Source organism: Notolepis coatsorum (genome assembly GCF_963971535.1).
Source record: "Notolepis coatsorum genome assembly, chromosome: 17".
Lineage (NCBI taxonomy): Eukaryota > Metazoa > Chordata > Actinopteri > Aulopiformes > Paralepididae > Notolepis > Notolepis coatsorum.
In genome coordinates this window covers 88,955,416-89,099,594 of record NC_140181.1, presented here as the reverse complement: position 1 = coordinate 89,099,594, position 144,179 = coordinate 88,955,416, and the positions used below count along the sequence as shown (strand labels likewise).

The 144,179-nt window shown below is 45.3% G+C and overlaps 3 protein-coding genes across 3 annotated transcripts in view; 2 read left to right on the top strand and 1 right to left on the bottom strand.

Annotated features, from left to right (window-relative positions):
- Positions 1-15,975, bottom strand: part of LOC311244131 (solute carrier family 26 member 6-like) — a gene marked incomplete at both ends in the record, with an annotated part of 64,649 nt that extends 48,674 nt beyond the window's left edge. Inside the window, one exon of the mRNA XM_084333541.1 lies at positions 15,836-15,975. Coding sequence (XP_084189667.1) covers positions 15,836-15,975 — 140 coding nt within the window. The remainder of the gene's footprint in view (positions 1-15,835) is intronic.
- A 16,615-nt stretch (positions 15,976-32,590) lies between these two features.
- Positions 32,591-53,343, top strand: LOC311243679 (kelch repeat and BTB domain-containing protein 12-like; the record flags this gene model as incomplete). The annotated part of the gene is made up of 9 exons (XM_084333000.1): positions 32,591-32,758; positions 34,292-34,473; positions 34,930-35,062; positions 36,587-36,820; positions 42,258-42,628; positions 43,435-43,699; positions 46,274-46,421; positions 47,959-48,156; positions 53,195-53,343. 9 exons carry the CDS (start codon positions 32,591-32,593, stop codon positions 53,341-53,343), a joined length of 1,848 nt encoding a protein of 615 aa, XP_084189126.1.
- A 1,158-nt stretch (positions 53,344-54,501) lies between these two features.
- On the top strand, positions 54,502-98,234 carry LOC311243873 (NUAK family SNF1-like kinase 1). Its single transcript, XM_084333246.1, has 7 exons — positions 54,502-55,056; positions 62,121-62,241; positions 63,932-64,083; positions 90,627-90,692; positions 93,546-93,665; positions 95,719-95,851; positions 96,007-98,234. The coding sequence occupies exons 1-7, from the start codon at positions 54,700-54,702 to the stop codon at positions 97,296-97,298; spliced, it is 2,241 nt and encodes a 746-aa protein (XP_084189372.1). The 5' UTR covers positions 54,502-54,699; the 3' UTR covers positions 97,299-98,234.
- Positions 98,235-144,179: the final 45,945 nt, after the last annotated feature.

Here is a 144,179-nt window from a genome sequence, read left to right as displayed (position 1 = left end):
GACCAAACTGGCTTCATAAGAGGCCGCCTGATCACTGATAACATAAGACGAATACTGCACGTACTAGATGCCGACAAGGACGACACCATACCTAAGGCGATGCTGTCCCTGGATGCAATGAAAGCTTTTGACAGGCTGGAATGGTCGTATCTATGGGCAGTATTAGAGAAGATCTTTTTGTGAGACTAAACTATCCGCTCTTGGTGGTAAATTGTGTTGCTGTTGGTTTTGTTTCATCAACAAATGAGAGGCAGAACACACAGTGAATGTATCCGTTTGTTTATTGCACTTTTATTGTACTTTTTTTCTTTGCTGGAAAATATATGCTCCGTTGGCTAAATGGCTAACGCAAGGTATTTAAAGATGGCGGCTTTGTTTTGTTTTTAAGCAGGAAGTGTAGTGAGCGTTCAACCTTTTCTGATTGGTTGAAATGGCCTTCATGTCTGAACAACATCGCCGCCTACTGCTTTGGCATTGTACTACATGTATCGGTTGCTGGTTTTCCAGCCGCCGTGAGTATGCGGTTATACGCGGTTATTCACCTGTGTGGACAGAGGTTTCTTTTTTTCAAAACTTCTGTGTCATTAATACCCGTGATCGTGTGGACATAGCCATAGTAGCAGGGGAAGAACACAGAGAGACATGGAAACAATAATCAAGGATAGGTGCACAAGGAAGACAAGGGGTAGAGGCGGTAAATGTCCAGCAGGGGGAGGTAGCAGTCTGCGAAAAGGAGGGGGCTGTTCATGAGTCCTTGGATGGACAGGAGGGGAGGGAGGAGTAGGAGGGCTAGTCTGGCCAGGGAACGGTGAACCGTTACAGGTCTCTTTTGAAAGATAACATTCTGAAGTTTCTGATACAATAAAGAAAGATCATAAATAAATCACTTTTAGTGCCAATGAAATAGAGTAACATAGGTCTGAACTTGAGTTGTAGAACAACTTGTTACTCACGTTTTCTGTAATAGTTGCAATATCCAAAAATAGTATATCCAAAAGAGATTGTTATAAGCTGGAAAACACTATGTGTCCATAGCCTGAAGTCTTATGTAGTACATGTCCAAGTTTCATAAATATCCGTTCAGAAATGAGTTATTAGGAGCGACTTTGGTAAACTATGTAAAAGGGAAAAAAAGAAAAAAAAAGCTCTCCAGGATTGCATTTCCTCATTGACTTCAATTCATTCTGCGTTTTTTTCTCTTCCGGTTATCGCTCTTGACTTTTCACCTAGATCCCTGATTCGCACATCCCCACATGGGATATAATTGGAAAGCCACACTCATTTGGCTACAAGCCTGGGAGTCGGGGGTGGTAATCTGACTCTGCCGTGTACAATGGCGCACGCCTCGCATATCGGTAGGTAACTCAAGAACCGCTGAACGGATTCCGTCGCCTGAGGTGGCAATCAACAGGCAACAAATAGGGCTTTAATTTTATATATATATATATATTGTAAAATAATGCAGACTTAAAGGTGAAGTGAGTGTGTGCATGTGGATGTTGTGTGCAATGAATGTAGAATGGATGAATTATGTTACATTGAGTCCACATTGAGCAGCCTGATGGCCTGGGGACAGGGGTGCAGTGGTAATATCAGAAGTGGTGGGATGGTGGGGATGACGCCACCACTTCTGGATACGTGCGCGCATGCGCATAAATGTTCTCTTGTGTGCGCACAGAACAGCTCCGACCAGCATTATGATTAGAATGAGTATTATGCATAAATAGTAGGAAAGATGTTTGTATAGGAAATTACTAGTTTTAGTTTAGTTTTTGTAAATATTGCCTTGAAATAGAGAAGCGCGAGTGGAGCACATTTTTGTGTGTGCGCGCGTGCACATCCGTGCGCGACTGCGCGTAGTTCTGCTCAGAAAAGTGGTGGGATGGCGCATGGGACCACCACTGCACCACTGCCTGGGGATAGAAGCTCCTTTTGAGTATCTCTGTGCTGGCCATGAGACTCCAGTAGCGCTTGCCTGACCGCATGAGTTGACATAAATAAAGTAATGACAGTACATTATGGTACTATTCACTTGATATGACAGATATAAAGTTTTTTTTTACACATTGAAACAGTGGGGCCAGGTACAAAGAGGGCGTTAGTTTGAACAGTTTCAACTGTTTTGCCAATTCCCATCCAAATTAATAAGAGCATGGAGAACCAATCAACCAATATATCACTGCTCAAAAACGTATCAAGCTCATTGTACCACTTAATGTTATGTAATTATTTCCGAATATGGTAATATTGACTCTTTATCCATAGCACATCTCCTCTTCTAGAGATTAGAGATTATAGTCAATGTATTGCCACTGGGGGGGGGGGTTGTCACCGCAATATACAGTTCAGTAACCTGACAGCCGAGGCCAAGCGGCTATTCCTGAGCCTGCTGGTCCTGGATCTGAGATTCCTGCAGCGCTTTCCAACGGGGAGGAGGGTGAACAGTCTGGGGTTGAGACGGTGAGAGGTGTCTTCGACGACGACACAATGCCTCCCACAGACACTGCTTAGTCCCAGGGAGCGGTGTACCGGTGATGCGCTGAGACAGAGAGACTCAGACTCAGCTTCTTCCCCCAGGCCACTGAACACTGATCTCTCCACACACAAGCACACATGAACACACACACACACACACACACACACACACACACACACACACACACACACACACACACACACACACACACACACACACACACACACACACACACACACACACACACACACACACACACACACACACACACACACACACACACACACACACACACACACACACACACACACACACACACACACACACACACTAGTATAGTTAGTATAGTATAGTTATATAGTATAACTGTATATTGTATAATATATTATATAGTAGTGTATATAGGACTCATTACCTTTCATTTGTAAGCTTAGCATTGTATTGTATTTGTATTGTATAGTACTTTTTATCATGTCTATTTGATTATCTGTTCTATTTTATTCTATTATTATTTGTATTTTTTACACAATCCATGCGGCCAACTTCATTTCACTGCATGTCTTGTGTATGTATGTGACGAATACATCTCTTGAATCTTGAGTTCAGCAACCCTCTCCTGTGCTTTCCGATTCTTATAGAGTAAGCGTGTTGAAGTCAGAGGTTCTAGGTAGGATTGTTAGTAACTGTCTATAACTGCATATATAACTGTTTCCACTAGAGGGCGCTCTAGGCGGGGCCACTCATGGACACCACCAGGTGGCGAGTATAAATAGAGATGTCTCCTCCCATTCTTTCTCTTTCCCCCAGTCTCTCAGTGAGAGAAGACCTGTAGTGTTACTGCTCTGCCATGTGAATAATAAACCACGCCAGTTAAGGCTCAAGATAGAAACCATGCCTCTTGACCACATTATTGTCGCCCTATAGCCGAATTCTGTTAACAGGTTATGGGCCCAGTCTACGCCGGGGGCGAAATAATAAAGGTAGCAAGTTTAGCTAAAGTATAGGCTAGGGTAGCACCGGGAGTAACGCATGGCTAGACGCTAGGCCAACAGGAGCTAAAACTACGCCCACCATCAAGGAGCAACATGAAAGCCAAGAAGCCTCACAGGAGAGTCAAGAAGGTAGCAGCCGGGAGTCACTGGAAGGTAGCAGCCAAGAGCCCAGAGGAGGCTGCACCGGGGGAGACGGAGCATGCTGAGCACAACGGAGGCGAGGGGGAGAACCCCGCCTTAGAAAGCGTGACGCCTGCTGAACACAACAGAGGCGAGGGGAAGAACCCCATCTTAGAACGCGTGGCGACCAGAGGGAGGAACAAATGGCCCTCATTCAATGGAAAAGCAGAGAACTACGAGCTCTGGGAAGAGCGCATGCTATGCTGCATGCACGGTGCAGGACTGAAGGAGACGATCCTGGCAGCCCCCACGGGAGAACTGACGGCGGAAGAGCAAGCCCTGGACGACCAGCGTAACGCAGACGCACACTGTGAGTTAGCGCCGCTGCTCGACGACGAGAGCATTACATCGGGCGAGGAAGACCCAGAGTCATGGCCCTCTACACAGCACTGACGACCCTGAGGAAGGGGCAAACCGAGACTGTGACCGAATACGTCAACAGAGCGGAGCAGATCACAACGCCATAGAGGAGTGCCGGAGAAGCACCAAGCGATGGGCTAATGATGGCGATGATGATGAGAGGACTACCGGAGCTGTACAAACCGTTCACACTCCTGGTAACACACGGTTCAACGGACATGACGCTGGGACAGTTCAAGGCTAGGTTAAGGAAGTTCGAGGACTCAGAAGATACCCAACCAGCCGCCGCGGAGGCGGGAGAGAGGGCGATGCCAAGGGAGAGGACCAGGACCACGACGGAGCAGGCATGTTGGCGATGCAGAGAGAAAGGCCATCGGAGAAGTAACTGCACGAGGACGGTCTGGTGCGGCCCCTGCAGATCCACGCGTCACGCAGGCAGAGCGGGCATGAAGAAACACGACCAGGGCGTGCGACACACACATGGACAAGATGGCGGCGATGGTTGGCGTGAGATGGATCGAGGCGACGACTGGAGAGTAGCGGAACGAGAGGGCTTCATCCCCAGGGCGCAGACGGCGTACGTCACCAGGCCAACGCAGCTGCAACAGGCCCAAAGGAAGGGACTGATCGTGGACACAGGTGCGTCGTCCCACGTCATTGATTGATTGATTGATTGATTGATTGATTGAAAACTGTATTAACAGATTGCAGAATGGGTACAGTACAGTACAGCTCAATACATACAATTGTTAAGGGGATGCAGACCAGAGAAAGACTTTCATCTTGTTTACATCAGGGTCCCCCATTTTCAATTCATCGTAACATATATGACATACATGACATACAGATAGACAGTACTGCTACATCTATACATTTATGACATACCAGATTTGCAATTACAGTACTGTTTGTGATACAAAAAGAGTCCAGAAAAAAAACGACAGGAGTCAGTTCAAGAACTTTGACAGAACTTTCCGCCCGGAGAGACACAGCATGGAGCTGGCAGACGGAAAGCGCACCTACGGGTTGGTGAAAGAGAGAGGAGACGCACAGGTATGCCTCACGGACAGCGGGGGGCGCCGGCGTACAGTGACGTTAAAGAACGCTCTCTATGTACCATCGTTCCCACAAGGACTATTCTCTGTAATAGCTGCTACTGCGAACGGTGCCAGAGTGTTCTTCATTGAAGGTAAACATTTTCTTGTAGAGCCCAACGGTACGCGATTTGACATAGAGGTGTATCAAAGAATGTATTACCTGAAAACAGAGTGTAATGACAATGATGTGTGTAAAGTAACCGTCAGCCACGCTATTCAGACATGGCATGAGATTATGGGTCATTGTAATTACGAGGATTTACTGAAACTGCAAGCAGTGACAGAGGGCATGCACATTGAAGGCGAAAAGCGTAGACCTGATAAAGAATGTGTCGTGTGCATAAAGGGGAAGTTTGCTCAATCGAGAAACAGAAATCCCACAGAAAAAGTAAAAGTACCACTTGCGTTGGTTAACACAGATCTTGCCGGTCCAGTAAGGAACGAGTCCATAGGAGGCTTTAGATATGTACAGTCTTTTACAGACATGTGCACAGGGGCAGTGTTTGTTTACTTTCTTAAAGTAAATAGAGATGTCTCCTCCCATTCTTTCTCTTTCCCCCAGTCTCTCAGTGAGAGAAGACCTGTAGTGTTACTGCTCTGCCATGTGAATAATAAACCACGCCAGTTAAGGCTCAAGATAGAAACCATGGCTCTTGACCACATTATTGTCGCCCTATAGCCGAATTCTGTTAACAAAGCGAGTTCCAGCAAGGACATGATGACGTGACATGTCGTGTCCTTAACTTTCCATGAATCCGTCACAAATCCACTTTGTGACATTCTGCACGTTAATAATCTATGATCCGTTTTGGCGCGTCGTGTCCCGTTTCATTGTGATTGGTTAATATTTGACTGGGTGGTGTGAGGGGTGGTCCAGGTGAATCTGTGAACTTTGATCATTCACTCCGACCAAGATGAGACGGTAGCACTTTATAATAACACCCTGTTATAATACATTTATAAGGTATTTGTAGATAATGAACTAATCATGAACAAACCATTTATATACATTCATAAATGATTATTAAAGCATTTATAACAATATTTGTATAACATTTACAGATTAGTTCTACAATACTGTATCTCCATTTATTTTTCATGTTCAACAAATGATTTGTTAAGACATTCATAAAACATCTATAAATCATTTGCAGATGCTATTGTGTGCCCTAATCTGAAGTGAAGCCTATTCATCATTAACAAATGTCTAATACAGTTAATTATTTGTGGATTATATTGTATTATATATGTAATTGTTTTTATATGTGTAAATAAACAAACAAACAAACAAACATGTTACAAATGTTGTAGACAGCTTTCGGATACACCCTTCTTTGTGACATCAAACAGTGACAGAATTAGGACTAAAGATAAATGCAATTTTATTAACATAAAATACATGTGCATGACATATAGTGTAACATGGGGGGGCACTAGGACCCAGGAGTACCCTGGCCAGGTAGAGTATCTAGAGAGGAAGTCTCACGCGAGTGAGACTTGACGTCACGTGTGTTGCCATCTGTTTGAATGGAAGCACGATACATGCAGAACCAAGTTATATTAATCGTACTGGCTAATCGCGTCCTGCTCTTCGCCATCGAGATATACCTCATCTCCAGTACCTAGTGTACTCCATCAACGAATAAAAAACAATACACCCAGCACCTGCCAGGCCCCGCCCTAGTGCTACGTACTATATAGCACTAGGCGTGGTCACCACTCGCTCTTCCTCTATTTTCGTTTCCATCATAGCGGATGCGTGCACCCTATGCAACTAGTTGTCATGAAAAGTTTAGAGAAATTGCGTAATATTGAGTGCTTACCGGAGATTTGCTTACCCCTGGAATCCAACGACACGTCGGGTCTATCCTGATGTTTCCTCGTCTTGTGGCAGCAGATCGAGGGACAGCGTGCAAGGTTTGGCTATCGAGTTGGCTCGTACACAGGTAGGCCCTGTGTCATCAGGCATTAATGCTAGTGTTAGTAATGCTGGTTGTTTTGTTACACAACCGAGTTGTGTGTCGGCGCCAGGGGCGGGATGTTTTGGTGAACGTTCCCCTGAAGTGGACGTTTTCCAGGCGATCCTGGAGCGCGCTGCTAACACTAATGCTATAATGCTGGGTCACTGTTCTAATGTTCCCCGCCGTGGGATGTTTCCGCTTTTCCCTCCTCTTAACCGGTTCATTGATGAAGGTCAGTCGGTAGCTAATGTGGGGGGTTTTGCTGAGTCCTATTTACCCTTTTTACGGGTGAATGGGTTGACAACAGGGTGCAGGGCGGGTGTGCCGTGGCTAGGTAGCCAGGTAGCATCGATCCTGTGCCCCGGCGGGGTTGAACGGTGTTCCACCCGGAAGCCGACGCTTGAGAGCGAGTCGGCCCGGCGGGTGGCAGTATGGACTGATGAGAGTTATACTGCTACAGGATGGAATTTAGCGGCGGCCAGTGTTGTGGCTCAGCTGACTGTTTTTCTGTCCACATTAGCGTCGGGTAGTGGGGCTACAGGACCAGCCGACGCTGAAAACATTTTGCATGTTTTTGGTGTTAAAGAGATCTTGAATCAAGTTCAAGTTCAAGTTCTTTAATAGTTGTCATACAGAAGTACAGAATACTTTCATACAAAATGCTTCTTATCAGTCGCAAGCTATAACTGCGGGGAGGATTAGGATGCTATCAACGCTTGTTAATAGGCATTTCTGGTTGGAGCAATCTCCTCTTGGGGAAGAAGAAAGGTTTTCTCTCCTCACGGCTCCTTTTTCCACAGAGGGACTCTTTGGTCGTTCTGCGGAGATGCAGGCGGTTGTTGATCTAGGTCCCACACCGCCTCACGCTATGCAGCCAGAGGTTGGAGCATGGCCTCGTCAGCGACTGTGGCGAGGCCCTCGACAGGCGGCCATGTTTCCCCCGCCAGTGGTACCCTGGGCGGAGAGTCAACAGGGGTCCACAAGGCCGACAGCCTTGGCGGCCGAGGGATCGGCCATGTTGGATGTACTCGGCTTGGAATATACAGGCGTCGCCATTCTGCCGCGAACAGCCCACTCCCCGATCACTCTTTTCCCCGTCACCAGCGGAAGAGGGGCTCTGATCGTTTTCCTTTGGCTGCGGGCCGCGAACCTTCTTTTAAGCGCATGCGGCCCCACGTTTTGCTTTTCATGGGGACAGGGGCTGACACCCAGTTGATGGCTGAGCCTGGGTCTGTCTGTGAGAATGTTGTGCTGTCACGTGGCTCCCGCGCCACACGTTGTGTGATTGGTGAGCCTAGTGTTACGGCTGCCACTATTTACAGTGGTCAGCAGGGGGACTCGAGGCCTCTTCGTATGAATGCTCAGCACGGGTTACCCCGACCTCGCCTTCGCCAGGCGGGGTATCACGTTGATGCCTCCCACTCCCGCGAGATCGGCAGTGGTCTGCAAAGAAGAGGCGCGCGTGATTTGGGTGGTAGCAATATCACTGCAGGGCTACGGTGTGTAGGACGCACAGCGGGAGGTACCGGGCCACCTATCTGCTGTTCCTTGCGGCCCAGTGTCAGTTGACGGCGGGTGCGCTCTGGGATTATTATCACATATGGCGACAAGAATGCCGTTTGGTGGGATGGATGGAGAGAATGTTGAGGCTGGGGCTTGTTTTGCAGTTCGCACAACCCCACCCTCTGTTCTCAGGTTTGGTGCAGACCCTATTGTCAGGGTCAGCAGCAGTGACAGCTCTGGCCGACGAGATCCAATCTCTGTTGGCGAAGCAGGCCGTAGTCGTGGTCCCGACAGAGGACGCGATGTCAGGCATCTACTCCCGTTATTTTCTGGTGCCCAAAAAAACGGGAGGGGTCAGACCTATACTGGATCTGTCCGCGTTCAATCGTCTGATTGTGGCGAGACCATTCAGAATGTTGACCGTCAAACACCTGCTACTTGCTGTCAGAGTGGGAGACTGGTTCACCTCCATAGACCTGAAGGATGCGTATTTTCACATCCCGATTTTCCCTCTTCACAGGAAATACCTACGGTTCCTGTTTCAGGGCGTAGCGTACGAACACCAGAGGTTGCCGTTTGGCTATTCTCTGGCTCCCCGCACATTCACCAAGTGCATAGAGACTGCGCTGGAGCCTCTACGTCGTCAGGGGATACGAATTCTATTCTATCTCGACGACATTCTGCTCCTCAGCCGGTCGGAGGAGGTCGCCAGGTCTCATACCTGGCTGGTGGTGGAATTCCTCACCAAGCTGGGTTTTGCTGTGAACTGGAAGAAGAGTACGCCTCTTCCCAGTCAACAGGTGGAGTACTTGGGCTTGACACTGAGGTCAAGATCCATGATTGTAACCCTCTCGGAGCAACGGAGGGTGTCTATCCTCCATGCGCTCGGGGGTTTCCGTCCTGGAAAGACGGTCACGGCGCTGCAAGTGATGCGCCTGCTCGGTATGATGGCATCTGCTCACGCGGTGGTCTTCATGAGGAGGATACAGAGGTGGTTCTCCAGTATGAGAATAGACTCGGTGAGGGACAAATGGAAACGGTTGACGGTTCCTTTGTCAATATGGGGGGATCTCGCCCATTGGAGGAGGCCTGGTATCCTCACCAATGGGGTCCCCATGGGCAGCAGGTGTTCACACGTCACGGTCTTCACCGACGCTTCCCTCACGAGTTGGGGAGGGACGTGTCGGAACAACGCAGTGGGGGGCAGCTGGACGATCCATGCTGCCCGGTCTACCCTGCACATCAATGTGTTGGAATTGAGGGCGGTCCTCCTGGTCCTCAGACGTCTCACCCACCTGGTGGTAGGCGAGCATGTTCTGGTCAGAACGGACAGTATGACGGCAGCGGTGTATATCAACAGGCAGGGTGGAACACGCTCCACCCGTCTGCACCGGGCGGCGGTCGAACTCTGCGCAGTCTGACGGCGCTCCACATCCCTGGCAAGGAGAATGTGGGCGCGGATATGATGTCTCGCGGCGGTCCTCGTCCTGGCGAGTGGGAACTGCGCCAAGACATAGTCAGGCAGATCTGGGATCGCTTCGGGGAAGCTTCAGTGGATCTGTTTGCGAGCAGACAATCTCACAAGTGCCCCTTGTGGTTCTCGGTCAGTCGGGAAGACAATCCTCCCTTGGGGGTGGATGCCTTCTCGATGTATCCATGGCCGCCCGGGCTTCTGTACGCCTTTCACCCCATACATCTGTTGAGTCAGTTGTTGGAGCGGATACGGAGGGAGCGCAGGACCGTGATCCTGGTTGCGCCGGACCGGGGCACAGCTGTGTGGTTCCCGGTCCTGATCCAGCTAGTGGTAGCCCCGCCGTGGCCTGTTCCTTGGTCGGCGAGGGCCCTCTCTCAAGCGTACGGGTCGCTGTTTCAGCCCCCGGTGATATGCCAACCTCTGATGGTTTGGCTGGTGAGAGGGTAAGTCTGGAGAGGATGGACCCTTCTGTGGTTGACATCATCTGGAATGCGCGTGCTCCCTCCACTATCGCGCTTTACGCGGGTAGGTGGCGTATGTTCCAAGAGTGGTGTAAGGTGGGGGCAGGGACCCGGTGTCCTGCCCCCTGGATGTTGTCCTTATTTTCCTTCAGTCTCTCCTTGATAGACTGTCGGCTTCGACGGTGAGGGTATATGCGGCGGCTATATCCTCTTATCATGAGGGGTTTGAGGGTGTTGTATTGTTCAGCCACCCTCTTGTGAAGCATTTCCTGCTTGGCGTTCGACGCCTTAAGCCGGTGAAACGCTCTTTGGCTCCGAGCTGGGATCTTCAATTGGTCCTCGGTCGGTTGTCCTTGGCCCCGTTTGAGCCTCTTGAGCAAGCGCAGTTGGAACAGCTGTCGTTCAAGACTGCGTTCTTGCTGGCCATCACCTCCGCTAAACGCGTGGGTGAGCTTTGTGCTCTCTCGGTACGGCCCGAGTGTCTGTCTATTCGTTCCGATAGCGGTGCCACTCTGCAGCCTAATCCAGCCTTTGTGCCAAAAAATATCCGGAGTTCTTTCCGCTCCAGGGATATTATGGTTCAGGCGTTTCATCCGCCTCCTCACGCTAGTGAGTTGGAGGCGGGCCTTCACCTGTCATGTCCGGTCCGGGCTTTGGGGATTTACCTCAGCCGTACTCAGGGCCTCAGGGCTACGATCAGCTTTTTGTCTGTTATGGTAGCTCTCGTGCTGGTAAGGCACTGTCGAAACACGTTGGCCGGGCTGGCTCCCCCTGGGGGCGTCAGGGCGCACTCCACTCGTATATACATAACCTATCGTTATCTGTGCTGCTCCTGCCCCACGCTTTTAATAAGGTATGAGCAGGTTAAACACCTTTTTTGTTGGTGAATCTATTCCATCATTTCCGACCTACAAACAACTCTTATATGTTGTGTAGACGTACTTGATGAGGTGGGCGCTAACGTTACATTTTTGTTCCTAATGTGTGCTCAGTGCTCAGTATATTGCGGACAACAGTCATAAATATTTTATCTAACTTCAGCCCTGATCATAACCATTTTTATTTTTGGATTTTTTGTAATGTCAGATAAAAAATGAAATACTCCCACTTTTCTGAAAAGAGTTGTTGTTAAATCTGACATTACAAAAAATCCATCAAAATCTGTGTTGTTGTTAATCATTGACACATGCCTAGCCTGTAATAATCCCCCCCAGAAAAATTTACTTTGTATTTGATATATTGAAAATATTTGACTTTTTGTGTGTTTTTTTAACAATAATTTGTGATGCCATCACACAAACTGGCATTTAACACTTTGAATGCCACTCACGGCTTTTCTCTGGTTTACCATCACGAGAATATTCGTTTTATTCGTTATTTCTTTTTATTAGCGATCTGAAATCATATTGCATCAACCGAGTCTACCGTTGGGAAACCAGCCCCACCAGGAGCTCAGATGTGAAAAAGCGCCCCCTATCGTCTCCCAGATGGTAATGCACCCTTTTGGAATGGACTCAATGAAAACTCCGGAATCCACATTTTACTTCTCACGCATGTAACCGGAGATGATCCCAGTCATTGTGGAGCCTCAGGAATGCATGGAATATGTGTTTACAGTACGTTGCATTGGATCAATAAAAGGATCGATTTTTGGAATGGCGATCAGGAATTGGAATAATCTTTTTGGATACCATCTGATCTCAGGTAAGGAATCTAGTTTGCCAGTCTTAGGATAATCAGACCTGTTTTCACGGAGATATAAGCTTTTCCCCTATGTGTGATATTGCTGTTTGGCTGTGCGAGCGATCAGGAACTAAGAGAACCGATTTTCAGCTTGCGGCACCAGCGTGCATACGTACACATATACTATCGATAATCTAGCATTTATTTGAAAACTATTCATAAATAGGCCGAAAAATTACAACGTTCTAGAATATTCCAGTACAGGGCGTTTATCACGGAATCAATTTTTTCCCTTGAAAACAAGGGCTTTTCAAAATGCTATAAAATGGAAATGAACCGATAAAAAAACAATCCGCTTCGACAATGTTGACTGGAAAATGAGTCATTGATAAGCAACGGGCAGATTAGACATAGCCATAATTTAAAACATAGATTAGGCGATATTAACGCTAACATTGAAGTGGATGGTGGGCATTCAAGCACTAAATGAGCGCCCCCTGCTGGGCACTGAAAGTGTTAAAGGGGACATGTCTTGCTATTCCTTTCACTATTTGGGCAAGTCCTGTGAGTCTATGGAACACATCTGTAAAGTTTTTTTCAAAAAAAATCCTTGTTTTGTATTTCTAATCAAGTACTCTAAAGCAGCATTTTTCCACTTCAAGATTTCAAGCTGTTTTGGGCTGGGCTCCGCCCATAAGCGCTTTGAGTGACAGTCACCCACAGTCTGCACTGGCAGACAGATAGAGAGATTGAGGGGGATACTAATCAATTTCGCCGCGGGGGGGGCGAATAATCCTATGGGACAATGCATTGGTAACTTGTTTCAAATAACAATATATACCCCTGTGAATATTATTGCACAGATCGGAATACGGGCGCACGTACTCCCGACTGCGGGGGAGAAGCTCCTTCCCCGCGCGCGTGTGAGTGTGTGTAAATGCTCTGTCCCTCTCTCTCTCTCCCTCTCTATCTCTCTCTCCCTCTCTCTCTATCTCGCTCTCTCTCTCCCTCTCTATCTCTCTCTATCCCTCTCTCTCGCTCGCTCGTTCTCTGCTGTCTCAGTCGGCACCCGCGCACGTCAGCAAGGTAATTGTTGATTGTGGGCGGTGACTACAACCAGTGCCTTACTCACGTCAGCAAAACAGTCAAATCAGAATGGCTTAGTTGAGTGAGGGAGGATCTCGTGAACTCGAGACTAGACTGATGAGCCAAAATGAGAATTAGAGACACAGACCCCATTGATACAAACCCCCATTGCTAGAAAACAATGATAAACACTGGAAAAGGCAATTTATAAGACAGGGGACCTTTAACACATTGTTTGCCAAAAACGTAGATCTACGGTTCTGTCGCCCGATCGTTGAGTGCCGGAAACGTAGATCTACGTTTCTGTCACGGTATTTCTATTATTAGCTATTGCCATTCATAATTCAGTGGGGCACCTTGTGCATACTGTTCTGAGTGTGTCTGAGCTGGCAGACGGTCTTATACCGCCCTCTAACGCCTTCCGGCATTATTGCACGGGTTCGTTTATTTTCCTTACCGAGCTGCGGCGTGGGGTCGGGTCCTAAACACTCCGGCAAAACACACGCTTGTAGGGATGGTTTGGACTACTGACCCCGCCCGCCCGTTGAAGTGCAATGCCCAACAACGTCGGAGATAGGTTCGCTGTGGATAACTGGAATGGCGATGAGATTATTGGATACTTTTTCTGCATTACTTCAGAGACAAGGACACCATATATGAAAGCTTGTGTTGATCTGATATTTATTTCTACAGCTATTGAAGCTATCTGTGTTTTATGTGTATGGCTGTTTGCAGTTGGGTTGCAGGAGGGGGGGGGGGGGGGCGCCGGTCTAAATCACATTGCATGCGTGCACAACGAAGGATAATAATGATGATCTATCGTTGATTTCAGGAAGATCCGATAATCAGGCGGAAAAAAAATTACGTGTTTATTGAATTACACAAAAACGCTGTTTCGTGTATTTTCCCTGGAATTGCTCAGAAGCGGCCGGACTATGTTCATATTCAAAACGGTATAAAACGGAAATGTACGGATGAAAAAAGAATCCGTTTTTTGCACGTTGACCAGAAGCAGCTCACTGAGACTCGAGGGCGTTATTATACCCATAGCTATACTATAAAATATACATTTACAAACTACAACTACGTTGACATGGGTTTAATGGGCAGCATGGAAGGGGTCACTTCCCAGGAAGGGGTGTGGCACTCAATGTGTTAAGAGGTTAACTAAATTAAAATTACAATTTGGCTTTTAACCCTCTAAAGCCGGGCACAACACTAGACATGTTTTGCAAAACCTTAAATATATTTGGATCCGTTTGTGATAAAGACTCGCTTAGATTGTCATCTCAAGAATAGTTTATTTTGATCCATTTTCTGCCTCTGTCTTAGTTATAAGGTGGTCTGTCACAGAGTTAAAACATTTTCACTATACATTTATTAAATTAGCCATTGTTTTTGGTTCTGGCCCGCCATATAATGGCTTGGGAAAAAATGGGTCCAGAGGCCAAACTTAATTGCAGACCCCTGACCGAGACCAATAAAAGTAGTAGTCTGTATACTGAGTTCACTGAGACCTTGGATAAGTTTATAAAGCAAACGGTTGATCAGATATGAAAGTAGAAGGTGGCGCTTATTTCAATGGACAATAATGGAAAAGAATATAAATGTTTTTAATGCATAGGTATATCAACAACAATAGGTTCTCTATGGCATTTCCATGTTGTAAACAGGGGCCAGAGAGCTGAGAAGTCTGAGCAGTGAACCTGTGTTGTATCGCCCTCTTGTGTTCAAAAGGTGTAACTTTATACTGAATATCTATCTGATGGAAATTTATTAAAATAAAATACTTCTGCTGTCAGCCTATGTGCTAAGCGTCATCCACCACAGCCTTGTAGTTGGTGAGATTAGCTCTGGATAGAAACGCAGACAGACAGAACACATAATCCCCCCCAGGCTTTTATTTTTTCCCCATGGAATTAACTATTACAACTACAATTATGGCTGGGGGCTTCTAGAAAAGAAAGGAATTTTTTTTCTACCACTGCCACCTCCTCTTTTGAGTGAAAACCTTTTGACCAACCCCACCCCTCCTCCTGTCATACAGTATGTTCTGCTCTGATGAGATCATTGTGATGGTCATGTCTAAAAGACTGGTCTAAAAGCGTGACAGTTAGAGATTTAGAACACATTTACACAAATTAACATCTGCACAAAAATCCAGTTTTACAAAATTCTAGTAAAGAAATCAGATAATAATGATTTCATCTTGGTTCACGTCTGACTGTCAGACAGCTATTAAAGTGAGGACTAGTTTTAACTTTCGATTGAGTGGTATCTTTTGCAATCCTGTCATTTAATTTTGTGTTATGACATTTTTTCTAAAGTAGTTTTTCCAAGTAAGTACAGTTAGCCAAACTATATTTCTTTTGACGGTAGCTTTGCGGTAGTTCAACTTGCTCTGAAAGTAGCTTCCCAAACACAGCATACAACCTTATTCTGAAATAGCTTTTTGTCAGTGGCCATTACCCATCATCATAACCAACGTCCTGGAGTATAACGGTCCCTCCTCCCTGTCCCAGCTTCCAGTCCCTCCTCCCTCCCACAGTCCTCTCCCCTTACCTTAGGGAATCTTTCAGCTGTTCCCCTAGCGACGGTTGGGTGGAGTGTGTCCGTTTTTTAGCCACCTCATCCAGGCATGGCTCATCCAAAACCCCCCTCCTCACATAGAAGTGCCCAGTTCTACGCTCATTCACCTCCATGGCTGGTTGTCTGTCTTCCGTGAACTTTGTCGAAAGATCTTTTTTTCTTTTTTAGCTCCTTATCTGCTGAAGTGTCTCATAGTATGGAAAACCCACTTGTAGACGTCCACAAAGACAATCAGTCGCCAAAGAGAACAAGCTGTCACACCTGCTCTACCGAAAGCCACGAACCCCAGAAGCGGTGAAAGCTGCTCCCTGTCCTCCACCAGAGTGTCCTCCACCAGAGTCCACTCCTTTATGGGGCCGTCTTTGCTGGATTGTGGGAGTGACTGTCCCTCTCCTGTCCTGTCTTCAGGGAAGACCTCCCACACTGGCCTGTCTTCACCTCTCCAGTCACACACCTGGTGGAAGGGTGTGTGTGTGTGTGTGTGTGTGTGTGTGTGTGTGTGTGTGTGTGTGTGTGTGTGTGTGTGTGTGTGTGTGTGTGTGTGTGTGTGTGTGTGTGTGTGTGTGTGTGTGTGTGTGTGTGTGTGTGTGTGTGTGTGTGTGTGTGTGTGTGTGTGTGTGTGTGTGTGTGTGTGTGTGTGTGTGTGTGTGTGTGTGTGTGTGTGTGTGTGTGTTACAACTCGCATGTGTTTATGGAACAAAGCACATGCACACATATGTGGCTCAACCATGCTGCTTTACAGCAGGTACACTTTGAAACCGTGTATTCCTGTTTCACTACTAGTGCGTTACAACTTACAACTGTTTGGTTCAATTATATCTGGCTCATAAAAATTGCTCATCTTTCTGGCTGACATTCCCCTGGCGCGGCTCACGTTGACGCCTGTCTGCTCCCGGCTGCCCTTGGGGGGGAAGGACGACGGGATGGGTTAATCGCAGATACGAATTGCATGCATGCATGGCATGTGTGCCAATTGATGACCTCGGAGCAGGTCCTAAATTATTATTATTATTATTTATTCGTTGTTAAGCAGATAAGAGTTAACATTTTCAATAATAATAACATTTAAATATCGCCTACTGATGGTGTTGTGCAATATGATTTATGGCATGGGATTGAGTTTGACTAATTGTTCTAGCTTTTTTATCAGTTCCAAGTAAGTTCTGACTTGAATAACTTAACCCAAGCGATCCAAAGTTCAGAATGTAACGCTGTGTGCTACCTCAACCGTGGGAGACTGTGTTCATCCTTTACAGCACGCCAACATTACGGGAAATGCACATAGCTTTCTCCAGAGTCAGACGAGAAGATAGATGCAATCTGTTTTCAGTAGAAACATAGTCGAATTTGCTTTATTGTATCATGTTTGAATGACGCACACTGCAAGAAGAGGAGGATTAAGGTTTTTTTTTTTTTTTGAAATTGTACATTTAGTCATTTACAGTAGCTGACGCTTTTATCCAAAGCAACTTACAAATTGTGAACAAGAAGTCACCAGGAGGGGTACATCTCTGGCAGCTAAGGGTCAGTGGCATTGATCAGTCAAACAGTGTCGAACTTGAGTGTTACACTCTGAGTGCATAGTAGTATAAAATGGCGCATTTTTTATCCAAAGCGCTTTCCAATTTTTTGTTCCTCACATTCACCCATTCACACACACCGACGGCGGAGACAACCATGCAAGGTGCCAACCTGCTCATCGGAAGCAGTTAGGGGTTAAGTGTCTTGCTCAAGGACACTCCGACGCACTGCCTGGGAGGAGCAGGAATCGAACGTGGAACCTTCCAATTACCAAACGACCACTCTACCTCCTGAGCCACTGTCACCCCACTGGATTGGATAGTGGATAGAAATGTCTGAAATGTCAATGACAGACCATTGCAACAAGATGGATGGACTTTAAACTTGTAATTTGATACCATGTCTAGTTTTAAATCAAAATTAAACAGTATTATTGGGACAGTGATGTCAAATGTGTTGTTTTTCCTTTGAACTGAGCAATTTTCTTTTGCAATAAAATTCATCACTTTGAGTTCAAAAGTTCAAAACGTGTGTTCAAAACATACTGTATAAGAGCACATTGACTCTCTAATGCCTCTCTTCACCTCTGGTGAACTCACTACCCGTCCCATAATGCACCACTACATGGCCTAGTATCACTGTGTTGTTTGCATTTGGGTTACTCTTTAATAATGGAGCGACTCTCACGTTTGGAAACTCCCAAGGGGCCAGGGGGCCACTTGAAGTAAATGTTTGTTTTGTTTCAAACCTTTGACCTTGGCAGGCGTGATCACTGTCTGATCACTAAGTGTGTCCGACTCTTACCACCTAAACTGCACCGACTACAACATATAACGTATGACGTATATCATGCCAGTTAGTTTACCTTATGTATACTGCACCTGTGTATACTGTATATACTTTACTTACTCATAATATATTTAGATTCTAAGTGTTATTGACCATATTCATTGTAATGTATAATACTGATAGGGCATCATCTGCATCTTATATAATTATATTGTTTACACGGATTATTTTGATCTTTACTCTAATTTATGGCCTATATTTATGTCTCCTACTATTACCCTGCCCATATCTGTACCTTCCCTCCCCCCTCCCCCATGGTGCTATGACGCATGATGATTGCATACCCAAAGTAATTTGCAATTGATTATACTTTATACAACAATACTTTATACACAATCATCAAATTTGCTGACGACACAGTAGTGGTGGGCCTGATCTCTGCAAACGACGAGAGGGCCTACCTGGAAGAGGTCAAGGTCCTGGCGAGATGGTGCCAGGAGAACAGCCTCTCCCTGAACGTCAGCAAACAAAGGAGATGATTGTGGACTTTAGGAGGTCGGGGTCAAGGACTACAGCCCCCTCAGCATCGACGGGGCACCGGTTGAGAGAGTGAACAGTTTTAAGAGAATCATCAAGGACTCCAGCCACCCGAACAACTGCCTCTTTGAACTGCTGCGGTCAGGCAAGCGATACCGGAGTCTCAAGGCGAGCACAGAGAGACTCAGAAGAAGCTTCTATCCCCAGGCCATCAGGCTGCTCAACGAACAATAAACACTATGCAACAACCATCAAATGCACACAGCACACACATCCACACGCACACACTCACTTTAAACAAACAACACACTGCAGCACCCACTCTCCACACTTTAGAACACCTAAACACACTTTATATTTATTGGTAAAGGATTTGCACTACAACTCGTACACCTTACTGTAAATTGTACCTAAATTGTACCTCATCCCATTTCTGCTTTGCACTATATAGTATTGTATATTAGTACATTGCATAGTATATTGTATATTGTATGGTAACTCAGTTACGTCTATTCTGCATCGAACATTGTACATATGTCTATACTGAACACTGTGATCTCTATTTTTACTTCTATTTTACATGCTATACTATTTTATTTCATACTTATCTTGTCTAGCACAGTCTCTGGAGCGTAACAGTAAGAAGCATTTTGTATAAAAGTATTCTGTACTTCTGTATGACAACTATTAAAGAAACTTGAACTTATAGCACATGCACGAGTCTGGTCTCTTTTGACCGTATGAGGGCCGTCGAACCCGTGCAGTCCGCCGGTGGACCGCAAATGACATCACGTCATAAATCAATCTCTCTAGACTGTATGACATTGGATGTATCTAAGAGTAAACATCCTAACCATGTGACAACAGCAGTCATAGTGGGTCCTACTAATCACCCCAAAGTACCAGAAAATACCCTAAAGTACCCCAAAATACCCCAAAGTACCCCACAATACCCCAAAATACCCCAAAGTATACCCCAAAATACCCCAAAGTACCCTAAAGTACCCCAAAGTACCCCAAAATACCCCAAAACGCCCCAAAGTATACCCCAAAATACCCCAGAAATACCCCGAAATACCCCCAAAGTACCCCAAAGTATACCCCAAAATACCCCAAAATACCCCAAAGTACCCTAAAATACCCAAAAGTACCCCAAAGTATACCCCAAAATACCCAAAAGTACCAGAAAATACCCCACAGTACCCCAAAATACCCTAAAATACCCCAAAGTACCCCAAAATATCCCCAAAGTATACCCCAAAATACCCCCAAATACCAGAAAATACCCCAAAGTACCCCAAAATACCCCAATGTATACCCCAACGTACCAGAAAATACCCCAAAGGACCCCAAAATACCCCCGAAGTACCCCAAAATACCCCAAAGTACCAGAAAATACCCCAAAGTTCCCCAAAATACCCCAAAGTATACCAGAAAATAGCCCAAAGTACCCCAAAATACCCCAAAGTATCCCAAAGTATACCCCAAAATACTCCCAAAATACCCCCAAAATACCCCAAAGTACCCCAAAGTACCCTAAAATACCCACCACAAAATACCCCAAAGTATACCCCAAAATACCCCAATACCCCAGTGGTTTTTAATGCACCATAAATATTCAACATTCTCTTTTGAGACTCCGCCTCAGACTCTTATCATTTGGCACTAAAAGCTAAACATTGTCACCGGTATGGCTGTCCGCAACATGTCATTAATTGTGTGCAAGAGGTCGATCAGTTAGCCACATTAGCGTGAGCTAGGTTAGCCACTAGTTAACGTGAGCTAGATAGAAATACAAACAATGTAACATTACTGGTGAAAAAGTGATTTACCAACCTTGGAATACTCCTTTGCCAACTTGCTGTACTTTGCTTGCAGGTCTGCAGCTGGATTATGAATAGTCCCAATTTTAGCCAAGGTAACGTTAAGCTAAAACTAGCTTTTCAAATAGCTCTTCAGCTAATGCTAATAACAGAGCTCCCCGTCACACTGCTCCGTCGGGACGATGGCATTAAGAAAAGTTATAATTATTTTGTCTCGTCTTGTTTTAGTCAACAATATCAACATACATGAAGAGAAACTTTGTCCTGGTTTTTGTAAATTACATTTTTGTGTCCTCAGTTGTGGTCAACGATATTTAATAAACTATTTAGTCTTGTTAGCATCACATGGTCTTCAATAACGTCATGAAAAAAAAATTCGTTGACGAACATCTTTCATCATCATTTTAGTTGACAAAATTAATAGTCATAGTATATATTTTCAGCACCAATAGGTTAAAGTGTTATTATATATATATATAGATTTTAGTTTTTGAAATGTGTTAATATTTTCGCAGAAATACACAATTTTTTATTAGCGGCCGTCGCCGAATGATGATGATTTGTAGTCATATGAGCACAGGGCATCCAGAGCTCTCAATGAGTGTTTTTTTTTATTATTATTTTTTTTTTATTATTATCTTTTTCCCCCTCCTTCTTTTTCCGATTTTTCTCCCATCCCACTGTTAGTCGTTATGCCAATTCCCAACCCCCTTCCTGGTTGTTGCGCACTTTCCCCTACTGTTGGTCCGAGAGGCCGGAGACTGTCACATGCTTTCCTCCGACGCATGTGCAGCCAGCCGGCAGCCAGCCTGGCCGCGCAGATTCTCACTGGGAGAGTGTAACGTGTGGGAGGCCGCACTACCTCTCACCAGATCCTACCTTCGCTGAGCAGGCGCCCCGACCAAACTGTAGGGGTTGCTGTCCACAACGCCCAGGACCCACCCACGGCTCCCCTCCCCCTAACTCAGCCAAACGAGTTAGTATAGCGATCAGCCCGACTGAGCCAAGGCAATGCTGACTCTCCGGGAGTCGAGACCGCAGCCTCTTGCATTGGTGACGAGCACAATCTCCGCTACGCCACCTGACCGCCCTCTCAATGAGTGTTGAAATTTCGAAAAACTACAGGACCCAGCGAATTCTAGCTTCCTGCAAGAACATTTCTTGTGTATGATTATAATTAATTTTTTTTATTTCTCTGGATTCTATACCACAAAACTATATCCATTCTAAGAATCTAACTGTACATACAGTAGATTTCATTCTTCATTCTCGGTGCACGCCTGGTGATACTAAATCCAAATTGACCTCTCTGCCATTTGAAAGAGGAGATTTGGCCCGATCCATAGATGTGCGAGTTGGCTATAATAAGGTCACTTATAGGCCTCATATTCTATATTATTCTATAATAATATTTAAAATTGCATGTATCCGGATGGCAGAATTCAGTATTGTATATACAAAACCTTCTGTTTTTTTTTTTTTTTTTTATATCTTTTTCCCCCTTCTTTTTCCTCCGATTTTCTCCCATCCCAATGTTAGTCGTTATGCCAATTCCCAATCCCCTTCCTGGTCGCTGCGCACTTACCCCCCACAGTCGGTCTGGGAGAGTGGAGGCTATCACGTGCTTCCTCCGACACACGTTTAGCCAATCAACCGCTTTTTTTCACCTGGCAGCGCGGACTCTCACTGAGAGGGTGTAACGTGTGGAAGGATCACACTACCCCCCTTAGATCCTATCCGCGCTGAGCAGGCGCCCCGACCGAACTGTAGGAGTCGCTGTTTACAACGACCCGGACCCACCCCGCCAGCTTTCCCACCCTCTAATACTGCCAATTGTATTAGTGTGAACGGCCAGCCAAGCTGGTGACAACGCCGGAGCTGTGAGCTGGATTCGAACAGGCGAATCCAGTGTCTCCGGCGTTTGGTGACGAACGCAATCTCCGCTACGCCACCTGACCGCCCACAAAACCTTCTGTTTAATCATCTTCCCTTTATTAATTTCCTTAGATCTTTTGTACATGTGATCTCAAGAAGGTGCTGAACGAGCTCAGTTGCAGTTCTTCATGTCTGGTCATTTTTAGCATGGTGTTATTCCCTGTCAAAGATGCAAAGAAAAATCATAATTTATATTCTCCTTTGTTTCATCACAATGTACTCAAGCCTAGTAACAGATACAATATTTCTGACACTGGGAATACATTCCTTGAGGTCCATAGATGTCCCAAGAACATGCAAATGGACCTTGTAGAAGTGGAGCAATCTTCCATTTACTTAGGTATGTATTTTAGGCGGATTTTCAGAAAATAGGGCTTAACAGGTTAAGAGGTTAAATCATGTCGGCTCGTTTTTTTATTACAAAGATATTTGTATATATTTTTCTTTTCTTTCATATTTTATATTTTATATTTTATATTTTATAAAACAGCATGACTTAGTCATCCTTGTAAAGCAGTATAGTCACAGGAACATGATGCTTTCAAATCACTGACTTAATAAAAAGAAAAGTGGACCAAGAATTCCTTCCATGAGGGACTCCACAGTCCATGGGTTTGGGGTTTTGGTTTTGGTGGTGCTGTTCATCTATATCTACCATCTTTATCCAACCTCTGAGCTCATCCTGTCACACCCTATTCCTGCCTGTCTATTCCTGTCTACACCCTATTCCTTCCTCTCTCTCTCTCTCTCTCTTTCTGATTACAGGTGTGTGAGAGTCCAGGGAGCAGCTGATTGACATCTGTGTGCTGATTGCTTCACCTACATAGACCTGGCTCAGATGTCATCATGCTGCCAGATCGTAGCTCAGTATTCTCCAGTCAATCATAGTCCATTGGGATTTACAGTCATTTAGTATTCCGTACCCGTGTCTCGTGTCTATCTTATTTCCTTTTTTTTAAGAGACTCTAGTTAATTTTTTTTCACTGGAGAACCATTCAACACATTCAACAGAAATGTTTTGGCCACTGCACACAGCCTATCAGGAGTGAAGAAAGTGGCCCCTGGGCCAGATTTTGGGTATGACTCATAGCACTCTGAAAACTGCTGTGTCACTGTCTAGACTCAAGAAATTAGACATTAGAGACAATTTATAGTCATTGCACACGTACAGAGTTGGCATCTAACCAGAATGCAAAGGAGCAGTAAAGTGCATTGTAGTATACAATATAATATGTGTATACCGTATATGAGTATATATGAGAAAGCTAGGGTATAGGTTAAATATGCTAAATATCAATGTTTTTCCTCTCCTTCTGTTAATTAATGAATTTATTTAAACAGATGAATAAAAATACACACAGGATTTAAAACCCAATTGGGCCACAACCATCACATGCATTGCATTGTTTGAGGAATTATCACACAATAAAGTCAGAGACTTATTTTCATTGTGGTCTTCATCTGTCACAGCAATAGTCGGCACAGGTAGGTCTCAGCAAGGTGCAGAAAACACACATTAAAACAAAATGTCATTCCAATAAAGCTAATAAATACATAAAACTCTTACACTACAATATAAAACAACACATATACAAAATAAACTGCTTCAGTTTAAAATTGTCAGGCGGCTATAGGCAACCATCCCTTCACTGCTCTTTTAAAATGCCTAATCGTGACCATTTATTTGATCTGAGATGGTATAGCTGGTTCCATTGTATAGCTGCTGAATACTGAAAGGTATTTTCCCCAGCCTCACTCTTAATCCTACAGGGGACAATATCCGTTCCACTTGCTCTGGTGGCATATAGCCATGAGTCTCCCTGACGAGTTTAAAATAATCTTTTAAATACTTTAGAACGGAACTGTTCATTATTTTATGGGTAATACTCAGCTTCAAATGATTAATTCTGTCTTCAACTGACAACCAATTTAGTTCTGTGAACTGGGAGCGGCCCACATGGGTACGGGAAGATAAATTCAAAACAGTCCTAATCAATTTATTCTGGGATGTCTGTAGTTTTATTTTGATGTACTTAGGGGTACTGGTGTACCACGCTGTACTTGCATAGTCATAGTGTGGTTGAATTAGTGCCATAGCCAGCAATTTCAAGGTTTTAGGGATGCTAAGAAGTCATATTTCAGTGAGCAAATTGCAGAGAATAAGAACAACCCCAGTCAACTTTAGCGAATGCTAAGGAAATTAGGTTACAGTAGTAGGACTAAAACACAATCTAAGAATATCAGCTTGAACATAAATGGAGAAATTATTACAATTGGCGCACGTTGCTTCCAGTCTACTATAAAAGTATCTTTGGTCTGGAGGTCTATAGCAAGCGCACTCCAGAATTGGCTTACATTTAGGCAGCAAAATGTTCATCCACACAGCTTCATTAATATCATCGTCAAGATCCTCCCTCCTACTGTGTCCAATATCAGTGGCTAAAATGACTAACAGCAATAGATCACCGCATAACAGGAAGTGTGAACTCTCTTACTCCTGGCACACATTAACTCCTGTTTCTCTTGTCACACACTTGGGAATGTGGGTAAACACTTGTAGGCCTCCACAGGTCAGAGGTCAGACAGAAGATAACAGTAGCATCGGCGTACGGATTGGATGTGTTTGTTTGTTTGTTTTAAGAGCATAATCAGTTCTACGTGCTCATCAAGTCCTGAGGAATAAGGTCAAGTAGTAGTCTGACCAGTTTGTTTTGTGATGTTTGTAATCTTGTTTTTAGCGCCTTTGAGGTGCTTTGGTACCATGAGGTGCAAGCATAGTCGTAGTATCCTTGAATGAGTGCTCCTGCCAGAGTCTTCAGGGTATTCTTGTTTACCAGAGAGGAGAGAGACATCGACTTCTCTATTAAATATACCCATATTGCGTTTCACCAGTTCTGTCTCTGTCTGCATCTTTGGTTCAGTACTGTGAAAAATATACTAAAATTGTTTACCTTTAGATTATGTTCAAGAATATATCTGTTTGTATATAATGAGATGAATAAGACCTTTTGAAGTGTTGTTCATAAGCACAAAGGCTATAATATTGAGCTGCTGTTCAAGGTTTTGTTCCCAATTAACTTAGGAAATAACTCATCTCAGCCCTGCTTATCTGCCACGTGGCAGGTAGCCCTTCTCACAACCAGCTGAAGAGATAATGTTGGCTGAGATGCCTCTGCAGAGGCTTAATCAGCGCGGAGCCGCCTGTGTGATAGTCGGCTGAGCGTGCACAAGATGAGCATATATGGCTAGTATAATGCGACCCCTTCCTTTGAGACTGTCTATTTGTGATTGACTATTTTATGTTTTTAATTTTATTATTATTTATATTATTATTATTATTATTATTATTATTGTAATTTTATTTATCAATAGTTAGCCTTTCAGCTATTTGTTTTTTTCTTCTTTTTTCTTTTTTCTCAGTTCTCACGGCTCTCATTGGCCAGTGGCCATTGTGAAAAATCACTGGAAGAGGTTCTGGTCAGATCTTACTAAAACAATAAAACAATAAAACAATAAAACAATATAAATTGGTTTATAGCACTACATAGCAATCATTTGGCTGAGTAGAGGAAATATGAATGAACACAATGTCCTTTGTCATGTGAATTCAAAACACTGGACTGAAACACGTTGACATACTGTCAAGAACAGATAAAGATAAGATAGGAAGACTCATATATGTTGAGTCATGTTTTTTTTTTACTTCTCCAGTGCTTTTGATACCATACGGCTTGGGCCGCTGGGTGAGAAGTTGGAGGCAATGCAGGTAGAGGCCCCCCTGGTGTCCTGGGTTGTTAACTATCTGACGGGCAGACCACAGTATGTGCGCCTACAGAGCTGTGTGTCAGACAGACTGGTCAGCAACACCGGGGCCCTGCAGGGGACAGTCCTCTCCCTTCCTCTTCGCCATCTACACCAACGACTTCCACTATCGGTCCTGCCACCTTTAGAAGCTTTCTGATGACTCTGCGATAGTGTGATGTATTAAGAACGGTGAGAAGGAATACCGGGCACTGGTGGTGGACTTTGTGACCCCCGTTTCCATCAGGGGAGTCGATGTGGACACGGTTGAGGATTACAAATACCTCTGTGTACACATCGACAATAAACTGGACGGGTCAAAACATGCAGAGGCACTCTACAAGAAGGGCCAGAGCCGACTCTACTTCCTCAGAAGGCTGAGACCCTTCAACGTCTGTACAAGGATGTTGAGGATGTTCTACGAGTCGGTGGTGCCGGGCGCCTTCTTGTACGCTGTGACCTGCTGGGGCAACAGACTGAGAGACGGGGACGCAAACAGGCTGGATAAGCTGGTCAGGAAGGCCAGTAGCGTGGTAGGGGTGGAGCTGGACTCTCGGAGAGGAGGAGCCTTGCTAAGCTCTATGTCTATGCCATCGGGACAACCCCTCCCAGCCACCACTATACACACAGACTTGGCTGACAGAAGGAGCACGTTCAGTGCTAGACTAAGACTCCCAAAATGTAGCACTGAACAGCACAGGAAGTCCTTCATTCCGACAGCCATCAGACTTTATAATGCATCACTGTGCCTCACTGCATCACCGAGCACGGGTGACAGTATCTTCCTGGACTTTTACTTTACTTTTAAACCGACATAGTACAAATTTACACTTACTGTATATTTCTGTATATTTTACTGTATATTTTATATTAGAATGTAACATAGGAAATGTATATCCCGGACCGTATTTTATTCTTAGGCTTTTGTTATTCTTATTTGTGACTTTTGTTTTGTCTACCTAAATGTTTACTGTTTACTGTGAGCGATTTGTAGTGCCAAATTTCCCTTGGGATAAATAAAGTATTTCTATTTTATTCTATTCTATAAGTTATTCTGTAAATCAGTCAGCTTATAAATCACAGTAGATGTTGTGCCCACCATTATGACACTCAAATAAATGATATGCAGGTTTTATGATTGCAGTACAGGATGCTGGTTGGAGAATAATTATACACACCTACACAGAGCTGCCTCTACGCCTGTATGTCACAGCCTACAGAAGAAAAAAAGTTTGACAGTGGAACATGGTCCAACTTTCTGCGTAGGATTGTGGAATACAGCTTACAGCTTGTTGGGTGGGGCTTGAGGGGCCTACAGCTTGTTGGGCTGGGCTTGAGGGACACACAGCTTACCAAGCACTAGTGCACATGCGGATGGACCCAATTTGGGTTGCCAGAACTTAAGCAGACACTTGTATGAGAGAGTCTTTCTATCTCTGGTTTATATAACATTACTTGAAGCATTCATTTGGTTGAAGAAGAACCAAATGTGGCTTTCAGTGAAAACCGCTTCGCTATTTTGGACATAGGGCCTATTTTCGGTCTGTCATTTGCTTTAGTGTTGAGATAACGTTAGCTAGCTTGTTAGCATACTGCATGTTAGCTAGGTTAATATTCCCTGTAGACACCCAACCCACCCAACTATGTGAATGTGAAGTTGCCATAATTGTGGCCATCAAGTTTTGAGGAAGACTACTTATTAATGTTGAACTAATGTTAAACACGGAACATTTTCACAAGGTGTTCAACTTCACATTCTCTATTAATTAATGTCCACTGCAATACACATTGTCAACGTCGTTGTAAAAAACACATCGGAATTTGTTGCTTATTCAATCATCAAAGCCACCTTGAAAATATGTGTAATGCTAAAACGAATCCCGGTGCAGTGCACACAACTGCGTTTTATAAGCTTGAGCAACATTCCTCTATTTTAGTCCAAAATGAGAAACATGACTTGATGCTCATAGCATAGTGAAAACAGATTTTGTGGGGTCTTGTTCGTTGGTTGACTTTTGTAGGTGTAATTTGTTATCAGCGAGCCAGGTGCAGATTCAGGAGCAGGTTGCAAAGATGGAGCAGATACCGCACAGTTAAGGGTGCTATTAGCGCAGCGCAATCCATTATTTGTGAATTCGCCCCTTTTCAATGACTAGTAACCATTTGTTGGACAGACAGAGTTGACGTTATGTTCTAATTTAAAAATAAACCAATGGACAGTAAAACCTTCCGTCAATTTCCTATCTGATGGATCAATGTAGCTGTTATAGTTTCAAGTTTCAAGTTTCTTTACTTGAAACTTGAAACTATATATATAGTTATATAGTTATATAGTTATATGGCGCATCGCTCAAACATAATTTTGCTGGTCTAGACTGATCCTCTAAGCTGCTCTCCAGTCAAGCTTTCACTGTTGCAGGGTTTAAATCCAAAAGATTGCCAAATAAATCCTTGTCGCCTCTAGACTCTTCTTTCTCTCCTTCGAGTGAAGTAAAATCTACTAGAAGTTAAAGTGAAATGTAAACTGCTCTGTACTGCGAAGTCTGCATACACTTTGCGTTTATAATGTTGTCTGACTAAGTATTGTGGCAGATATCATCCTGCCACAATACTGGATGGGAGATACTACTGCCACAGGAGGAGGAGAATCAATTAGGCAGCTGATTAGGACTGATAGAACACACCTGTGCACCATGAGATCACCCACACCCCCCCCCCCCACACACACACACACACACCAGACACACATAACATAAAACACTATGACAGATAGAGTATTGTTGAGTGGAGGTGAGGTATAAGTGAGTACAGAGAGAGAGAGATTGAGATATGGAGTTTTGCGAGGTGAGAGGTTGTTGAGAGGAGAGGTGAAGGCGAGAAGGTGTTCCTTGTGTACTGGAGGGGGCAGCTCTAGTGTATGTGCATGCATGTTTCGTGTGTGTGTGTGTGTGTGTGTGTGTGTGTGTGTGTGTGTGTGTGTGTGTGTGTGTGTGTGTGTGTGTGTGTGTGTGTGTGTGTGTGTGTGTGTGTGTGTGTGTGTGTGTGTGTGTGTGTGTGTGTGTGTGTGTGTGTGTGTGTGTGTGTGTGTGTGTGTGTGTGTGTGTGTGTGTGTGTGTGTGTGTGTGTGTGTGTGTGTGTGTGTGTGTGTGTGTGTTTTCTTATTTTTTGGATCTCCATTAGTTTCCATGGCAATGGTTGCTAATTGTCCTGGGGTTTAGTCTACACAGAAACAGACAAAAGACAAAGATTGCAGACAACATCAGCAACGCTATAACATGATTAACAAGGACTGACACCATGGCATAAGGGGCCCATAACATAATAAAATGAAATGTTTGCTTTATTGAAAAAACTGGGCTTATTGTTTGATTGCTGATTTGCTGATGAACAAATGTTTCATTATATTCATTACATTTTACCTAGAAAGCACAATTGCCTAACGATCAAATCTAGGCTACTGTGAAATGCCTCGTGAAGTTATAGAAAAGTGGTTAAAGTTCCATTCAAGAGGTTGTCAGAGGACGTTTGTTGATAATATCGTTGGGTATTTTAGTTCCTACAAGAATTGTATAGCCTACTACAGTAAGGTTTTTGTTATTAAGCAAATTTCAGAAAATATTAAATACAATTTACATGAAACACAATTTGAAAAACTGAAGATATAGGCTAACTTCTATTTTTGTGAAAAAAAAGAGGGATCTTGTGCACAGGCTCCTCTACAAACCTGTAGACCGGAAGTGCACGAGTGACTCTTGTTGGTCTATTTTAAAACCTACACACGCACACACACACACACACACACACACACACACACACACACACACACACACACACACACACTGACAGACAACTAAGAGCATGGGCCGCAAGAAGACAGACATGACTGCAGTCAAAATCACAAGTGTGTGCGGTGTAGTGTGACCTGGCCTGTACCTACCAGAGAGAGCTGTTAATGCCACCGTGAAGCCGAAGCCTTGGAGAGATTCTGGAGTCTGGTACAGTACTGTAGCTCTGCTGTGAGTTAACCTAGCTAACGCCTTGCTAACATGCTACCACACACACACACACACACACACACACACACACACACACACAGACGCGCACGCACGCACACACACACACACACACACACACACACACACACACACAGACACACAGACACACAGACACACACAGACACACACAGACACACACACAGACGCGCACACACACACACACACACAGACACACACAGACACACACACACACGCATGCACGCACACACACACACACACACACACAGACACACACACACAGACACACACACAGACGCGCACACACACACACACACAGACACACACACAGACGCGCACACACACACACACACATATACATATACACACACACACACACACACGCACGCGCACACACACACACACACACACACACACACACACACACACACACACACACACACACACACACACACACATACATTCAAAGGTGACACAGCATATATGTGTCAGGGGCATGGCCGCCTGGTGTAAGGTTACCTGCATTATGTTTAGCACACTGACGCCTCACTACATTCTCCAAGCTGTGGCTTGGTGGGCCAGCCTGTCAGGACCAGAACCAGCCTGTAAGAGTTGTCTCTATAGCTGGACTTTACAATCAGTGGGTTCACTCTATATATACACACACTACAAGGGTGACCTGGAAGGTCAAGAATGTCAGCCGGGAATCCTTCCCAACCAGCAGCCTGCTCTCTGAACTCTAAAGTTTAAACCCTAACACCAGTCCCGGCGCGATGGGCGGGCATTAGGGGGCCGGGCCCGCCCACTGAGTCAGCTGTGCCCACCCTGGTAAAAAAATAAATAAGAAAATGTGTCAATCAAAGTCAACTATCCAAATCCTTAGTCGGGGACAGCCCTAGTGGGCACTGGGCACTGATGTCAACAACAACACTACTGAAGCTAGCACGGCACTCTGTGAGAATTCGTTTTCTACCCTCAAGAACGTCTTTACAGAACATCGCCTTAGTATGCTTCATCGACGCAACTAAGGCCAATTTAATTCAGTTGGCATTTGAGAAGGACTTAACAAAAAAGTTCAGGAATGAGTGGAGGGGCAGTGTTTTAAGAAGATTTCACTCTGTCCCAAAACGCCGCTTGCCGCTCTACTTATGATGGTGAGTAAGTAGCCTGTGGAGGAATTTTGTTTGCTTTTTTATGCACCTTATTTTTGTCAGTTCAGTTCAGTTTGTCAGTGAATTCAGAAGTGTTGAATAAATGGAGACTTTTCAAAGATATAGAATAGAATAGAATAAAAATGTATTATCCTGAGGGAAATTTGACACTGCAAATCACTCAACATTAAACATTTAGACAGAACAAGTCACAAATAAGAATAACAAAACAAATGGCCTAAGAATAGAATAAAATGAAATAGAATAAAAATAGAATAAAATATACAGTAAATAAATACAGTAAAAATATACTGAAGTCTACAGTAGGTGTAATAATGCACAGTGCTGTTTAAAAAGTAAGAGTCCAGGAAGATGGTAATTGTCACTCTGTGCTCAGTGATGCAGTGAGGCACAGTGATGCATTGTATAGTCTGATGGCTGTCGGAATGAAGGACTTCCTGTACCGTTCAGTGCTGCATTTAGGTAGTGTGAGCCTATAACATGCTCCTCCTGTCAGCCAAGTCTGTGTGTAGTGGGTGGGAGGGGTTTTCCCTGATGGCCTGGAGCTTAGCAAGGTTCCTCCTCTCCGCCACCCTCGCTAGAGTCCAGCTCCACCCCAACCACGCTACTGGCCTTCCTGACCATCTTATCCAGCCTGTTTGTGTCCCCTGCTCTCAGTCCGCTGCCCCAGCAGGTCTGTTATATATATCCGTTCAGTCTGTTTTTGTATAAGTGAAAGTTCTTAAGATAGAGAGAAATTAGATTTTTCAATTGCCTCTCTGCTGTTTAGTTCAGCACCGTGGGCAGCGCCAAGCAAGCCACAGCGCCGCTGTCCCAGCTGAAACGTATAAAAGGGAACCTGTGTTGAAAAACCATTGTGCCCCCCCGAGAACATTTTATGCCCCCCCACTAATTTGTTTCTGCAGCCTGGTCTGCCTAACACACTATTTAAGAATACAATTTTTTTTTCCTGTTCTTGGAGGCCCGTTAATGGTATGGATGTTTACATGTTGTGATGCCCTATCTATAATATGAGTTTTGCACTGAGGGGGGAAAAACTCTTGTATTGTTATAATACATCTTTCATTTGAATCACATTCACATTCACACTCATTCACATGCACATCCATCCAGAAGGACCATCCAGAAGGACCATCCATGGACGCTCCAACGCCGTCCGCTCAGGCAGCGCATGGCGTAACTCTGCTGGGGCACCTGGAGAGGATGAGGAAGACTGAGGAGCTCACCGATGTGGTGCTGCTGGCCGAGGGCATTTCCTTTCCCTGCCACAGGGTGGTGCTGTCTGCATGCAGCCCCTATTTTGAGGTAACTGTTGCTATTGTAGAAGACGTCCTAGTACAACTGCTTCCTTCTTGGTGTGCTGTTCCTGCATAGATGCAACCATAGATATATATAGAACTAGGGATGTCCGATATTATCGGCCGACCAATATTATCGGCCGATATCGGCAGTAAAATGTGATATCGGAAAATATCGGTATCGGTTTAAAAAAAGAAAAAAACAATAACAATATTTGTTATATATATCCAGTGAAATTATTAGTTACCTGAAATTATTCAGTTTTTTGGGGGGGGAAACCCTGCATATATCGGTATCGGTTGATATCGGTTGATATCGGTATCGGAAATTAAGAGTTGGACAATATCGGAATATCGGTATCGGTAAAAAAGCCAATATCGAGCATCCCTATATAGAACACTAGATAGCTTAAGGCGGAGTCACCAGCGTCGCTGAACTGCCGCCATCTTGCCCCAGTCAGCCTTGAGTGAGGGTGAGTGATCTGCACAGACAAAAATACTCATAACTCGCTGAAATATTGACGGATTTACAAACGGTTTGGTTTATTACAAGCATTATTATTAACGTGGCTATGATTCAAGCGGTTTGTAAAAAAAACATCTTTAAATATTTTTTTTGTATATAAGTATGCAGTATCATAACTACATCTTTGATGTTTATAGCAAACCAACCCGTTTGTAAATCGGTAAAGAATTGAGTAATCTATGGTTATTTAAATAGTACATGCACCATAGACATTAATTTATCAGTAGCTGAGCTGCCTGGGGCAAGATGGCCGCCCTACGATGACGTTGCTCTCCATTGGCCGGCCGGCGTCGCGGGTAAGCTATCTAGTGTTCTATATATATCTATGGATGCAACTCTCACTTCCCTGATGAATTGAAAATGGGGGACCCTGATGTAAACAAGACGAAAGTCTTTCTCTGGTCTGCATCCCCTTAACAATTGTGTGTATTGAGCTGTACTGTATCAAGTCAAGTCAAGTCAAGTCAAGAGTTTTATTTGTCACGGCATACAAGTATACAATGAAATGCGGGTGGTCTTGCCCGCAACGATGTGCAATGCAGTGGTACAACATATAATAGAATCCAATAAAAACAACATTGTGCAATAACAGGTAACAGGTAACATGGTGTGACATCTCGGTATCTGTACATAGTTTATTTACAGAGCATATAGGACATGCTAGGTAGCTTTGGTAGTGCATACACTGTTACTGTTGCTATACTAATTTAAAGTGGCCTTTCCTTTTGGCAATAAGTGTGGGTGAGTGCGGCATGAGTGTGTGCCCGCTCATGTTAAAGTGGCTGCTAGTGCACAGCGTACTGTATTGTACCCATTCTGCAATCTGTTAATAAAGTTTTCAATCAATCAAAAACGAGGAATTGTTTGGAAAATCACACAGAACTAAATGTGCATTTAATGCAAGGCTACCAATGTAAACGCATTATAGGCATGTCAACACAATCAAGAAAAGCTATTCTGATGCTGCCACCAATTGCTGTATGGTTCTACATTGTGGCTAATTGTGCCCACCAGGCCATGTTTACATGTGGTCTGAGGGAGACCCGGGCAGGGCAGGTGCCACTCAGAGACACTCCTGCCCAAAGCCTGGAGTTGCTTCTGGACTACATGTACCGCGCCGAGCTGCCCCTCTCCCACGACAACATCCAGGGGGTGGCCGCAGCTGCCTTCCTGCTCCATGTGGATGGAGCCTTCAGGTGGGTGAAGAGGGTGGGAGAGAGGGTGGTGGTCTTTAGTCTAGTCAGTGTTGGTACATATGGAGGATTTGTACTTTGTATTTGTAGGCAGCTAGATGGGTTTATGTATGTTGTTGTATGTAGAAAGGAAGAAGTAAGTAAAGTCTGCACACTGTAGCTCCCTTTTACTCACTTTAGGTGCTACAGACAACATTCAGCCACTAGATGTCGCACTAGAGAACCAGAAGGTCATGTCATTTTATCCAATCAGATGCATTGTAAAGCACTTTGGATAAAAGCGCTATATAAATGCACCATTTACCATTTATAAATAATTACTCTACATACAAATGTTATCTCATACACCTTTAATTAACCATCCCAAAAATAAATTGTGAGTAAAAGAGAGCAGACTTTTCAAAGTATGCAGTGAAGCTCTATCAAATGTTTCCATTTCCATCACCCTCACTGTCCCAGATTGTGTCAGAGTCACATGGAGGCCAGTATGGATCCTTCTAACTGTGTGGGACTCTACCACTGGGCCCGAGACCTGGGAGCCACCAGCCTGGCTGACTGCTCCCTGAAATACCTCTGCCAACACTTTTCTCAGGTGGGACATTCAATATGTGCATGTCTAGATTAGATTAGATTAGATTAGATTAGATTAGATTAGATTAGATTAGATTAGATTAGATTAGATTAGATTAGATTAGATTAGATTAGATTCTATTAGATTTGATTAGTTTTGATTTTATTTGATTCGATTAAAAAAAGGTCATTATACAGGCACAATGAAGTTTGGCATCCAACCAGAGTGCAAATGTATAGCAGTAAAGTGCAACAGACATATACAAAGTGATTAAACTAGGTAAATATAGAAACGGGACACGAGTACTACTGAGTGTAGTGCTGATCATGTATGTACAAAGTTGTAGTATAAAGTTGTAATCTAATATCTCAATCTAAACTTGTTCAAGTGTTTTTCAAATAAATGAATTTTCATAACTTATTTGATCAACTAAATATTCTCAGATTGTTTGTTTATTATGTATTACTATTGACTCTCTCTCTTGTCCCTAACCCTTCCCCTGATAGCATACTATTCAACTGGCATTCACATATGCATTCAAGATTTATTATTGTATCCATGATCATATTTTCTTACTCAACATATTTTATTTTAAAAAGAGCAAACTCTTTTTTATTTTAAATTATTATTAATATTTTTTTCAATTAATCAAGTCATTATACTAATATGACACAATGCCATAAACGCAGCTCATTGGCCACAGTTTGATTGATTGACCTGTTATTTGATGACAAACACCTGTTTGCCTACCAAGATGTCTGTGGTGATGATGTGGAATACTATGAACGTCTCCCATCCCTGGCTTTTGTCTTTCACCTTTCATCCAGTAGATGGTAGTAAACATCCAACATTATACACAATCAGACTCAGTGAGATTTACTTACTTACTTACTTACTTACTTACTTACTTACTTACTTACTTACTTACTTACTTACTTACTTACTTACTTACTTACTTACTTACTTACTTACTTACTTACTTACTTACTTACTTACTTACTTACTTACTTACTTACTTACTTACTTACATTTAGAATGTCCAGCTGCAATAACTATTTACTGTTTTTATTCCACCAGTTATGTGCTTTGATAAAAAAATACCTGACCGTACTTTAGCTCTACCTGTTTTATAAACATGCATTAATAAAGAAAAAAGATTTCAGTGAATCTCTTAATTACATCAATACTGTGCTGTCAGAACGATATTGTGTTTGTAGGAGAAGTACAGTATTTACCTACCTTGTTTAACAACCAGGAAATGCCAAAGAGAAAGTTGCATGTATTGTAGTTGAAATCTTAAATAAATAAAAAATATAATTTCTTTCAGCGAATCTCTTAGTTACAACAAGATCGTGCCCGGTTTACGTTTATACATAATGAAGCTTTAGTTTTGGGGGAATTTTGTTTTTTGCTGCCCTCTTAGTGGTCAGAAAACAGTTTTTGCAGCTTTAAGACAATTTTTCCTTGCTTTTCTTTTTAATGCCCTATCCCGTCTCATTTTACCATACTTTCAATGTCCTCCTTCCCGTCTCCCTCCATCCCTAGGTTTGTGAAGAAGAGGAGGTGCTGGAGCTGGATGCCCAGAGCCTGGGGTCTCTGCTGGGCTCCGATGACCTCAACGTCTCACAGGAGGAGAGCGTTCTGGAGCTGGTGCTGCGCTGGGTGGAGAGGCGCAGGGGGGACTCCCAAAGCGAGGCCCAGGCCGCGGAGCTCCTCGGGCGGGTACGGCTGGAGCTGGTGGACCCTGGCTTCCTGCGCAAAGCAAGGAGGAGAAATCCGGTGAGGAAGATAAGATAAGATATTCATTTATTGATCCCCTTGGGGAAATTCAGGCTTCATAGCAGCATGGGGGAGGGGGGAGGGGGGGGGGGGCTACAGTTATATGGGCATAGTAATAATAAAACCCCATACCTGTAAAAATAATAAAAGAAGATTAGATTAGATTAGATTCAAATGTACAGCACAAGTACAGTAGTCTACAACGAAAAGAAGTTTGGCATCCAACCAAATGTGTGCAAATGTAGCAGTAAAGTGCAACAACAGCAATATACAATGTACAGGTGATTAAACTGGGTACAACAGTGGAGGTTTCTCTATGACAACACGTGAAACACAAATTCACTCATAATTCATTAGAAATGTTTTCCTCTGTAAAAAAAATTCCAGTGAATTTTTTTCTTCAAAAATGGCCAAAATGTACAGCTCTGAGCAGGCCTGCACTGCAGTAATGACTGCAGTATATTCGTGCAGATAGCTGCACAGGTTGACCCAGGATTAAATAAATAATAAATAATAGCCAATCAAAATAGGCTATTAACATCATCTAAGCACGGTCTGTGCAGTTAAACTCTTGCCATTGAATGGGGGATTGAATGATTGACAGCCCTTGACATCCAATACACGGAGGTTGAATATGATTGGCAGCCTTGAAAATCCAATCAGAGGTTGCTGCATTGCACAGTCAAAACGGGTCCAGCTGCAGGTCCATAGGTTAGGTTTAGCTGGGGCCAATCTCAAGTTTCTCAAGTTTCTTTATTAGTTGTCATACAGAAGTACAGAATACTTTTATACAAAATGTAACAGAAAGAAGCATTTTGTATAAAAGTATTCTGTACTTCTGTATGACAACTAATAAAGAAACTTGAGAAACTTGAGATTGGCCCGAGCTAAACCTAACCTACGGACCTGCAGCTGGACTGGTTTCACTGTGTGAAAGAGATCGCTAGTAGTTTAGTAAGCTGTACAGCTGTAACAACACAGTAGGGCAGGCTAAATTAAACTTCGCGCCAACATTAGGACCGAAGTATAAACCAGCAACTGAGCAACATGAAGAAGTGGACTTATGCATCTGGATCAGAAAAAAAGTTGTGGATGAAAAAGTAAGTAGGCTACAGTGTTTGTAAAAGCTTGTATGCTAACAGTAGCTAGCCAGCTTAGCCTACATCACAATGATGATCACCAAGCTAACTTTCTGTACACACTGTAGGGCTGGGCAATTAATCGAAACAGAATCGCGATATCAATTCATAGACCTATGCAATCTCATTTCTAAGTTATGACGATTTTTCTTTTTATTAAAAAAAAAGTTTTTTTTCTTTTTCTTTACTTATTAATTTTTTTTATCTGGGTTGAACATGATTTGTGGAACTCCCTCTGGTGTTGTGGTCATGGTATTCACTGACCTTTGGGAAGTATTTTGACATGCACATGGGTATCTTAGTGGTGTAGTGTATCTTGTAGATCAGGCCCATTGCAAGTTGCTGTACTCTGTCGTCTACTCTAAGCCATCCTAGGTTGTCAAAGTGGGCAGGGGTGAGGTGGGTTTTAGGAGTAAGGTCAAGCAGTAGTCTGACCAGTTTGTTTTGTGATGTTTGTAATCTTGTTTTTAGTGCCTTTGAGGTGCTTTGGTACCATGAGGTGCAAGCATAGTCGTAGTACCCTTGAATGAGTGCTCCTGTTAGAGTCTTCAAGGTATTCTTGTTTACCAGAGAGGAGATCCGGTACAGGAATCTAGTTCGTTGGCTGACTTAGTTGTATTACATTGGATCCCATTTTGTCACAGGAAAGATTTGCCTCTATAGGATGGAACCCAGGTAGGTAATTTCATCTTTCCTTTTAAGATAAGATATTCCTTTATTGATCCCCTTGGGGAAATTCAGGCATCATAGCAGCATGGGGGAAGGGGGGCGGTACAGGTAGTGAAAACAACACAAGCAGTGTAAACAAATAGGTTAATTTAATTTACTATCTAACTAACTGAAATATATTTTCACAGTGTCACATAAGGTGCAGTATGCATAAGGTAGTGTTATAATTTACTATCTAACTAACTGAAATATACATTATTCATTATTCACAGTATCACAGTATCCACATAAGGTGCAGTATGCATAAGGTAGTGTTATTGTCCTACTTGGGTTCCTATTAGTCCTAGGTCGATGTCTGGCAGCAGTCCCTGCCCACTGTTGTGGAGCCTGATGGCCACTGGTATGAAGGACTGTCCGAGGCGGTTAGTTGAGTGTCGGGGGGGTATGAGTCTGTGGCTTCCTTGTCACCTTCACCTAATATGTTTTGATCTGGTCAGGTGTGCTGTCACCTAATATGTTTTGATCTGATCAGGTGCGCTGTCACCTAATATGTTTTGATCTGGTCAGGTGCGCTGTCACCTAATATGATTTCATCTGGTCAGGTGCGCTGTCACCTAATATGATTTCATCTGGTCAGGTGCGCTGTCACCGAATATGTTTTCATCTGGTCAGGTCCGCTGTCACCTAATGTTAATATGTTTTAATCTGTGTCCACTGACCACTGACACACAGTGGGGGATGTTTTAAAAATATAATTTAATATATAATATAATATAATAATTTGTGCTTCACCTAAAAATTTGGTCAGCAGCCTCTACTGGGGTACAAGATATACAAATTAGTACTACTGAGTGTAGTGCTAATCTGATGTATGTACAGAGTTGTAGTATAATAAATAAAGATATTATGACTACTACTGGCCAGCAGCGTAACTAATAAGAGTAGGATATGTACCGATAAAGATATAGTAAAAGACTATGTGCAGGTAAGTACAGACATATGAGGTATATTTTACGGTGAGAATAAATATATATATATGGTATATAAAGCATTATTGTACATGCTAGCATACAGAGCTATGGGTGTACAGGTGTACAAGTGTAACGGATGGTATCGTGAAGCGCAGTCAAGAAGGGCTGGGGTGAGTAGTGGTGCTATGGGTTAAACTCACTCTCACATCCTCAAAAGACGCATAGACACGGTACAAAGAAGTGAATTCACCTCTTGGTATAGCGGTCTGTGTTGTTGCCTGCGGCGTGGGAGACCGGGGTTCGAATCTCCCTCGGGGCATCGAAGTTTGAGGTGACGTTGTCACAACCGCTACACAAGCAAGTATATAGAGGGGTTATATGCAGGTATATTCAAACAAATAGATTGTGTACGTGTGCGAGAGCTTCAGGAAGACAAACCGCTCGCTTTGCTGAAATGTTGCAGTGAATGTTGACTTTGAGGGGTCAGGAACACCCACACACCGTTTCCACTCACTCAATTGAGTTCTATTATTAAATGCAGCGTTTCGGTCTGGGACCATCTTCAGGCATAATGCTAACAAATAGAATAGACATCACTATATACAAAAGTCAGGGCCAAGAGTGACCAATATCTGTCAAATGAATCACATGATATTTGTTCAATATCATTCAGCGCCATTTGGAACCAGGCTAGGAGAGGAACTTTTACAAGAAATTGTTCTGTAATCATGACGTAAAAAAGAAAACATCTAACAAAAGGATTTGTCATGCAAACGTGATGTACAAATTGATCTAGAAGATGTAGAAAAAAATCGTATTGGAGACTGGAACATGGATATGCAACGTAAAGAAGCACAGTAGGTTCAGTAGGTTTTGTGATCTGCACAGTGTCAGCCAGCTAATCACCCAACCCACAAGAGTGTGTGATTCAACACAAACTACCATTGATCTCATTCTGTACATTGAGGGAGATGATAACTGGACATGTAAACAGCGTGTTATTGCCAAGGTTGTTATGATAACCAAGGCATTGGGTTCACGATGTGCCTTGCCTACTCTTCTGATCAGTAAGCTATATATAATATTAGGGAAACTATGAAGTTACAAATCGTCTGTGACTTTGTAAACAACGATGGCAAATGACCAATTCACGGCAAGAAAGTAGACGCTGGATACAGGTTGAAATTCAATGGTTTTCAGATTTCTCCAGTTGATTTATTCAGCATAGCAGTCGCGGTAGAATCGGTTCACAGGATACAAAGAATCTCTCAGTGACACAGACAGCTTAGTTCTGTAGTGTGTGTTCTAATGTCGAGACAGTTTGGTATAATATTTTGTATGTATATTATATGCTTTTTCTCGACCCCCGTACCTAGGACTGGAGTCGACTGGTCCAAATAGCATAATTACAATACATTTCTTTGATAACAAAGGCTGACTTTCGTCCTACACATTTACATGGTAATTCACTCATTCTGGCTCCGGGTGGAGGGTGGTTTTCTGATGTGCGTGTGTGTGTGTGTGTGTGTGTGTGTGTGTGTGTGTGTGTGTGTGTGTGTGTGTGTGTGTGTGTGTGTGTGTGTGTGTGTGTGTGTGTGTGTGTGTGTGTGTGATTAAGTCAGTTTGGTTTCGTGGGTGTGTGTGTCCTGTGTTGCTTCAGACAGACAGCTGTATTTGCTTAACTTAGTATCAAATCAATTGGCCATATGAATTCAATGTTACTTCAACTACTACACATTAATCCACTTAATAGCAATCAAAGTCAGTCAATAATATCGTATCGTATGCCTCCTCCATCCTGCTTTTAGACAGCCTGCCATCAGACTCTTGATGTCAAAACAAAAGCCTGTGAGTGTGAGACTAACGTTAAGATAAGATAAGATATTCCATCATTGATCCCCTTGGAGAAATGCAGGCATCATAGCAGCATGGGGGGTGGGGTACACTACAGGTATGGTCATGGTAAGAGTAAAAGACTTAACTATAGGCAATAAAACTATAGTACAGATAGAAATACGCAGTGTAAACAATATAATTAACTCTGAATTTAGTAAGCATATGAGCAAGTATTTGTTTATTTGTTTGTTTATTGTTATTTGCACTTACAAACATACATTCTGGAATAAAATAAGTAAAAGAAGAACAGTTACTTTATGCACAAACACACATGCGCATATCCCTCTCTCATACACACAGATACATACAATACAGCATTATACACAAATACACATGGATACTATAGATTACAGGATCTGTAGTTCTTTTTTAAGCTTACTTTTAAATATATTTAAAGTGGAACATGTTTCTATTAGATTTTGTATATCATTCCACATCACTGCACCTTGATAAACAAATGAGAATTTGGCAACAGTATTTTACAAGTAGGCAGTGTAATCACAGGTGCAGATGAGGGTCTCTGTATGCCAGTTCAGTTCTAATCAGTTCTATTATACGTTACAATAAATATGGTCAATAAACATTTAGAATCTGAATATATACTATGAGTAAATAAAGTATACAGTATACACAGGTGTAGTATATATAAGGTACCATAACTGGCATGATATGCATCATATGTTATCTAATCTAATCTTAGTGTCTAAATAAAAGGTCAGAGAGACCAACAGAGATGATCCTACCTGTATATTCGTCTCCCAGGTCTTGCTGCGGGACGCAGAGTGTTTCGGTATGATCGACGCCGTCCTCCACACCGCCTGTCTCCCCGAGAAGTCCGCTCCCCCCCGGCCCGCTCTCCGCTACGGCATGGAGACCACCGACCTGCTGCTCTGCCTGGGCGGGGTGGACGACACCGGGGTTCCCGCCCGCCGCGGGGGGCGGGCTGACCTCAGTTTCTGCTTCGCCCCCCAGGGCGGGAAGACGTACTTCATCCCCTCCCCGGTGAAGGGCTGCGGGGGCAGGGGGCAGGTCACTGCAGGGGCTGTGACCAGGGACAATGGCATCGTGGTCGCCATAGAGATGGAGGACCAACACAGGACAAAGACGGTAGAGATGTACAAGTATGTACACATGTGTGTGTGTTTTTCTTCTTTTGATTGAGGGCCTTGTGACAGATTCTTCCATTTTTCAGCATTTATTGGACAATTTCATTGCTGTAAAAGTGACAACTTTTCATAGTGTACATTTGCATGTGGAGGCGTTTGCATCCATACTCCCTATATCATCCATAATCCCTATATCATCCATACTCCCTATATCTATCCATAATCCCTATATCATCCATACTCCCTATATCATCCATAATCACTATATCATCCATACTCCCTATATCATCCATAATCACTATATCATCCATACTCCCTATATCATCCATAATCACTATATCATCCATACTCCCTATATCATCCATAATCACTATATCATCCATACTCCCTATTTCATCCATAATCACTATATCATCCATACTCCCTATATCTATCCATAATCACTATATCATCCATACTCCCTATATCATCCATAATCACTATATCATGCATAATCCCTATATCTATCCATAATCCCTATATCATCCATAATCCCTATATCATCCATAATCCCGATATCATCCATAATCTATATATCTATCCATGATTTCTATATCATACATAACCCCTATACATAATCCCTATATCATCCATAATCTATATATCTATTCATAATTCCTATATCATCCATAAACCCTATATCATCCATAATCTATATATATATATCCATAATCCCTATATCATCCATAATCCCTATATCATCCATAATCCCTATATCAGGGCATTTCAGATTCAGATTCAGATTCTTTATAATTTCTGCCCCAAACCCTCATATTTCTCTGTCTGCGCTGCAGGTACGAGGAGGGCAGCTGGGTGGCGCTGTGCTCAGCACCGTACAGGGACATGTACGCTTTGGGGTTGCTAGGCGACGGCCTCTACATAATAGGGGGACAGATGAAGGTGGAGAACCACTACGTCATCACAGGCAGCGTGGCAAGGTGGTCCCTGAAGAGAGGAGGCAGCTGGCTCGGCTTCGCCCCACTGCCCCTCCCCCTGGCCTGCCACTGTACCGTCAGTCTGGGAGACCACCTCTACGTCCTGGGAGGCTGGACGCCACAGGTACACAGGCCTGTCAATCAATAGTGTTGTGCGGTCAGTGAGTCCACATATGGTAAATGTTAAATGGACTGCATTTTTTATAGTGCTTTTATCCAAAGCGCTTTACAATTTGTCCCTCACATTTGACCCATTCACTCACACATTTAAACACCGACGGAGGAGGCGACCATGCAAGGTGCCAACCTGCTCATCGGGAGCAATTAGGGGTTAGGTGTCTTGCTCAAGGACTGCCTGGGAGGAGCGGGAATCCTCTGGATTACCAGATGACTGATCTACCTCCAGAGCCACTGTCACCCCCATGTAATTTAAACACTGCAAAGAAAGTTTGCATTTGAGTCTAAAAAACAAAAAAAAATTCTTGAAACAAAGGGAAAATATCGTAATAATAATTTCACTTCTGAACCGGTTTCAAGTAAAGTCTAAAAACTAATTGACAACATCTTGAGGCAGATTGATTGATTGAAACCTTTATTTATTCTCGAAATAAGGCAGATCAATCCACCTGTTTCGAGATAGCATCCTCCTCTTAACTGGATGAAATGTATTGATGCAAATTAAATGATCAAACCCAACTGACCTATCTCCAACCCCCGCTCTCTATTCTCGATCCTCCAATTACAACTGTTGCTTTCCTCCGACAAAGCAACAGTTGTGATTGGAGGATCAAGAAAAAAGGGCGGAGTTTGAGATAGTTGGCCGTTTATTTTCACAAAAAAAAAAAAAATGTGTAAGACTGAATACAAGATGATATAACTTGTTAGATAGTGGTTTGTGTTCCACCCCCTATCTATCTTCATGACACTGCTAGCCCACACATGGCTGGGGAGATGGCATTGTGGTGGTCTGCTAAGGGTGTTAAATTTACTTTCCATTTTATTTGTTTTACCATCTGGAAATTACGCTACTAAAATGGAGAGTAACACTTATATTATATATTATTATTACGGTATGTATATATAAAAATATCTTTGTTTTATCTTTGTTTTATTTTAATTTTACTTCATTTTTCTTTTGCGTAGCTTTGTCTGCCACATCTGTACTTTTGTTTAATTATTTAAATGTCTATTTTCTATTTTTATTTTATCTCTTTTTTTCTTTTTCTTTTTCTTTTTCTTTTTTCTTTTCATGTATGTTTGTCGTCGCCCTCACTGGGTGGGATGGGTGGGATTAGGGGATAGGAATGGGGAAGGAAATGGAAGTTGTATAATTTTTATAAATGAAATGTATAAATATGTACTAATTCTTCCAATAAAAAAAGATAAATCTAAAAGATAGTGGTTTGTGTGAAGCACTAGGTACTGCACTGAAATGCCCCACCCCACCCCCCAGACATTCATCAATTAAAAAAAGAACAAAAAGAAAAAAAAACGATTTCTCATATTCTCATCCTATCACCTCTCATCTCCTCTTCTTTCCCTCCATCTCCCTCTCCTCTCCTCTCCTCCCTCTCCTCCTTTCCTCTCCTCTCCTCCCTCTCCTCCTTTCCGCTCCTCCCTCTCCTCTCCTCCCTCTCCTCCTTTCCTCTCCTCTCCTCTCCTCTCTCTCCTCTCCTCTCCTCTCCTCTCCTCTCCTCTCCTCTCCTCTCTCTTCCCTCTCCTCCTTTCCTCTCCTCCCTCTCCTCTCCTCTCCTCTCCTCTCCTCTCCTCTCCCCTCTCCTCTCCTCTCCTCTCCTCTCCTCTCCTCTCCTCTCCTCTCCTCTCCTCTCCTCTCCTCTCCTCTCTCCTCCTTTCCTCTCCTCCCTCTCCTCTCCTCCCTCTCCTCTCCTCTCCTCTCCTCTCCTCTCCTCTCCTCTCCTCTCCTCTCCTCTCCTCCCTCTCCTCTCCTCTCCTCTCCTCTCCTCTCCTCTCCTCTCCTCTCCTCTCCTCCCTCTCCTCTCCTCTCCTCTCCTCTCCTCTCCTCTCCTCTCTCCTCCCTCTCTCTCCGCCCCACCCCACCCCCCAGACATTCATCAATTAAAAAAAGAACAAAAAGAAAAAAAAAACGATTTCTCATATTCTCATCCTATCACCTCTCATCTCCTCTTCTTTCCCTCCATCTCCCTCTCCTCTCCTCTCCTCTCCTCCCTCTCCTCCTTTCCTCTTCTCCCTCTCCTCCTTTCCGCTCCTCCCTCTCCTCTCCTCCCTCTCCTCCTTTCCTCTCCTCTCCTCTCCTCTCTCTCCTCTCCTCTCCTCTCCTCTCCTCTCCTCTCCTCTCCTCTCCTCTCCTCTCCTCTCCTCTCTCCTCCCTCTCCTCCTTTCCTCTCCTCCCTCTCCTCTCCTCTCCTCTCCTCTCCTCTCCTCTCCTCTCCTCTCCTCTCCTCTCCTCTCCTCTCCTCTCTCCTCCTTTCCTCTCCTCCCTCTCCTCTCCTCCCTCTCCTCTCCTCTCCTCTCCTCTCCTCTCCTCTCCTCTCCTCCCTCTCCTCTCCTCTCCTCTCCTCTCCTCTCCTCTCCTCTCCTCTCCTCTCCTCTCCTCCCTCTCCTCTCCTCTCCTCTCCTCTCCTCTCCTCTCCTCTCCTCTCCTCTCCTCTCCTCTCCTCTCCTCTCCTCTCCTCTCCTCTCCTCTCCTCTCCTCTCCTCTCTTCTCCTCCTGCCTCAGAACCAACCAGACGACGAGCCAGAGACGCTGAGTAACCGGCTGTTCCAGTTCGACCCGGGCCGGGACAAGTGGACTGAGCGGTCCAGGATGAAGTACTCCAGGTACCGATGTGGCTCGGCTGTCCTCAATGGAGAGATCTACGTGCTAGGTCAGAGAGTACTGAGATCCGACTTGTGTTTGTTCTGTGTGCCAATGAATAGAGCTAGATGGCACGTTGTGTGTGTGTGTGTGTGTGTGTGTGTGTGTGTGTGTGTGTGTGTGTGTGTGTGTGTGTGTGTGTGTGTGTGTGTGTGTGTGTGTGTGTGTGTGTGTGTGTGTGTGTGTGTGTGTGTGTGTGTGTGTGTGTGTGTGTGTGTGTGTGTGTGTGTGTGTGTGTGTGTGTGTGTGTGTGTGTGTGTGTGTGTGTGTGTGTGCGTGCGTGCGTGCGTGCGTGCGCATATAGCTATGTATTAGGGCTGACCCCTATTAGTCGATTAGTCGACTAATCGGTCGAAAGGAGCCGTAGTCGACTGGCCAACCTCTTAGTCAAAAAAAAAAAAATATATATATATATATATATATATATATATATATATATTTATACATATATTTTTTTTATCATTCTTTCCAAAAAAAAGAGCCCTAGAAGCGTGGCTAACGCTAATGGCACACATACCAGAGGCTAACTGCCTACGAAAACAGGCAAAGATGATTTCACCCATCTAATGAACACACTAGACTAGACAAATATCAAGATGTATCCATCAGTGGACCAATTGCATGCTTTTGCAGAGGACAAGAAGCCTTCAGTCGACTCCCTCAGACATTAAGCACCCCCCACAGCCCAAATGGAATGATAAAAAATAAAATAAAATAAAAATATTAAAAATATTATACTTTTTTTTTTTTGTCGACTAACGGCACATTTTGGCCAATCATAGTCAACCATCCAAATCCTTAGTCGGGGACAGCCCTACTATGTATGTGTGTGTGTGTGTTTGTGTTGGGGGATGCTTGTCTGTATATGTTGATGTGTGTGCCTGCCTGTCTGTCTATCTGTCTATCTGTGCAAATATTTTTATCCTTTAATGTTTTTAAAAACATGTTGAATGTCTGGAAGGAATCATATGTACAGTACAGTATATAGTTGTTGTTGTTGTTGTTGTTGTTGTTGTTAAGCCCCCTCTCCTAGAACTATGTGTACTGTTGCTGTCCTGGGATCTGTTCCCAGAACCAATTCTCTGCTATGCATCCTCCCCCCTCCTCCAGCCTTTCTATTGTTTCAGTCAAAAGGAAGACAAATACTGAAGGGGCGTGGCCTCCCATTCTCATAGAAAAATGTGTTTGCGTCGTTTTTCAAGTTTCAAGTTCAAGTTAGTTTATTAATTGTCACAATAAAATACACATACTTTACGGTGAAATGCTTGGTTCTGTATGAGCCCCTGAGAGTGTGCTTCATACAGTAAGTAAGAAAGTAAGTAAAGAGGAATATACAATATACATAATACAGTACAATATACAACCTAGGTACAATCTAAGTACAGTGAGTAAAATGAGTAAACAGTATGTACTGTGTATGTATGTATGTATGTATGTATGTATGTATGTATGTATGTATGTATGTATGTATGTATGTATGTATGTATGTATGTATGTATGTATGTATGTATGTATGTATGTATGTATGTATGTATGTGTGTCTCCAGGTGGTATAGGGTGTGATGGGGAGGACCGTGGTCAGTCTCGTCTGTGCCTGAGCACCGTGGAGATCTACAATCCAGAGACGGACACCTGGAGGCCGGGGCCCATCCTGCCGACGGCGCTCCACGCACTCCGAACCAACGCCTCCAACGTAGGGGTGGTGGACGGCAAGATCTACCTCTGTGGTCACTATAAAGTCGCAGGTCAGCGTGCACCCCCCCCCCCGTCTGTGACTTGTCAGTGGCTTGGGGGCGACAGTGGCTCAGGAGGTAGAGCAGTCATCTGGCAATCCGGAGGTTCCCGGTTCGTTTCCCGCTCCTCCCAGGCAGCGTGTCGATGTGTCCTTGAGCAAGACACTTAACCCTCGTTGACAATGGCCGCAGGCAGCCCCTTTCCTGACTGTGATGCAAGCCTTGCTTCACAGTCATGAAAGGGGCTAGGCCGCGGGAGATTTACCACAGCAGGTAATAGACCTGTTTTTTAAAGATAACACAAATATTTCATCTAGAAGCAGACAGAGGGTTACAATATGCAGTGGAAAAGTACGTTCATGAAATACACATTTACCTTAGACCTCCATGGTGATGCAAGCATTAGCTATAGATAACGTCTCAAGCATACTTACAGTTGACTTGATTGAAGATTACAAGAACTTTGACGATAATCCATGATTACTACTATTGCTGATACATTTAGTTTAGTGGTCCAACGCAGTATACGAGCTCGACCCGACAGTTGTGTCACTAGTCACTAGAATGAGGAAAAAAGTGAGAGCTGTCACTTGCCAACAATCCTCCTCCATAAAGGGGTGAGACGTCAGAGAATGGTATGCTGCACATTCTAGTGTACATCAGGTCAAATGATTGATTACACTAACTATAAATGTATAGTGATAGAGACCAAAGTAAAAATACCTAATAATAAAATAGACCTAATAGGGGGCGACAGTGGCTTGGGAGTAGAGCAGTCGTCTGGTAATCCGGAGGTTCCCGGTTTGATTCTCACTCCTCCCGGGCAGCGTGTCGAAGTGTCCTTGAGCAAGACACTGATGAGCAGGTTGGAACCTTGCATGGTTGCCTCCACCGTCGGTGTGTGAATGTGTGAGTGAATGGGTAAGATGTGAGAAACAATTTGTAAAGCGCATTGGATAAAAGCGCTATATAAATACAGCCATTTACCATTTACCAAAATACCTGTAAATCACAGTATATGGGTACAGGACATAGCTTTTCTTATAACACTAAGTATAAGTTATATTTAATATAAATATAAATAAATGCATATACAACACATTCTCAAGATAGATCACTCTGATTAGAAAAGAAAACCCACAACTAAAGTGTACATAAATAGCCACTATTTTTAATATATACAATAAATATACATGGATTTACAGTTACACAAATGGATGTACGATATAAACTGGAATAGCGAACAATATCATGTGTTGTTGTGATACATCTATGGTAATTTAACATTATATTCTTGTAGCCAAATGAATGCTGTGACGAGGCTTAAAATTGATTTTGTCCCAACCCCAGACCCATAGTTCACAAATCGAATTAAAATGTTATCGCTGGATGCACATTGTCAATCTCCTGACCTGTTAGTCATAGTCACAACATTTGCTGTGATTATTGATGACGCTTGGAAGGAGAAACATGTTGATTTTGTAACCTTTCTTCTAGTACCTCCATTATGGATTAATAGCCTGGTCTGTTAACATTTGCAATATCAGCAACTGTTGATGAAGATTAAGTACTTTAACATTTTAAACCAGCAATCTGAGGGACACAGAGCAGCATAACTGGACCACTTTAACAACCTTCAGGTCAATATATCGAGGGTTGAATGCACTGAAATACAAGAACACCCTATAGAATATGTACTGTACTTTTACTTTTGAAACTTAATACAGTACTGTAGTGATTGTAATGGTACATAATTCACCCATGGACCTATTGTTAGGAACGTTCTAGAAAATTAGTGCCGGCCGAACATTCTGGAACGTGTGTGATGATGTCATGGCAGTACATTCTAGAACCTTAGTTCTGCCCGATCATTCTGGAACGTTGGTGTTGATGTCATAGTAGTCCTTCTAGAACCTCTAACATTCGTATTTAAACATTCTGTTTAGCTTTCTAGTAATGTCCACCTTCCATTGGGGGAGCTTGCTCCACACGCCGGCACTCCTCATCTGGAGTAAGAGGGGAGGAGAGAGGGGTGATGGATAAGGAGAGAGGGGTGATGGATAAGGAGAGAGGGGTGATGGATAAGGGGAGAGGGATGAGGGGGAGAGGTGAATGAGGAGAGGAATGAGGGGGAGAGGTGAATGAGGAGAGAGGGATATTATTCAGTTCATATATTCAGTTCATCAATTGACATGATTGTAAAGCTGCACACATTCCATGATGCTCACTTTAGTTCAAAAACATAAATCAGACCTCTTTCATTGTCACTCATGTCCTGTCTTGGGTTGACCTGTGTCGTCTCTGTGAGGGCAGTAACATCTCCAGCACACCTCATTCTGTGAAAAAAACACAAAAAGCTGAGTATTAGCTAAGCATAGACAGATAATAATAATAGTTCATTTATGGAGCATCTTTAATACATAAAATGCAGCTCAAAGTGGATTTTATTGACAACAAACATAACAACTTTGACAGATCAACATTTGTATTTGCCTTGTCAGGGATAAAACGAAAAGTCCAGGACTTATTTACATCGTTGTCCCTGTTGTTACTGGTTTCAAGTGGCACTATGGCATCTGAAGTGCATCGAGCATTCTTAGTGCATGTAGTAGTATTCATGTTATTAGTATTCTGTTGTCTGTTAGCCAGTTCTTTATACTATCAATGGTGGTCACTACATTACATCTATAACTATAACTGTCCTTGTTGGTCATCATTTCCACTGTTATGCACCTGGCTTGCGGTAACGTTGCTGATGAGATGAGGAACTAGCTGGCTCTACTAGTACTAGCCCTGCTATCAATCCAGTCCAGAGTATAAGCTAACGTTATGATACAGAAAGCTAACGTTATGATGCAGAAAGCTAACGTTATGATGCAGAAAGCTAACGTTATGATGCAGAAAGCTTATGTTATGATACATAAGGTTAACGTTATCATGCAGTTTAATAGTTTGGTCTACGTTTCTAATACATGCCGTCAAATATTATGTCTTTATGAATTGACCTTACCTTTGAGCAAACATAAGTGTCCTTGGTAATGGTCTTCACATTCAGTTGTGTATGTGGTCGACGACACAACAGAATCCATCGCTTGTATTTCTCTAGTTTTCGTTTGGGCTTCGGAAAAGGTATGAAATATACTCCTCCATCCAGTCTTTCAGGGTACCTGGTGTCCGAATTACAGGTACCCCACGCACAGCGTTTCACCATCGGATATTAGGTAGATAATAACATATAAACTGAACTCTTCACAGTGGTTTCGATCACAGCCGTCTGGTTTGATGCAGCCCACAAATGGGTTTTCTCTTGTTGTCCGACTATTCTCCAAGCTAGGATTTTTGCTGTGATATGATTGGACAAATTCTATTTGGGGCGTGGTTTAGCGACAGGTCTATTGCTCCCGATGAGCAGGTTGGCACCTTCATGGTTGCCTCCGCCGTCGGTGTGTGAATGTGTGAGTTAATGTGTGAATGAATGGGTAAAATGTGAGTAACAAATTGTAAAGCGCTTTGGATAAAAGCGCTATATAAAAAAGCAGCCATTTACCATTTAGTTTCGTGTGCTCAAGAATTATGAACATTTACATTTAGTCATTTAGTTGACGCTTTTATCCAAAGCGACTTGCAAATGTGTGAACGACAAGTCAGCAAGAAGGGTACATTTCTGGCAGCTAAGGGTCAGTGGCATTGTTGGCATAGTTGGCATCAAAGAGAAGCAGGCTATTCTCGGTCCTTCCCACCACAGTCAGGACAGCCGAAACCAGACAAATTTTCCGCCGCAGACTAAATATATACTAATATACTTCTTCAATCAATATCTCAAATGAAAATAATTTAAATAAAACTAACCTTCGTACTGTCTTTTACTATCATGCACCTTGCCACTAAATAATCAACCTGGCTAATATGCCTTTATTACTATGCACTCAAGACTGTAGCAGTGTAGGATCCAAGCTTCAACACTGTTTGATGAACATTGTTAGAAAGAGTTGTACCCGGCCTTCCTGCTGACTTGTTGTACAGAACTTGTAAATCGCTTTGGATTAAAGCGTTCAGCTAAATGACTAAATGTAAATGTAATTGTTCTTCAAATAATATCGAGCTTGAGTGTTACACTCTGAGTGCATATTAGCATGATATGTAGTAGTATAAGTATAGTAGAATAGTTGTCAGGTCCCATCTGTTAATGGACTGTTCCGTGTTCTAATTTATTCCTTTTGTCATTAAATACCCCTTGGACTTGAAGCCGTCTCCCCTTGTCTGCATTTGGGTCCTACTTTCACCCCCACCCGTGACATTAATAGTATAGACATATTAGCATGATAGGTAGTAGTATAAGTATAGTAGTATAGACTATTAGCCTGATAGGTAGTAGTATAAGTATAGTAGCATAGTAATATAGACATATTATGAATACATACATAGAATGTATATCCCTGATTGTATTTCTATTTTTATTTGTATTCTTATTTGTAATTTGTGACTAAATGTTTATTGTGAGCGATCTGTGGTGCTGAATTTCCCTCGGGATCAATAAAGTACTTATATTCTATTCATCCATTCTATTCTGATAGGTAGTAGTATATGTATAGTAGTAGGGTACATAGTAGTAAAAAGACAATAAGAAGGGTTTTATTTTATTTCAGATATTGTTTGAAGAGGTGTGTTTTTAGTCAACGGCGGGAAATTGGCTGCAGGTTACAGCTGTCTCAGTTTGGAGTTAGTTCCACCATGGTGGAGCGAGGAGCGAGAATAGCCTGCTTCTCTTTGATGAATGAGTTGTGTGGTCTACCGTCTATAGTTTTAAGAATGTCCTCAGCCGCAGCTACCGACGCAGTGACTGTCACGACGTGTCTGCCTAGTGGCGCTGACTCAAATCTCGCCTTTTCTCTAAAAAAAAGAAGCTCACTTTGTATGAAATAGCAAGTGACTCAGTCACTGACGCAGGCAGCTAGCTGACTATTCAGTACGTCTGGAAATGAGGTTTTGGTCAGAGAATGCTAACGTTTTTTTTTTTATCTTCCTCCCCCTCTGCCTGCCATGACAACAGGCCGTCATGAGATCATCACCAAGGAGATTCTGGAGCTGGACCCTGCACACGGCGTGTGGACAGTGGTGGAGAGGCGAGCAGCGATGCCAGACAGCTATGATGTTTGTCTAGTGGCCAACCTCAACCCACGGGATCTCACTGCAGCATAAACCCTTCCTGATGAGTTGCATCAAGCTGTGACGGCAGAGACCCGGCCTGAGTCAGCCAGGAAACAGCTTTCATTGTCTTATTAACACAGAGGGTTATGTACCTCATAGGTGCACATTAAATTTGCTCCCTTGCCTAAAATACGTGCCATCATCTTACACTCAACTGGAAAATGAGCGTGAGTCTGCTGACCACTGTATTTTCAAACCAAATACTCTTTCAATGTCATAAATGTATAGATGTAGCAGTACTGTCTATCTGTATGTCGTGTTATGATGCATTGAAAATGGGGGACGCTGATGTAAACAAGACGAAAGTCTTTCTCTGGTCTGCATCCCCTTAACAATTGTATGTATTGAGCTGTACTGTACTGTACCCATTCTGCAATCTGTTAATAAACTTTTCAATCAATCAATCAATCAATGACGTGGGCTTATTCGTCAGTCGGTTTTATTGTAAGACCTTATCAGAATCAGAATCAGAATCAGAAAGGTCTTTATTGCCAACTATACTTTTCACATACAAGGAATTCGCTTTGGACGTTACTGGTGTGACATTAGTGGACAGACATTAACTGACAGATAATACAATAAAGTGGCTGAGTAAAATAATATGAAATATGAGCTAAGTTATGGATGGCCATGAAGCAGCCTATGATGAGGCAGAACATGTGTATTTGTGTGTATTCATCTGTATTGCATATAAAATAATGAACTGGAAAGGGATGGAATTGAGTTCTCTGACATCAAAGCTGAGCTGACCCCAAGATGCCCTGGTCATTTCCAGAACTTATTTTCTTGAGCTCCCGCACTCCCTGGCGAAAAGTCAATAAACATGTCTGATTGAAGTGGTGACTCAAGGATGGGTGTCTGGCCCGCTTTGCATTCCCAGCATTCCTCATCCCCTTCCCTGCCGCTCGGTTCAGCCGGTCATCAGGCGACGTGAGGCTCAAAATGGCTCAAAACGAAAACCACATGGTCCCGCGCGATGGGCGGAGCCACACCCATACGCGTCGGCACGTTGCTATGACAGCTGTGTGGCTCCGCTCCGCCCATCAGGAGGACCATGTGGTTTTCGTTGCGCCTGTTGCTGTGTTTTCGAGGAGCGAGCGAGAGGAGGAGAGCGCTGTGGGGCTGGATGCGCAAAACGTCTCCCTTTTTTCGCGGACGCGAGAGAGACTGAAACAAACATAATATTATGGATATATTTAAAACAGTATTTATCATTGTAACACTATGGGCAACCTGTTTGGAGCTAAACATTTGCTTTTGTTGCCTTTGTCTATAGAGAGAGATCAATCAATTTTGGCGATCGGGTTCCCAGGGTAAAGGTACAGGTGCGCAACTTGCGCAGAGAGGATGGGCAGGCGAGAAGCCCGCGGCGACACTAGTAGCGCAATGAACACCAGTGACCGGTCCTATGGCGATCTATTGTACCGGTCCGAGGTGGACTGTCTGCAAGACTCAGCGGCCACCGGCAACGATACCAGCGACGAGTCCCCGGGACTTGCTCGCCGTCGTCGCCCCCACAGCGCGGACAGACGCCACACGACTGGGGATCACGCGGCGGACGCGACTCCGAGGAGCGCGCCGGCAGAAGTGAAGACACACCAGCACAAACACAACCTGAAGCACCGCTACGAGGTGATGGAGACTCTGGGGAAAGGCACCTACGGGAAAGTGAAGAGAGCCGTGGAGAGAACGACCCAGAAGACAGTGAGTGTGTAACCAAATGCAGAATGTTATTTTCAAACCTAGTAGGCTATTAATATTATATAGGGTTGAAAATGCCCTACATATTTTTTAAGTGGGGAAAAAAGTGAACAACTTTATTTTCCACATCATTTCATACATCCAAAACCTCTAAACAGTTTTGCACACATTCATTTAGTTTGTGTGTGTTGTGTTAATTACAGCACCATGAAATGATGCACATGGAAAAAAATAGCAACACCTTCTCATAGAGGCTGATATTTTGATTTTCCTCTTCTCAATATTGAGGGGGACATGTCCTCTGCAACCCCCCCTAAATCTACCCCCCTATGCTGTAAATAACAAATCAATGTCCACGATGGCATCACCGATGTTCACATTCAAACTCATTTACTATCAATAAACTGTCAAACTAAATGAATGTGTGCAAACCTGTATTTAGAGTTTGGGGATGTGTTAGTGAAATTATGTGCAAAATAAATCAGCATTGTTTTTGGTGAAGTGCCCCTTTAAACTTGTATCCAGCTGTAGATACTGTAGCCATGCAGCCTGTAATGGAGGAACATGACTCTGCTCTTGGCCGTCCAGGAGGTCTCAGGAGCTGAGTTAAACGTTAGTTTGTCAGTGTGTGTGTGTGTGTGTGTGTGTGTGTGTGTGTGCACACGCATTCTTCCAAGAATCTTGCCCAGTGGTTATTAAATATTAATGCTGAGGGGGAAGTAAGAGCTGTGTGTCTGTGTGTGTGTGTGTGTGTGTCTCTGTGTGTGTGCGTCTGTGTGCGTGTGTGTGTTTGTGTGTGTGTGTCTCTGTGTGTGTGCGTCTGTGTGCGTGTGCGTGTGTGTGTGTGTGTGTGCGTGTGTGCGTGTGTGTGTGATCCAGGCCTTTTGCCTGCTGTGCTGCCAGGGGCCTGGATGCCTTTAGTCTGACTCACTCAGCACTCAAAGTGAGGGATGAAGGAGCCACAGGGGGTCTCTTCTCATAGGTGTCAGACCCCATAGCTTCACTCGCAAAATATGAAACACACACTCAACTATCATATCAACCAAGTAACTTCATATTTTTTGTATTACTTCTAAACATTAAAAAAAAAAAAAACGAAATAAACGTGTAATTCGGTGCCGTGGTGTCCTTACAGTCAGACCATAATCCTTAATTCTGCTGTGACCTGAACATGACCTGTTTCCTCTAACATAATCTGAGACATGTATCTTGTTGTAAGGAACAGAAGAAAGAGAGAGAGAGAGAGAGAGAGAGAGTGAGAGAGAGGGGGAGAGAGAGAGAGAGAGAGAGAGAGAGAGGGGGAGAGAGAGAGAGAGAGAGGGAGGGGGAGAGAAAGAGAGAGAGAGAGAGAGAGAGGGGGAGAGAGAGACAGGAATAATGGAGAAAGAACTCAAGTGTGCATAATATATATAATACATACACAGAGACAGAGAGAGAGAGGAGTGGAGAGAAATGTTGTGTGCGTGTGTGCGCGTGCGTGTGTGTGTGTGTGTTAATGCGTGTGTGTGAGTGTGTGTGTGTGTTAATGCGTGTGTGTGCGTGTGTGTGTGTGTGTGTGTGTGTGTGTGTGTGTGTGTGTGTGTGTGTGTGTGTAGGAGGGGGTTGGGTGGTAAGGGAAAAGGTTGAATTCCTTGAGCTGGAACCAGCGCATACCGAGGATTCTTTGAAACAAAACGGACATTATTTTTGGAAACAAGACCAGGGGGCTGTTGTCTGAGAGAGGTTGAGGGAGGAAGAGGAGGAGGGGGGGGGGGGGGAGTGGTGGTGATGGTTGGTAAGGCTGACTCAAGACTGCAATTACTGTAAAATGTATTAAGTGCCCGTTCAGATGACTTGCCACAATATTGGGAAGAGTGGAGGGGGGGGGGGGGGGGGGGGGGCTCATGTATCTCTAGTCAATAATCTGTGTTGTAGGTCAAAGGTGTGTGTGTGTGTGTGTGTGTGTGTGTGTGTGTGTGTGTGTGTGTGTGTGGGTGTGTGTGTGTGTGTGTCGATGGGAATAGTGGGACAGGAAGCAACAAAGTGGTCTGAGGCTCACTCCAACTCCCAAGACACACACACACACACTGGGGCTGATATAAAATATATAGTTTTCTTGATTCAAATCGATCTTCATTTTAATAATATATTATCCATTCATAAAATCACAGAACGATCTTTAAAAAAAGAATTGTATATATATGCAATATTGTGTTGACTGCTGTAGTGTGTTGGTCATGTTAAATACAAAGTAACTGCTTTGTGGTCAATTCTCAATGTAAACATTCCTATTATTAATAATGCACCAGGTAAGAGGGTTCCTTGTACAATTTACAGAATTAGTTCTCTGATAATGTCTTTCATATCCAAGCACAATTGGTATTGTAATTGGAATATTTCCTAACCCAATCCATATTGAATCGAATCGGAAATCGAATTGAATCGGGACCTTGGAAATCAGAATGGAATAAATGACCCAGCCCTAACACACACACGCACACACACTTCCATTTTCCTTAAGTGATTGAGATGTCTAGAGATATGTTGCTTGTTGATAATGGGTGCTGTGCTATGCTATATACAGTAATACAGTATGCAGTAGGGAAACACTGTCTCAAGGGTCAGCCAGGCTACCAGGCCATGGTAAAGAATGTATCACTGCACTCAGACCACACTACTGTATATAACTGTACCCATACAGTAGGTTGGACTACTGTTGACACATACTATACTGGCGACACACTGTAGTATAACTCATGGTAGACCTAATTTACTCAGAGAGCATGTTTGCCAGACAGCTACTTGTGTGTTGTTTATAATATTAATTTGTCGTTTTGGCATTTTGAGCTCCATCAGACACACGCACAAGCATGCACGCACACACGCGTGCGCACACACAGAGCACATTATTTAGGCCAACAATGAAACATTGTGACCGTGAAGGATATTATAGAGGTCACTCTCTAGCTTCATGCTCAAACATCTGTCTCTGCGCTGCACGCAAAACACACACACACACACACACACACACACACACTTTGTCCTGCCACACGTGCCCTTAGGAATGCGAGGCAGAACAACACCCAGCGTGTGTGTGTGTGTGTGTGTGTGTGTGTGTGTGTGTGTGTGTGTGTGTGTGTGTGTGTGTGTGTGTGTGTGTGTGTGTGTGTGTGTGTGTGTGTGTGTGTGTCTCTCTCGTTCTCTCGCCTCAATGCCAAGCACAGGGGAACCAGCAGGGCATGGAATAGCAACCTGTTACCCAGGTAACCCTGGTAACCCAGGTAACCCTGGTGATGTACTCTGACCCCATTACAGCCCCTCTCTTCTCCTCATCCCTATAGTCTCAGCTGCCCACTGTCTCTCCTCTAAACACTCCCGCTACCTGCTCCCTATCGCTTATCCATCTGAATCTTTCCATACCGTCCCCTGTGCCCCAACCCCCGCGCCCCCGTCTTTCCGCTCTCCCACCCAGTCGGTATTTAGGTCATAAAACAGTGTTCATGACACTCTGACCAGTCACCTGCAGCTGTGGGGGGGGGGGGTTTGGGCTCTGACTGACCTAATTGTAACAGGGGAGAGAAAAAGGGGTTTTGACAGGTATAGGGAGGTGTAGTGGTTACGTCATTGCCGTTTTTTGTGTTCCACCCTCTGTCCAACGCATCGTATTTCCCCATTGCTCATTTCTAAATCGTCTCGTTTAAAACAAATAAAGCATTAACATTGGCATGGTGTACCTTTCTGTGCTTATTCATCCACAATCTATAGCTCAACATGAAAATATTCGCAATTAATCATAAAAAAAAGACAAATTTTATTTAAACCAAAAATGCTTAAACAATAATGTTAGTGATAGAAGGGAACTCATTTTGTGCAAAAAATGGAAAGATTTTCAATGTCCATGCGGCAGAATTGTTACAATAGCCGATAATCCATTTTCCCAATCCCTATACGGGTGGAACGACCAGTGACGTCAGACTACACCTCCCTATAGCGGTGGTGAGGTATAGAGGCCGGCTAACATGTGCTTCTCCTTCTGCCGTTCACCATGGAGACGTCTGTGACCCGGCCTGAAACCCCCAGAAAGCACGAGACAATAGTGTGGACCCGGTGGCTCTGGCCTTGTGAGCCTGTCGCCACACAGAGACCTGCGGGGAGGGAAGTGACTGGTAGCACAAGACAAAGGCGCTGAAAAGGCTTTTCAGTGCGTCAGACCTTTCACTATACAGAGACGCCCGATACTGAAACTGAATAGCAGAAAACAAACCCCCGGCGTGTTGGTATGAGTGTAGTGTAGTCAAGAAAAGGTAGTACGCCACAGCGACAGTCTGAAATGAATCAACAACTCTGTTGCACAGGATAACATTCAACCACCACACTGACATTAGTTAGGATGACAAAATCCTAAATCCCATGGCGTGTGATGATTTCCCTGGAGTGTCTGTGTGTTACATAAGCACTGTGGCTCAGGGAGCATGTGAATGTGTCCAGTAGTTCCCTCCAGCAGCTGGGAATCCTAGAGCAGTGACCCGATATACAAAGAAAGGCCCTCAGAGACACTATAGGGGTTGACAGTATGACGCAGGGCTCTACAGTTCCAGGTCAGGTTGGTGACCCGTGCGTCGCCCTGCCCTGGTCATTAGACACTTGCACTACTTCTTTCATGCACACATTAATCAGTCAGGACACTTTCAGGACACGCTCATATCCTGGACATAAGATAGCAGGTGTTTATAAACTTTACATGCATCTGCATGTCCCCACTCGCCATCACCAATATTCATGCAATGAGAATATCGGAAGCATTAGCATTACAGATGCATTGATACGCCACTCTTTCACTGCCAATACCAATGATACATTGATTGAGACAGGTAAATTCCTAACGTTCACTTTAGACCACTTTAGACTTTAGGCAGTCTGTGGTCACTGGACATGATTGATTGACATACTGTAGACCTATTAGACCTAATACCTAATAGAACTAATAGATCTTTTCTCAAAGTGTGTCAAAGAAATGCAGAGAATCAAGTCAGGTTTGTTTTCTGGTTCTTGATATCAGATTTTAGTGTTTGGGAAATTCTCATATGCCGATGATACCCTATTGTAGCCTCGTATTGGACCGATATCTAATACCAGAACATCCCCTGGTTGCCCTGGTAACAGAACTTACATGGATACAACTAGGGATGCACGTTAATTATCGGGCCGATAATTATCGGGCCGATATCAGCAATTATGGCGTCATCCCGATAAACCCGATAACGTTATTGATAGCTCCGATAATATATAATACATTTTTTGGTTAAAAGAAATCCGGTGTGGGTGGATTTGGATGAAGGGCGCTTGTTTTTATTATAGCCTCCTCCCGTTTTGCCAGTACTGTGGTACCACTGATAGCGTGTGGTTTAGGAACAGGGAGTTTTTCACAAATCCAGCGCTCCCTTTCTTGGCTGTGACGTAGTCACGTTACATTCGGAGGCAGACAGTCGATCTGCCAATTACGTCCCACCGCTTGCACCCACCTCTTCTTCTTACCACCAATCGGAAGCTCTCATTCGTTTATTTACTTCCGGATTGTCAGCCATTATTCTACTCGGAGCTAACGTTATCTCCCCGCCAGCCACATTGACAAGTACCAGCGCTTATACATTACTGGCAAATGTCTTGTTGCACTTGTGGCAACGAGCGTTGTCAGCATCGACTTTAGTCAAATAGACCCAGACTTTTGAACGTTTTGTTCTGTCCGCCATGATGAGAGCAGAGCTGTCTGTACTCGGCAGCACCCGTGTGTGTGTGTGTGTGTGTGAGTGAGTGTGTGTGTGAGCACAGCACAGCCCGCTCCTCGCGCAGGCAGAGACACCGAGGCAGGAGAGATATAGAAAACGGCCAACAAGATTAGTTTGCGACGTTTAAATTCCTCAAAAAAAAACTCCATAATTTCTCGAGTACCGATAGCAGTACCGATGACGTCGGAGCTTATAAATACAAAAAAAAAAAAAATAATGTATCCAAATATATATATATACATTAAAAAAAATTATAATACAATAAATATCGGTATCGGTTATCGGCTTGACGAGCATAAAGTTATCGATATCGGTGTCAAAAAATCAATATCGTGCATCCCTAGATACAACAGGACACAGTATTTACATGCGACAGACAGCATCCCGTCTCTCATCCAGGTTATTGTAAAATGTGTTGTTTACATGCAAACACAAATACAGAACAGTTGAAAATCCCATATATCAAGGGGATATATCGTTGTGCATGTAAAAACAGGAATGACTCATTATAGCAGTTTCCTGTGTTCCTGAGGATTATTTTTGGAATATGACTCTAATAATCCTCTTTGTCTATTTATTTGTCCCCATTGTCCTCATATGGTAATAATAGGTTGAGCAGTAACTCTATCCAAGGGCTTTGAGGGCTCATGGGCCAGTGGTCTGTATCGGGGGGTTAGATTGAGCTGTGGTACACAGTGTGAACGGTGCAGCTGTCAGCCCTCTGCCTCTGAGTGAAGCTGAGATCACAGGAGACCCCCACTCTCTCACCACTCTCCCCCTAAACCCTGCATGATCACAGCTAATACCACGGGATTCTGTGTGGGCGTCTTTATCTGTGTATGTCTATGCCTGTGTGTTGTGTGTGTGTGCATTTGTATCGTAAATTTGCCAATTTAGTGTGAGTGAGAGATAAGGTACATTTTTAGTTAAGGTGGTCGGGGTTGTCGAGGAGTTAATTTGTGGAGATTTGTTCCTGGCACCGAATCCTCAAGGCCCAAAGGAAAACGGATAAACAACAAGAATTTAAACCAAGTATGTCACCATGGCGACGACTGTCCTGGTGTAGCCTCAACAGTGTCTCCCGCTGTGGATGAAAACCTCGTAAAAACTTTTTAACAGTCCTCGTAAAAACAGTGTTTTAGTGGTTTCCTACCGTACTGTATCCGAGGATAACAGCGGGTTATCTTTCCACCGCTGCGTCTTCACAATGTGAACGTATCCTTGACCTAATCTGCCAGAGTTAACGTGTGGAATCTTGACTTGCGTGTGGTACGTTCTAAAACACGTGTGTTCTACTGACAGGTGGCCATCAAATCCATCCGTAAGGAGCGTATAACGGACGACCTGGACCGAGTGCACATCCAGAGGGAGATCGAGATCACCTCCACCCTGAGGCACCCCAACATCATACGAGTCCACGAGGGTGAGACACACGCACACACACTGTCCATGTCCACGAGGGTGAGACACACGCACACACACTGTCCATGTCCACGAGGGTGAGACACACACACGCACACACACTGTCCATGTCCACGAGGGTGAGACACACGCACACACACTGTCCATGTCCACGAGGGTGAGACACACGCACACACACTGTCCATGTCCACGAGGGTGAGACACACGCACACACACTGTCCATGTCCACGAGGGTGAGACACACGCACACACACTGTCCATGTCCACGAGGGTGAGACACACTCACACACACTGGCCACGAGGGTGAGACACACGCACACACACTGTCCATGTCCACGAGGGTGAGACACACTCACACACACTGTCCATGTCCACGAGGGTGAGACACACTCACACACACTGGCCATGTCCACGAGGGTGAGACACACTCTCACACACTGTCCATGTCCACGAGGGTGAGACACACTCTCACACACTGGCCATGTCCATATATATGATCCATTTATTACTCAAAGATTTTCACTACATGTTTACCTCATTTTAGCATTTTTGTTTGCATTTTGTACTTTAGTTGTATATATTGTATATTTTGTATAGTCTTTTTGTACTGTATGAAGCACATTCCCAGGGGGCTCATACAGAACCAAGCATTTCACTGTAATGTACATGTACCTTATATGTGACAAATAAAACACAACTTGAAACTTGAAGATGCACGACACACGTACACTCAAACAAACAGGGCTTTAAATTAGGAGCAGGCACAGACCGAAATGCTAATAGTTTTCTTTTGCAGTGGCTGGTAAATCTGTCAATCCCACTTTCCACCCTTGGCAGATCGGCCTACTTGTGTTTAATCATTTTATTCCATTCTACAAACCACTTAAGGATTTAATTGGTCGGTGTAATTATCCATCCAAAAGTTAGTTTGTGATCCTGTACACAAACACGTAAATGGTGTGATAACTAGTCCAAACACCTATGTAGTTCTATGTAATTCCTATGAAAGTAAGAATATAGCACACACGCACACACACACACGCACACACACACACACACACACACACACACACACACACACACACACACACACACACACACACACACACACACACATGCACACATGCACACAAACACATAACGGAACGTAGACCAAATGCGTCCACATTTTTATAGGATTCTATCACATTTTCATAACAATAGCGAATATTACCGTTTTCATTGAGGTTTCTTACAAATTAACGATGCTTTATGTTGTTCTTTATATGCCGATTATCATAAAAATCTTAAATTGTACCATATGTCCCCCTTTAGACAACATATGTAACGCTACCAGCGCACTTTTGTTAAGATAATTACCGCTGTTCAGATCACGTTGAAGAATAGACACATCCCAGTGACCTGTGACCTGTGCTAAGGATCTTGGGAAGTGTATTGTTGTAGTTTTCAACATTTTCACCTTTTAATTTTAAACCAATGCTGCCATCTACTGACAACAGAAAGTGTTGTCTAATTGTCACCTTTAGAGTCACTTCCGTATACACCGTCGCCCGAAACCCATTCTAGAGATTCCCACTTTTTACTGGGAATGGGGCGTGGCCGTATTTGGTCCCAGACAATAAGAGTGGCTGCGATTGGTCACCGTGACGTTACATGTAGTGTATTCTAAATGTGTGTTGTGTCCTGCACAGTGTTTGAGAGTCGGGATAAGATTGTGATCGTGATGGAGTACTGCAGCAGAGGAGAGCTGTACGACTACGTCCACGAGAGGAGACGCCTGACCGAGACGGAGGCCAGAGACGTCTTCAGACAGATCATCTCTGCTGTCCACTACTGTCACAAGGTACACTACACTACACACACACACACACACACACACACACACACACACACACACACACACACACACACACACACACACACACACCACACACACACACACACACACACACACACACACACACACACACATATCACACACACACACACACACACACACACACACACACACACACACAAACACACACCCACACACACATATCACACACATATCACCTCTGCTGCCCACTACTGTCACAAGGTGCACTACACTACACACACACACACACACATACACACACACACACACACACACACACACACACACACACACACACACACACACACACACACACACATATCACGCACATATCATCTCTGCTGCCCACTACTGTCACAAGGGACACTACACTACACACACACACACACACACACACACACACACACACACACGCAGCTGAGATATGCGAAACAACTCCAAAATGTGCACACCTTTCAGAATCAGAATCAGAATCAGAAAAGTCTTTATTGCCAAGTAAGTTTGTACATACAAGGAATTTGTCTTGGTCGCTTGGTGCATCATCAACATTAACACTTTGAGTGCCGACGACGTGTATTCTCGTCTTATCAGACCCCCCATTGAGTGCCGACGACGTGTATTCTCGTCTTATCAGACCCCCCATTGGGTGCCGACAACGTGTATTGTCGTTAAATTTTTTTATTAGTGATCTGAATTCATATTTCATCAACCGAGTCTCCCGTTGGTACAGCAGACTCTCTAGGAGCTCAGATGGGAAAAAACCGCCCCCTATCGTCTATCCCTGTGTAACTGCAGGTCAGTCGATTAGACTGGGAGATCCCTGTGGGGGTGGCCAACTGGCTCCATTGTGCTGCCGAGCCGTCTGATGATGAGGGATCTGATCGCGAGTTGGAAAGCAGCCTGGAATATATATTTACAGCAGCCAATAATCAATCAATAAACGCGATCGATATTTGGAATGGCGATCAGGAATTGGAATAATCTTTTTGGAGAACATCTGATCTAAGGTAAGGAGTCTATGTTACCAGTTTTAGGATAATCAGACCTGTATTCACTGAGATATCAGCATGTGCCGTGTGTGTGTATGTGTGTGTGTGTGTGTGTGTGTGTGATCTTGAGGAAATGGATAATAGATTTTTCAGCCCGCCTCTATAGCGTGCATAAGTACACATATCAGGGTGTCCGCGGGACCTTAAAAAGTCTTAAAAAGTCTTAAATTCAACTATCAACTATTAAGGCCTTAATTTGTCTTAAAATGTCTTAAATCCGACTTTCGGAGGTCTTAAAAACATGCCATGTCATCTTATGTTTCATTGTGAAATCTGGGGGGAAACTATTATTAACGGGAGATAAAGTCAGGCTTTTTTTTTTCTTTCACGCAGACCGCAGTGGGGCGGAACCAATTAACATGGTCCTTAATGTGTGTCGCCGTCGAGAGCTATTTCAGAACACCGGAGCATAGGTAACACGTTATTCAAGCCGTAGCGATAACGCTGATGTTTAGTTTAGTTTAATTGATTTTTTTTTTTGTATTTTATTTTTTTATTATTTTTTAAACAAACACATAAACAAACATGACAACACACAATAGGATATACAAATACACATATGCTCCAGCTCGTACCCCCCTCTCCCGGACCCCCCATTGGATAATCCAACCATTATAATTTGTTCCTAACCAGACACTACCATTATATGCTAGCTTTTATTCTCTCCACCACTTCTAACCACATTGCCATTTTGGATTCATTGAGACCCAAAATTCTAGCTGTTGATATTTCTTGATAAATCACATCGAGATATGTAAGAATCCAGACCTTCCGGCACATTTTTTCCGGTTGAAACCATCGTGATGCTATCAGCTTTTTAGCCACTGTGATACCGGATAAAACCAATCTCTTTAGCTGTTGTTATGGTTTGTAACCGACCCCAATCGCACAACACAAGACAGGTATGATGGTTTGCCAAGAAACAGATATTTATTGAACAACAGGGAAATACAGGGAAAAGGGCACTGTCCCTTTAAGGGAGAATCACAAATACAGGAATATAATATGAGGGGAAGGAAAGGTGCCTTTAAGAGGCGGGCAGGAAAAGGGAAAACTAAGGGAAAGTAAGGGAACGCCTAAGGGAAGGTTAAGGGAACGCCTTGGGACAGAGGAACTAGAGACTAGGTAAACCAGGGACAAGGAGAACTAGGGAGAGAGGACTAGGGACTAGGAGAGCTAGGGAACAGGAGAAACGGGGACTAGGGGATCTAGGGACAAGGAACTAGGTGGAACTAGAAGGGGAGAACTTGGGACCAGGAACTAGGTGGAACTAGAAAGGGGAGAACTAGGGAACAGGAACTAGGTGGAACTAGAAGGGGAGAACTTGGGACCAGGAACTAGGTGGAACTAGAAAAGGGAGAACTAGGGAACAGGAACTAGGTGGAACTAGAAGGGAAGAACTTGGGACAGGAACTAGGTGGAACTAGAAAGGGGACTGAGGCCCGCGGAGGCGGGCTGGGGTACAGGGAGGAACTGGGGACTGGTGGGAAAACATCTGGGCCGCTCTGCAGGACAGAGGAGAGAGTTAATGCACAAAAGGGAAAAAACAGAGCAGGTGCAGAACAGTCCAAATAACAAAGTGAACAAAGTAATAATATCTTCGTGTGACAAACACACAGGGGGAGATGTAAAGTCCAAAAATACTATTCTAAGTGAGAACCAAAAACAGAGGCATAACGCTGGGAGATGAAATGTCCAAACTAACTAACAGAGGCAATACGCTGGGAGATGAAATGTCCAAACTAACTAACAGAGGCAATACGCTGGGAGAGTGACATCACAATCAAAACTCACCCAGGCGTATGCGTAAAGGTACAGGAACAGTAGCGGGAACGGGGGCAAGGGCACTACGCTGAGTGAGTGACATCACAATCAAAACTCACCCAGGCGTATGCGTAAAGGTACGGGGACAGCAGCGGGAACGGGGGCAAGGGCACTACGCTGGGTGAGTGACATCACAATCAAAACTCACCCAGGCGCATGCGTAATGGTACGGGGACAGCAGCGGGAACGGGGGCAAGGGCACTACGCTGGGTGAGTGACATCACAATCAAAACTCACCCAGGCGCATGCGTAATGGTACAGGGACAGCAACGGGAACGAAGGCATCGCCACCGGGGCGGCTGGCTGTCCGAGCCGAGGGAGAGAGTGCTGGAACAGTGGCGGTGACGAGGGCATCGTCCACCGGGTAGCCGCTGTCGGAGCCGAGGAACAGAGTGCTGGAACAGTGGCGGTGACGAGGGCATCGTCCACCGGGTAGCCGCTGTCGGAGCCGAGGAACAGAGTGCGCGCCACACCTTGGTGTGCGCGTCGGAACAGGGAGCTGGAACAGTGGCGGTGGCGAGGATGTCGTCCACCGGGTAGCCACTGTCGGGCCGAGGAACAGAGTGCGCGCCACACCTTGGTGTGCGCGTCGGAACAGGGAGCTGGAACAGTGGCGGTGGCGAGGATGTCGTCCACCGGGTAGCCACTGTCGGGCCGAGGAACAGAGTGCGCGCCACACCTTGGTGTGCGCGTCGGAACAGGGAGCTGGAACAGTGGCGGTGGCGAGGATGTCGTCCACCGGGTAGCCACTGTCGGAGCCGAGGAACAGAGTGGCGCGCCACACCTTGGTGTGCGCGTCGGAACAGAGAGACGCATCGGGGTGCGTCTGCCAGGAGGAGTGTGCCAAGCACGAAGGTCTGGAAGATGCGCGTCGGCGCGCTGAGGTCTGGAGAGCGTGCCAAGCTCGAAGGTCTGGAAGATGCGCGTCTGTGCGCCGGTACGGAGGAGCGTGCCAAGCTCGAAGGTCTGGAAGATGCGCGTCAGTGCGCTGGTACGGAGGAGCGTGCCAAGCTCGAAGGTCTGGAAGATGCGCGTTGCGCGCTGGTCTGGAGAGCGTGCCAAGCTCGAGCGTCCTTGGAAGATGCGCGTTGCGCGCTGGTACGGAGGAGCGTGCCAAGCTCGAAGGTCTGGAAGATGCGCGTTGCGCGCTGGTCTGGAGAGCGTGCCAAGCTCGAGCGTCCTTGGAAGATGCGCGTTGCGCGCTGTGGACTGGAGAGCGTCTGCGCTGGTCTGGATGTGCGTCAGGACGACAGCTGCGCGGGGGGTCTGAAGTGGATGACTGGGATGCCTCCCGTGGAAGTCTAGGGAGCGCAGACCAGTCCCACTCTCAGGCAACGGCGACAGCAGGCGAAGGCTGGAGCAAACATCTCGACGCCGGAGAATGGAACAGCATAGGCAGACAGAGGATCTCCCGAAAGAGTCTAGATGTTTAGAGAATATGACTCGGCAAGTATACAACACGACCCCACGCCAAAACGAGGGGAAGCGCCCTGGTATTTAAAGCCCACAGGGGGACTAATTAGCCTGCCACCACAGGTGCGAGAGATAATAGAATATCAAACAGGTGTGGCCACTAAGGGTAAGGAACGAGAGGGTGGGGGCTAGAGAGAGTGAGTAGGGAATTCCTAACAGTAGGCTTAAAGAAGACAGAGAATAGGGAATTAGACAGAGAATAGGGAATTCCTAACAGTAGGCTTAAAGAAGACAGAGAAAAGGTAGTGAGCAGCGGGCAAAACCTCACAGTATCCCCCCCTCCAACGGGAGCCACCCGGCGACCCAAAACAAATACAGACAGAGTGGCAGGGGGCAAAACAAGAGGTACTGGCCAAGCCAGCAGGGGAAGCCACCACAAGAGTGGGGCTAGCAAAAGAAACAGGGTCGCCGAGGGGTAACTGGGGGAACTGGTCTAGAGGAACTGGTCTAGAGGAACTGGGTCTAGAGAACTAGTCTAGAGGAACTGGTCTAGAGAACTGGTCTAGAGAACTGGTCTAGAGAACTGGGCTAGAGAACTGGTCTAGAGAACTGGTTTAGAGAACTGGTTTAGAGAACTGGTCTAGAGAACTGGTCTAGAGGAACTGGTCTAGAGGAACTGAGGGGCAAGCAGGGTAGCAAAGGGGTAACCATGGTAGCACCGGGAAAGGGCTAGCAGAGGGAAGGTTGCTGCCAGGGCACTGATAGCTACAGGGCCTATGCTAGCTGTACTGCTACATCAACATAGAGGCTGCGCAAGCTGCCGGAGCCAGGCTAGCAGAGGGAAAGGGTAGCTGCCAGGGCACTGATAGCTACAGGGCCTATGCTAGCTGTACTGCTACATCAACATAGAGGCTGCGCTAGCTGCCGAGCTAGGCTAGCAGAGGGAAAGGGTAGCTGCCAAGGCACTGATAGCTACAGGGCCTATGCTAGCTGTACTGCTACATCTACATAGAGGCTGCGCTAGCTGCCGGAGCTAGGCTGGCAGACAGGGCTGGACCAGCATGAGAGAACAAGCTAGCTGGAAGGACAGTCCTAGCTGTGGGAATACTGACCTTGCTAGCTGAAGGGCAGTCCTAGCAGTGGGAGAAACTACACAAAAAAGTGGAGGCCATGCAGAGGGACCGGGTTAGCTGCTTGGGCCTGGCTAGCTACAGGGCCTATGCCAGCTGCAAGGCTGCATTAACATAGAGGCTGTGCTAACAGCCGGGGCCAAGCTAGCAGACCGGGGCCATGCAGAGGGAAACTGGGTTAGCTGCCAGGGCATGGCTAGCTACAGGGGGGTCAAACAGGGCAAAACGGGAAGCAAACAGGGGAGCTAACCGGGGAGACTAACAAGCTAAACAGGGAAGCTAAACTGGGCTAAACAGGGGAGTAACAGGCTAACAAGGGAGCTAAACAGGACTAACAAGGAAGCTAAACTGGGCTAACAGGGAAGCTAACAGGGCAAACAGGGGAGCTAGAGGGGACAAGAAAAAAAAGGCAAACTCAACATACACAGTCTGTGCTGGCTGGGGTCGTAGACTTGGTGGGGTCGTACTGTTATGGTTTGTAACCGACCCCAATCGCACAACACAAGACAGGTATGATGGTTTGCCAAGAAACAGATATTTATTGAACAACAGGGAAATACAGGGAAAAGGGCACTGTCCCTTTAAGGGAGAATCACAAATACAGGAATATAATATGAGGGGAAGGAAAGGTGCCTTTAAGAGGCGGGCAGGAAAAGGGAAAACTAAGGGAAAGTAAGGGAACGCCTAAGGGAAGGTTAAGGGAACGCCTTGGGACAGAGGAACTAGAGACTAGGTAAACCAGGGACAAGGAGAACTAGGGAGAGAGGACTAGGGACTAGGAGAGCTAGGGAACAGGAGAAACGGGGACTAGGGGATCTAGGGACAAGGAACTAGGTGGAACTAGAAGGGGAGAACTTGGGACCAGGAACTAGGTGGAACTAGAAAGGGGAGAACTAGGGAACAGGAACTAGGTGGAACTAGAAGGGGAGAACTTGGGACCAGGAACTAGGTGGAACTAGAAAAGGGAGAACTAGGGAACAGGAACTAGGTGGAACTAGAAGGGAAGAACTTGGGACAGGAACTAGGTGGAACTAGAAAGGGGACTGAGGCCCGCGGAGGCGGGCTGGGGTACAGGGAGGAACTGGGGACTGGTGGGAAAACATCTGGGCCGCTCTGCAGGACAGAGGAGAGAGTTAATGCACAAAAGGGAAAAAACAGAGCAGGTGCAGAACAGTCCAAATAACAAAGTGAACAAAGTAATAATATCTTCGTGTGACAAACACACAGGGGGAGATGTAAAGTCCAAAAATACTATTCTAAGTGAGAACCAAAAACAGAGGCATAACGCTGGGAGATGAAATGTCCAAACTAACTAACAGAGGCAATACGCTGGGAGATGAAATGTCCAAACTAACTAACAGAGGCAATACGCTGGGAGAGTGACATCACAATCAAAACTCACCCAGGCGTATGCGTAAAGGTACAGGAACAGTAGCGGGAACGGGGGCAAGGGCACTACGCTGAGTGAGTGACATCACAATCAAAACTCACCCAGGCGTATGCGTAAAGGTACGGGGACAGCAGCGGGAACGGGGGCAAGGGCACTACGCTGGGTGAGTGACATCACAATCAAAACTCACCCAGGCGCATGCGTAATGGTACGGGGACAGCAGCGGGAACGGGGGCAAGGGCACTACGCTGGGTGAGTGACATCACAATCAAAACTCACCCAGGCGCATGCGTAATGGTACAGGGACAGCAACGGGAACGAAGGCATCGCCACCGGGGCGGCTGGCTGTCCGAGCCGAGGGAGAGAGTGCTGGAACAGTGGCGGTGACGAGGGCATCGTCCACCGGGTAGCCGCTGTCGGAGCCGAGGAACAGAGTGCTGGAACAGTGGCGGTGACGAGGGCATCGTCCACCGGGTAGCCGCTGTCGGAGCCGAGGAACAGAGTGCGCGCCACACCTTGGTGTGCGCGTCGGAACAGGGAGCTGGAACAGTGGCGGTGGCGAGGATGTCGTCCACCGGGTAGCCACTGTCGGGCCGAGGAACAGAGTGCGCGCCACACCTTGGTGTGCGCGTCGGAACAGGGAGCTGGAACAGTGGCGGTGGCGAGGATGTCGTCCACCGGGTAGCCACTGTCGGGCCGAGGAACAGAGTGCGCGCCACACCTTGGTGTGCGCGTCGGAACAGGGAGCTGGAACAGTGGCGGTGGCGAGGATGTCGTCCACCGGGTAGCCACTGTCGGAGCCGAGGAACAGAGTGGCGCGCCACACCTTGGTGTGCGCGTCGGAACAGAGAGACGCATCGGGGTGCGTCTGCCAGGAGGAGTGTGCCAAGCACGAAGGTCTGGAAGATGCGCGTCGGCGCGCTGAGGTCTGGAGAGCGTGCCAAGCTCGAAGGTCTGGAAGATGCGCGTCTGTGCGCCGGTACGGAGGAGCGTGCCAAGCTCGAAGGTCTGGAAGATGCGCGTCAGTGCGCTGGTACGGAGGAGCGTGCCAAGCTCGAAGGTCTGGAAGATGCGCGTTGCGCGCTGGTCTGGAGAGCGTGCCAAGCTCGAGCGTCCTTGGAAGATGCGCGTTGCGCGCTGGTACGGAGGAGCGTGCCAAGCTCGAAGGTCTGGAAGATGCGCGTTGCGCGCTGGTCTGGAGAGCGTGCCAAGCTCGAGCGTCCTTGGAAGATGCGCGTTGCGCGCTGTGGACTGGAGAGCGTCTGCGCTGGTCTGGATGTGCGTCAGGACGACAGCTGCGCGGGGGGTCTGAAGTGGATGACTGGGATGCCTCCCGTGGAAGTCTAGGGAGCGCAGACCAGTCCCACTCTCAGGCAACGGCGACAGCAGGCGAAGGCTGGAGCAAACATCTCGACGCCGGAGAATGGAACAGCATAGGCAGACAGAGGATCTCCCGAAAGAGTCTAGATGTTTAGAGAATATGACTCGGCAAGTATACAACACGACCCCACGCCAAAACGAGGGGAAGCGCCCTGGTATTTAAAGCCCACAGGGGGACTAATTAGCCTGCCACCACAGGTGCGAGAGATAATAGAATATCAAACAGGTGTGGCCACTAAGGGTAAGGAACGAGAGGGTGGGGGCTAGAGAGAGTGAGTAGGGAATTCCTAACAGTAGGCTTAAAGAAGACAGAGAATAGGGAATTAGACAGAGAATAGGGAATTCCTAACAGTAGGCTTAAAGAAGACAGAGAAAAGGTAGTGAGCAGCGGGCAAAACCTCACAGCTGTGGAGGTACTGCATGCTCAAAGACATCATTCAGCAGTAATACAGAGGGGTGTACAGGTATATCCAGAGTTAAGAGATTTGACAATTGCTGGGTCACTTCTTTCCAAAATATCTTAACTGGTGGGCAGTCCCAGTACATGCATAAATGTCCCTTCGTCCCCATTTGTACATAAGGAGCATTTGGAGTCTTGTTTAAGACCCATTTTGTTCAGTCTTATAGGAGTTAAGTATGTCCTGTGAATATAGTTAAGATTGATTTGTTGATGGTCCGGGTTCCTTGATGCAAGGCGTACATTTGCCCAGGCTTCTTGCCAGTCAAAGTCTATCTCCAGGTCTGGTATATCCCTCCTCCAGACTGAGTCTAGATGTAGGGTTTCATATGAGGCCGTTAGTAATTGATGATAAAAATCTGAAACAAAACCTCTCGATGTCTCTCTTTCATAGAAGAATTTGTGGTATCTGTGGTGTACAATTGGTATCCTTAATGGAACACTGTGAGCCTTCAAACATGCCAATAACTGTGTGTAAAAATAATATGAGGACTTGGTGAGATAATTTTTTTTGCATATTTCATCAAAACTACAAAAACCCTGTTTGTTGAAAACGTCTCCTAATGTGTGTATGCCTTGCTTTTCCCATCTAGGGAATCTTATAGGTTGTTTTCCAATCAAGAGTGCATTGTTATTGAATAAGGGAGTATGATTATGCCATTTATGTGGGATAGAGTCTTTTTTTTGTGTTTCACGCCATATCCGGATTGCATGAGTGATTATGGGGCCAAATTTCCGTTCGCATTGCTTAATTGATAATTTGGTGTACACTATGTCCTTCAGCCTATGTGGAGCTACTATATTTTCTTCTAAATTTCTCCAGGATACTGATGCTTGGGGATCAAACCATGTTGTCAGTGGTCTTAAAGTGTATGCCTTAAAATAGTGGTGGAAATCTGGAAATGCCATACCACCGTCTGCTTTGTTTCTCTGTGCGGTGGATCTTTTTAGTTTCAAGTTTCTTTAATAGTTGTCATACAGAAGTACAGAATACTTTCATACAAAATGCTTCTTACTGTTACGCTCCAGAGACTGTGCTAGACAAGATAGTATCAAATAACATAGTATAGCATGTAATTTAGAAGAAGAAAATGATGTCACAGTGTTCGGTATAGACATATGTACAATGTTCTGAGTTACCATATAATATACAATACTATGCAGTGTACTAATGTACAGTACTATATAGTGCAAAGCAGAAATGGGATGAGGTACAATTTAGGTACAATTTACAGTAAGGTGTACGAGTTGTAGTGCAATCCTTCATCAATAAATATAAAGTGTGGGGAGTGGGTGCTACAGTGTGTTTGTTTAAAGTGGGTGTGTGCTATAAAGTGTGTGGAGTGGGTGCTACAGTGTGTTTGTTTAAAGTGAGTGTGTGCGTGTGGATGTGTGTGCTATGTGCGTTTGGTGGTTGTTGTTGTGTAGTGTTCATTGTTCGTTTAGCAGCCTGATGGCCTGGGGATAGAAGCTTCTTCTGAGTCTTTCTGTGCTCGCCTTGAGACTCCGGTATCGCTTGCCTGACCGCAGCAGTTCAAAGAGGCAGTTGTTCGGGTGACTGGAGTCTTTAATGATTCTCTTAGCCTTGCCCTTGCAACGCTTGTTGTAAATGTTCTGGAGGGTGGGGAGCCCAACTCCAATTGTGCGTTCGGCTGAACGTGTCACTCTTTGTAGTCTGCTTCGGTCTTGTGCAGTGCTATTCCCAAACCAGGAGGTGATGTTGCCGGTCAAGATGCTCTCTATTGTACATGAGTAGAAGTTCTTAAGGATCTTCTGACTGACTTGGAACTTCCTTAGGCGCCTGAGGAAGTAGAGGCATTGTCGTGCCTTCTTCACAACACTGTCAATGTGTGTGGTCCATGTCAAGTCCTCGGATATGTAGGCTCCGTGGTGGTTTGTTATTCCAAATAAATTTGTATGTGGAGGAGTGTAATTCTTTCCAGTAACCCTTTGGAGGGGGTAACGGTAGCATTGAGCTGAAGAAGTTGATTCTAGGTAGGACGTCCATCTTAACTATTGATATCCGTGCTTGTACTGAGTTTTTAAGTTTTGACCACCTGACAAGGTCGTATTTGATTTTGTTTTGGATTTGTATGTAATTGTGCTTCACTGTTTGGCTTATGGTAGGGAATATTTCAACTCCCAAACATCTAAAGTGTTTTACCATCGGTATCTCTTCTGGGAGGGTTATATTTCTTTTTGCAGGGGCGTTAAGTGGGAGGAAGGCCGACTTCGGCCAATTTATCCTAAATCCCGATAAATCTCCAAAGTCCTCAATCAACTTGAGAAGATGAGGCAATGCGGTGTTGGGGTTTTGCATGAACAGTATTACGTTGTCCGCATATAAACTAATTTTGTGTTGTGTGCCCTTGATTACGATTGGTTCTATGGATTGGGATTGTCTTATATATTGTGCTAAAGGCTCTAATGATAGATCGAATAGTCCGGGACTAAGAGGGCAACCCTGTCTGGAAGACCGTGATACTGGAAAGATTTCGGAGGTGATTGTACCTGTTGTAATCATGGCCGATGGGTCTTTGTATAATACTTTAATCATATCAATGAATCCTTTTCCTAACCCCATCCTTTCTAATACTGCCCATAGATACGACCATTCCAACCTGTCAAAAGCTTTCATTGCATCCAGGGACAGCATCGCCTTAGGTGTGTTGTCTTTCTTGTTAGCATCTAGTACGTGTAGTAATCGTCTTATGTTATCAGTGATCAGGCGGCCTCTTATGAAGCCTGTTTGGTCCGGATGAATTAAAGACGTCATATGCTTTTGTAGTCTGATGGCTAATACCTTAGAGTACAGTTTGATATCGGTTCCGAGGAGGCTTAAAGGTCTGTAACTACCGCACTCGGTGGGGTCTTTGTCTTTTTTGAGGAGGACTGTTATGAGTGCAATATTGTCATTCTTATGGAAGTTCCCCTCCTTGACTGAGTATAAAATCATATTTAGTAATAAGGGTCCAATTATGTCCCAACAAGAGAGGTACATTTCTGGTGGGATACCGTCTCTTCCAGGGGCCCTACCACTTTGCATTTCAGATATGGCCTCCCTAAGTTCATCTAGTGTGATCGGTGTTTCTAACTGTTTAGCGTCATCCTCTGAAAGTTTAGGGAGGTTAATTTGATTAAGATATGTGTCCATTTTGTTTTGATCGAAGGTCGTTTCTGATTTGTATAAGTTGGAGTAGAATTCTTTGAATGTCGTGTTTATTTCTTTGGGTTCTGTAACAAGTCCTTGTTGTGTTCTAATGGTAGTTATATCTGCAAATTTTGCGTTGACTCTTAATCGCATAGCTAATAGGTGACTTGGTTTGGAACCTTGGGAGTACTGCTGTTGTCTTGTGCTACGTATTTGCAATTCAGATTGTTGTCTGTATATGGCGTTAATCTCTTTTTTTAGTATATTGACTTGATTTTCCAGTTGAACCGAGTTGTTGTATTGTAAAGAATTAAATAACGTTGAGTAAAGCGTTTCCAGTTCAGCCAGTTTTGAGCATCGATTCTTGCGTATTTGGGAGGAAAAGCTATCAGTGAAATCCTTGATCATTCCCTTTGTCGACATCCATAATATTCTGGGGTCCTGCACCGAATTCGCATTTATCCGTAGGAATACCGTAAGAGCTTCTTTGATTTGTCTAATGAATTCCTTGTTATTAAGCAGCATCGTGTTAAATCGCCATCTTGGGGCTCGGGATGATAGTATACCAAATGTTCCTTTTAAGAGTAAATAACAGTGATCAGACAATGCATTGGGTATCATTTCCACATCGTAGTTATCAAATAGTCTCGGGTTGTGAAAACGTAATCTATTCTGGATAATGTATTATGTCTTGCAGATCGACAAGAGTACTTCCGGGTCATGGGGTTGAGTGATCGCCATAAGTCATTTACACCTGTAATCTTCGACCAATCCTTTAATGCATTAGATGAATTTTTTTGTTCGTTGGAAAAGGAGGGGTTTGATTTGTCCATCCTTGGATTCCAAATGGCATTAAAATCCGCACCGATTATAAATGAGTATTCGGGAAGGTCTAACATTGCTCTGGTAAGTGTAGGGATGGGAATCGAAAACCGGTTCCCGTTGGGAACCGGTTCCTAATTGGCCGATGCCTGGAACCGTGTGGCTCCTGTGACTTTCGATTCCCTTAACGCTGCCAGGTTTTTCCTACAGTTGCGCGCGTTAGCATATAGCCATGGCAGACTGTATTTGATTCCTTAAGGGCTCGAAATTGCCTGGCTTTTGGTCATATGCTCCCGAAATGCTCCCGCTGTTTGGCTACTTCTATGTGCAGTGAAAACTACTTGAATGCTTTAGAACATAGTCATTGATTTAGTTTAGGTTGAGCTAAAATTAGCCGCGGAGCTATCGCTAGCTAACGTGAGCTAACGCTATTTAATCAAGCTCACAAAGAGAGATAAACAGCTGACAGCGGATAGTACAGGTACAAATACAATAAAACAGCGGGTGGGGACTGTTGTGTAAACATTGTACTCTTTAGTTCACATATAATAAGAGCCGGATTGTTTATTTACAAAGTCTCTACTCTGAGTCCGTCAGACAGGAAGTACCATGGTGCAACATACAAATGTGTCCGTGTAGCAACACAAGCCAATACCTACAGGACAGGGGCCCGGGGAGGGAGCTCTGTGTGTCTGTGTGTGTGTGTGTGTGTGAGACAGAAGTCAGAGGAATAACGACTGTTATTCAATAGATTAAATTAGTTTAAGAATAAAAAAAATAAATACATTTTAAGAGAATCTCAAATACATTATTTTATTTAAGTGTAGGCTATAGTTAATGTTTTATTTTTTACAGTTTTTGTATTTTTCTGACATGGTAAATGGCTGCTTTTTTATATAGCGCTTTTATCCAAAGCGCTTTACAATTTGTTCCTTACATTTTACCCAATCACTCACACATTCACACAACGACGGCGGAGGCAACCATGCAAGGTGCCAACCTGCTCATCGGGAGCAGTTAGGGGTTAAGTGTCTTGATCAAGGACACATCGACACGCTGCCCGGGAGGAGCGGGAATCGAACCGGGAACCTCCGGATTGCCAGAAGACTGCTCTACCTCCCGAGCCACTGTCGCCCCTGACATGGGGGCTCAACAATAAATGACAATCAGAAATGTCAAGTTGCATGTTGTTATTCTAACCAGCTTAGTTCTGTTGCATTTCCAATTTATTTATTTAAATTATAAATTGATCAGGTATCGATAAGAGAATCGATAAAGAATCGAATCGATAAGCAGAATCGATAATGGAATCGTATCGATAAAATCCTATCAATTCCCATCCCTAGGTAAGTGTAGTGAAGAAATTAACTTCGTATAAATTTGGGGCGTATACCGCTACCAACGCTATTTTTCTGTTCTTGTGTAAAATCTTAGCTATAGTTATCCGACCATCTGCATCAGACCATACTCCCTTCAATTCAATATTCAACTTCCGTCTAACGACTATGGCTACTCCCCGAGTTCTCGTTCCAAAGGAAGAGTGACTGATGTTATGATATGTGTTGTCCGCTAACATATCTATGTCTTTCTCTAAAATGTGCGTTTCGCTTAGCAGAGCTATGTCCACCTGTTCTTTTTTCATCAGTGTGAGCACGCTTTTTCGTTTGTGTTGTTTATTTATTCCACCAGTGTTCCAGATCATTATGTTCAAACTAGCCATAATCTATACATGTTGTTGTGTGGTTGTTGGTAATGCAATATTTTTTTGACGCTTCTATTGAAGCTAATGTGGGCAGGTCTCTAAATGGCTGGAATAAGGGGGAGGTGAACGGAGGGGGGAGGGGGTGAAGTACATAAAACAAAATAACCCTAACGTCTTGCACAGACGGGTTACACATAAAACACATATGGCCCATCCCTAATGGATGGGCTAAAATGATTAACAGAACATACAAACAATAACCCAAGGCCACTCCATTCAAACCCATTAGCCCAAGGGTCTGGGTGAGTAGCCCAACTTTAACCGCATTTCCCTAGCCAAAGATGAGGGAAAATATATATATATATGAGAGAGAGAGAGAGAGAGAGAGAGAGAGAGAGAGAGAGAGAAAGAGAGAGAGAGAGAGAGAGAGAGAGAGAGAGAGAGAGAGAGAGAGAGAGAGAGAGAGAGAGAGAGAGAGAGAGAGAGAGAGAGAGAGAGAGAGAGAGAGAGAGAGAGAGAGAGAGAGAGAGAGAGAGAGAGAGAGAGAGAGATTATAAAAACTTTATTCTTGGCGGCTAGGTGGTGTAGTGGGCAAGGCACTCGCCACCAGTGTGGAGACGCTAGGATTCGCGTGTTCGAATCCAGCTCTCCACATTGTTTTCAGTTTAGCTGGTCGTCCGCAGTAATACACATTGGCCGTATTACGGGGAGGGAAAACTGAAGGGTGGGGATCGAACGTTGTGAACAAGCGACTCCTACAAGTCGGTTGGTGCGCCTGCGCAGTAGAATCAGGAAGTGTCGGGGGCAGCGTGAGCCTCCCACGCGTTACTCCTCGACACTGAGAGATCGAGCTGCGCAGGTGAAAAGATGCGACTGCTGTTACCTCAAGTACCGGAGGGGACTTGTGCTATGTATGACTTAGTCCACATTGCAGCCGGCTTGTGGGAGGCAAGAAACAGCGTTCGTGACAGGGGAGGGTTGAATTGGATGATACGAAATTGGGATGGGAGAAAATATAGAAAAATGGGAGAAAAAGTGGATAAAAAAAAAAAATTTATTCTTTACTAAAACTACACAAGATGCAACAAAACGTTCAAAAATAAAAATACTCTACAACTCAAAACCAAAAAAAACAAAACAAACAAAAAACAACAAACACAAAACAAAACAAAACACACAAAAACAGAACAAACAAACAAACAAATCAATTAGGGACAATGATGCTGAACCTGAACCAAATTGTCACTTGAAACTTTCCCCCACAGGGAAAAAAGAAACCTAAACGATCCAAAGTTCTGGGCGTATCAGAGAGAGAGACACCGGAGAGGCACTGTAGAAACCGTTGTCCTGAGAAGAGCGTCTCTAGCTTCACCCTTCCCTGCGTGGTACAACACATCAGGCCTTTGTGCGTGTCCGACAGACTCCAGTCAAAACGTATCCCGTGGATAAACAGGGCCGCCCTTTCAGCTGACCATCCTCCTTCAGCCTCATCACATTTGCTCCTACCGTCCACCAGTCTTATATCACATGGCATCGATGATGTCGGGGGCCGAAAACAGAGCATGGGGATCGAGCTGCACTCTGGACCGACATCCCCATCAGACAGTATGTCACCCTCGCCTCCCCGTCCGAGGCCGCCTTTTCCTCCCTGGTTCAGATGCCGCTCCAACCTCACCTCCCACTCCCCCGTGCGGAGACTGGCAGCCCTCAGTGACTTCCCATCGAGCAGTCTGATTCGAGAGCTCAAAGCCCTAATGAAACCCATTCCGAACATCGGGTAGAAATTAACCAGCAAAGTCCGCTTTACCATCACCCTCCAAGGCTGAATCAGGAGAGAGAGAGAGAGAGAGAGAGAGAGAGAGAGAGAGAGAGAGAGAGAGAGAGAGAGAGAGAGAGAGAGAGAGAGAGAGAGAATCAAACATTGACCTGAAAGAGAGGGTGGAGAGACAGGAAGGAAAAATTAAATAAATGAATTGGAACAAACAAACAAATGGAATGGATATGAGACTGAGAAGAAAAGCACAAGAGATAAATGAAAAGAAAGGAAGTATGCAAGGTAAGACTTGCATCTGCAGCATTCTGCATGCAGTGTCCTACGTGTATTCAGTCATGGTCCCGGGTAGTCATAGCAACGAGGACGCCTTGGTGATGATGACGTCATCTTCAAGCGTCATTGTTTACAGCAGCTCGGGAAGCACGCTGGATACTTGGAGTCAGTATCTCCTCCTGAGCGCCATGAAAGACGTTTTCGTCGCCTCCACTCAGCCAGTATGTAATACGGGGATTCCTGTACATAGTTCCATCAATATAAAGTTTATCCATGAACATACGAGCATTCCGTTTGTTTTTCCTCGCATCCGCCATGACCGGGTAGAGCAGCCTGCGTCTACTCATGATCTCTGCCGGGAACTGGTCACTGATGGAATATTTGGATCCTTTCAACTCTCTACCCTTGGACATAATAGCAGATTTCATCTTTGAATCGATGACTTTGGCCACGATGGGACGGGGCCTCTGCTGGTCGACTTTGGCTTTCCCCAGGCGATGGACTCTGGAAAAGCGGATAGCTTCGGTTTCAACCGACTTCATTTTCAGGTTATCTGACAGGAATAACCTAAAAAGTTCCTCGGATCTCTGGTGAGTTTCATTTTTAGTTTCAGGAAGACCGTGAATTATTATGTTGTCTCTCATGCTTCTAAACTGGATGAATGAAAACTTTATTTAACAGATTGCAGAATGTGTACAATACAGTACAGCTCAATACTCACAATAATAAGGGGATGCAGACCAGAGAAAGACGTTTGTCTTGTTTACATCAGGGTCCCCCATTTTCAATTCATATTGACATACACAACATAGAATAGATAGAATAGAAATACTTTTATTATCCCGTGGGAAATTTGACACTGCAAATCGCTCAACATTTAAACATTTAGACAGGACAGGTCACGAATTAGAATAATAACACAAATCAATCAAGTTGCCTAGGATAAGAGTAGAGTAAAATAGAATAAAAATGAAATAAAATATACAGAAATAAATACAGTAAAAACATACATGACATCATGACATTTATGGCATAGGGACATGCATGACATACAGGTATATACTGTAGTACTGTTACATTTGTGACATATACGATATGCAAATAATATACAGTACTGTTACCCAGAGATCCTAACAGAAAATATTATATATATATGATGGGGATGAGACTGTACATTAGGAGGATGGGGGGGGGGTTGGACATTTACGGTGGCCAGTTTCGAATTGCAGTCTCCCGTAGGTGCTCTTTAAGAGCGGTTTTGAATGTGGGCAGGGGTAAAGTGGGTTTTAGGAGTGAGGTTAAGCAGTAGTCTGACCAGTTTGTTTTGTGATGTTTGTAATCTTGTTTTTAGTGCCTTTGAGGTGCTTTGGTACCATGAGGTGCAGGCATAGTCGTAGTACCCTTGAATGAGTGTACTGAGAGTACCCATGATTTTTGCCATTTTGTTATCGTGAAATTGGTATTAAATTTAATTCTGAGTGGTATTAAAAAGTCTTAAAAAGCCTTAAATCTGACTGGGCTAAACCTGCAGATACCCTGCATATACTATCGATAATCTAGCGTTTATTTGAAAACGATTCATAAATAGGCCGACAAATGACAACGTGTCTAGTGTATTCGAGAATATTCCAATAAATGCCGTTTATGGGGGGATTTTTCAATTTTCCGAAAATTTTCGAGAGAACGATAGCTTTTCGAAAAGCTATAAAAAGGATATGAACCGATTAAAAAACAATCCGTTTCGACAATGTTGACTGCAAACAAGTCATTGATAAGCGACGGGCAGATTAGACACATAGATTATGCGTTTTTAACACTAACATTGAAGTGGATGATGGCATTCAATGGGGTAAAAAGGTAAACAAAGCCGGCACTGATAGTGTTAACAGACAATTAATGTAGAATAAAATAAAATGGAATATAGAAACTAAATTAGAATAGAAATACAATCAAATATAATATAGTACAGGGCTGTACAATTGTGCAGGATTGTAGTCGATTATATACACTAAAATGTTTATTATAATAATAATAATACAGTGGAATAGAATATGTAACAGGGCTGTGCAATTGTGCAGTATTGTGCAAAACATATGAACAGTGTTATGTTCAGATGCTCACAGTTTTGAGTATATGTGCAAATATATAGTCCCAGGAAGGGTGTGTTAATGTAACAACTTTCCAAAAATAATTACCAATATTTCCGTGGGTCCAAGCGAATAGACAGGGCTGTCCTACAGGTAGTTTTTGGCGGCGAAGACGGTGATGGTGTCAAATAGAACTCATAACATAAAAATAGTTCCCCCCCCCGGGCCCCCCCCCCCCCAAGATAATAACGAGCATATTCAAAAATAAGAAAATAACGGTGTCCATCTCATTATCCGTGCTTTCCCCAATTCCTATTGGGATTCGGGCTCATCCCTACCACCCCATTATAGTACTTCCCTGTTGACGAACACGAGTCGCCAGAGTCCAGCACGTGCAACACTTTCACTGTGTGTGCAGCTGCAGCATTGTGTATGTGTAACAGGCAAATACCGTACCACTGACTCCACCAAATTGACTGGTGATTTGCCTGACCTCATGAATTATTTAACATGCTGCTGAGGTCTGCAGGGCTCAGGAGCTTTCAGATCTCTCCGGGTCGAAAGAGCCTTAACCCTTTCACTACCACACTATAGAAGGTTACCCCTTTACTAGCACACTACAGACGGGTTATCGTTAGGTTATGACTATAACCAAGTTCTGTTAGTATAGCGACGCTCGGCGTCACTCTCTGCACTGTCCTCGCACACGTGCACACGCACTGAATAAAGACCACAATGTACCTTTAATCCCAATATTTGTCTGACCACACCCCTATCAGCTTACCCATATAAGCAGGGGTGGGGCCACCCACTCGCCTCCTTCCCAAGCTTTCACCACAAGGCGAGATCAAGGGCTGCAGCGGCGTCGGACGCCGAGCGTCGCTATACTAACAGAACTTGGTTATAGTCATAACCTAACGTTCTGTATCGTATTAGCTCTCGCTCGGCGTCACTCTCTGCACAAGGGAGGCCGAGCGAGAGCCATCGGCCGACAAATACACCCCGCTGAAAGCCCCCCACAACCCACAGAACAGGGGTATTGGGGGCTTCACGGGAGGGCGACGGACCCGACCGTGCGAAGAGGCACTCAAGCAACTCAACGCACAGGGTGAGCAGACCGTGGCTTGACCCCACGACTACACACACGCACAACCCGCATGCCACCCGGGAACGAACGGAGGAAACAACCTCGTTACTGCCCCCAGAATCACGGGGTCAAGGGCAAACCCAACCCCGTGGCAAGGCCGTAGCAGCGGAGCGTGAAGGAAGACCCAGACCCACCAAAGGGACTGGACCCCCTGGAACGGGGGCCCGGAGAAGTCCATGATGCCAGCATCAAGACCCCACCAGGTGGGCACTTAGTGACCCCGCCCCCCACATCGCCAGCGTATTCGGACAAAGGCCCCTCAGCCGAGCGGGCCCTGTCCCCCAATAGTACACCGCCTGGCACACTGACCCTGCAGAACAGGCAGTCAGCATGGCCGTAAGCACACAAAAAAGGTTAACCAACGGAAGCAGGCAGCGCACCAGGGAAAAACCAGGCAACAGGATGTTAACCCTAGCCTGGAGACTGCGGACGAGACAGGCGCCAGAGGGGACAGCTGAACACAGCCGCCCCGGCGGAAGGGGCGTATGCTGGCGTTGTTGCATGACCAAGCCTCCATTTAAAAAAAAAAACCACCCAGAGGGGTTGAGGCAGAGAAGGCTGACACGATTGGCAGACGTCATGAACGTGCAGGGGCACCCTCAACCGGTGAACCCGGGAGTTGACACTGCTCCAACACACCAGGGAATCAACCACCTTGGTGTTACCCAATGCGGCGGTTGTTCCTATAACCCCTCAGGAAAAAACTCCAAAACACACCTGCGAGTATACACCGGCTATACCGCAGTACAAGTGTTTCAGTCTTCAAAAAGGGTTAACCCAGGCCTACGGGTCGACGAAACATTACTTCGGACCGGGCCTGGTGATACGGGAAAACACAGGGTCACCAGAGGAGGTCAAAGACCACCCCAACAGGCCCCTCTTCGCCATGCGTGAGAGAAGAGCGAAAAAGAATGGAGAACCAGCCCCAAGCACACCGTACTAGGTATTCCCAGGCGGTCTCCCAACCAAGTACTAACCAGGACCAACCTGTGTAGCGGCCGAGATCCGACGATATCGAGCGTGTACAGTTTGGCATGGCCGTAAGCCATTACGACAGTGCTGAGTAAAAAATTTACCCAACCAGGGTCTCCATAGCGCTTAACCCTGTGACACCCGGACCGACCTGGCATTTTTCCCCCTGAAAAAAGCCCAAGTCCCTCAGGGTACCAGAACAGCAGATCTGCATCCCCGGCGGACAACGGGTTCAACTGATCCGGACCAGCGTGACCAGAACCAGTCCCGTGCCCTAACCACGCCGACATGCCTACTCCAGGAGAAAGGGCAGATATGCGTGTTGATCTTAACATGAAAAGAAGGCGCCACCCAGACGTTCGGGCGAACCGTGCCCGGTGGCCCACCCCCAGGGCGTGAGACCCCTCTACATATGTTCAGATCCATTCCGTCATCATCCCCCAGACATGAACGAGAATCCGTCGATAACCAACCCAGGTTGTGGGATGTGGTCGTCGGAAGAGGAAAAACCTCCATCCCAGTTGCTTTATAAAAACGCCGTTTTAACCTCAAGCAACCAAGGCGTGCCAGTCAGTCGCCTGTTTACAGCGAGCTAGCACTATGCGTGCGTCGGGACACACCCACATCAATGAACAGGCTATTTAGACCTGTCATTGAATCCCCAAGGCGCCCAGGGGAACGACAAGAGGGGTGTGACACTTCCTAACTCCAACTCTTTTTTAATAGAAAAGAAGGAAGCACCAACAGTATGTATCCCAGTCTACACAGCCGGGGGTAAAAAATTTTCACATTTTTACATCCCACCACCCTCCCATAGGAAGGAGACGGGAATCCCCAGAGAGACTTCCCACGCAAGCTGTACAGATTGAAAAGAATATATTGCACCTTGAGCCATGTAAAAAATTGGTTTTAGGGCTCTCCGGGGAAGAGGCACTGAACCCATACACACTCAATAATCGAATTGAATCGAATACATACACAATAGAATAGGACACCTTCCAGAAGGTCCACTCACCTTGACAATCTGAGGAGGAGGCTCTGTACTCTGAAGGAGGCTCCCTCACATGGAAGGAGGAGTCCGAACTCACAGAAGGCCCGAATAAGCGCTTGGTGAGGAGGAGCCCTGACCACCCCCCCGAAAACAGATCCATCACATGGACCTGAACAGCACACGGAAGTCCTACCAACAGAGACGCGCACGGTGACGTACTCTATGGCGGGGGAATTTCTGCGGTGCACACGCCCAATATTCCAGGCCGTGGGACCAGGAAACTCCCCCCCCCCCCCCCCCCTCACCCCGTAACGTGCCGAACCGCAACGTGACAGGAACCTTGAAGGACAGGGGGTGTACCCCTGACCAACAGAAAAAAGGGGGAGAGGAAAGGTCAGCTCTATGAAGCGGTTGACAGCTTCACACAGCGCATGAGCTAACCTGCTATCTGATTTTTACTAAGGAAAAAACACAGAATAGAGAGGGCTCTCTAAGAGCCCCGGTCCAAACTTACACATGTGCTTCTGTGGCCAGTCCAACCCAGTTGTAGGTCACATGACACACACAACCCATCATCACCTACAAAAAATGGCAAAAACACTCTACAGAGGAACGCCGTTTTTCATAATGAGAGAATACATAATTCTCGATTAGTATCGGCCACAGGCCTTGCTAAGCACACACGAAAGCGACCAACAATCTTTTCTTTTAGGAAAATAAAGTTACTCCAGCAGATTTAGCACAACCTCAGCAATCAAGCTAAGGGTTACATCGTATCCCTACCACACAGTGACACAATGTAGTGCAACAACATGTCCACTCTGATAGGAGGATGAAGAAGTCCCCAGGGAACCGGGGGGAAACACAATCCTCCTACTTTACCCTTAATACGGCCAGTTAAAACAGGAAAACCTGTTAATATGTGAACACACTGTTTATTGTCATTACAGGCTGAGAAAAGAATATTCTTTACTCATTTGTCACTAAGCATAGCTTTATAGGTTAGTTAACCCCCTTAGTTGTGAGTACACGGTACATATAAACACACATGATGTTTCTCAACACAACAAACCAGATCATTTTCACATCTGAAACAACAACCCGATTTGCACGGAGAAGCTAAATACCTAGTGACAAGACAATTCACACACAACTCGCGTTGTATCCTAAATGTAGTGCAGTAACACTCGTTTTGGAAAACATCGTTATTTACAAAACATTTAGAAGGGAAAGCCAGACGAAGTGTACAAGGTCTGGTCAGACCTGGCCTACCCGGAGCGTAGATCAACGAAGTGCAGTCTCAAGACACCGTAGAAAACACAGCCGTCCTGTGTTGTTCGATCTGGGCAGCGTCGCCGCTCCAACCCGTCGCTACGGTCCCCTTTGTTGACGCAGGCTTTGCCGTCCTGGCCCAGGGCAGGTTCGACGAACATCCTCTGTCAAAGATGACGTTGTAGTCAAGAGTGTTTAAAACATGTTATAATCAAAGCACGTTCAACAGAGTAGCATTAAGCTAACGGCCGCTCCAACCGTCGGTCGCTACTGCCCCTGCCCGCGAGACGCCGAGCGAACGGCGCACGCGACCAGAGGGGAGCTCGCGGCGGCGCGCGAGGAACCGGAGCCACCCCGCGCTGGGCCTTGGCCGATAGCAGCAAGCTAACGTTTCCTAGCGATCACAGCAGGCTAGCGCCGCAGCTAACAGCTGACTGGCTAACAGTAGGCCCAACCTAGGTAGGTCACGCAGTGATCATAGCAGGCTAACGCCGCAGCTAACAGCTGACTGGCTAACCGTAAGCTAAGCAGCTATCACCTGAACTTGTACACAATGATATAACAATCACCCAGACAGGCCGCCGTTCTGAAACCCTCCTCACTTTTTAAGAGAAAAGAGAAACAAGATGTCAACACAGTTTTACAACGGTGATTTTACCAACACCCGACGGAGCCAGCACAATACCAAACTGGCCTGTGTAGCTGACTTGAACACAGATCTTCCGCTATCGAACATCTATGCCCATATCTCCTCGTGAAGGAATACTCTCATTTGGATATGAAAGAAGGGGCTACACGGTGACAGAGAGATATCCACTCGTCCAGAAAACACAGGGATCACCAGTGTTAATGGTCGCGGCCCACTAGTTAAAACTATAATGGGCTTCAGACCAAGGTCTTCTGTCGCCTAAGAGGCTGAACAAAGGACCCTAGCCTGGGGCCGGTTTTCATAAACATTGTCAATTATCCCCCATAGCACTAACAGACAAGTGGAGCCTGCCAGCAAAACATAACTCACCAAAACCTGGAACCCACCGCTTCTCACAACAGCGGCGCGTCCTACAGCCCAGCTGTGTCTTTACCGCAACCAGCACACAGCAAGGACTGCAGTTGGAAAAGCGCGAACTCCCAATACGAAAACCGGTGGAGGATTTTTAGAATGATCATCATCTTCCAGACACTCCAGTACGAAGACAATATCGCCGTATTTTCTCGAAAATAGTGAGAGAGAAAATAAAGATATGATGTCAACGTATCCTTGCTTTCCAACTCTTCTCCTACCATCACATCACTTCAAGTGTGGGGATCTACCGAGGCACTTCCTTGTGGTGAAAGCGAGAAGGAGGCGAGTGGGTGGCCCCACCCCTGCTTATATGGGTATGCTGATAGGGGTGTGGTCAGACAAATATTGGGATTAAAGGTACATTGTGGTCTTTATTCAGTGCGTGTGCACGTGTGCGAGGACAGTGCAGAGAGTGACGCCGAGCGAGAGCTAATACGATACAGAACTGTAGTGTGATAGTGTGGTAGTGAAAGGGTTAACCCTTTGTCGCGTGACAGTGAAAGGGTTAACCTGCTGTGTTGTCACAGTGAAAGGGTTAACCATTTGTTAGTGTGGCAGTGAAAGGGTTATGGCCTTGGATTGTCACACTCACACACTGACACACATTATAACAAGCAACTTAAAAACCAGCTGGCTTTTCATTCCAGCTCTGAGCTGCTGGCAACGACACTTCATTTCCTTGTTTGCACTGCACTTTCTTTTACGCATATATGCAGTCGTTTGCCAAGCGCCACACAACGAGAATTAATGCAGTATTACAACGCAGTATTACTACGGATAATTCATTGGGTAAATAGCCGAACAAAAAGGAATGTACACATATGCATGTGTGCACACTAAATGCACTCAGCTGATACTGCTGAGCTGCAGATACCATATAAATACCCTCCGTCCTTCATAATTTTTATCTTGGCACATTGCAGAGGTCTCAGAGTCCATTTCAATAAAAATCATTTTGTTAACCTTCCCTTTTTGTGTGTTGGTCCACTATTTGTGATGGCGCCAAGCCAGGCCATGACACCATGTTCCCCATCAAACTACCACATCACATTTCGGACTATATAAAGCCTATCATTTGGTTCTTTGGCTTCGTAGCAGGCGGGGCGGTTCATTTTCTTTGTGCTGCCGAGAAGTTGTGCCTGACCTCAAGCGATGTTCCAAAATAGACATGAAAGTTCCAGTGTCTATGAATTATTTAACATGCTTCTGAGGCCTGCTGGGCTCAGGAGGGAGGCTTCAGACTGCAGGGGAACATTATTCAAAGTGAGGCTCCTCTATTTTTACCCTAGAAAGAAAACATCGCAGGTAAATATAAGATTCAAGGATAAGATAAGAATAACTTTTGTTAGCTATGTCTATCTTTCTTCTTTCTTTCTTTCTTTCTTTCTTTCTTTCTTTCTTTCTTTCTTTCTTTCTTTCTTTCTTTCTTTCTTTCTTTCTTTCTTTCTTTCTTTCTTTCTTTCTTTCTTTCTTTCTTTCTTTCTTTCTTTCTTTCCTTCCTTCCTTCCTTCCTTCCTTCCTTCCTTCCTTTCTTTCTTTCTTTCTTTCTTTCTTTCTTTCTTTCTTTCTTTCTTTCTTTCTTTCTTTCTTTCTCTCTTTCTTGCACACACACACACACACAAATGCGTACATACATAGAGACGCAATAATGTTTCAGGTCATGGGTAATTTCCTCCTCGTCAGTGTTCTTCCAGCTCATTCACTTAGAGTCCATTATGAGAAAGTGACAGTCATGTTTAAAGTTGCTCTGCATCACTGCTGCAGACCCTGGGTGGCCTCACCTCCTCCTCCTCCTGCTCCCCCTCCCTTGGCTATTGCTTATCTTAATCCAAAGAATAGTGGGTTGTGATTGGCTAATTATTCAATCAAAAGCAACTGAAATCAGAATAGCGGGTTGTGATCGGCTAATTATTCAATCAAAAGCAACTGAAATCAGAATAGCGGGTTGTGATTGGCTAATTATTCAATCAAAAGCAACTGAAATCAGAATAGCGGGTTGTGATTGGCTAATTATTCAGCGCAAGTCAATGGATGAGAAGACGATGCCCACCATAGAGTTTTCAGACCTTCCGCTTTTGACCTCTCACACAACCCGATGTCTTTCTTCACCAGCTCTGTCGTTATTATCTCTACACTCTGTGGCCTCTCATTGGCTCCTGGCTGCTTCAGGTCAGCGGGGGATCAAACCAGAGTCACATCAGATGCATTAAGTCAAACTAAGCAGCACCTCCTCATGCGTGACTGCAATTCAACACTGTCTGAGAAACCCTGTCTCTCTCTCTCTCTCTCTCTCTCTCAAGTCTCTCCGCTACATTAGACACGTAGGCCTGTTAATCTTAATTGTTATGAAAGAACGACAGAGTTGAAATACTCTGTCGTTTGATGTGAAGACACAGGCGGGATTTGCCTAGGAATAAACACAGGCCGAGTTTATATTTTGTACTTGAGAGACCGCTCCGTCTCGTTCGTGTCAAGAGAAAATGTGTTGCGGTGTAAACCTGATAGAGCGGTGTCGCAGGAGTTTAATAATTCTTTCTCTCACTCTCTCTCTCTCTCTCTCTCTCTCTCTCTCTCTCTCTCTCTCTCTCTCTCTCTCTCTCTCTCTCTCTCTCTCTCTCTGCTACCTTTCAGAATGCCGTTGTCCACCGAGACCTCAAACTGGAGAACATCCTTTTGGATAAAGACCTAAATGTCAAGGTAAGCTTAGCGACAAAACATACTCCAACTTGGCCTCCATTAGGGTTGGGTACCGTTCACATTTGAACCGATACCGGTACCGGTACCTGTGAATCGATACCGGTACCTTTCTTTCTGTACTTTAGTCTCTAAAAATGTAATCTACCTACCTCAGTTTAATTAGTCCAAACTTCAAATTATTTATTATCATTATTATTTATTTAGAACAATTTGTTAATATATATATAATATATAATATTGCAGTGAGCGTTGTCTGCATCTAGCTTTGTAAAGTGTAACCACACTTGCGACCGTTTTAGGCTTGCCATTGCCCCGACTGCTTTGTTGTTGTTGAATCAAGTATAATCCTAGGTAAGCGTGTATTGTGCGAGTGAGCGTTGACGTGAATGTGCGGCACACTTCATAGGTTTCGTTTCGCGGTAAACGAAACATTGACTTTCTTTTTTTTTGCATTACCGAAATGTGGCACCGGTGGATCTCACGTGAATCGGTACCCGGTAGTACCGACGTGATTCGGTCGATACCCTTAAAAGTACCGGATTTGGTACCCATCCCTAGCCCTCCATATCACTTCTCCTCCCAGAGAGGAGGAGAGAGGGCTAAATCTGAAGCATTTCTTTAAAGAAAGGAGACTGTTGGCAGTGGATCCTCTTGGCAGCTCCAAAGTAAAAAAAAAAATAATAAAAGAAAAGGTAAACATTATCCCGCATTCAGAACATAGATTGGAACACATCCTACCCACAATCACTTTAATATATGGCCATGGCATGTGCATGGAACCCGTATGAAAACATGGTGCCAGGTCCTATAACAGAACCTTGAGGTCATTCCTTGCCTTATTTGGGCATTCCCCCTCCTCGTATGGGCGCCCAGGGGAATGCATGGAATCCAAAGGCAATCGGGCCAGCCGGAGGGTTTTAATATAAGTATGCCCCGTCCGTCCATCAAAAGAAAACACTGTGTATCAAGCTCTTAGCAGCTCTACATGAATTCCAGGCCTCCGTTGCACCAGAATAGGCTTTTTCAGAACGTGCCACACAGAGGAAATGGCCTAAGTCTCTGTGGAATGTGTGGATACTGGTCTAGTATCCACTCCCCTGAGGAAGAAAAATATTTATCTATAGACTACTGGCTCTTTTAGCAAATGCCAGTCACTTTTGTTTTTGGCTCCTAACTAACACGGTTAGGAGGCAGACACAGTGGGTAGAGTTATTGGATCAGTTTTGGAGCATTGCGTGCACTGTACTGCAGGAGGTCTATAATAACACGGCCGCCCTCAAGTATTGAACCAGCCTTAACCAGATTGGAAAATCATATGTCGGCTGACCTTGGAAGAGATTCAATTTGTGGACCACAAAATGACTTAATATTCTTGGGGTCAGGAATACCAAGGCCGACCCATTGCCCAGATAATATGGGGCTGAAAAACAGATTAAGCGAGATATTGGGGTATTTGGACAAATTCCACATTCTCTCTCACTGTAATAATATAATATGGTGATCATCACCCACAACAACAAGTTATGAAAGAGGCCTTTAAACGGGCCGTCATCCCCTTTTAGAACCCTCTCCAGTGGCCCGCTCCTTGTGTCCAAGGTGTTTGGGATGGAGCACGGTGTGAATGGGAGGCTGTTGCAGCTTCAGACAATAACCCGTTTAATCCCCAGGCACATGTATAGAACAGATATGATTAGGAGAAAGTGAGACGTGTGTGCGTGTGCGTGTGCGTGTGTGTGTGTGTGTGTGTGTAGGTGTGTGTGTGTGTGTGTGTGTGTGTGTGTGTGTGTGTGTGTGTGTGTGTGTGTGTGTGTGTGTGTGTGTGTGTAAGAGAGAGAGAGAGAGAGACCTACAAGCCTTCATAGCTGAAGAATGCTTCTCCTAAGCTAAGCTAAGTCAGCTGAGATGTACACACACATACTCATAATCTCATCATTGCATCCGTTCTCCACACTCCAGACCCACGCATGTCACTGTGACTCCCTGAATGCCCCTATGTTCCAAATAAATATGGCTGTCACGGCTGATATTGTCAACACCACAGGGGAGAGATAGCGCGTTGGCGTGCGTGTTAATAATCACTCTAGATAGCGAGGAGCCCCGGTCTGGCTGCCTGAGGCCCCCCTGGCCTTGAGTGTTTGTTCCGTTACGTGACTGTTTGCTGGCCTGCTGCTCTTGGCCCTCCACTCCCCCCCCCTCTCTTGTATTTATATTGGCCAAACCTGACCACACGTCTATTTTGGGCTCTGGTAAAAGGAATTGCTTTCGGTTGTTGTATTCCTTTCCACATAGTCAATAGTTTGTGGAATATAGTCAGTGAAATGGAATCTATGCTACAAGTCTCTCTCTCTCCCTCTCTTTCCTTCTCTCTCTCGCTTTGTCTTTATATCTTATATATATGTTTGTGAGCATGCAAGCAATTTACACTCATGCCTGTGTTATGTGTTTATGTACGTGACAGTGAGCAAGAAAGAGCATTATATATGTAACAATGAGAGAGCAGGTGTGTATGTGTTTGTGTGTGTCTGTGTGTGTGTGTGTGTGTGCGTGTGTGAGAGAGCGTGTCTCTATATGCATGTGTTGTGAATAGCTGAGTTGTAACTATCATCAGGCAGGTCATTATGTCACAACGTATGTCAGCTGGAACACTCTTAAAGTAACAGACGTTGGTCTGGACTAGTGAGTCCGGCACGGAATGTGCCAGTCGTTAGACTGTTACATCATTCTGCCTGGTGCAACTGGAACACACTGGCGCAAATAAACCTCATGTCAAAGGTCATTAAATGAGTTATATACGCAGCAGTAGTTATATCAGTGAGTCATTAATTGAATCTCTCTCTCTCTCTCTATCTGCAGCTTGCTGACTTTGGCCTGTCCAACCATTTCCAGAAGAATGTTCTGCTGCAGACGTACTGTGGAAGTCCACTCTATGCATCTCCAGAAATAGTGAAAGGGCTCCCCTACCAGGGGCCAGAGGTCAGTCGACACGCCGTCTTTACAAATTCCCTTGCTTGAAACAAAAAGTTGTTTTTATCTTGACGGTAAAAGTGAATATGCATTTGCCTGCTTACCTACTTACCTGCACATAATCCTTTACTGTATCTATATCTGTACATATCCTACTCTTACTAGTTACGCTGCAGGCCAGTAGTAGCCATACTGTCTTTATTTATTATACTACAACTCTGTACATACATCTGATTAGCACTACACTACACATTAGTAGTATATTTTGTACCCAGTGTATTCACCTGTACATTGAATAGAATAGAAATCCTTTAATAATCCAGAGGGAAATTCGGCAACTACAGATCGCTCACATTGAACAACAATAAACATTTAGGTAGTCAATAGGACTAATATAAGAATAAGATAATTTATTACATGGCGTTTTCACATTCGCCGAAATGCTTGCTTGTGATTGGTCAATAGCGCGCGTCAGAGGTCCGATATTACCCGATAACGGACCTCTGCCGAGCAATAATGACCGCTGTGCGCAGCTGTTCGCAATCAAGCCCACTGACATCAGTGCAATCAGACACTGCCGGCTGCTGTGGAAGCTGCCGGCGATGACAGGGCGGAGCAACGAGCGGAGCCAGAACCAGTGTTTGCGAGTCGATGTAAAATGAATTAGGTATATTGTTAGTAAGTTAGCCATGTAATAAGCGGGATAATGTATAGCTATACTCGATCATTGTCGCAAAATAATTGACCTTCACTGACGTTTAAAACACCTCGCAGAGGCGGCTCGGTATTTTAAACTCTGTGTCGGTCAATTATTTTGCGACAATGACCTCGTAGCTATACATTATCCCTTACATATATATTAATATAAAAAATAAGAATAAAATACAATAAAAAATACAATACGGTCCGGGATATACATTCTGGTATGTATATACATTCAAAAATCTTAAATATAAACTATCCAGCCAGAAATATACAGTAAAATGTACAGTAATAAGTGTAAAAATGTAAAGTGTAAAGTGTCCAGGAAAATTGTGAGAAGTGTAAAAATGCTACGAGTCCAGGAAGATTTCGCCAGGCTGTACTGTCACCCTATGCTCAGTGATGCAGTGAGGCACAGTGATGCATTATAGAGTCTAGTGGCTGTCGGAATGAAGGACTTCCTGTGCCGTTCAGTGTTACATCTAGGGAGTCTTAGTCTAACACTGAACGTGCTCCTTTTTTCAGCCAAGTCCATCTGTAGTGGGTGGGAGGGATTGTCCATGATGGCTCCTCCTCTCCGCCACCACCGCTAGAGAGTCCAGCTCCACCCCTATCACGTTACTGGCCTTCCTGACCAGCTTTTCCAGCCTGTTTGTGTCCCCCGCTCTCAGTCCGCTGCCCCAGCAGGTCACAGTGTACAAGAAGGTTCCCGCCACCACCGACTCGTAGAACATCCTCAACATCCTTGTACAGATGTTGAAGGATCTCAGCCTTCTGAGGAAGTAGAGTCGGCTCTAGCCCTTCTTGTAGAGTGCCTCTGCGTGTTTTGACCTGTTCAGTTTGTTGTCGATGTGGACTCCGAGGTATTTGTACTCCTCAACCATGTCCACATCGACCCCCCTTATGGAAACGGGGGTCACAGGTGTACTCCTCCTCCTCCTCCCCAGATCCACAGCCAGTTCCCTGGTCTTCGTCACATTTAGCTGGAGGTGGTTCTTTTCGCACCATGTGACAAAGTCCGCTACCAGTTCCTAGTATTCCTCCTCATCACCGTCCTTTATACATCCCACTATTGTAGAGTCATCAGAAAACTTCTGAAGGTGGCAGGACTCTGACCGATAGTGGAAGGCATTGGTGTAGACGGTGTTGGGGCCCCGGTGTTGCTGACCAGTCTGTCTGACACACAGCCTTGTAGGTGCACATATTGTATATTGCTGTCGCACTTTACTGCTACATTTGCACTCTGGTTGGATGCCAAACTTCTCATTGTACTGTACTTGTGCTGTATGATGACAATACATTTGAATCTAATCTAATCTAATCTAATCTAATTAACTATACATGTATTTGTGTGTTGTAGGTGGACTGCTGGGCACTGGGGGTGCTGCTGTATGCCTTGGTCTATGGCAGCATGCCGTTTGACGGCGCTAGTCACGCAAAACTCACAGAGCAGATCAGCCAAGGACGTTACCGCAGACCCAATCCTCCCTCAGGTACACGAATACTGTGTCACTGTCCATCAGTACAGTATGCGCACTTCTTGTCCTAAGTCATTAGAAGTAACTAGTCGATTACAGGCTTATCGTGTGAGGATAACCAAGTATAAACACTACTAAACAGCTAACTTGTGAAACTCCCCTCCCTGCAGATGCCTGTGCGCTTATCGACTGGCTACTGACGGTGCGTGTGGACGAGAGGGCCACGGTGGAGGACGTGGCCAACCACTGGTGGGTCAACTGGGGCTACGAGGAGAGCGTGTGCGACTGCCCCTCGTCGCCACACCAGGACCCCTCGCCCCTGCTGGCTCGTTACATCGACTGGCAGAACCGCGTCGCTGCCACCGGCGGCATGTCCGCCGCCCCCCAGGGCCCGTCCTCCTCCGACCCCTCCTCCCATCAACCCTCTCCTCACCCCTTCTGCTTCAGCTTCCCCCTGAAGGGCGACCGCGGGGGAGGGGGAGGGAGGTTACGCAGTTGGGCGTCGAGTCTGAGGAAGTCACGCAAGGAGAACGCCTTCCCCCAGACGGCACTGGGAGCTTGTGGCTGTGTTTGTACCACAGCATCCATCACCACCACCACCACCATCATCACCACCTCCACCACCACCACCGCCGCCACCACCGCCACTGCCTCCTCCACTTCCACTGTGGAGCGAAAGAAACCCAAGGGGATCCTGAAACCCCACAGGAGCTTTGACTCTGCCTTCCTCGGCTCCCCCAAAGAGAACTCTCCATCCCAGCCCTGCAGCGCTATTCCTCAGCCTCACCGGCCATGCGGTCTTACCCACGCACCCAGTGAAGTCCTGTCCACCAGCTTACCAAGCCCCTCCTCATTTAGCCAGCCCTCCTCCAAGATGCCCAAGAAGGGGATCCTGAAGAACCTGTATGGAGGGGAATCGGGGTACGCCTCCTCCCCAGAGAGAGGGGCCTCAGCAGGGGCGGGCACAGGGCCAGGGGGGAAAAGGGCTGGGTGCCCGGGGGGTCTGTGCTCCCACGAGGCCCAGCCCTGCCCCCCCAGTGTGGAGGACAGCCCCACCATGCGCACAGAGGCGGTGAGGAGAAGAAAGGGCATCTTAAAGCGGAACGGCAAGTTCTCTCACAGCCTGGATCTCCCCGATGACCATCACATTGCCTCTTCCTTCATGTTCCCGGAGACCCTGCAGCAACTCCTCCAGGCCACGGGGGGCAGCAGCAGTGGCCGACCCCCCAGTGTGGTGAGCGAGGATAGCCTCTTCTCCTCCGACTCCTTTGACCTGTTGGACCTCAGCGCCCAGTCACGCCGCAGGATCTTCTCCAGGGGCCTGCGTCACAGCGCCTGTAGTTCAGAGGAAGATCTGGAAGACCTCGAGGCCGTGACGGACAGGACTGTGATGGGGAGGGGGCAGGGCCAGGAGGGAGGAGGGGAGATCTCAGTGGACGGGAGGAAGGACATGCTAAGATAAGCCTATAGAACATTGGAGGTCAATGAAAATCTGTCAAGAAAAATATAAGCACCACGTCAGTGATGATTTCCGATAGGCACTGATGGGTTCTGTGATGGGACTGGCTACAGTAATACAGTGCGAGTGAACGTATATGGATGAGAAGATGATGGCCACTGTGGATTCCTTCCCTGCATAATCAATGATGCATCATTTTACAAAAATGACCTTTTGATTTATTAAGGAGACATTAAGGTACCACAGGCAAAGATTGTACCCCCTGCACGTGTGCACTTGACTTGACTATAATGAGCAACTGTTGATTGAAAGCACTGTTTTTGGGACATTTTATCGGTAGTGTTGGGTTTATGCTCTTTCTTGGACACTGCTTTCCAATATGAGATAAACGTATAACAGAAAAAATAATAGATCAGCCTGTCTGACAAGAATGAATGAAGTTCTAATGAAGCGTCTGTGACCTCACTTGCACATCACATTTTGTATTCTGTATCGATGAGCCTCGATCATTTCAATCTGGAAAATGATCTGGAAAAGGTCCTCTGCTTTATGTCGACCAACACTTCAGGTATTTGGAAGTGGCAAGAAGCCTTCGCCTTAGTGCCGCCTAAAATGGTTTCTCCGATAACCCAATGAAATAATTTCATATACCGAGTCGAGAGTGACGTTAAACTGAAAAGACAAAGTTTCATGACTTTTTTAGTCATACTGTCTGCTCTATTGTGAAGGTAAATTATTTAAATGTGTGATGCTGTGATTTGTCATGATGCCATTGAGTACCGTTGGGTTGTGTAGTACTGTAATGCGGATGATTTGTTCCTTTGCACCAACGGACACAGCGTGAAATGCCAAATGGATCACATTTGACCTTTGATCCCATTGATGCTCTTGTGGACATTTGAATAGGAGCCTATTATGTACTGCCTATGTGTACCCGTATGCCATTGTAAATATGTAATTTTCATACAGCAACTAGAGAATTATATTCACTGGTTCAACCTTTTTGGAACTTTGTTGGAAAAATAAAAGCATATGAATCTGAATACCCTCCTTGTGTTGTTATGTCCTGTCTGAGGATAGTATGCATTCGGTAGCGTCTGTGTGTGTGTGTCTCTGTGAATCTGTGCAATATAAACTATGGGGCCGATCAGCCTGTGCTTTGGCGCAGAAGGTTACAGAGGCATAAGGATTAGTGTGTGGGAATATGCTTCACATCTGGCAGTTTTGGTTTCAAATTGTGGACTACTGTACCTAATGTAAACGCTAGCATTTGCTATTGGAAACAACTTGTGTATGCTAAAGGCACATCAATCTCAATAGAAAACCCAAACTGCATAAGATAAGATATTCCTTTATTGATCCCCTTGGGGGGAATTCAGGCATCATAGGAGCATGGGGGGGGGGGGGTACAGGAATGGGCATGGTAATAGTAGAAGATATATAGGCAATAAAAGAATAGTACAGTAGAACAGTAAAAAAAATAAGCAATATAATTAACTCTGAATATAAGCATATGAGCAAGTAGGCAGGGTAATAGCAACCTTAACTGCGCACGATTAGCCTGCGCTATCTGCTCCATCTTTGCAACCGATTCACTAAAGATATTGCACGGATGATATACTAGCGCAAACACGCCCATAGGTGTGCAATTTGCTCCTGATTTGCTCCAGCGCAGTTGGCTCGTGGAACAGTTTGCACCTGGCAGTGCTGTTGGCAGATTTCAGGAAGGGAAGAAATAAACCCGAAATGAGGCATAGACATAACAGTATTTTTCACCATTTGTATTTTGTTTATTTCATATTTTATTTAGTTTATTTTGTAATGTATAGAGCTTGCTTAATTTGTATTTTCATGACACATTGCATCCTTTGTTTTTTTGTCACTATCTTTTGTCATTGCATTTGTTTGTCATGTCATCCCCAAATAAATTATTTTGAGCAGACCTGTCCATGGTGCTGAATCTTTAGACCGAAGTTAGGCTATGAATATTTTTTGAGTGAGAAAGTTGTATTTAATGTTTAGTTAAGAGAATAGAACCCGCATTATCATATACTCCAGAATAAACGTTTCATTGACTGTGTTTCCAGCATCTACTCCTCATGGACCTGACGAAACGTTATAAATTAAAGGTTTGGGGGGGGAATATATCATTGCCCCACCGCTACGATCCAGGCATCTAAACCGGAAAGTGAGTGCAGTCAATAATAATAATAATAATAATAATAAACTTTATTTATAATACACCTTTCATACAAGGATTGCAGTTCAAAGTGCTTTACATAATAAAGACAATAAAACAAGCAGCAAGAGCAATGCATAACACAACAAAAATTGCAGCATGATGCAAATTCTAAATCTTGTTACAAAATAAATCAATCAATAGCGCTGACAACATTGGGGAAGCCGACAACGTTAAATAACAATATTTAAATAATAAATATGGGTGGCTGGCTCAATATCATCCTTGATTTCATTGAGTAGATCAAGAATTGCTTGAGCTGGCAACCTGTGTCTCCGGATGATTTCGGTCTCGCTTAAATGAAAAAGTGATATTCTCATTCGAAATATTCTTTCACAAGCACGCCTGGCATTATGATGCCTTCGCCTGGCAACAATTAATGCTGCCATGATCACCTGAGACGCTGGCAATGACACCCATGGCCGTAGCCAGCTATGAGGTCACAGAGGTCCGGACCTCGGTAACTATTTGTAACTATAAAAAAATATTAAAAAAATATATTAAAAAAAAAATGTTTGTTTGGTCAACGACCGGCCTACTACTAGGCTGGGACAGCGGCCCATTGGTACTGACTGACACTGGGCTGGCCCAATCACATCTCTTACTAAGCACCCCCCACCAGTCGTGCAGGGTACATGACTGAAAGGGGGGCTGTTACATGACTGAGATGGGGGCTGGTACATGACTGAGATGGGGCTGTGGTACATGACTGAGAGGGGGCTGTGGTACATGACTGAGAGGGAGCTGTGGTATATGACTGAGAGGGGGCTGTGGTACATGACTGAGAGGGGGCTGGTACATGACTGAGAGGAGGCTGGTACATGACTGAGAGGGGGCTGGCACATGACTGAGATGGGGCTGTGGTACATGACTGAGATGGGGCTGTGGTACATGACTGAGATGGGGCTGTGGTACATGACTGAGAGGGGGCTGTGGTACATGACTGAGAGGGGGCTGTGGTACATGACTGAGAGGGGGCTGGTACATGACTGAGAGGGGGCTGGTATACATGACTAAGAGGGGGCTGGTACATGACTGAGAGGGGGCTGGCTGGTACATGACTGAGAGGGGGCTGGTACATGACTGAGAGGGGGCTGGTACCATGTATTGTGCATCATTGTAGGTCAAACCATTAAAAAGTTAATTTCCACGGCAGCCATTTTGGATTTTGGTCTCACAAATTTCCCCCGCCTTTTTAAAAAATACACCCCGGCTAAATTAGTTTATCAACTCTCCTAGATGACAAATCCATTGAGAAACAAAGTGCCACAGATGACCCAACTACTAGGTCCATATCGTATCATCATAATATTATTTTTTAAATCATTAGGATAAGGGTTCCCTTGATAAAGATGCATGAAAAGGCTGTATAATATACAACACCTGTACTCAGCTGCAAAAACTGCTTTTTTATTTGATTAGATTTATTTGGAAATTAAAAACACATCATAAACACAAATTATCTTAACCAATTTGTATTCCTGAGGATATCACCTAAAAGCATTCATTAAAACACTTATTTCCAAGGTGGTCCTCGATGGAAGACATAAAAACACAGCACATATACATGTAGCCTACTCAACTGCTAATTTTTCCTCAACTGCAAAAATGTATGCCTACTTATGTATTAGCCTACAGGGAAAAACACATTCACAACAGGCAGCAACGTTTATTTTCAGCCAAGTATGGTAATAACTAATAAGGTAACTATTAGATATATATGGTATGGATGACTTACTCTTAATAACTTATTACTATCTGTGGTAGCTCTAGTCTCCACCTACACAAAAATGATCATGCACCTTCACGTGGTAGGCACATTAACTGTAGGTCAAACTCCCCAAACAAACACACCATTGATTTAATTGCCATATAAATCACATACAAAGATATAACTATTACTCCTCTCTGAACATGAATATAAAACAAGGTGATCTATTAATAACTGTGTAAACCTTATGCAATATTCATCATTGATATTTGAATACTTGAAATCTGTATGAACTGAGTAGTTAGTATCAAATGAAATAAGATGGAACAGCTCATGCATTCATTGAATAAACAACGATTTGCTCATTACCAGTATGGTATTGTTTAAATTGTACAGCTTTTTGCACATCTTTGTCAGGGAATTCCAACTATTCTGGACCTGAATGTACCAGTTAATTGTAATCATCTCTCTCTCCTTAGTCAAGCTAGGTTGTGGAGGAGAGAGACAGGGATGAACAGGCTATAGACTACTTTGCCCATCCTGAGCCTGCTATGATGCAGGTGTTTTTACATCACCACCCAAAACAAGATTCAGCCAAGAGCGAGGGAGTACACTGGTCCACTTGTCCATGGCACTTACTAACCAGCTTTGTAGTGGTTTGGGGGAATAGTACAGTAGGTATGCATATTTAAGTCGACTGCAAGGATGGTGTACCGGTGGGTGGTGTCCGACCGATTATAGTGGGCCGGTCTGGGCCAAAAAAATAAATGGACCTCCCTAATTTCTAAACCCTGGCTACGGCCCTGATGACACCCCTTTATAAATGCGCTTAGTTACCACCAAATCCCTGAAGACGCTGCGCCGATCTTTGTGAATTTGAGTGTTTTTGATGAGGCTCATTTGCATAGACAGTTAACAGTTGACAGTTGTATCCGAATATAGATACCTTGGGATAAAAATGGACTCCAATCTTACATTTAAAAAACAAATCAAATCGGTAGTAAACAATGCAAAGTTTCACTTATCAAACTTCCGTCACATCAGAAACGCTCTGTCAACAAAAGCAGCAGCACTGTATTTTAATGCCATTATTATGTCACACTTAACATACTGTCTGACTAGCTGGACACAAGCCTCCTGTACAACACTACGATCTGTACAGGTAGTTTACCATCAGGCTGTGAAAGTTCTGGACAGGAAAACAAACAGCCACCACCATTGTTATAGCATAGCAAACCAGAACCTACTGAGCTGGGACAATCTTGTCAAATTCAAAGATGCCTGCCTTACCTATAAAATCCTACATGGCTTGGCTCCTCCCCCCCCCCCCCCCCCCCCCCCTCTGTACTTTCATAAAACAGAAAGCATCTGCTGACAGATATACCAGGTCTGTAGTCAGAGGGGACTGTGTAGTCCCAAACAGGAGGTCTGCTTTTAGTCAGACAGCCTTTTCCGTGAGAGCAGCCCACACCTGGAACAGTCTGCCAACACGGCTCAGGGAGTATCAAAGTTACATTTCATTTAAAACATGGTTGAGAGATGGTCAAGTGTGCGACCATTTTAACTGAGGGGTTGTATTGTAATGTATTTTAATGTATTTATTTGTATGTATTTTAGTGTATTGTAACCTATACTGATTCCTACTGTGTTTTAATTATTGTACTATGTTTTAATTATTGTTGTGCTCATGTCACCTGCCCCAGAGACTACAGTTGAAAATTAGCCAACTTGGCTAAACTGGCATATTTACAGTCAAATGTTCCTTAATATGCACTGTCTCTGTATTTTAAACCAATAAATACAAAAATAGAAAGGGGCACATGTTACGCCCATATTACCTCTGCGCTTCCTTTGTGAATAGCAAATTGTGTTTCAGAGCTATTTGCACAGGTATAGCATCAGAAAAAGCAGGGCAATCCCTTTGTAAATTTGCCCCTTAGTACCTGAATATATACTATGAGAAAGTAAAGTATACAGTATAAGATAAGATAGTTATTTAATTTTTTTTTTGCATTTATGGTCACAGGATCGACAGAGGAGAGGGAGAACGGGAGAGGATGTGGGGGAGGACATGCGATAAATCCGTCCGGGAGCGGGAGGCGAACCCGGGTTGACCGCGTAGGTCTGCATCGCAGTATGCGGTGCGCCACTGGGGTGCCCCAGCCATAAGATAGTTATTTGACAGTCTGTTGATACAGAAATGTGTTGTGTCGGAACTCACAATATTGCATTACAAAAAAGAACATTGGACAACCATGTTGCAGCAGAGACAGACATACAGAGAAGACATCAGAGACACAACCATGTTACAGCAGAGACAGACTCACACACATCCTGGAAAGGCCACAAGGGATGACACAAACATTTGTACATGCCTATACGTCCTTCATTCATAGAATCAAAATACTTGAATCATCCGAGGGAAATTTGGCACTATAAATCGCTCACAGTAAACAGTAAACATTTAGGTAGACAAAACAAAAGTCACAAATAAGAATTAAGTTAAAGAATCATTGGTGCCCCCCTCCCCTCCCTCCAGGACATTTACAATACACGCCTGGCCCGCAAAGCACTACCCATCGCGAGTGACATCACCCACCCCTCACAACACTTTTTCACTCTCCTGCCCTCAGGAAGCTGAACTCTCTCCCAGCTCTCCCCTCCTCTTTTACCCTGCCACCACAAAACCTGGGCTAAGAACACCCCCCCCCCCCCCCCCCACTGACACACACACAGACACACGCTGCCACTTTACAAACTCACTGCCACTTTACTTACTGCCATTATTTAGTTTTATTTATTTAGTTTCATATCATATTAGTTTACTGCCATATCCATCATATCACTGCCACTTTACTGCCATTATTGTATTATTGTATTTTACTGCCATTATTTATTATTCATACTTACTATGTACCACTGCTGGCTAAAAGTTTGCACTAAGTTCTCATTTACCTCTATATTTGCATTCACTCATACATTCACTTTTTTAGCTACTGTCTACATTGTATATAGTCCTGTATACTGTCCATATGTTATTTTATGTTTATAGTGTACTATATGTTACTTTATGTTTATATTAGATCTTGTTTTTTATATACACCGTGGGAAGGGGGAAACGCAATTTCATGTCTCTGTATGTCTTGCACATTACGAGAGGTGACAATAAAGCTGACTTTGACTTAAAATAAGCCTAAGAATAAAATACAGTCCGGGATATACATTTCCTATGTTACATTCTAATATAAAATATACAGTAAAAATATACAGAACTATACAGTAAGTGTAAAATTGTGCTATGTTCGGTTTAAAAGTAAAAGTCCAGGAAGATAGTACTGTCAACCTGTGCTCATTGATGCAGTGAGGCACAGTGATGCATTGTAAAGTCTGATGGCTGTCAGAATTAAGGACTTCCTGTGCCGTTCAGTGCTACATCTCCCCCTTCATTGGGGGGGAAATACTTGTACCAACTATAGCATGCCGCGGACATATGTTTTTGCTCTGCGTTGTGTTGCTAGGAATGGTAAGGCTCAGGCACTAAAACGTCAGAAAGTGATTAGGTAGTACGAGCTTGACAGATTTGTGTCTCAACATGGATGTCTAAAAATAAGCACAAAGACGGTGAGAGGACATGGCAAGCTGGAGGCGGTGAAAGATAGATAAATCACATACCAAAGACAAAAACAACATCTTTAAAAATAGAACAAAGATATACTGTAGTCTTTATGATATACATGTGTGATACTCTCTGCAGAATGGCCATTTTTAGACAAAATCAAGCTCTTGTCAAAAGTATCCCCACCCTCTCTATAGCTAAGAGGCCCTGTCTTCATTTTTGGGCCTATGTATGGCACAACATAGAGAAAATGGGGCAATAGTGTTTACGATTATGCCAACAGCTATCCATTTGATCAACTCCAGGCCTCCTGGTCTCCATAAACAATGAGCCATATTTACTCTAGAGGCCATTTCCATGGTATTTTAATTTGCTTGGACTAAAAGGCATCTGAAGAACCACTCAACATCAAGAACGGGTCATGGTGACCCAACCAGGAATGAACGGAGGAATGGCTGAAATCACAAAGCCAACTACAGCCCTGCAGTTTTGACGGTGGTTTAACAACATGAAAACACATTAATTTGTGAGTGTTTTTACTATACCGTGTTTCATTTAAACTGTCAAGACGTCATTCCAACCTGTCTCTGACCTGTGTTTATTCAGGAATCCAGGTCATAATATTCTCTCCACTAATTTAACAACATAACCTCATGTCAAGGCTTAGTGTATATGGACGCAGCAGAACCATTTTCTTTGTCTGGGGAAAATAAACTAAATCAAATGGGCAAAACAGTGTCAAGGCACCAACTACCACCCAGCTAGCATGAAGATAAGTACCAACGGGAGCGTATCTATGTTCCCCGGGTCCTATGTTCCCCGCTCCCGATAAAAAGGGTCCTATGTTGATAGGCCTACGTGCAAATCTGTTTGAGCTTAAAATAATTGTTATATAGCCTACTGGCCTCGCGTCTCGCTCTTCGCCATACCGAGATATACCCCTATCTCAGTAGGAGTTAGATCATTTTGTGTACTGTACTGTGTAGGGACTGTCCTGCTCCACTAGGGGCAGGCTTTTCTCATTCACTAGGCTAGGGGCGGGGCTGGCTTTTCTAATTCACAGGAGCGATCTTTTCTACTCTACGTTGGCTTTGAGAGTTTGGCTTTTCTAATTCACAGGAGCGATCTTTTCTACTCTACGTTGGCTTTGAGAGTTGTGTGAATGAATGAAAACTTTATTTAACAGATTGCAGAATGGGTACAATACAGTACGGCTCAATACATACAATTGTTAAGGGGATGCAGACCTGAGAAAGACGTTTGTCTTGTTTCCATCAGGGTCCCCCATTTTCGATTCATATAGACATTTATGACATACACAACATACATGACATTTATGGCATAGGGACATATAGGTATTTAGTACTGATACATTTGTGACATAACCGGTATTCAAATATACAGTACTGTTACCCCTAGATCCTGACAGAGTATATACATATGATGGGGAGGGGACTGTACATTAGGAGGGGGTGGGTGGGTGGGAGAGAAATATACATACGGCGGGGAGGGAATATATACATGTTTGATTGATTGAATTGATTGAAAACTTTATTAACAGATTGCAGAATGGGTACAGTACAGTACATAGATGTAGCAGTACTGTCTATCTGTATGTCATGTATGGGGACCCTGATGTAAACAAGACGAAAGTCTTTCTCTGGTCTGCATCCCCTTAACAATTGTGTGTATTGAGCTGTACTGTATTGTACCCATTCTGCAATCTGTTAATAAAGTTTTCAATCAATCAATCAAAACAGCTCAATACATACAATTGTTAAGGGGATGCAGACCAGAGAAAGACGTTTGTCTTGTTTACATCAGGGTCCCCCATTTTCAATTCATCATAAACTGTACTGTGCAGGACAGTGATGCAACAGTAGCAGGACAGTGGATCACAGTGATGTAGCAGGACAGTGGATCACAGTGATTAAACAGTAGCAGGACAGTGATGTAGCAGGACAGTACATCACAGTGATGTAGCAGGACAGTGATGTAGCAGGACAGTGATGTAGCAGGACAGTGATGTAGCAGGACAGTACATCACAGTGATGTAGCAGGACAGTGGATCACAGTGATGTAGCAGGACAGTGCATCACAGTGATGTAGCAGGACAGTGCATCACAGTGATGTAGCAGTACAGTGGATCACAGTGATGTAGCAGGACAGTGCATCACAGTGATGTAGCAGTACAGTACATCACAGTGGTGTAGCAGGACAGTGATGTAGCAGGACAGTGGATCACAGTGATGTAGCAGGACAGTGATGTAGCAGGACAGTGGATCCAGGGGCGTATTTCCCACGGGGGACATTGGAATAGGTCCCCCCCATTTTTTCAGAATGCAGTTATGTCCCCCCCCCCTTCTGACTACCTGTCCTACTATTATGCAAAGAGGAGTAGATGGGGGTCGCATTCTTGCCCTTATCTAGAGCTAAACCAGCAGCAGTGACGACACCAGCAGTGTGTGTGTGTGTGTGGTGCGTTCCTGAAATCAATTGGGAGTGCACTCGCTATTTGCATATCAATAGCGCCGGTCGTCAGGTGTGTTAAATACGACCGGCGCTATTGATATGCAAATAGCGAGTACTTATCTGGGCTTGCACTTAGTAGTTAGGAGCACTTAGGAGTTCAAAAGTGCGTTCATTCTCAGCACTCTGTTATAACGGCGTTCAAAGATGTGCCAGATTTCATATGTATTTCAGCCGAAAACCCAGTTAAAATACACCGTAAACAGGCTTTAAAATTATGTGGAAAACCAACCGATCTGGCAACGCGCCTGTCAACCCCCGCTACGTCATCAGACTCATCACAACAACAGCTGAATCTGCGTCTGCGAGCAGAAGCTGAGCGCTGCGCAGCAGCAGGTCGAGAGCAGCACTCGCTCAGAGTCAGACTCTACCTCTTGACGTCGGTGCTTGGGGATTTAAAATAGTTTAACGTTAAAGTCAGTACTGACTCAGACGGAAACAATCTAACGTTTGTCTGTAAACTTTGTCCACCCGGTTTGAAGAAGCAAGTCCCCACATCGACGCGACCGCGACGACGTCGACAGCAACATTGAGAATATGCAAACGTCCTGTTTTAGTTTTCATAATAAAGACAATTCAAGCAAAGTTGTTCCTCATGTTTTTGAAAATATACTGTAGAGATGAAAGCTGCAGTGTGGACTGAATGCGCGGTGGCAAAGCGTTATGGAAATGCCAGTATTCTGATTGCTGTCTGTGTGGTTCAATATTTAAAAAAAATAATAGTTTGCAGCAACGTATTGAAAAAAGAACTAAGAAAATGGGCCGTTCAATATCTCCTTTAAATATGTACGAAATGTCAAACAGACCTGGGTACCTACAGGCTACAGTCTATCACTACTTTGGGGAATCTAAGTGTTTATCCAGGTTCTGGGGCCAAGTGATTGATTGATTGAACACTTTATTAACATATTGCAGAATGGGTACAGTATAGTACAGCTCAGTCATGAATTGAAAATGGGGGACCCTGATGTAAACAAGACGAAAGTCTTTCTCTGGTCTGCATCCCCTTAATGTATGTATTGAGCTGTACTGTATCAGGGTCCCCCATTTTCAATTAATCAGGACATACATGACATACAGATAGACAGTACTGCTACATCTATACATTTATGACATACCAGATTTGCAAATACAGTACTGTTTGTGATACAAAAAAGATACAAAAAATGCGGTATTGCACCCCTGGTATTTAAAAAAATCAGTCACTCGCCACGCCCACAAATCTGTCCCCGGCACACCTGGAGAGAGAGTTACGCCACTGAGTGGATCACAGTGATGTAGCAGGACAGTCAGTGGATCACAGTGATCATTTTGTGTACTGTACTGTGTAGGGACTGTCCTGCTCCACTAGGGGCAGGCTTTTCTCATTCACTAGGCTGGGGGCGGGGCTTGCTTTTCCAATTCACAGGAGCGATCTTTTCTACCACATTGTACAACTCCGTCCCGAGGCTGGTAAGTGCTAGTTAAAATGTACAGTAGTGCACAAACTCTACGTTGGCTTTGAGAGTTGTATTATACTGATATAAAAGTTATGCTGTAGGTTGTATGTGGGAGGGGGGCGGGGGGCTGCGTCGCCCACAGTATTTGGTTAACGTTACTGTGGGAAGTTATGCTGTAGGTTGTGTATGGGGGCGGGGGGGGGGGTACGTCGCCCACGGTCTATTTAACGTTATGTACAGTAGTTGTGTTTGATTGATTGAAAACTTTATTAACAGATTGCAGAATGGGTACAGTACAGTACATAGATGTAGCAGTACTGTCTATCTGTATGTCATGTATGTCATATATGTCCTGATGAATTGAAAATGGGGGACCCTGATGTAAACAAGACGAAAGTCTTTCTCTGGTCTGCATCCCCTTAACAATTGTGTGTATTGAGCTGTACTGTATTGTACCCATTCTGCAATCTGTTAATAAAGTTTTCAATCAATCAATCAAAACAGCTCAATACATACAATTGTTAAGGGGATGCAGACCAGAGAAAGACGTTTGTCTTGTTTACATCAGGGTCCCCCATTTTCAATTCATCATAAACAGGGGTGTAAAAAGTACCCAGAAATGATACTTTACTACTACTATTATACTAAGTACACTGTACAACTGTACAAGCAAAACTGTACATTGGAATATTGACGAAACCATACTTGGTCATTTACTGTTGTGGTATAATATAATGTCCTCATGTAAAGATATTCCCCTCCCCTGTGTCCCCTTACCTGTGCCCCCCCCCCTCTCTGTGGAATAAGACATTCCCCTCCCCTTTCTCCCCAATCCTGTGCCCCCCCCCCCTTTCTCCCCAATCCTGTGCCCCTCTCCCCAAACCTGTATCCCCCCCCCCATTTGACCTATCAAATGGGACCACCTCCCCCCCTTGTTAACTATATAATGCTCCTCCCGAGAACGTTAGGTTATGACTATAACCAAGTTCTGTTAGTTAGGGGCGATGCTTGGCATCGCTACTGCACTATCTCGCGTACGTGCACGCGTACTGAATAAACCACAAATGTACCTCTAATACCAGTATTAGTCTGACCACACCCCTCATCAGCTTACCTTCATAAGCAGGTGTGTGGTCACCTGCTCTCCTCCTTCCCAAGCTTTCACCACAAGGTGAGGACAAGGGCTGCAGCGGCGTCCGATGCCAAGCATCGCCCCTAACTAACAGAACTTGGTTATAGTCATAACCTAACGTTCTGTATCGTTAGTGGCTTAGCTTGGCATCGCTACTGCACAAGGGAGGCCAAGCGGAGCCACTTGGCTGACAAATACACCCCGCTGACAGCCCCCCAAAACCATCAGAACAGGGAGGGCCGAGCCCCCCCGACCCCCCCTAATGGAGGGTAGCCCCCCTATTAGGGACGTCACGGGAGGGCGACGGACCCGACCGTGCGAAGAGGCACTCAAGCAACTCAACGCACAGGGTGAGCAGACCGTGGCTTGACCCCACGACTACACACACGCACAACCCGCATGCCACCCGGGAACGAACGGAGGAACAACCTCGTTACTGCCCCCAGAATCACGGGGTCAAGGGCAAACCCAACCCCGTGGCAAGGCCGTAGCAGCGGAGCACGAAGGAAGACCCAGACCCACCAAAAGGACTGGACTCCCTGGAATGGGGGCCCGGAGAAGTCCATGATGCCAGCATCAAGACCCCACCAGGTGGGCACGTAGTGCCCCGCCCCCCACATCGCCAGCGTATTCGGACAAAGGCCCCTCAGTTACTGCACCTGGTATTCCCAGGCGGAACCAACCAGGCCAGAACCTGCCCAGCTTCCGAGATCGGACGAGACCGGGCGTGTTCAGGTCGGTATGGCCGTAAGCCGAGCGGGCCCCGTCCCCCCAATAGTACACCGCCTGGCACACTGACCCTGCAGAATAGGCAGTCAGCATGGCCGTAAGCACACAAAAAAGGTTAACCAACGGAAGCAGGCAGCGCACCGGGGAAAAACCAGGCAACAGGCTGTTAACCCTAGCCTGGAGACTGCGGACGAGACAGGCGCCAGAGGGGACAGCTGAACACAGCCGCCCCGGCGGAAGGAGCGTAAGCTGGCGGTGTTGCATGACCAAGCCTCCATTTAACAACCCCCACCCAGAGGGGTCGAGGCAGAGAAGGCTGACACGATTGGCAGACGTCATGAACGTGCAGGGGCACCCTCAAACGGTGAACCCGGGAGTTGACACTGCTCCAACACACCAGGGAATCAACCACCTCGGTGTTACCCAATGCGGTGGTTGTTCCTATAACCCCTCAAGAAAAAACTCCAAAACACACCTGCGGGTATACACCGGCTATACCGCAGTACAAGTGTTTCAGTTTCCAAAAAGGGTTAACCCAGGCCTACGGGTCGCAAACATCACTTCGGACCGGGCCTGGCGGTACGGGAAGCACAGGGTCACCAGAGGAGGTCAAAAAACCACCCCCACAGGCCCCTCTTCGCCATGCGTGAGAGAGGAGCGAAAAATAATGGAGAACCAGCCCCTAAGCACACCGTACCTGGTATTCCCCGGCGGTCTCCCAACCAAGTACTAACCAGGACCAACCTGTGTAGCGGCCGAGATCCGACGAGATCGAGCGCGTACAGAATGGCATGGCTGTAAGCCATGACGACAGTGCTGAGTAAAAACATACCCAACCAGGGTCTCCATAGCGCTTAACCCTGTGACACCCAGACCGACCTGGCATTTTTCCCCCTGAAAAAAGCCCAAGTCCCTCAGGGTACCAGAACAGCAGATCTGCATCCCCGGCGGACAACGGGTTCAACTGATCTGGACCAGCGTGACCAGAACCAGTCCCGTGCCCTAACCACGCCGACATGCCTACTCCAGGAGAAGGGCAGATATGCGTGTTGATCTTAACATGAAAAGAAGGCGCCACCCAGACGTCGGGACGAACCGCGCCTGGTGGCCCACCCCAAGGGCGTGAGACCCCACTACATATGTTCAGATCCATCCCGTCATCATCCCCCAGACATGAACGAGAATCCGTCGACAACCCACCCAGGTCATGGGATGTGGTCGCCGGAAGAGGAAAAACCCCCATCTCAGTTGCTTTATAAAAACGCTGTTTCAACCACAAGCAACTAAGGCGTGCCAGTCAATCGCCTGTTTACAGCGAGCTAGCACTATACGTGCGTCGGGACACACCCCCATCAATGAACAGGCTATTTAGACCTGTCATTGAATCCCCAAGGCGCCCAGGGGAACGACAAGAGGGGTGTGACACTCCCTAACTCCAACACTTCTGGAATAGAAAGAAGGAAGCATCAACAGTATGTATCCCAGTCTACACAGCCGGGGTAAAAAATGTTCACATTTTTACATCCCACCACCCTCCCATAGGAAAGAGACGGGGATCCCCAGAGAGACTTCCCACGCGAGCTGTACAGATTGAAAAGAATATATTGCACCTTGAGCCATGTAAAAAACTGGTTTTAGGGCCTCCGGGGAAGAGGCACCGAACCCATACACACTCAATAAACGAATTGAATCGAATATACATACAATAGAAAAGGACCCTTCTAGAGGGTCCACTCACTTTGACAATCTGAGGAGGAAGGCTCTGTACTCTGATGGAGGCTTCCTCACATGGAAGAAGGAGTCCGAACTCACAGAAGGCCTGAGTAGGCGCTTGGTGAGGAGGAGCCCTGACCACCCCCCCTGAAAACAGATCCATCACATGGACCTGAACAGCACACGGAAGTCCTACCAACAGAGACGCGCACGGTGACGTACTCTATGGCGGGGGAATTCCTGCGGTGCACACGCCCAATATACCAGGCCGTGGGACCAGGAACTCCCTCCCCCCCCCCCCCCCCCCCCCCCCGTAACGTGCCGAACCGCCACGTGACGGGAACTTTGAAGGACAGGGGGTGTACCCCTGACCGACAGAACAATGGGGAGAGGAAAGGTTACCAGTTCACCCCTTTACGACCCCACACCCATGATACGACGTAACGACAAAAAGAGAATATGACACAGTCATAGTCAGCTCTATGAAGCGTTTCACAGCTCCACACAGCGCACGAGCTAACCTGCTATCTGATTTTTACTAAGGAAAAACACAGAATAGAGAGGGCTCTAAGAACCCCGGTCCAACATACACATGTGCTTCTGTGGCCAGTACAACCCAGTTGTAGGTCACATGACACACACAACCCATCATCACCTACAAAAAATGGCAAAAACACTCAACAGAGGAACGCCGTTTTTTTCACAATGAGAGAATACATCATTCTTGATTAGTATCGACCACAGGCCTTGCTAAGCACACATGACAGCAACCAAACCAATTTCCCTTTAGGAAATAAGTTTCTCCAGCAGATTTAGCACAACCTCAGCAATCAAGCTGAGAGTTACATCGTATCCCTACCACACAAAAGACACAATTAATGCACAACATGTCTGATAGGAGGTGATAAAGTCCCCAGGGAACCGGGGGGGGAAACACAATCCTCCTATTTTACCCTCAATACGGCCAGTTAAAACAGGAAAACCTGTTAATGTGTGAACTCACTGTTCATTGTCATTACAGTCTGAGAAAGAACATTCTTTTACTCACTCGTCACCAAGCATAGCTTCATAGGTTAGTTGCCTTAGTAGTGAGTACACGGTACACATAAACACCATGATGTTTCTCACACAACAACCAGATCAATACATCACGACCTGCACGGAGAAGCTAACTGCCAGTGACAAAAACAGCTCACACACAACCCGCAACGTATCTCAAATGCATTGCAACAACACACGTTTTGGGAAAAAACACCGTTATTCACAATACATTTAGCAAGGTAAAACCAGAAGACGTGTTATGAGGTCTGGCCAACCCCGTACCTGCCCGGAACGCAGATCAGCGAAGTGCAGTCACAAGCCACCGTAGAACACAGCCGTCCCGTGTTGTTCGATCCGGGCAGCGTCGCCGCTCCACCAGTCGCTACAGTCCTCTTTGTTGACGCAATCCCCGTCTAGGCTCAGGCAGGGTCGACGAACATCCCCTGTCAAGGATGACGTCGTGGTCAAGAGTGTAAAACATGTTAAAAATCAAAGCACGTTCAACAGAATAGCATCAAGCTAACGGCTGCTCCAACCGTTCGGGTGCTATTGCTTCCGCTCGCGAGACGCCGATCTACGACGCACGCGATCAGGAGCGAGCTCCCGGCGGCGCGCGAGAAGCCAAGCTACCCCGCGCCAGGCCACCGACCGGCTAACCGTAAGCTATGAACATGTAAACAATGACATAACACTCACCCAGACAGGCCGCCGTTCTGAACCCTCCTCACTTTTTAAGAGAAAAGAGAAAACAAGACGTCAACACCGCTTCACAACGGTGACATTAACACGTCCGGCGGAATCAGCACAGTACCAACTGGCCTGTATAGCTGACTTTGAACATGAATCTGCCGCTATCGCACATTACATGCACATATCCCCTCGTGAAGGAATACTCTCATTTGGATATGAAAGATGGGGTCTTAACACGGTGACAGAGAGAATCCACTCGTCCAGAACACACAGGGATCACCAGTGTCAATGGTCGCGGCCCACTAGTTAAAACTATAATGGTCGCCAGACCAAGGCCTTCTGTCGCCTAGACGGCTAAACAAAGGACCCTAGCCTGGGGCCGGTTTCCATAAACTTTGTCAAGTAGCCCCCATAGCACTAACAGACAAGTGGAGCCCGCCAGCAAACACTACTCACCCAACCTGGAACGCACCGCTCCTCACAACAGCGGCATGTCCGACAGTTCAGCTGTGGCCTGACAGGTTTCACCCCAACAAACACAGCAAGGAACTGCAGTTGAGAAGCATGCAGCGGCGTGCTCCCAATACGAAAACCGGTGGAGGGTTTGTAGAATGATCATCATCTTCTAGACACTCCAGTACGAAGACAATATCGCCGTATTTTCTCGAAAATAGTGAGAGAGAAAATAAAGATATGATGTCAACGTATCCTTGTTTCCCAAGCTGTTCCTAATCCAATTTCTTCCATCATGGTGTCAAGTGTGGGGATCTACCGAGGCACCTCTTCCTTGTGGTGAAAGCGAGAAGGAGGAGAGCAGGTGACCACACACCTGCTTATGAAGGTAAGCTGATGAGGGGTGTGGTCAGACTAATACTGGTATTAGAGGTACATTTGTGGTTTATTCAGTACGCGTGCACGTACGCGAGATAGTGCAGTAGCGATGCCAAGCTAAGCCACTAACGATACAGAACAAACCAGGGCCCTCATTCATCAATGTGTGCGTAGAACTTGACCTATTTCCACACGTAAGCACGGAATGTAGAACTAGTGTACGCACAGGGAAGTCGGGATTCATCACACGGTGCATACGCAGGCTCTATGCTCCTCCGTGTTGATGAATACCACTTTGTTCTACCGTCAATGCTCGTGCATGATTATCCATATATGGTCATGAAAATGAGGAAACACCCCCCATGGGATGTGAAATAATGGACTGACCCGAGCGGAACCCTGAGAAACTCCACGAAGATTGTTCACTGCTGTCGAACCAAGAAGACACTATCGCGTATTATGGGATAAATAAAAGGCGGACTTGTAAACGGTGATGTCAGATATCAACGGCTCCCTAAGACCATTGCTGCAATTCTGCCTGGACAGCTCAAAATACTAATAAAGACCGTTCGTTGACCACTGTTTGGCGTTGGTTGTGTGTCATTATAACCGTGCTGTAATATGAATGCCTTTATTAATATTAGTTGTGTTCGATTGGCTATATGATTTTTAGAGGCATCTATTTTGTTGTCGGCTAATAAAGACCGCGCTGGAATATGACTGCCTTTTCCCGTGTTGTTTGATTAATACCCAGGGATTAAAGTTCTCCTCAATTTTATTCCAAATCGCGATGGATCTCCCGTCAATTTTCTACCTGCTGCATATGATTTCTAGAGGCATACTACAATCTATTTTGATGTCAGTATTGGGTAGCCTATATAAACAATAATAAAGAGCATATACAAGAACAATGAATCTCACTGCATGTATGATGTAGCCTGCCTTTCAATACATGAACTTGAATTCCATGTTTGTGTGCGGGACTCACAAGGCTGTTGTCACAATGGGTGGTACCGGTACAGTAATAATTACAGTCCACACAATATCACGATCCATGCCATAGCCTATGTTCTATTAGGACATGATCTGTGACGACAAATGTTCTAGAATGTTTGAAGATATCATACTCTGACAGCATGCCTATGATCAACAAAAACGCGAACTTGAATCCCATCATATACATAGTCTGTCCACTATAGTGTCATTGCAATGCGTTTTCTATTCTTTCTTATACAGTAAAAAGGGGGAAGAACACTATATTCATATGACTTGTATTCTGCTTACAGCTTCGAAATTCCACTTGTTTCGTTTAACGTAAAGCCTTTTAAATATAATCAAAACGTTCCCGTGTTTCTGCGGTCTGCGCAAAATAATAACGAGTTGAGCTTTATGATTTATGATGAATTGAAAATGGGGGACCCTGATGTAAACAAGACGAAAGTTGGTCTGCATCCCCAATTAACAATTGTATGTACTGAGCTGTACTGTACTGTACCCATTCTGCAATCTGTTAATAAACTTTTCAATCAATCAATCAATCAAGCTACGCGGAGCGCAGTCAGTCAGTAGCCTACACCCCGTATATTCCGATAATGCTATATAAACCATGCTGCATTCATTCTGAGAGAAAGATCTATTATTCCAAATGCTATTTATAGGGTTTTGACCATAATTACACTACTGTTGCTATTTTATAATGAACTATAATGAACTACGGTTCGTACAGAACATGCCAGTGTTATTATGCACAGAAGCTCATTTCCTTGTTGTAATAATATATTCTACCACTGGGCGCCAGGTACACCTGGTCTGACCTGTGCGTAGATGTAAGCACGGAGTCAAGTTCAAATCGAAATTGATGAATCCCACTCTTTGCTTAGAAATGATCGTACGCACAGGGTAAGCACAGATCTGTGCGTAGAACACGTTGATGAATGAGGGCCCAGGACGTGGACGTAGAATATGTTCTATTTCCACACGTAAGCACGGAATGTAGAACTAGTGTACGCACAGGGAAGTCGGGATTCATCACACGGTGCGTACGCAGGCTCTAGGCTCCTCCGTAGAACTTTGTTCTACCGTCAATGCTCGTGCATGATTATCCATATATGGTCATGAAAGTGAGGAAACACCCCCCATGGGATGTGAAATAATGGACTGACCCGAGCGGTACTCTGAGAAACTCCACGGAGAATTCACTGCTGTCGAACCAAGAAGACACTATCGCGTATTATGGGATAAATAAAAGGCGGATTTGTAAACGGTGATGTCAGATATCAACGGCTCCCTAAGACCATTGCTGCAATTCTGCCTGGACAGCTCAAAATACTAATAAAGACCGTTCGTTGACCACTGTTTGGCGTTGGTTGTGTGTCATTATAACCGTGCTGTAATATGAATGCCTTTGTGTTCGATTGGCTATATGATTTTTAGAGGCATCTATTTTGTTGTCGGCTAATAAAGACCGCGCTGGAATATGACTGCCTTTTCCCGTGTTGTTTGATTAATACCCAGGGATTAAAGTTCTCCTCAATTTGATTCCAAATCGCGATGGATCTCCCGTCAATTTTCTACCTGCTGCATATGATTTCTAGAGGCATACTACATTCCATTTTGATGTCAGTATTGGGTAGCCTACATAAACAATAATACGAGAGCTATACAAGAACAATGAATCTTACTGCCATGTATGATGCAGCCTATACGCCATGTGTAGCCTGCCTATATGTGATCAATACAAACATGAACATGAATTCCATCATGTCTGTGTGCGGGTCACTGCGGGAACTCACAAGGCTGTTGTCACAATGTAAATAAGAACGTGCACTGAAAAGTTACAGTATGTAGTTGGTTGATCATTTGTATGACAGTCAGTAAACCCTTGCAAAAAGTATCCGTTTTATTTAATGAATTGAAAACATTCAGCATCGCCTTCCTCCCGGCATCCAGCAATAACATGTATCAGGCAAATGCGCATCGCAACATTGACTGAGTGGAATCCCTTTCTATTCACATAACTGCATTTGTGATGGAGCTTTGACAGCTACAGTAACAGTCTATTGGTCGATCCATCTCCAATATCACGATGGACCGTGCCGCGGTGGCAAAGACCCGAGGGTGGAGAGGATCTTGAATGAATTCCATCATCATATATATATGTTGTGTGTCTGTCCACTATGTTTGTTACTTTGTTATTCCCCCCCCCCCCCCCTATCTATGTAAAGCGACCTTGGGTCTCTTGAAAGGCGCTATATAAAATGAAGCTATTATTATTATTGTTATTATTATTATTATCATCACATCTGTGCGGGAGCTCACAAATAGACTGTTAGTCTCAGTGAAGTTTCAACGGAGGTCATCTATTCTAACCAACAAATTGAAGTAGAAAGCATTTCGTGACCAATCTTATTTGGAAACATGACACACAAAATAATTAGCTTTTTATTCGAAACAATATCTAATCGCGTTTGGAGGTTGGTGTTTTGCGTCTGCCCCCCCGTGCCAAACAAGCAGGCCAACCTCTTGTTCGCGTGTGAGCCCGTTATAATTACACTACTGTCGCTATTTTACAATGAACTATAATGAATTACGGGTCATACAGAAGTTGAACACTAATGCACGGAAGCTTATTTCCGCCTTGAAACTAATGCAGGACTGAGGAGTGCTTATGCGTAGTAACGATATTCTACCACTGGGCGCGAGGTACGCCAGGTCCGACCTGTGCGTAGATGTAAGCACGGAGTCAAGTTCAAATCGAAATTGATGAATCCCACTCTTTGCTTAGAAATGATCGTACGCACAGGGTAAGCACAGATCTGTGCGTAGAACACGTTGATGAATGAGGGCCCAGGTCTTTTACCTGGGTCACTCATGTATATTTCTATCTGTCTGGATAATAAACCTTATTATCTTGACCTCAGTTGACTGAGAACATTCTTCTTCAGGATATCCACAAATATCTTTATTATCTTGACAGATAGAAATATACATGAGTACATAGAGAGAATGGCTGAGGGCTTCGCCCCAGGTGATCAGCTGAAATGACCCAGGTAAAAGAGGTTTGTTCTCGGGAGGAGCATTATATAGTTAACAAGGGGGGGAGGTGGTCCCATTTGATAGGTCAAATGGGGGGGGGGATACAGGTTTGGGGAGAGGGGCACGGGATTGGGGAGAAAGGGGGGGGGCACAGGATTGGGGAGAAAGGGGAGGGGAATGTCTTATTCCACAGAGAGGGGGGGGGGCACAGGTAAGGGGACACAGGGGAGGGGAATATCTTTACATGAGGACATTATATTATACCACACTGTACATTGGAGGGGGTTGGGTTAGGACATTTACAGGGGCCAGTTTCGAATTGCAGTCTCCCGTAGTTGCTCTTTGAGAGTGGTTTTGAAAGTGGGTAGTGATTCACATTCCTTTACAGCAGGGATCAGCAACCTTTTTGATACGAAGTGCCATTTTAAAATGTTCTTGTTAACCAGTGTGCCATATCAATGTTAAGGTTAATTATGACACCACATCACAATGTAAATCTCCAACAGATCTGTAATTCTATTCCATCCATATAGGCAACGTGCATAGCAATAGTTTTAATAACCATTTTCCTCTCATAAATATATAAGAGAATGCTGCCGTCTTTATGAGATGCTTGCTTGCCATACCTGGACATTCAGCCTTGTCTGCCTCATCCTTTAAAGTTCTCATGTTTGGTCTCAAAATGGCGTTTAACACTCAATGTTCGGCAAACAACAACAGACTGACCCTTCTCATTGGCTCTGACCATGAAATATCCCTGGTATATCAGTCAACCTACAGTACCATAAATAACAGGCTGTGCAACTGCCAATGGCTGTGAAAGAGGTAACTGCATGGGGAGGTAACTCAACATTTCCAAAAAGGTTCCTCTTACACATTTGCTAGTGTGCCATGTTGGTTTAGATAATGTGTACCAATGGTGGCACTCGTGCCTAAGGTTGCTGACCCCTGCTTTACAGCTTTGGGTAGGGCGTTCCACATCGATGTGGCATAATTGCGAACCGTGTTTAGTCCCTTGTTTGAGCCGAATCTGGGTTTAATATGATTTGTGGAGCTCCCTCTGGTGTTGTGATCGTGGTATTCACTGACCTTTGGGAAGTATTTTGACATGTACATGGGTACCTTAGTCGTATAGTGTATCTTGTTAACCAGGCCCATTGCAAGTTGCTGTACTCTGTCGTCTACTCTAAGCCATCCTAGGTTGTCAAAGTGGGCAGGGGTGAGGTGGGTTCTAGGAGTAAGGTCAAGCAGTAGTCTGACCAGTTTGTTTTGAGATCTGCCAGGTTATGACATTTATGCTTTTACCTAAAACCAGGTTATGTGAGTAGCTGGGATTGGTTCAGGTTCTGATATTGCTGTACAGGCCAAGATTTCACTGATCGCTTTAGTACTTAGAAACATAGCACTATGTTGTATCCTCTCACCAGGCTCCAATGCAATGGGGCACATTTTCACATGATGTTGCTGTCAATGACGCATTATACAAAATGGTCATCAGTAGTGGCCACAGAAATAAACCCATATTCCATAATGGGACTTGAGTATACTGAATATTTGACCATACCAAATATCTCATATAAAAGGCCTTCTAGTAGGCCAGTTGACTAACTCACATAATTAGCATCATATAGCCACAATACTAACTAACAATACTTTACTTTTTCTCTTTCCTTGGCATGTCTCCCAGGGGGCCCGGAATCACTACTTACTGGTCTGTTTAGTCCTATCTCATTCCTCATCTCTCCTGCTCCATCCCTCATCTGCTGACTGTGGTCATCCTGTCCTGGGTGTGTTTGGTCTCCTGCTCCACTCTTCTTCAGGCTCTGTGATCCTGCACCTTTTTAGGGTGGAGGATATCGGCAGCCATTGGATGTGGTTGGCTGCCTGAATTTAGCTTAAGTCTATTGCTCTTTTTGCCCAACAAAGTAACTGCAATTTTTTTGAGGACCAGCACCATGAAAGGACATACTTTAAAGACTACAAGACAATCTGAATGTGTGCACATAACCTCACCATGCTCACTGAGAACACCTGCACAATGAGGATTACAGTTTATCACAAATGATGTGCTTGTTTATGTGTTGTGCTTGTAGTAGTAGTAGTGTTAGCTTGTGTGCTATTTGATTGTTATTATTTACACTGTTTCTAAACAACTCCTAACTGATCAGAAAAAGATACTGGAATATGTTGTTTCTTTATACATATGTTGGATTATGTAATTGGTTTGTCTTTTTTATTGGTTTGTCATGACAAACCAATTACATAATCCAACATATGTGTAAAGAAACAACATATTCCAGTTAACGGTATATTTTTTTAATGATTCGTTACGGCGAAATCAATATTTCCATTTGTATAAATTGCATTAAGCGGACCTTAGTATTGCTGCCTGGCTGAGGGGCTTGTTGCGGCTCATGCGCATGCGCGCGCTCGGCCAATCAGAGCAACGCGGAAGGGCTTGTTGCTTACCGAAAGTATTCACACGGTTGGGGCTCCTTTTGCACAAATTACTGCATCAATACAGCTAAATATATACTTTTCCACGATATTCTAATTTATTGAGCGGCAAAACGATGTCTAACATGCCTGCCATGTATCACAAACAGTACTGTATTTGCAAATCTGGTATGTCATAAATGTATAGATGTAGCAGTACTGTCTATCTGTATGTCATGTATCAAGTTTCAAGTTCAAGTTCAAGTGTTATTGTGTTTAGTTTAAGGCACAATTAGGCGCCGGTGTGTAGAGGCCAAGGCCGACTTGTTGGATTTGTATTGCTAGAATATTAGAATACATTTTGTCTAGAATAGTGTCTTATTTATGTTTGAACACTAGAGGGCTCACCGCCTCCATTATAGCCAGCTGGAAGTCATGAGATTACTTGAATGTAATTCAAGCATATATACCTTTAGGAGTTGAACATGAAGTAGTATTTTAACTTTGGGTGGAATAAAGTTTTAGAAACATTTGGGATGAATACACCTTTAAAGCTATTTGTGGGAATACACATACAAAAATAAAAACGAAAGAATGGAAAAACATGCAGAACTGATCGCTAATGCTGTCACATCCCTGATGAAGATGAACAGGAGCACTTGGATTGGCAAGGTATTGTATTGGAGCGGACCCACGACAGGATGAAGGATGACAGGATGGGTCAAGCGCAGATGACATTTCAATGGCAACCCCCCCAGAGGAATGCGTGTGTGCTGCCCATCTCACATGTGTTACAAATAAAGACTTCATAGTCCCATTTCATTCATTTATTCATTCAAATTATTTGGGGTTATAAGCTTTAAAAGGATTTGGGGAAGACACCATAACACAATTGGGTATTCGAACCTTTAAAACCATTTGGGTGGAATACACCTTTAAAATGATTCGGGAAGACACATTTGGGTATTAGAACCTTTAAAACCATTTGGGTGGAATACACCTTTAAAATGATTCGGGGAAGACAACATTTGGGTATTAGAACCTTTAAGACCATTTGGGTGGAATACACCTTTAAAATGATTCGGGGAAGACACATTTGGGTATTAGAACCTTTAAAACCATTTTGGTGGAATACACCTTTAAAATGATTCGGGGAAGACACATTTGGGTATTAGAACCTTTAAGACAATTTGGGTGGAATACACCTTTAAAATGATTCGGGGAAGACACATTTGGGTATTAGAACCTTTAAAACCATTTGGGTGGAATACACCTTTAAAATGATTCGGGGAAGACACATTTGGGTATTAGAAAGAACCTTTAAGACCATTTGGGTGGAATACACCTTTAAAATGATTCAGGGAAGACACATTTGGGTATTAGAACCTTTAAAACCATTTGGGTGGAATACACCTTTAAAATTATTTGGGGGAGACACATTTTGGTATTAGAACCTTTAAAACCATTTGGGTGGAATACACCTTTAACTGCCCTGCTACTGGTGCATCACTGTGATGTACTGTCCTGCTAACCATTTGGGTGGAATACACCTTTAACTGTCCTGCGACTGTACACCTACTGTACTGCTACTGTACACCTACTGTACTGCTACTGTACACATACTGTACTGCTACTGTACTGCTACTGTACACACCTTTTTGTACATTGTACATATGTCTAAACTGAACACTGTGACCTCATTTTTTTTACTTCTAATTTTACTATGTTATTTTATTTCATACTTATCTTGTCTTGCACAGTCTCTGGAGCGCAACAGTAAGAAGCATTTTGTATAAAAGTATTCTGTACTTCTGTATGACAACTATTAAAGAAACTTGAAACTTGAAACCTCCTGCACATTGTGATGGGGCTGTCCTGCTAACCATTTGGGTGGAATACACCTTTAACTGTCCTGCTACTGTTGCATCACTGTGATCCACTGTCCTGCTACTGTATTATAACCTTTAAAACAATTTGGGTGGAATACACCTTTAAAATCATTCGGGGAAGACACATTTGGGTTATAACCTTTAACACTATTTGGGTGGAATACACCTTTAACTGTCCTGCAGCATCACTGTGATGTACTGTCCTGCTACATCACTGTGATGTACTGTCCTGCTACATCACTGTCCTGCTACATCACTGTGATGTACTGTCCTGCTACATCACTGTCCTGCTACATCACTGTCCTGCTACATCACTGTGATGTACTGTCCTGCTACATCACTGCGATGTTCTGTCCTGCTACATCACTGTGATGCACTGTCCTGCTACATCACTGTGATGCTCCATCACTGTCCTGCTACATCACTGTCCTGCTACATCACTGTGATGCTACATCACTGTCCTGTTACATCACTGTGATGTACTGTCCTGCTACATCACTGTGATGCACTGTCCTGCTACATCACTGTGATGCACTGTCCTGCTACATCACTGTGATGTACTGTCCTGCTACATCACTGTCCTGCTACATCACTGTGATGTACTGTCCTGCTACATCACTGTCCTGCTACATCACTGTCCTGCTACATCACTGTCCTGCTACATCACTGTGATGCTACATCACTGTCCTGCTACATCACTGTGATGCTACATCACTGTCCTGCTACATCACTGTGATGCTACATCACTGTCCTGCTACATCACTGTGATGCTACATCACTGTCCTGCTACATCACTGTGATGTACTGTCCTGCTACATCACTGTGATGTACTGTCCTGCTACATCACTGTGATGCACTGTCCTGCTACATCACTGTCCTGCTACATCACTGTGATGCTACATCACTGTGATGCTACATCACTGTCCTGCTACATCACTGTGATGCTACATCACTGTCCTGCTACATCACTGTGATGTACTGTCCTGCTACATCACTGTGATGTACTGTCCTGCTACATCACTGTGATGTACTGTCCTGCTACATCACTGTGATGCACTGTCCTGCTACATCACTGTGATGCTACATCACTGTCCTGCTACATCACTGTGATGCTCCATCACTGTCCTGCTACATCACTGTCCTGCTACATCACTGTGATGCTACATCACTGTCCTGCTACATCACTGTGATGTACTGTCCTGCTACATCACTGTGATGCACTGTCCTGCTACATCACTGTGATGCACTGTCCTGCTACATCACTGTGATGTACTGTCCTGCTACATCACTGTCCTGCTACATCACTGTGATGTACTGTCCTGCTACATCACTGTCCTGCTACATCACTGTCCTGCTACATCACTGTGATGTACTGTCCTGCTACATCACTGTCCTGCTACATCACTGTGATGTACTGTCCTGCTACATCACTGTCCTGCTACATCACTGTCCTGCTACATCACTGTGATGTACTGTCCTGCTACATCACTGTGATGTACTGTCCTGCTACATCACTGTGATGCACTGTCCTGCTACATCACTGTCCTGCTACATCACTGTCCTGCTACATCACTGTGATGCTACATCACTGTCCTGCTACATCACTGTGATGCTACATCACTGTCCTGCTACATCACTGTGATGCTACATCACTGTCCTGCTACATCACTGTGATGTACTGTCCTGCTACATCACTGTGATGTACTGTCCTGCTACATCACTGTGATGTACTGTCCTGCTACATCACTGTGATGCACTGTCCTGCTACATCACTGTGATGCTACATCACTGTCCTGCTACATCACTGTGATGTACTGTCCTGCTACATCACTGTGATGTACTGTCCTGCTACATCACTGTGATGCACTGTCCTGCTACATCACTGTGATCCACTGTCCTGCTACTGTTGCATCACTGTCCTGCACAGTACAGGACACAAAATGATTTAACTGCCTCTCCCCTATCTCCAGTACCTACTGTACTTCATTAACGAAAACAATGCACCCATGCACTTGACCAGGCCCCGCCCCAGTGTCCCCCTATAAGACACCGGACATGGTCATACTCGCCCTTCCTCTTTTTTTTCGTTTCCATCATGGACGTTGCAGTGCACTCCATGTAACTAGTTGTTATGAAATGCAGAGAGAAATTGAACAATGTTGGGTTTTCGCCAGAGATTTGCCAGCCCCTGGAATCTTCTCGGCACGTTCCAACGGCGCGTCGGGCCTGTCCTGGGGTTTCCTCGTCTTCTGACAGTGGATCGAGGGACGTCGCGCGACGGTTAACTGTCGGGCTACATCGCGCTCAGGTAGGGCCTGCGCCATCAGGCATTAATGATGGCGTTAGTAATACTGCTCGTTGTCCCGTGAGACAACCGAGTTGTGTATTGGCGCAAGGGGCAGGATATCTGGGTAAACGTGACTCTGAGTTGGACGTTTTCCCAGCTATCCTGGAGCGCTAATGCTTTAATGCTGGGTCACTGTTCCATTGTTGCCCGCTGTGGGCTGTCACCGCTTTTCCCTCCTCTTAACCGGTTCATTGATGAAGGTCAGTCGGTAGCTAATGTGGGGGGTTTTGCTGAGGCTTATTTACCCTTTTTATGGGTAAATGGGCTGACAACAGGGCGCAAGGCAGGTGTACCCTGGCTTGAGAGCCAGGTAGCATCGATCCTTTGCCCTGGCAGGGTTGAATGGTGTCCCACCCGGAAGCCGACGCCTGAGGGCGAGTCGGCCCGGCAGGTGGCAGTATGGACTGATGATGTTTATACCGCCACAGGATGGAATTTAGCAGCGGCCAGTGTCATTGCTCAGCTGACTGTTTTTCTGTCCACATTGGTGTCGGGTAGTGGGGTTGCAGGGCCAGCCGACACTGAAAACGTTGCACATGTTTTTGGGGTTATAGAACTATTGAATCAGTCGCAAGCTATAACCGCAGGGAGGATCAGGATGCTATCAACTCTTATTCATAGGCATCTCTGGTTGGAGCAGTCTTCCCTTGGGGAGGAGGAAAGGTTTCTTCTCCTTAGGGCTCCTCTTTCCGCGGAGGGACTCTTTTGTCGTTCTGCAGAAACGCGGGTGGTATTTGACCTGGGCCCCACACCGCCTCGCACCATACAGCCAGAGGTGAGAGCACGGCCTCGTCAGCGGCTGTGGCGAGGCCCTCGACCAGCGGCCATGTTTCCCCCGCCTGAGGTACCCTGGGCACAACGTCGACAGGTGACCGCAAGGCCGATAGCCTTGGCGGCCGAGGGATCGGCTGCATTGGATAAGCACGCCCTAAAAAACTGTCGCCGTTCAGCTGTGTGCAGCCCGCTCTCCGGTCACTCCCTCCCCCCAACACCAGCGGGATAAGGGCTCTGATTTGTTTCCTTTGGCTGCGGGCCGTGTGTCTTCAATGAAGCGCAAGCGGCCCCACGTTTCGCTTCTCATGAGGACAGGGGCTGACACCCAGTTAATGGCTGAGACTGGGTCTGTCCGTGAGAATGTTGTGCTGTCACGTGGCTCCCTCGCCACGCATTCTGCGTCTGCTATTGGTGAGCCTGGTGTTACGTCTGTCAACTACAAAGGTTGTCAGCAGGGGGACTCGAGGCCTCTTCAGGCTCAGCGCAGGTTTCCCCGACCTCGCCTTCGCCAGGCCGGGTATCACGTTGGTGCCTCCCACTCCCGGAAGACCGGCAGTGGTCTGGCAGGCACGCGTGATTTGGGTGGTAGTAATATCACTGCAGGGCTATGGTGTGTAGGAACCCACCCTATCGGGCAGTGTGGGGGCCTCACACCTTGCATGTCCAGCTGTAGAATAATTCCTCAGCAGTCCATGCTGGAGGGGTGTTCAGTGGGGGAGCTTTTGTCACCTGGTATGATGTCAGCTTCTCCCGTATCAAATCTACCCTTTCTGTCGGGGTCCCCCCTTGGGTGCGATTGCCTCGTGGGTAGTGTCAGGAACCAATGTCCCAACTCCACGGAACGCTCTGCTTGCACGGTTAGCGGGTCCAGGGTTGGCTACGCACAGCGGGCAGGACCGGGCCGCCTATCTACAGTTCCTAGCGGACCAGCGCCAAATGGCGGCGGGTGCGCTTTGGGAGTATCATCACATATGGTTACAGCAGTGCCGTATGTCGACGTGGATGGAGGGAACGTTGAGGCGGGGGCTTCTGTTGCATTTTGCACAACCCCACCCTCCGTTTTCAGGTTTGGTGCAGACCCTGTTGTCAGGGTCAGCAGCAGTGACAGCTCTGGCCGACGAGATCCAATCTCTGTTGGCGAAGCAAGCCATAGTCGTGGTCCCACGGGACATGTGGCGTCTACACCCGGTATTTTCTGGTGCCCAAAAACCTGTCCGCGTTCAATCGTCTGATTGTGGCGAGACGGTTCAGAATGTTGACCGTCAAATACCTGCTAAACGCTGTCAGGGTGGGAGACTGGTTCACCTCCATAGACCTGAAGGATGCGTATTTTCACATCCCGATTTTCCCTCCTCACAGGAAATTCCTACGCTTCCTGTTTCAGGGTGTGGCGTACGAATACCAGAGGCTGCCGTTCGGCTACTCTCTGGCCCCCCGCACATTCACCAAGTGCGTAGAGACCGCGCTGGAGCCTCTACGTCGTCAGGGGATACGAATTATTTTCTATCTCGACGACATTCTGCTCCTCAGCCGGTCGGAGGAGGTCGCCAGGTCTCATACCAGGCTGGTGGTGGAATTCCTCACCAAGCTGGGTTTTGCTGTGAACTGGAAGAAGAGTGCGCCTCTTCCCAGTCAACAGGTGGAGTACTTGGGCTTGGTTCTAAGCTCAAGGCCCATGAGGGCAACCTTCTCGGAGCAGCGGCGAGTGGCTATCCTCGACGCGCTCAGGAGGCTCCGTCCTGGCAGGACGGTTGCGGCGCTGTATGTGATGCGCCTGCTCGGTATGATGGCATCTGCTCACTCTGTGGTCCCTCTTGGCCTCCTCTTCATGAGGAGGATACAGAGGTGGTTTTCCAGTATGAAAATAGACCTGGTGAGAGGCAAGTGGAAACGTTTGAAGGTTCCCTTGTCGATACGGGGGGATCTCGACTACTGGAGGAGGCCTGGTACCCTCACCAGCGGGGTCCCAATGAGCAGCAGGCGGTCACACATCACAGTCTTCACCAACGCCTCCCTCACGGGATGGGGGGGACGTGTCGGACCAATGCAGTGGGGGGCAGCTGGACGATCCATGCTGCCCGGTCTGCAACGCACATCAATGTGTTGGAATTGAAGGCGATCCTCCTGGTCCTCAAGCGGCTCGGCCACTTGGTGGTGGGCGAGCACGTGTTGGTCAGGACGGACAGTATGACGACAGCGTCGTATATCAACAGACAGGGTGGAGTACGCTCCATCCGTCTGCACCGGGCGGCGGTCAGCCTCCGGCTGTGGGCGTCTCACAATCTGCGCAGCCTGAGGGCGCTCCACATCCCTGGCAAGGAGAATGTGGGCGCAGATGTGATGTCGCGGGGCGGTCTTCATCTCGACGAGTGGGGACTACGTCCAGACATAGTCAGACAGGTCTGGCACCACTTCGGGGAAGCCTCGGTGGATCTGTTTGCGAGCAGACAGTCTCACCAGTGCCCCTTGTGGTTCTCGGTCAGTCGGGGGGACAATCCTCCCTTGGGGGTGGATGCCTTCTCGATGTATCCATGGTCACCCGGGATTCTGTACGCATTTCCCCCCATACATCTGATAGGTCAGTTGTTGGAGCGGATACGTCAGGAGCGCAGGACCTTGATCCTGATTGCGCCGGACCGGGGCACAGCTGTGTGGTTCCCGGTCCTGATCCAGCTCTTGATAGCCCCGCCGTGGCCTGTTCCTTGGTCGTCGCAGGCCCTCTCTCAGGCGCACGGGTCTCTGTGGCAGTTCCCTGTGCTGGGCCAGCGGCTGATGGTTTGGCTGTTGAGAGGGTGAGTCTGGAGGGGATGGACCCTTCTGTGGTTGACTTGATTGATTGATTGAAAAGTTTATTAACAGATTGCAGAATGGGTACAGTACAGTACAGCTCAATACATACAATTGTTAAGGGGATGCAGACCAGAGAAAGACTTTCGTCTTGTTTACATCAGGGTCCCCCATTTTCAATTCATCATAACATATATGACATACATGACATACAGATAGACAGTACTGCTACATCTATACATTTATGACATATCAGATTTGCAAATACAGTACTGTTTGTGATACAAAAGTGTCCAGAAAAGGAGTGTATATACATTTGGCGTAGAAACTGTACATTGGAGGAGGTTGGTTGGGTGGGGTGGGGTTGGGTGGGTTGGGTGAGGGCTGTACATTGGAGGTGGGGGGGGGGGGGGTTGGGTAGGGGACACACACACATTTTACACTGTACATTGGAATATTGACAAAGCCTTACTTGGTCATTTACTGTACAACTAGGTTAGGACATTTGTAGGGGCCAGTTTCGAATTGCAGTCTCACGTAGGTGTTTTTTGAGAGTGTTTTTGAAAGTGGGTAGTGATTCACATTCCTTTACAGCTTTAGGCAGGGCGTTCCACATTGATGTGGCATAATTGCGAAACGTGTTTAGTCTATTGTTTGAGCCGAATCTGGGTTTTACATGATTTGTGGAGCTCCCTCTGGTGTTGTGATCGTGGTATTCACTGACCTTTGGGAAGTATTTTGACATGTACATGGGTACCTTGGTCGCGTAGTGTATCTTTTAGACCAGGCCCATTGCAAGTTGCTGTACTCTGTCGTCTACTCTAAGCCATCCTAGGTTGTCAAAGTGGGCAGGGTTGTGGGCAGGTTGACACCATCCGGAACGCGCATGCTCCCTCCACTATCGCGGTTTACGCGGGTAGGTGGCGTATTTTCCAAGAGTGGTGTAGAGTGGGGGGCTTGGACCCGGTGTCCTGCCCCCTGGACGCTGTCCTTTCCTTCCTTCAGTCTATTTTGGATAGACTATCGGCTTCGACGGTGAGGGTATATGCCGCGGCTATATCCTCTCGTCATGAGGGGTTTGAGGGCGTTACATTGTTCAGCCACCCTCTTGTGAAGCGTTTCCTGCTTGGCGCTCGGCGTCTTAAGCCGGTGGAATGTTCTCTGTCTCCGAGTTGGGACCTCCAACTGGTCCTCGGCCGGTTGTCTGAGGCCCCGTTTGAGCCTCTTGAGCAGGCGTCTTTGGAACAGCTGTCTTTCAAGACTGCATTCCTGCTGGCCATCACCTCCGCTAAGCGCGTGGGTGAGCTGTGTGCTCTCTTGGTGCGGCCTGAGTGCTTGTCTATTCGTGTCAATAGCGGTGCGACTCTGAGGCCTAATCCAGTCTTCGTGCAAAAAAATATCCGGAGCTCTTTTCGCTCCAGGGATATTGTGGTTCAGGCGTTTCATCCGCCTCCTCACGTTGGTGAGTTAGAGGCGAGCCTTCACCTGTCGTGTCCCGTCCGGGCTTTGGGGGTTTACCTCAGTCGGACTCAGGACCTCAAGGCTACCGATCAGCTCTTTGTTTGTTACGGTGGCTCTCACGCTGGTAAATCACTTTCCAAGCAGCGCCTGTCACAATGGTTGTGCGAGGACATTGCCCTTTGCTACACGTTGGCTGGGCTGGCCCCCCCTGGCATCTTGTTAGGGGGGGCCTCGGTGGAGGACATCTGTGCTGCGGCCTCCTGATCCTCCCCGGGTCCCTTCGTTAGGTTTTACCTCATGGACATGACTGGGGGTTCTGTCTCCCAGGCAGTTCTGAGATCTGGGACCTCCCCTGCGTCCCGCCCTTCGGTGGGTTAGCAGGGGTGTGTGCCACGGGGTGATGTGTCACACGTGGTCCCGCCTGTGCTGTGCGTTTTTAGGGGTCTCTAGTTCCCTCTTTTTCGCACTTTGGTGGAGTTGACTGCCGCACCCTCTTCACTAGGAAGGGCGGGTGGACGGGACTCCCCTCCCCCTGGTGGTAGGGCTTGCGGGTCCTCAGGGGGTACATTTGTCGGGCCACGCGTCTGCTCTGCCCCATATCTCGGTATGGCGAAGAGCGAGACGCGAGGCCAGTAGGCTATATAACGAAAGGTTATGACTATAACCTAGTTATATGAGTACTGGCTGAGCGTCTCGCTCTTAGCGCGCCCTGAGGTCCCTTGGTTGGGTTTTCTATGATGGAAACTTTTTCCCGAGGAAGGGCGAGTATGACCATGTCCGGGGTCTTATAGTGGGACACTGGGGCAGGGCCTGGTCAAGTGCATGGGTGCATTGTTTTCGTTAATGAAGTACAGTAGGTACTGGAGATAGGAGTATATCTCGGTATGGCGAAGAGCGAGACGCTCAGCCAGTACTCATATAACTAGGTTATAGTCATAACCTTTCGATATAGGCCTAGGCCTAATATATCAATATCATTCACCACCTAGCCAACAATATTATTCTCTTTCCTCCAGAAACACTCAATTCCATTTCTCTTGTTTCCGTGCCGGAGAAATTCTACCGTTTGTTGCGGCGACTACTGTAATATTCATGCCTTGAATATATCATTTTACGACAGGCGCGCCAGGCGCACCTCCCTGTTATGTATACCTGCACAAGGGGTCCTGACAGTCAGTTGGCTGCCAGCCGTGGATGGAGTTACACTCATGCTTACCTTTGCAATAAACCTCTTAATGTAATCTCCTCGTCCTGAATGATTATTCTCTTTAAATCGAATACGACATGGTGTCAGAAGCAGGATGAACATGGATATCAACGGAGTCCCGTCGCCACGGATGAATTGGGATTCTCTGGACTTACCGGGAGAATGGAAGAAGTTCAGACAGCACGCGGAGCTAATGTTTTCGGGCCCACTTAAGAAGAAAGGAGAGGACGAGAAATGTAGCTACCTGCTACTGTGGAGCGGAGAAAAAGGGAGAGACATTCACAACACATGGACTCTCAGTGCAGATGAAGCAAAGGTATTGAAGAGCTACTATGACAATTTCGAAGCATACGTACTTCCAAGGAGGAATACGATTTTCGCTAGGTACAAATTCCATGAAAAACCCCAGCAACCTAGCGAGTCATTTGAACAATTTGTCACTGCATTGAAACTACTCGTGAAGGACTGTGCATATGCGAACAATGATGAGATGGTTAGAGACCGTATAGTGTTTGGCATACATTCAGCAAAAGTAAGAGAGAAACTATTAAGCGTTGGATCAGACTTGTCATTAGACAAAGCGATAGATATAGCTAGAGCCCACGAGCTAGCACAATCTCAGATAAAGAGCTTTACTAGCTCCACGAGAAGCGCACAGGAGCAGCTTGTGCACGAGGTGCACAGACATGAACAGAAGAATACCGCACAGAGGTACCGCCCCAGAACAGAGTGGACAGAGAGAGCGAACAGAGCGAGCGACACAGACACACGAAGGAACTGTGGATACTGTGGGAGCAGAGCTCACAAGGAAGGAGATAACTGTGCAGCTAGAGGGAAACAATGCACTAAGTGTGGAAAATGGAACCACTTTGCTAAAGTTTGCAGGGCCGGTAGTTTCAAGAAAAGGTCAGTACACGAGATTAGCATGCGCTCTGAGCACCACACCGCGGTTACAGAGGATGATACTACAACTACACAAGTACAACTTCACGATCGTGCACCGCCCTGGGAAAGACATCCCAGTTGCCGACACGCTGTCCAGGAAATCACTCACCTCTCACGACGACGGACTCAGTGAAGGGATGGACCTTCAGGTACACATGGTGTACAACAGCCTACCTGTACACGACGACAGGTTACAGGAGATCAGAGAAACAACAGACAATGACACACTCATGCTTACCTTTGCAATAAACCTCTTAATGTAATCTCCTCGTCCTGAATGATTATTCTCTTTAAATCGAATACGACAACTACTAACACACAAATTTAAGCATTGATTTTGGCAGTAGGTTAGACTGCCTCCGCGGCCCACTTGATGGCGCTCACTGGCCCACTGTTTGAGAATGGCTGATCTAGGACCCGGGGAACATAGGACCCTTTTTTCGGCAGCGGGGAACATAGAACCCGGGGAATATAGAACCCGGGGAACATAGGGATGACCCCACACCAACTACTGTACCGTCCACCAACTAGCATGAAGATAAGTACCAACTACCACCAACTAGCATGAAGATAAGTACCAACTACCACCCATGGAAATAAGTATTATTAAGGATTAAAGAAACTTGAAAGTACCACCAGCTTGCATGAAAATAAGTACCAACTACCACCCAGCTAGCATGAAGATAAGTACCAACAACTACCACCCAGATAACTTGGAAATAAGTAGAGCATTCAAACATTTGATATTAGAGAGTCTGCATTAGCTATTTAACTCCAATGTCATCATCAATGTCACCTATTCATTGAGTGTGAAGGAAGTGATTGTAACCTGTCAACAACACATGCTGAATCAATTATGGCCAATAATGGGGGAAGAAAAATGTGAGAATTGTGTTCTGGTATTTAACTCTCTCTTGTGTTCTGGTATTTAAGAGTCTCTTTGCTCTGTTCTCAATAACACATTCCGTTTCATAGGAATGAAAAGCCTCAAGAGACGGATAGAGGAAAGGTCAGTGGACTACGGAGATTCACTTCTGCTATGCAGAGGACGGATGATCTCTCTCTCACACAGACATACACGCACATGCATGTGCAAACAGTGCATATGCATGCTTGCACACACACACATGGGGCCAGTGGCCTAACCCTCTCAGGAGGGATTTTGGTTTGGGGTTTGGGGTTCTCCTGAGGGCTCTAACCTTCGTTTCAACAGGGAATCACACATGCATGTTTTTGCCTGCATTGAACCACTGTTTACCTTCACACATGTTTCGTGGAGCTTCCCCTTGCTAGCCTAATGGAGTGAGTCTATGATGAAACACATCAAAGGTTTCTACAGGGGCTTGTTTAGATTTGAGGAGGTCTGGTATGGTCAATATAGCCACCATCCACTTGCAGTGTTTTCCTTTGGTTTTAACCTTATTTGTATGTACTTCCTGTTGCTACAGATAGCTTTATGACTGCACTTTGAGTCATTGATGGAAGACAGACCAACATTTTTGTAGATACTTAACGGCAGATCAAGTCCAGAGCAGAGATGTTGGTGGTGGTGATGATGATTATGATGATAATGCTACTGTAAACTACTAACAAGTCGATCTCAGTCAACCTGCTAACGGGTCTGACCCATTAGCTCAGCTGGTTAGTGCGGCCGCCTGTGGATCCTATAGTCCTAGGTTCCAATCCACTCGGTTACAATGGTGACAGTGGTGAGATCTCACTGTCCTGTGAACCTGTAGCCAGGTTCCTGTAGCAATGGGGTGGGATCTCAGTGCCTGAACCCTGGTAAAGTGCGCACATGGACGAAAGAAAAGAACGCGTGAGGACGCACTTCTCGGGGGGAGGGCGACTGTAAACTACTAATGAGTCAGTCGCAGTCAACCAGCACCTGCTAACGGTTCTGACCCTTCAGCTTCAGTGGATCCTATGGTCCCAGGTTCAAATCCACTCGGTTACACTACTGATGATGACGATGATGGCGACGATGACGTTGATGATGACATTTCCTTTTCTTCTTCTGCTCCTTATTTTTCGGTCAGTCACCTGAGGGACTGGGAGACCCATGTTACTGACCAAATACTATACAATATATATACAAAATATATATCAGTGATGGCTGTCAGACTGTAGAGCTATTATTTTAACACTTGCTTTAACTTGTAAATAAATACCATTACAGCTCCTTCAAATAGGTAGAACCAGAGCCATTTATAACCACAACATTGTACATACTGTAGCTCTGGATAGAATATTTTACCGCTAAAGAAGCCTATTGTAAAAGGTTACATTCAATTTGAGAAATCAGGCTTTAGCCAAGAAAGAACTGCAGAGGTTAACATTAAATCCAGCTCAAAGTCGCCAATTCTCATACCAAGGATATTTGCCATATTTTCCAGGTGCAATAAGCAGGCCTATTGTCAGAGTGCTTAGCTTCAAGCTTAGTTTGGCACGTTTCAACAACTGTTGTTCACACACATACCTTCATAACCCAAGCTTGGTTTTTGGATCATCATCAACATTAGACAAAATCTAAAATAAACACTGTTGGTGTCAAGTTATTAGCTTCTTTTTCACATGAGCATACACACAATCACCTTAACCTTTTCACTACCAAATGGTTAACCCTTTCACTGCAACAATACAGAAGGTTAACCCTTTCAATGCCACATGACACAATGTTAACCCTTTCACAACCACACTACAGAAGGTTAACTCTTTTACTACCACACTACAGACGGTTAACCAATCTTTACAAATCTACTACTGTTTTTTTTAATCCACTTTTTCTCCTTATTTTCAATTTTTCTCCCATCCCATATTTCCAATTCTCCCCTCCCCTGTCTTCAACGTTGCTCGACTATGCCTCCCACTGGTCAGTCGTAGGGAGGATAGAAGCCTTGCATCACGTGTCCCCTCCGGTACACGAGGAGGCAGCCTGTCGCATCTTTTCACCAGACAGCGCGGACTCTCAGTGGTGTGCAGGCGTTCCCCAACCAACCTGTAGGAGTCGCTGTCCACAACGTCCAATCCCCACCCATCGACTTCCACCCGCTACCTCTGCCAATTGAGATAGTATGACGACTGGCCCAAGCCGGAGGCAATGCTGACACCCGGATTCGAGACCGGAGTCTCTTGCATTGGTGACGAGCGCAATCTCCGCTGCGCCACCCAGCCGCCCTCAAATCTACTACTGTTGAGCAGCCATGAAAAGGACTTTTCTGAATGTATGTACATTTAAAAAAAATTAAATAAAAGCTGTGACAATGAAAGAATCAGATTTAAATATATAATAATAGGCTATTCAACAAATCCATGCTTGTATTTGAATTTTTTTGGTATCCATTCTGCCTGCAATTTCCTTGTGAAAGCATACTTTTTGCCATATTGTCTCATAATCTAAAGGTTCCTGGTTCGATTCCCACTCCTCCCGGGCAGTGTGTCAAAGTGTCCTTGAGACTTAACCCCTAATTGCTCCCGATGAGCAGGTCAGCACCTTGTATGATTTCCTTCGCCTTCTGTGTGTGAATGAGTGAATGCGAGGAACAAAATGGCAAAGCTTTGGATAAATGGACCATTTATAGGCCCATCTGGGTCTCTTGCCTCTACTCAGCACCTTTATACACTTTCTGTCATGGTCAATGTTTTTACTGTTTTCCTGAAATGGTGTGAAATAAAGAAAGAAATAAGAAAAAAAAGAAGGAAAAAAAATATATATATATATATGAACTGTTGCATCAGTCAATTGCAAGCCAACACATTGAAACACATCAATCGCAAACCCTGAGCTGATTATAGTAGGTCACTACTGTTCCAAAACAACCACAGAAATGTGATCTCCGCAATCCGCTCGTGCGTGAACTAGATTAAAAGACTTCTCAAGCTGCTGTGTGATCTCTTGTTTCCCCTGAGCAGTAAGCCCTGTGGTCTCACCAGCACGGGCCTTTCACTGAAGGGCTCAGGCAACCATCTGTGTCATAAACAAATTAAGGCATATAGCTTTAAGAAGCAGAAGAGGATAATTGTACAGTAACTTGAACCCAAAGCCTCTGAACAGTGTGTGTGTGTGTGAGTGTGTGTGTGTGTGTGCGTGTATGTGTGTGTGTGTGTGTGTGTGTGTGTGTGTGTGTGTGTGTGTGTGTGTGTGTGTGTGTGTGTGTGTGTGTGTGTGCGTGCGTGCGTGCGTGTGTGCGTGCGTGCGTGTGCGCGCGTGTGTGTTTGTGTGTGTATGAATAGGCATGGTGTGCAGTATAGACCTGCCAATCGTATATGGTCGGATGCCATGTTTCATTAAACAGCACATAACAAGTTACAGTAAGGACTCCATAGCCAAGGATGTTAAAGATGTTGAAGTCTGCTAAATGTCCAGCAGTATTTCTAACTCCAGGGGGAAAGGGTTCATTGGTAAATCTCACGTGAGCCAAGCGGCTTTTCCAACCCTTTCCCTCATGTGTGGGCAAAAGTCCTGTCGAATTAGCAAAAAAGCCCCCCAGACTCTTTTCAGGTCTTAGGCTCCTTACTAGGGCTCAGGCGGTTGGGGAACGGTAGGCTACTAAAATCCGGAACCTCCAGCACCTTAATCTGTGGACCCCCACTAGCTGACCAGTGACAGTGACAGGCGACAGTGGCTCAGGAGGTAAAGCGGTTGTCGGGGAATGGGAAGGTTCCTGGTTCGATTCCAGCTCCTCCCAGGCAGCGTGTCGAAGTGTCCTTGAGCAAGACACTTAACTCCTAACTGCTCCAGGTGAGCAGGCTGGCACCTTGCATGGTTGCCTCCACCATTGGTATGTGAATGTGTGAATGTGAGGCATAAGTTGTAAAGCGCTTTTGCCGTCTCCCTGTTCCTGTTCAATCGTCTGTTCCATCGTGATACACGTTTTATTGTCAGTCTTTCCTCTTCTTTTCTTTCGTGACTAGAATGAATATGTTACAACTCTGTCTCTGAATTTGTGGGCCTCCTGGATCTTTTCTACGAAGTTTACCAAGTTCGGCCAGGAAAAGAACATTCTGTTTAGATTATATCAAGTATTTATTTTATGTGATATAGCCTAAACATTAAAGATGCTGCAAATGTAATGACACGGTGCAGTGTTTGGACATGGAGAATGACTAATTAAAACAAAGACAAATTGCATTAAGTATGGCAATAATTACAACTCTGACAGTGTAATGTATCCCACATGTAGAAAATTATACATAAACCTGTGATAAACCAAACCATTGATAATGTATTGTAAAATGTCCAATTATACTTCACTGAGTTGGCAATTACAGTAAAATCAAATGCATTTACAGATTACAACCTTTATTTAATGGTTAATATTTTGATAAAAGGTAATTTACTGTATTTTTATAGCATTTACACTTTATACTTTAAACATTGATCTTAAGGCGATCACTGACTTTATTGCTTTTATCGTTATATATGCCTATGTTTGTGTACAGCACTTTGAGCTACATGACATGTATGAAAGGTGCTTTATAAATACTTACTTACTTACTTACTTACTTACTTACTTACTTACTTACTTACTTACTTACTTACTTAAGCCATTTGCTCATTCAAGAGGAGAGCTCCCTCTGGTGGTGATGAAAGGTCACAGCCCTTTTTCTCGAACTGTGGAACATCACCAAAAATAAAATTCAGGTGTTAATTTTTGTGGTTTAGGAAACGTCAGTATATAAACTGGGCAGGTCTATGGGAAGCCCATTCTCCCTGAATTCTTCAAATGTATTTATTTGAGGACATTTTAGGAAGATTTAGTACACTTCAGTATTAGTGAACATATGTGACATATTGTCACAAGGAAAGATGAAATTACATACCTGGGTTCCATCCTAGAGGCAAATCTTTCCTGTAACAAAATGGCATCCAATGTAATCAAAAAAGTCAACCAACGAACTAGATTCTTGTACCGGATCTCCTCTCTGGTAAACAAGAATACCCTGAAGACTCTGGCAGGAGCACTCATTCAAGGGTACTACGACTATGCTTGCACGTCATGGTACCAAAGCACCTCTATCAGTGAGCTGGATACAATCCTACCTGGAGGGGAGAGAACAGATGGTGGAGGTAAACGGTACCCTATCCCCCCCCCCCTCACAGTGAGCTGTGGTGTTCCACAAGGAAGCATACTAGGACCGCTACTATTCCTAATTTATGCAAATGACATGTCGTCAGCTTGTGACTGCAACTTGTTCCTGTTTGCGGACGACTCAGTCCTGCTGGTCTCTGACAAGAACAAGTTACAGGTTGAAAAAGCCCTCAGCTCGGAACTAGGCAAAATCTGCATATGGCTCGCCGACAACAAACTATCATTACACATGGGCAAAACAGAGTCCATTCTCTTCGGTTCAAATAACAAACTCAGCAAGACCGACGGCTTCTCGGTTACAGTGGGTGACAATATTGTCACAAGGAAAGATGAAATTACCTACCTGGGTTCCATCCTAGAGGCTAATCTTTCCTGTGACAAAATGGCATCCAATGTAATAAAAAAAAGTCAACCAACGAACTCGATTCTTGTACCGGATCTCCTCTCTGGTAAACAAGAATACCCTGAAGACTCTAGCAGGAGCACTCATTCAAGGGTACTACGACTATGCTTGCACGTCATGGTACCAAAGCACCTCTATCAGTGAGCTGGATACAATCCTACCTGGAGGGGAGAGAACAGATGGTGGAGGTAAACGGTACCCTATCCCCCCCCCTCACAGTGAGCTGTGGTGTTCCACAAGGAAGCATACTAGGACCGCTACTATTCCTAATTTATGCAAATGACATGTCGTCAGCTTGTGACTGCAACTTGTTCCTGTTTGCGGACGACTCAGCCCTGCTGGTCTCTGACAAGAACAAGTTACAGGTTGAAAAAGCCCTCAGCTCCGAACTAGGCAAAATCTGCATATGGCTCGCCGACAACAAACTATCATTACACATGGGCAAAACAGAGTCCATTCTCTTCGGTTCAAATAACAAACTCAGCAAGACCGACGGCTTCTCGGTTACAGTGGGTGACAATATTGTCACAAGTGTAACAGGTACAACCTAGTACCTGCCACGAAATTCGACCGCGCCTTGAGTGGGAGTCGAACCCCGAGCATCTGCACGGGGGGAAGCAACACAAACCGCTGCGCCAAGAGAGGAACTCCTCCCTAAGCGCTCGGTTTGGATGCCTCTGGGGAGTGAGTTTCACTTCCTGGTACCGCTACCGTGCCTCAGCCACTTCTCAACGTCGGAAGTTCTTCGTGACTGGGCTTCGCGGTACCAGATCCGTTACATTCACCCCCCCTGAACTCACCACCCAAGGCATCCGGGTCACGGCACCACTGTAGCAGGTGCCACCTAGCACCTGCCACGAAATTCGACCGTGCCTCGAGTGGGAGTCGAACCCTGAGCGTCTGCACGGGGGGAAGCAACACAAACCGCTGCGCCAAGAGAGGAACTCCTCCCTCAGCGCTCGGTTTATATGCCTCTGGGGAGTGAGTTTCACTTCAATGTACCGCTACCGAGCCAGCCACATCTCTGGTCACACTATCGCGGTACATATCCGTTACATTCACCCCCCCTGAACTCACCACCCAAGGCATCCGGGTCACGGCACCACTGTAGCAGGTACAACCTAGTACCTGCCACGAAATTCGACCGCGCCTTGAGTGGGAGTCGAACCCCGAGCGTCTGCACGGGGGGAAGCAACACAAACCGCTGCGCCAAGAGAGGAACTCCTCCCTAAGCGCTCGGTTTGGATGCCTCTGGGGAGTGAGTTTCACTTCCTGGTACCGCTACCGTGCCTCAGCCACTTCTCAACGTCGGAAGTTCTTCGTGACTGGGCTTCGCGGTACCAGATCCGTTACATTCACCCCCCCTGAACTCACCACCCAAGGCATCCGGGTCACGGCACCACTGTAACAGGTCCAACACTGAACCTGCCACTATTTCGACCATGCCTTGAGTGGGAGTCGAACCCCGGGCGTCCGCACGGGGGGAAGCAACACAAACCGCTGCGCCAAGAGAGGAACTCCTCCCTAAGCGCTCAGTTTGGATGCCTCTGGGGAGTGAGTTTTACTTCCATGTACCGCTACCGAGCCAGCCACATCTCTGGTCACACTATCGCGGTACATATCCGTTACACAAGGAAAGATGAAATTACCTACCTGGGTTCCATCCTAGAGGCTAATCTTTCCTGTGACAAAATGGCATCCAATGTAATAAAAAAAAGTCAACCAACGAACTCGATTCTTGTACCGGATCTCCTCTCTGGTAAACAAGAATACCCTGAAGACTCTAGCAGGAGCACTCATTCAAGGGTACTACGACTATGCTTGCACCTCATGGTACCAAAGCACCTCAAAGGCACTAAAAAACAAATTACAAACATCTCAAAACAAGCTAGTCAGACTACTGCTTGACCTGACTCCTAGAACCCACCTCACCCCTGCCCACTTTGACAACCTAGGATGGCTTAGAGTAGACGACAGAGTACAGCAACTTGCAATGGGCCTGGTCTACAATATACACTACGCGACCAAGGTACCCATGTACATGTCAAAATACTTCCCAAAGGTCAGTGAATACCACGATCACAACACCAGAGGGAGCTCCACAAATCATGTTAAACCCAGATTCGGCTCAAACAAGGGACTAAACACGTTTCGCAATTATGCCACATCAATGTGGAACGCCCTACCCAAAGCTGTAAAGGAATGTGAATCACTACCCACTTTCAAAAACACTCTCAAAAAACACCTACGGGAGACTGCAAATGTCCTAACCCAGTTGTACAGTAAATGACCAAGTATGGCTTTGTCAGTATTCCAATGTACAGTGTCCCCCCCCTACCCTACCCCCCCCCCCCCCACCTCCAATGTACAGCCCCCACCCACCCACCCAACCCCACCCCACCCACCCAACCTCCTCCAATGTACAGTTTCTACGTCAAATGTATATACACTCTTTTTCTGGACACTTTTGTATCACAAACAGTACTGTATTTGCAAATCTGATATGTCATAAATGTATAGATGTAGCAGTACAGTCTATCTGTATGTCATGTATGTCATATATGTTATGATGAATTGAAAATGGGGGACCCTGATGTAAACAAGACGAAAGTCTTTCTCTGGTCTGCAGCCCCTTAACAATTGTATGTATTGAGCTGTACTGTACTGTACCCATTCTGCAATCTGTTAATAAACTTTTCAATCAATTCAATCAATTAGAGTAGACGACAGCAACTTGCAATGGGCCTGGTCTACAAGATACACTACACCACACAGGTACCCATGTACATGTCGAAATACTTCCTAAAGGTCAGTGAATACCACGCCCACAACACCAGAGGGAGTTCCACAAATCATGTGCAACCCAGATTCGGCACAAACAAGGGACTAAACACATTTCGCAATTATGCCACAAGCCCACAACAATGTGGAACTCCCTACCCACAGGCGTAAAAAGATGTGAATCCCTACCCACATTCAAAACCGCTCTTAAAGAGCACCTACGGGAGGCTGCAATTCGAAACTGGCCACCGTAAATGTCCAAACCCCCCACCCCCTCCTAATAGACAGTCTCCTTCCCCAATCCCCATCATATGTATATATTCTCTGTTAGGATCTATGGATAACAGTACTGTATATTTGCATATCGTATATATCACAAATGTAACAGTACTATATACCTGTATGTCATGTATGTCCCTATGCCATAAATGTCATGATGTCATGTATGTTGTGTATGTCATAAATGTCACTTATAATGAATTGAAAATGGGGGACCCTGATGTAAACAAGACAAACGACTTTCTCTGGTCTGCATCCCCTTAACAATTGTGTGTATTGAGCCGTACTGTATTGTACCCATTCTGCAATCTGTTAAATACAGTTTTCATTCATTCATTCATTCATTCATTCAGCTCTTCAATTTTTTTTGTCATTTTGTCCATTTTCATCAGAGGCTGCACAGAGGCACTGAGGAGATGTACGTTTATTCTGGGTTGCCAGGATGTGCAGAAATAATTCAACGTAGTGTATGAAGGGGATACACAGTTTATCAATCTAATCTGGCAACACATATCGCCCATACAAAGCCCGATTTCATCATTCATGTCACTCTATACAAGTTCAACTTAATTTTAAAAAGAAATTAGTAAACGGGAGATTATGTTGTTACATGGAATGTCGTGATCACCTGAATCCAGCTGCATCCCAAGAGATTATATATGTGGATACAAATATAATGTGATCTCTTGGCTTGCATAAATGTTGTGAAATACTATATGTTTTCTAATTCACTGTCAGTAATTAATGTAATTAGTCATTAGTGTCTAGGCTACTGCCCAATCAGCTTCATGAAATGCAAATGTTTGGGGGTCTTTTCCTGCCTGTTTCGGCTGTCCTGACTGTGGTGGGAAGTTCATTCCACCATTGATATGATATGATATGATATTTTCATTTATATTGCGCCCCCCCAGCTAACCTTTACATCGGTACGGAGCGCAGCCCGGGGAAAAAGAACGAATGAATAGACATTGGAGACAGGGAACCAGGCAGACGGACAGACAGAGAACATACAAGTACACCTCAGACAGACACAACACAACAGCAAAGTAACTCAATGATCATCTAGAGCGAAAAGGTGGGTTTTAAGCAAGGCCAGGTATGTAATGTGTTGGCAGACTTGTTAAAAGGGAGCTTATTGGGGCGCCCTCGTGGCGCATACCATAGTGCCTCGCGCACATACGCGGCCGACGCGGGTTGCCTATTGCTTATTAACAGCGGAGGAGTGCTGCCGAGTGCTTCCGCGTTTTCCCTGATTGGCTGCGACACGCCCCGCGGCAGGCGCGGCGCGGAACTGCAGAGCTTGCGGCATTATGTAGCCGTAATCCGCCATGATTTTCATTCGAAGCTTAGCTCACCTGGCAGCGCTGCGATCCTGCAGTCCGTTGGTGACAAGTTCGAAACCCATCAATTTTTTTTTTTAACATGTATTCTTTCGCCGTTTAAGGTTAGGCATGGTTAAGGTTAAGGTTAAGGTTAGGCATTGTTTCGGAGTTGGTTAAGGTTAGAAGGGTTAAGTTTAGGCGCTGTTAAGGAGCTGGTTAAGGTTAGAGTTTGTCTTAGAGAATGGCAATATTCTTTCTATGGTTAAGGTTAAGGTTAGGCATGGTTAAGGTTAAGGTTAAGGTTAGGCATTGTTTCGGAGTTGGTTAAGGTTAGAAGGGTTAAGTTTAGGCGCTGTTAAGGAGCTGGTTAAGGTTAGCGTTTGTCTTAGAGAATGGCAATAGACAGCCTATTTCCGCACTGCCGCTCTCTCGCGCTGCCACGGTCACATGGTCACA

Excerpts from the sequence above, each read along its gene's own strand:
- LOC311243873 (XM_084333246.1), top strand. The coding sequence starts at position 54,700 with ATGGGCAGGCGAGAAGCCCGCGGCGACACTAGTAGCGCAATGAACACC. Across the intron at positions 55,057-62,120 it reads AGAGAACGACCCAGAAGACA|GTGGCCATCAAATCCATCCG; the intron begins GTGAGTGTGTAA and ends TTCTACTGACAG. Across the intron at positions 90,693-93,545 it reads ATAAAGACCTAAATGTCAAG|CTTGCTGACTTTGGCCTGTC; the intron begins GTAAGCTTAGCG and ends CTCTATCTGCAG.